The sequence below is a fragment of the Bufo gargarizans genome, chromosome 11, assembly GCF_014858855.1.
Source record: "Bufo gargarizans isolate SCDJY-AF-19 chromosome 11, ASM1485885v1, whole genome shotgun sequence".
In the NCBI taxonomy this organism is placed as follows: Eukaryota; Metazoa; Chordata; class Amphibia; order Anura; family Bufonidae; genus Bufo; species Bufo gargarizans.
The window spans coordinates 21075837-21220015 of NC_058090.1; the positions used below are offsets into that span (position 1 = coordinate 21075837).

Sequence of the window (144179 nt, forward strand, 5' to 3'; positions counted from 1 at the left end):
CTTTTACCGTTTATATCTCCATTAGGAGCAGTCAAAGCGGATTCGTTATGTTTGTATACGGTATTCGCCATATCGTACCATTAAAGGTAAATGAAGCCGGTGCGCAATACTGAGCAGAATAAATTGCATCAGTGCATGTTAATGGATACAGAAGATTAAACTGGTGAATTATACTTCCCGGGGTGAAGCGATGTGTTTTTCAGGACACACCTGATTTCATCTGTGCAGTAGTAGATGGAATCCGTGCATTATACTAGTTTAGGATGATCGACCTAGTGATTAAACTGGGAGCACGAATCAAGGAACGATAGGTTATAGGAGATTGAATCGGCGCTTTCATTGGACTTTGGAGACTGGGGTGATGATTATATTGGCAGAGGACATGATATCCGTCTCTGATTCTATTTAAAGGGACACTAAACCTAATGTCTGTCTTATATCCATTTGCTTGGTGTCGTCGGATGCAATCTATTGTTCCCCATGGTCAGAGATTCGAGGATGGCGAGCGGCCGGCTGCAGTGTTATGTTGTGTGAGGGGATGGCTCATAGATCAGAACTGAGTGTCAGCTCTTCAACCTTTCTGCACATTACTCATTAAAATCTGTGGCTCACCATCCATTGCATGGAATTGCACAGGTGACACCATGCGACTTGAACCTAATATTCTGCCTGCCTGAAGCCGCCACTAGGGGGAGCTTGCTGGCTACTGTTTTATCACTCAATGTATCATCAGTACGCTCATATACTCCCCCTAGCGGTGACGGCAGGAAGCCATCACGGGAGAACCCTTTAACTGATCGGACAGATGGATTCTCATTCAGGAAAGCTGGGTGACAACCCCTGTGGAAACTATAATGGCGGCCATATTGGTTGTCACCTAGCTTTCTCTACAACAGCTAAATAAAACTTTGATTTCTGATTACTTATTAGTTACTTTTAGTGTTTTACGCTCTTAACGTGTGCTCTCTGTTATCCGTACATTAGAATGGTATATGAATGCTATATGTATATCGTGCCTTCCCAGAGGGGGTTAATAACACCAAGGCAAGATGGCAGGAAATGTTTGGGCGGTTTTGCGCTAGAACTGTTGCTAACGTTATTTCAAACAATGTTGAGAAATGACATTGGCGGGCCAGGTAATTTGGGTAATTTACACCAGTCCCACTCGAGGAGTCCTCGCTCACTATTTATTTTCTCTCGGGCTGTTTCATGTGGTTCCAGTTTGCAGACGTAGGAATACCGGCCCGTGTTTATTTATAAAGGCGCAACGCTTTTCGCGCTATTCTGCAGCCATACAGGACGTGTAAATAACACGGGAGCTGGACACAACGGCGGGGAACACAAGTCACCTTTTATTACTCCACTTCTGACATGGAAGGAGGGGGATCCGTCCTTGAACTGGCGGAGCTTTCCTGAGACCAAACATCCCACAGTAGGCCAAGGATGGGCCCTTAAAGGGAGTGTAGCCCTGCCGTCTTCTTTTACTAATTTAAACCAGATACTGATATAGTCTCCTTTTATTCTTATCTGATTCTATTTCCTGGTGGTGGAGAAAATGGGTGGACAGGCAGATTGCATGCTTGACCTGCCACCCCATCAGAACCCCATTCTCAGGATCATTGGGACCCCACCGATCAGTTAGTTATCCTCTATTTTGTAGTTCTCACTGGAGCCCGGTCCATCATTGAAGAAGCTTCTGCAGCAGGGGTGCACCACCAATGAGGCCAAATGAGGCAGGGGTGCACCACCAATGAGGCCAGGTGAGGCAGGGGTGCACCACCAATGAGGCCAGGTGAGGCAGGGGTGCACCACCAATGAGGCCAGGTGAGGCAGGGGTGCACCACCAAAGAGGCCAGGTGAGGCAGGGGTGCACCACCAATGAGGCCAGGTGAGGCAGGGGTGCACCACCAATGAGGCCAGGTGAGGCAGGGGTGCACCACCAATGAGGCCAAGTAAGGCAGGGGTGCACCACCAATGAGGCCAAGTGAGGCAGGGGTGCACCACCAATGAGGCCAAGTGAGGCAGGGGTGCACCACCAATGAGGCCAAGTGAGGCAGGGGTGCACCACCAATGAGACCAGGTGAGGCAGGGGTGCACCACCAATGAGGCCAAGTGAGGCAGGGGTGCACCACCAATGAGGCCAGGTGAGGCAGGGGTGCACCACCAAAGAGGCCAGGTGAGGCAGGGGTGCACCACCAATGAGGCCAGGTGAGGCAGGGGTGCACCACCAATAAGGCCAGGTGAGGCAGGGGTGCACCACCAATGAGGCCAGGTGAGGCAGGGGTGCACCACCAATGAGACCAGGTGAGGCAGGGGTGCACCACCAATGAGGCCAGGTGAGGCAGGGGTGCACCACCAATGAGGCCAGGTGAGGCAGGGGTGCACCACCAATGAGGCCAGGTGAGGCAGGGGTGCACCACCAATGAGGCCAAGTAAGGCAGGGGTGCACCACCAATGAGGCCAAGTGAGGCAGGGGTGCACCACCAATGAGGCCAAGTGAGGCAGGGGTGCACCACCAATGAGACCAGGTGAGGCAGGGGTGCACCACCAATGAGGCCAGGTGAGGCAGGGGTGCACCACCAATGAGACCAGGTGAGGCAGGGGTACACCACCAATGAGGCCAGGTGAGGCAGGGGTGCACCACCAATGAGACCAGGTGAGGCAGGGGTGCACCACCAATGAGGCCAGGTGAGGCAGGGGTGCACCACCAATGAGACCAGGTGAGGCAGGGGTGCACCACCAATGAGGCCAGGTGAGGCAGGGGTGCACCACCAATGAGACCAGGTGAGGCAGGGGTACACCACCAATGAGGCCAGGTGAGGCAGGGGTGCACCACCAATGAGACCAGGTGAGGCAGGGGTGCACCACCAATGAGGCCAGGTGAGGCAGGGGTGCACCACCAATGAGACCAGGTGAGGCAGGGGTGCACCACCAATGAGACCAGGTGAGGCAGGGGTGCACCACCAATGAGGCCAGGTGAGGCAGGGGTACACCACCAATGAGGCCAGGTGAGGCAGGGGTGCACCACCAATGAGGCCAGGTGAGGCAGGGGTGCACCACCAAAAAGGCCATGTGAGGCAGGGGCGCACCACCAATGAGGCCAGGTGAGGCAGGGGTGCACCACCAATGAGACCAGGTGAGGCAGGGGTGCACCACCAATGAGGCCAGGTGAGGCAGGGGTGCACCACCAATGAGACCAGGTGAGGCAGGGGTGCACCACCAATGAGACCAGGTGAGGCAGGGGTGCACCACCAATGAGGCCAGGTGAGGCAGGGGTGCACCACCAATGAGACCAGGTGAGGCAGGGGTGCACCACCAATGAGGCCAGGTGAGGCAGGGGTGCACCACCAATGAGGCCAAGTAAGGCAGGGGTGCACCACCAATGAGGCCAAGTGAGGCAGGGGTGCACCACCAATGAGGCCAAGTGAGGCAGGGATGCACCACCAATGAGGCCAAGTGAGGCAGGGGTGCACCACCAATGAGACCAGGTGAGGCAGGGGTGCACCACCAATGAGGCCAAGTGAGGCAGGGGTGCACCACCAATGAGGCCAGGTGAGGCAGGGGTGCACCACCAAAGAGGCCAGGTGAGGCAGGGGTGCACCACCAATGAGGCCAGGTGAGGCAGGGGTGCACCACCAATAAGGCCAGGTGAGGCAGGGGTGCACCACCAATGAGGCCAGGTGAGGCAGGGGTGCACCACCAATGAGACCAGGTGAGGCAGGGGTGCACCACCAATGAGGCCAGGTGAGGCAGGGGTGCACCACCAATGAGGCCAGGTGAGGCAGGGGTGCACCACCAATGAGGCCAGGTGAGGCAGGGGTGCACCACCAATGAGGCCAAGAAAGGCAGGGGTGCACCACCAATGAGGCCAAGTGAGGCAGGGGTGCACCACCAATGAGGCCAAGTGAGGCAGGGGTGCACCACCAATGAGACCAGGTGAGGCAGGGGTGCACCACCAATGAGGCCAGGTGAGGCAGGGGTGCACCACCAATGAGGCCAGGTGAGGCAGGGGGGCACCACCAATGAGGCCAGGTGAGGCAGGGGTGCACCACCAATGAGACCAGGTGAGGCAGGGGTGCACCACCAATGAGACCAGGTGAGGCAGGGGTGCACCACCAATGAGGCCAGGTGAGGCAGGGGTACACCACCAATGAGGCCAGGTGAGGCAGGGGTGCACCACCAATGAGGCCAGGTGAGGCAGGGGTGCACCACCAAAAAGGCCAGGTGAGGCAGGGGCGCACCACCAATGAGGCCAGGTGAGGCAGGGGTGCACCACCAATGAGACCAGGTGAGGCAGGGGTGCACCACCAATGAGGCCAGGTGAGGCAGGGGTGCACCACCAATGAGACCAGGTGAGGCAGGGGTGCACCACCAATGAGACCAGGTGAGGCAGGGGTGCACCACCAATGAGGCCAGGTGAGGCAGGGGTACACCACCAATGAGGCCAGGTGAGGCAGGGGTGCACCACCAATGAGGCCAGGTGAGGCAGGGGTGCACCACCAAAAAGGCCAGGTGAGGCAGGGGCGCACCACCAATGAGGCCAGGTGAGGCAGGGGTGCACCACCAATGAGAACAGGTGAGGCAGGGGTGCACCACCAATGAGACCAGGTGAGGCAGGGGTGCACCACCAATGAGGCCAGGTGAGGCAGGGGTGCACCACCAATGAGGCCAGGTGAGGCGATCACCTCAGGCAGCACCAGGTAGGGGCAAGAGGGGGGAAGCGGAAGGGCCATGGGCAATGAGCACTTTCACTGTGGCAAAGGGGTTAGGTCAAGAAATTGGCATGGAAGGGGGGGGGGGCATGTCAGTTTTCACCTCAGGCAGCAGAAAGGCTAGGTGCTGCAGAAAGTTATTTTTTAGGCAGAAGAGTCCAGTAACCGGGATAGTCCAAGATTACACAGCTTTCCCAAACTCCTGAATAGAGTAAATGTGGAAATGGTCTTTCTGTTCCTGAAAACCTGGCTGACAAGCAAAGTGGCAGAATTTCCAGCTCCTGCAGGGAGGCCCGAATGTCCCTTCTGCTCATTCATCCTGCAGTACGTACCCCGTTCACATATTGCAGAATAGTCAGGCAAATTTGAAGCTTAAAGGGGATGTCTAAGATTTTGATATTGATGGCCATTAATATCAGATTGATGGGAGTCCAACCCCACTGATTAGCTGCTACCTTGAAACTCCGGCGCCTGAGCTCCACAGCTCCATCCATTGTGTAGTGAGCAGAGATGGTTACCATTCACTTCAATGGAAGCAGCGCTGTAGTAACCAGCTGGGTGGAGCTGTGGAGTTCTGTCACCATCTTCCAGCACTGGAATAGCTGATCAGTGGGGGTGCGGGGTGTTAGACCCCCTCAGACATTGATGGCCATCAATATAAAAATCCTGGACCAACCCTTTAAGGCCGGTTTTACATAAACATGACACGGCCTCATCCACAACTAACAGCATCGTTGCCACAAGACGGGGATTTTGCAGGTATTAAATCTATCCCCAGGACAAATTCCAGAAATTTGAGGATTTTATTGATTCACATTTTTTTCACTTTATAATTTCAGATTTTTGACAAATCCCGATCCCCGCGCTGCTAGTCTAATAGAAGAAAGGTCAAAAGCAGCTGACGGCAGGTGGAAGGTCCCTTCTAGAAGCACCTTGTGGAGTATTTGACCGTAAATGATGGATTCGGTGGCGGATGTGGCGGGGGTGTTATGTGTATGGCGCCAGAGGAGTACATCAGCGCTAAGTATCTGCGAGGTCGTCCAGGATAAATTGATGTTGGTCGGGTTCATTAACCCCCATAAGATGGACATTTTCCATAACTATCTGAGATACTATCAAACCCCATTATTTCAGACAGGTGGGGTTATTTATGACAGGAATCGGCGCAGGCGTTGAGACAGGTTCTATTCATCCTAAGGGTCATATGTCTGGGCGCTGACCCTCAGATTACTTATAGGGCTTCTGAATTTGGCATTTTTTTTAACCTTTTTTTATTTTTATTATTTAAATTTAAATTGTTTGATTTGTAATTATCTTGCATCGATTTGGGGAGGTTTATTACATTACTGTATTATTTATTGTCTTTTTTTCCTCTTTCCACAAGAAAGTTTTTTCATTGTGTTTGTAAATCTGTTTTCCTCATACTGCTATTTGTTTTTAATTTTTAACTTTTTTCTTTCTCTGATTTTTTGTGCATTTTTTTTTTAATTCTGAACCTTCTATTGTTTCATTTTTTGCATATTTGTATTATTTTTGAGAATTTTTCTGTTTATTAATTCAGTATTTTTACACCAGTTGCACAGATTTAGGGCTCATGCACACGACCGTATGGCATTTTCAGTGTTTTGCGGTCCATTTTTTACGGATCCGTTGTTCCGTTTTTTGTTTCTGTTGTGGTTCCGTTTCCTTTCCGTTTTTACGTTCCGTTTTTACGTATGCCTCATACAGTATACAGTAATTACATAGAAAAAATTGGGCTGGGCATAACATTTTTAATAGATGGTTCAGCAAAAACGGAACGGATACGGAAGACATACGGATGCATTTCCGTATGTGTTCAGTTTTTTTTTTGCGGACCCATTGACTTGAATGGAGCCAAGCACTGTGATTTGCGGACAAGAATAGGACATGTTCTATCTTTTCACGGTACGGAAATACGGAAATACTGAAAGGGAATGCACACGGAGACACTTCAGTATTTTTTGCTGAACCATTGAAATTAATGGTTCAGTATATGTACCGCATACTGAACTAAAAAAACGGCCAGTATACTGAACGCAAAATACTGTCGTGTGCATGAGCCCCAAGAGGCGATCTGATCATGGACTGACACTGTATTTCTACCCAATCTATTATTATTTATTATCATTTCCAAAAAAAGATTTTAATCCTATAGGTCAATATTATTTACTCATTATCCGGAGTATAATAATTGAAAATGAAAATGAATATATATTGCCATTAATAAAAATAACACTAATTAATATCACTATTATGACTTCATTTGGCCACTAGGTGGCACTGCTTTATTGATTTACGTTGCTGTGTTTTTTTTCACCCTGACAGGACAAGTAGCTCATGTTGGATCTGCAGATATACAGCGGAATAAGGTTATTTATTGAGGGTAAACTATGCCCGTGCAGGTCTGAACAGTCAAATAAACATAAGGTGGAAAATATGCATGGTGTGCGTTTCCCTTTTAAATCAGTCCTGCCAGTGACTGTGACCCAGTAGAGCAGACAAAACAGCACTAAAATGCTGTATTCCGCTTGTATCCATTCATGGATATGAATATTATATTCCCATAATGTATTTGGTACTACTGCTCTGCAGATACGCAGTGTGCCGCCATATGGTGGTCTGAGCACCCGTATTACGGAGCACACTTTTGTAATTCTGCTTCCAAAGGGACATGCAGCACTCTTTTAAAGTCGGATTTATACTTTGACATCCCTTTGGCATCGGGGTCCTATAAAGGTGCGGCAGGACCCCAAAGAAGTCAAACAGCACCATAATAGGACTGAGCTCAGAGGCCGTATAGAGCTGTAGGCCTGAGTCTGAATTATTACATGGTGACCTATAAATTTATAAAGGTTATGTCCCCTTTCAAGGGGTTGTCTGGCTGATTAAAATTATTTAGGCTTAGAATACTGTAATTAAAAATTAGGAAAAAAAATCATAATTACAGATTTCCTGTTGCACCCGTTCCTGGCGCTCAGTGTTCTCTACTTCCTGGTGCTTCTTAACACACAGGAAGTGCCTGCTCGTCCAATCACTGGCTGAGGCGGGACACCGCCGGGTCTAGTGATTGGCTGAGTGGTCACTTCCTGTTTGTTCAGAGGTACCAGTAAGTAGACACCAGCCGTGGACCGGAAAGTACCAGGAAAAGGAGTGGCGGGGGATCGGTGGTGAAACATTGCCCAAACATTAAATAATCTTTGCATCTGATCAGGCCTCCTTCCTGGTAAAATACTTTCTGGTATTTTTGAAATTTTTAGACTTTTTTTCTCGTCCTTAAAATTTGTCCCCAATTTTACTTATTTTTGAAATCTTTGTATTGTTTTCTCCTCCTTTAGAATTTGTCCCATTTTTATATATTTTTGAAAATTGTGGATTTTTGTTTCTCATCCTTAGAATTTGTGTCCATTTTTTATATTTTTTTAAGTTTCTGGATTTTTTTTTTTGTCCTTAGAATTTGTCCCTTTCTCTATTATAAAAGTTACAGAAGAAGAAGAAAACAACAATTGTATTTTTTCTTCCCCTGCACAGAGTTTTACTGTACTGCCCCCTATGACGGCCGCGGATCTAATTCCGCACAACCCAGCCAGATTGCTCCCATGAAGTGCCCAACGGGTGGCTGCTCATGTTCCAGAGACGAGGTGCATTAACATTGAAAATTGTCCTTTTAATCCTTAAATTAGGATGGAAGCTCTGAAGGATAATTATGTTCTATATGTAACAATGGCGTAATCTGTAAACAGTTTGGCGGTACGCGGGGGGCGCCTCCGAATGCATTCTGCATAATTGTCTTCAAGATGCACTTTGCTATTTGGACTTGAAAAAAATGGGGAAAAAGCGGGGTACCATCTCCAAGTGATATCCACGCTGATAATCCAGGCTGGCAATTACATTCAATGGTATGGAATAGAGAAATGCATAGCTTAACCCTTTCTGAGCTCGCTATAATCATAAGGCAGTTTTTTTTTTTAAGTTTTTTTTTATTATGTCTATTAGATTTAGGCCTCATTCACACAAGGTGGTTAAGAACAGTCCTATTACTTTGCTCAATTTGTTTTTTTAAGTATTCCTGGAACAATTTACTGTATATAGAAATAAAACTAAGTTTGTTTTTGTTTTAATAAATTATCTATCTCATATCTATCCAATATCATATCTATTATCTATCATCGAGAGAGAGCGCAGCGAGCGGCGGCGAGCGAGAGAGAGAGAGCGAGCGAGCGAGCGAGCGAGCGAGCGAGCGAGCGAGCGATCGATGAGCGAGGAGCGAAGCGAGCAGCGAGCGAGCGAGCAGAGGACGATCGATCTGACTAGCTAGCGGAGGATCGAGCGAGCGAGCTATCTAGCGAGAATCAGCGGGAGCGGGCAGCTAGCGATCTATCTCTATCGATATCTATCTATCTATCTATCTATTATCTATCTATCTATCTATCTATCTATCTATCTATCTATATATATAACTTTCCCTCTTCTATTTCAGGTAAGTGGGAGGGGGATTTACTAATTACAATGTATAAAATACTATAAAAAATGTAACAAATTAAAAAATTAGCAACATGGTCCCAAAATTGGTGATAATTGATCAGACTTAAAAAATATTTTGCTTTGATATTAATATTAATCATCTTTTCTCACAGAGTAAAGGCTCTGGAACTTACAATTTGGCAAAGCCAGAACAATGAGAAGCAAGCTGAAAGGACCCTGCCCGAAGAGCTTACACTCTAAAGGAATCGCCTATAACATTCCATTACTACTGCTGCCTGTATTTTGTGATTATTTCAAGGGCCCCTCTCCTACTTGTCATACTGTATGTAGTAAACTGGGTGATCTACAGCGCCCTCTAGCTAGGTATGGAGAAATGCACTGTATTCATATTTTTTTTTATTATTATTATTTTTGGGAGGTATTTTAGGCATGTTGACAATCCCATCTGTATCTCATTTTACACATCATTCTGCATGCTCTCTGAGTTAAGGTAATGCATTAGGTTTACCTGCAAAATCCATAAATAACACCTTTGAGCTATACTAACAACATCGGCTCTGCTACATCTGTACGTGTGTAATGCAGGTTTAAAGCACAACATAAAAAGCCACGTGTTTTATACATGTACACTGGTAAAAGACGGCATTCATTAAAATCTGCACAGTTTCGTGTTTGACGCTCATCAGGACTCCCATTGGGCAAGAGCCAAGATGCCAACAACGACCCCCAGGGGAAATCATTTGTATTTCGGCCAATATCCTCTATGTACATTGCCCTTGGTGCAGAGACAATAGTAAACACACAGATAAGATAAATTGAAAGCGGTTTAATCAATGTTCTGACCAATTTTGGGACCATAAACGGGATGATTAGAGTGGTTGTACCTACGTGTACCTGGTTGTACCTATGTGTACCTGCTCGTCACCAGGGGTATAACTATAGGGATGCAGAAGCACTGGAACCTGAAGTGAACCAAAACCACCCCAAATTAGATGTGCACTTTTTTTGTAATAATAATGTATTTTTTTTAAGATCTTATTTTTTCATTTTAAAATAGTAAAAAAAATAATGCTGCCATGTTTGGCCTACATATAGCACCATGACATATAGTGGTCCCTCTACCCCACATGACATATGCCACATTTTGTAAAAATGTTGTTGCTATAATAATAGAATTTTAAGCATATTTTGCATTTAATTTTTTAATTTTTTAAAATAATAATAAAAAAAATGAATTATGCCATGTTTGGGCTAAGTATAGCATTATAACGATCGTGGTCCCTCTACCACATATGAGATAAGTCACTGCTTGTAAACATTTTTCTAATAAACACATAATTTTTAAATATTTTTTTTCATTTTATCTTTGAATTTTAAAATAAAAAAATGTTTAAAAAAATGAATGATGTCATGTTTGGGCTAAACATAGTGTTACAACATGATAGTGGTCCCTTTACCCCATAATTCGATATGTCACTGCCTATAAAAAAATAAAATTATAATCATAATGTCATTTAAAAAAAATATATTTTTGAATTTTATTTTTGAATTTTAAAAAATTAAATAAATAAATAAATAAAAACATGAATTACGGCAATAGGGCACTGGCGTTGTGATGTCATATATTCTTTACCTCCACAACAATCAATGGCAGATCGAATTGTGGTTACCTAATCTAACTCTTGGCCGCAGTTTGTGGTTGCCTGCTGCTCCTCTCAGACCCGGCTGGATGTTTATTGAACCCCTGTCGAAAAAAAATAAAAATAAAATAAAATTATATTAAAAATAGAATGGGGCGTATTTTCTGTGTGTATGGCACATGGCGGCAAAGCCTGTGACCCAGGCCCAGCTGCAGACAGGGGGCTGCCGAGGACAGGGCTGTTCGGAGACTGATATTGATCTGCCTCTGAATGTGAGGCAGCAAATAGACCGAAGGGGGCGCTGTGAGATCAGGCATCACAGCTCAAGGAAGGGGAAATAAAAAAAATGCAAAATGGCTGGAATTTTATTTGTATTTTTCGAAACAATTTAGAATAATCTAAAATGTTGTATTTTATACCAATCCCTAATTACCCCCTCTGCTGGGAAAGATTAAATTGTGAAAAAGAGGTTATTCAAAAATGTAGCGTAGCTGAGTATGTCATCACCTTATCTCAGTTTCAGAATAGGATCGGGAGGCACAAAAGAGACGGTTACGTGACAAATCCGGCTCTGCTATATCTGTTCTAATATATGCTGATGTAAGCAGCAAAACTTTTATGAATAGGGGTTGGTTATGGCGGCTGAAACATGATGCTAGTTACGCACACTCTAACACACTGTATATAGGTATATATGTAGTAGAGCTGAGTTTGTCAGCTGGTGCAGACTCTGGCAGTATTATCTCAGTACAGGGTACAAGCAAGGGATATACCACAAATTCAGCCTTTTCTCTATGTGTGTGTAGCAGAGCTGGAGTGGTCATTTGGTGCAGCTTCTGGTGATTTCACAATGTGGGTTTCAACCTACTGATCGCAATGGCGAATGCAACAAAGTCAGCACTGCTATATAGATATATATGTCGCAGAGCTGCATTTGTTCGTATTTTGAGGAAATATAACACTAAGGCCTCATGCACACGACCGTATTTTGTTTCCGCGTCCGATCCGTTTTTTTTTGCGGATAGGATGCGGACCTATTAATTTCAATGGGTCCACAAAAAACGCGGACAGCACACCGTGTGCTCTTAGCATCCGTATGTCCGTTCCGTTGCTCCGCAAAAAAAATAGTGCATGTCCTATTTTTTTCTAGTTTGCGGACAAGGATAGGCATTATTACAATGTATCCGCAAAAAAAAAACGAATCCGCAAAAAAAACAGATGCCATACTGAACGTCATCCGTTTTTTTGGCGGATCTGCAATTTGCGGACCGCAAAACACATACGGTCGTGTGCATGTAGCCTAAGGCTCATGCACACCAACGTATTTTTTTCTTCCGTTTTCGTTCCGTTTTTTTTACAGGTCCATTATGCGGAACCATTCATTTCAAGGGTCTTGAGATAAAACAGAAATGACTCCGTGTCTGTATGTCTGCATGTCCATTCCGCAAAAAAATAGAACATGTCCTATTCCTGTGCGCTTTGCGAACAAAGACAGGCATTGTTACAATGGATCCGCCAAAAAAACTGATGCAACACGGACGTCACATGGATGTCAGCCATATATTTTTTTTGCGGATCAGTATTTTGCGGACCGCAAAATACATGCAGTCGTGTGCATGAGCCCTAAGAAATATGGACATTTCTCTGGTCACAGGATATATTAGTCCTCATGCACACGGCCGTGTGCACCACACATCACAGATGTGGACCCATTCGCTTGAATGGGTCCGCAATTCTGGAGATGCGGAACGGAGTCACGGAACACCGGAAGCACTACGGAGCGCTTCCGTGGTGTTTCTTTCCGTTGTTCCGCACCCCAAATAAATATGACATGTCATTATTTTTTGTGGTGTGGACAGACCACCGACCCATTCAAGTTGAATGGGTCCGGCCCGCTGCACGGATGTTGCCCGTGCATTGGGGGATCGCAATTGCGGTCTCCAATGCACGGAACAGCCGCGTGCATGAGGCCTTGTCCTCATACTTCTGAAAAATGTCTTCTTTCCTCCCGTGGAAAAGTAAATTAGATTGTAAGCTCTGGGGCCAAGAGCACTAGGGAGTACAGATGCAGCAGAGCTGAATTATTCTCTAAAACTCTTCTGAAATTGCAGTAAGAACACATAGAACTATATGGAAATCTTCCGCTCCGTGCCACCTGACAAACTCAGCTCTGCTACGTCGGCATATATGTGTTTGCCCTGTCGTACAGGAGTTTATAAAACATGAAGTCCTTTCTGTTTCCCTCATAGATTCATATTCTAAACTTTGTGCATTCCTGACAAGGCCTGCGTGACCCCCTGATATCCATCATTATGACAGCAGGTGGGGCCTGGGGGGGGGGGGGGGGCAGGCTTTAGGTGATAGACCCACTGCTGGGGTGAATTGGTTTACAAAAAGTGGAGGAATGGGATATGGGAAGAGGTGTTGTGTGTCTTCTCCTCCCCTCATCCTGCACTGAGGACATCCCCATTCATAACCACCACACCAGTAATTATATCATTAACTCCTTCAGAGCTGCATTCGAGGGGAAAATCATTCAACGGTGAAAAGAATTTAATTCAACTCCGCTGCACCCGAAATATAACGCCGCAGATTTGTAAACTATTGCTCGCTGTTAGGGAGGGGTGGCGGATCTCTTTAACCTTTCGGTTTCCGACCGCTTCCGTATTCTCCTATAAAGTGAGGAATGGGTTAAAAAATAAAAAAAAAAGCCATTCCCTGACCAGCTGAGCGGTAACAGCACCATGCTGGTTTCTGTAAAAGGACAGATCAGGAATAAGTTTGAATGTGCTGGACTTTGTTAGAATCCTGCCTGGGGGACAGAAGGGTGATGAGATAAACCATTCCCCTCCCCCACCTCGCCCCGGCAGCCTGGACCCCGCTGGGCCCTGGACAGACAGATCCTCTGCTTATCATACGGTTTTTTAAGGGGGGACCATGAGATATTGATGGCACAAAAAAAAAAATGGGGGGAGGGGGCGACGTGAACGCAGCTTCATTCATCTTTTCTAGAGCAAAGTAAAAATGAGGTTTATAGTGCGGGGGGCTCTGATAATGATATACAATAATCATTTGTAATACCGTATAATAGTGCAGGGTTCAGTGCGGTAACGCATTCGCTGATACGGTATGAGGCGGTGCATATAATAGAAAGCTATGTAATAAATATAATAGGGCATAAAGCGGAAGGTTTGGTCGGGTGATACATAATTGATATGGTGTGATACCATATGGTATCCTCAGTATTGTAAAGATGACAACGTTATACATATGACACAACATACAGTTATACGGTATAGTAGAGTAAAAGGTATTATTACGGTATGATGTAATATGATTTGGCAAGGCATACATATAGTAGGATATGACAGTGTTAATTATGACATAATATAATAAAGTATGATATATTACGGTCTGATGTAATATGGTTCGGTAAAGTATACATGTAGTAGGATATGGCATACTATCATGCAAGGTCATATGAGTGATATAGTATGATATTACATGGTGTGATATGGTATAATACAATATTATATAGCAGGATATGATATATGGTGTGGTCGATATGACCTGATATGAGTGATATAGTATGATATTACATGGCGTGATATGGTATAATACAATATTATATAGAAGGGTATGATATATGGTGTGGTCGATATGACCAGATATGAGTGATATAGTATGATATTACATGGCGTGATATGGTATAATACAATATTATATAGCAGGGTATGATATATGGTGTGGTCGATATGACCTGATATGAGTGATATTGTATGATATTACGTGGTGTGATATGTGATATGGTATAATACAATATTAATAGGATATATGATATATGGTGGATTCGATATGACCTAGTAATGGTATAGGTGATATAGTATGATATTGTATGGGTGATATGGGATAATACAATATTATATAGCAGGGTATGATATATGGTGTTGGTCGATATGACAGATATGAGTGATATAGTATGATATTACCATGGCGTGATATGGTATAATACAATATTATATAGCAGGGTATGATATATGGTGGGTCGATATGACCTTGATATGAGTGATATTGTATGATATTATGTGGTGTGATATGTGATATGGTATATTAACAATATTATAGGATATATGATATATGGTGGATTCGATATGACCTAGTAATGGTGATATAGTATGATACTGTATGAGTGATATGGGATAATACAATATTATATACCAGGGTATGATATATGGATGACATGGCCTGGTATGGGAGATACAGTATGATATTACGTGTAGCATGATATGAGATGGTACGGTGTGATGTGGCATGCTATGGATGATATAGTAGTATCTTATATGATATATAATAATGTAATATAATACACTGTATCTTCCAAACTATGTCACCCATGAGCATACGACGCCCCAGTTATAGATGGAAGAGAAAAAAATTAAATTCCCACCTGTATTATGTAATAGACGTGCCAACATTCCAGCACTACCCCCCCCCCCCCACCTCCAAAAAAAGACTGGCTCTTGCATTATAACGCCCAGAGCCCCAAAATGCTTCGCAGCAGCACAAGAAGCAGGGCCTGAAACGACAGCGGTCTCTGTAGACCAAGTGCCGGGCAGAGGCGACACCTGCACAACACCACTCGCCCCTTTTTTTCCCTAATTGGCGCAGTCACACGGGCAGAAGTGACCTCACGTTTTACTTGTGACAATTATTGAAATTTAACAACAAAATAAAAAAAATGATCTAAAATATTGAATAAAAGCGAAGGGCGGAATATAAAGGATATGGAGGGTCGGGTGCGGACGTGATTGTGCGTGAGACGAAGTGAAGCGATGCAGGTGGCGCCGTCACAGGTTCCACTTCCACTTTCTACTCCATCATGTGTGACTGCGCGGGTAATGGGCAGGCTTGGATGGAATAATTAAAAAAAATGAATCTTTCTGCGCAGACGACAATATTGCAAGTGGTTTCCGGGCGTCTCGAATGCGCCTTGTACAATTAAGCAGTTTAACCTCTTGCAGGATGAGGCTGAAGACAGAAGGATGTCCTTCAAGGAAGAGAATGGCAGCGCCTCATTGTCTATGCGCTATTTCATGAGTGCACAGCGCGCCCGCCATGTATGTGACGCCGCAGCCGCCATATATGAGCATTGTCACTGTATACATATTCATAGCTCCGAGGACTGGGATGGCATCGCTCACTGTCGGCTCGGGGGGCGCCATTAATTGGTATTTTACATGTACGTTGAGCGGGCTCTGGTTACTCAGACGGCGCGGACAGATGTTCCCGGGGACGACGCCCTCGTTTTTGGTTTCATGTCGTAAATTAGGGAAAGCAAATATTAATATAAAGTGATGGGAAGAGGAAGACGAGGTTCTCCGTACGGGAGTCAGGTGCAGGGAGGATGGAGCGGATCCCTACTGTACAGATGGGAGAAGACCTGAGGAATGGAGGCAGCTTAACCCCTTCACTGCACACGACACAGATAGCATACACCCCCACCCATCCCTTTTAGATTGTAAGCTCTTGTGGGCAGGGTGCTCTCCGCGCACAGCGTCTATGGAGGATGAGGTGCGGAGGAATATGGGGGCTCTCTGTGAAGGATTGTATGTACAGAAAAGATGGATCTGAGCTCACGTGATTAACTGAGATAGAGAGATAGATAGATAGATAATAGATAGACAGATAGATAGAGAGATAGAGAGATAGATAGATAGATAAATAGATAATAGATAGATAGATAGATAGATAGATAATAGATAGATAATAGATAGATAGATAGATAGATAGATAGATAGATAGATAGATAGAGAGAGAGATAGACAGACAGACAGACAGATAGATAGATAGATATGAGATAATAGATAGATAGATAATAGATAGATAGATATGAGATAATAGATAGATAGATAGATATGAGATAGATAATAGATAGATAGATAGATAGATAGATAGAGAGATAGATAATAGATAGAAGATAGATATTTATTTTCCTTCACATGTGTTAACCCTTCCCTGGCTGCAGTGTGGGCTGTGAGGGGTTAATGTCAGGTAGTGCTATGCCTCTTCCTTTCCTGCTCACAATCATTAACTCTTCCTCTGCCGCCTGCAGAGAGCTGCGGATCCGGTGCAGTGTGCGGGGGGCAGTGCGGGTGCAGGGTGACCTTTGGCCGGGGCAGCCCCCCCCCCGCGCTCTCGCCCGCGGGTGTGCACGGCAGCCCGTGTTGCAGGCAGGGTACAGTGTCAGGGAGCCGCCACTAGTCGCCCCCAGTGCTCCTCAGTCTCTGGGTCTTTTTGTCTCTGGTGCAGATTAAACGTCACGTCCGTACTTGAACTTGAATTTTATCCCATTGTACAGAGGCAGCCCCAGCCATAGAGAGACAGAGAGCTCCCAGAGAACCAGGACTCCGCCATCTTCACCATGAAGTAGTCCTCCCCCCAGTGCCAGCCAAGTGGAGCAGTGCAAAGTGCTGGCCAGTCAATTGCAGGGCAGTGCCAGGCTCACTGCTCGCAGCAGACATCCACTCTCTGGTGGCAGCAGGGTCAGCTCCCTCTCTGGCATTCTTCTACTTATATTTTTTATTTTTATTTTTGGGGCAGTGATTATTATTTTATATTTTTTTATTTGATTTCCATTTTTTCATTTTTTTGCATTTATGCCTTTTTTGCATTGATGGGAGAAGTGCCATTGGAGTGGGCACAGGCATTTGGTAACTTGGAGGAGAAGTGCTGCCGCTTCCTGGCACAGAGGGGGCACCCAAGGCTCCTGCTGAATTTTATTTTTTAATTTTTTTTATTTTTATTTTTTTAATTTAAGAAGAAGAAGAAGAAGTAGAAGCACCAGGAGGAGGAAGAAAGAGAGCAAGGAGCAGGAGGAGGAGGAAGAAGAAGAAGAAGGTGCTGGCAGAGGAGGAAGGAGTCCCCGGGTTGTCTTGCAGATCTCCGGGCGATGCCACTGTAAATGCCACTGCAATGTCCCGTCGCAAGCAAGGGAACCCGCAGCACTTATTACAGAGGGAGATCATTCCACGTAAGTGCAGGGCGAGGGGCTCGGAGCCGGCAGGGGATCCTGCACCAAAAGTTTTGCACTGGGGGAGGGAGAGAGCTGGGAAGTTGGGAAAGTTGCAGGAGGACGCATGTGATTCTCTGCTTCCTTGTGACAGTGTCGCACATTCCCCTCTCCATTCATTTTCATGTCATTCCCCAGTCCGGGGATTTAAAGCACCGAATGCATCGGCCTTTGTCCCCCTCTGATTGCACGGATCACTGTACCATGCGATCACTTCTGCATTGTTTTTTTGCAGTGCATGCAGATCAGGGCGATCATTAGGACTGGATCAGTATCTGGTGACTTGATTGCATAAGATCCCTTCCTGCCCTGCAGTTTTTGTTGCAATGCATGAAGCCATTCAATCCCATTGATTATCTCTGGCGAGGGCAATCTGTTCGGTGGGTTCTGATGAGGACATTGGCAGCGCCGCCAGGACGCTATATTGCCCAGACTCTCCAAATGTCTCGTTGTTGGGCATATTTGTCGCGGCGAGTTTTACAATCTGCAGGTTTGGAGGATCGCACCAGACCGCCAAGTGCAAGGCCATCGATGGCGGCATGGGACGTAAAGTTGGCCGGACTGTTGCGGTTTTAGACCAGATCGGGTCATGCATTGTGATTATTCTCAGGGCGATGGGTCTTAGACGGTTGCACGGGGCTGAGCGGCTGCAGACGTGCAGTAAAAAAAGTTGGAGGGGTAAAGGGGGGCGACCGTGGGGAGGTAGGACCTGGGCAGGACAGGCTAATGACAAACACATGGTTATAACAGAATTACAACTGCCTGGTTGTAAAATGGAAATGCAACCAAACTGGCAGCAGAGGCTGGGGAGGGAGAGGGGGGAGAGGAGGGGGCGCAGGATCGATTTATTAGGAGGGGAGGGAGGCTGTGCACACTGGAGCTGGCACCCGCATGTCCTGGGGTTACCTCCATGTGGGTGCTGCAGACATGGGGCCCAGGTCAGAAACGGCACGGAGGCGAGCGTCAGCTCTTGAGATAATAAAAGTTCAGCCAGTGTCTCAGAGGCCCGACCCGGGGCATAATAGTGTAAAATGGCGCAGTTATAAGTACACCTGACGTCAGGTCATCGGCCGTTGTAATAAGAATATCCGTACAGCACAAAAATATCCCTGCCCGCCGGTCGCCTGTCACCGGATTATGGCAGAAAATGCAGAAGGCGAGGTGACCTGTAGGCAGGGTTAGCACCAGGGAGCTCGCAATCTAAAGGGGTAAAACACCTAGAATCACGTACATCAGCGACGCCGGCGTCATGGACGCAAAGCTGCAGCCTCCTCGCTGTCGTCGTGCGGCTTGTGCGCTGCAATTTGTAATTTTTTTAAAGACATTTGAGATAACAGGCGCCACCTGAGTGATATTCAGCTCATGTAGATGTCATGTAATAAGACGTACGGTACACGGTCGTACGGCGCTGGGGTACCGATATTTAGCCTCGCTTTATGCTACATACCAGGCATTGAGCATTAATATTTATGTGTACATGCTGCGTCCATGAACATGAGGTGATGACTGATCTGAAATGGATGGTTGTAGTGAGTAGGAGGCTGGTTACTGGGGTCACGTATATACATGGGGGACAGGACTGTGTATATACATGGGGACAGGACTGCGTATATACATGGGGACAGGACTGTGTATATACATGGGGACAGGACTGTGTATATACATGGGGACAGGACTGTGTATATACATGGAGGACAGGACTGCGTATATACATGGGGGACAGGACTGCGTATATACATGGGGGACAGGACTGTGTATATACATGGGGACAGGACTGTGTATATACATGGGGGACAGGACTGTGTATATACATGGGGACAGGACTGCGTATATACATGGGGACAGGACTGTGTATATACATGGGGACAGGACTGTGTATATACATGGGGACAGGACTGTGTATATACATGGAGGACAGGACTGCGTATATACATGGGGGACAGGACTGCGTATATACATGGGGGACAGGACTGTGTATATACATGGGGGACAGGACTGTGTATATACATGGGGGACAGGACTGCGTATATACATGGGGGACAGGACTGCGTATATACATGGGGACAGGACTGCGTATATACATGGGGACAGGACTGTGTATATACATGGGGGACAGGACTGTGTATATACATGGGGACAGGACTGTGTATATACATGGGGGACAGGACTGTGTATATACATGGGGACAGGACTGTGTATATACATGGGGGACAGGACTGTGTATATACATGGGGGACAGGACTGTGTATATACATGGGGACAGGACTGTGTATATACACGGGATACATGGGGACAGGACTGTGTATATACATGGGGGACAGGACTGTGTATATACATGGGGGACAGGACTGTGTATATACATGGGGGACAGGACTGCGTATATACATGGGGACAGGACTGTGTATATACATGGGGGACAGGACTGTGTATATACATGGGGGACAGGACTGTGTATATACATGGGGGACAGGACTGTGTATATACATGGGGGACAGGACTGTGTATATACATGGGGGACAGGACTGTGTATATACATGGGGGACAGGACTGTGTATATACATGGGGGACAGGACTGTGTATATACATGGGGGACAGGACTGCGTATATACATGGGGACAGGACTGCGTATATACATGGGGGACAGGACTGTGTATATACATGGGGGACAGGACTGTGTATATACATGGGGACAGGACTGTGTATATACATGGGGGACAGGACTGTGTATATACATGGGGGACAGGACTGTGTATATACATGGGGGACAGGACTGTGTATATACATGGGGACAGGACTGTGTATATACATGGGAGACAGGACTGTGTATATACATGGGGACAGGACTGTGTATATACATGGGGGACAGGACTGTGTATATACATGGGGACAGGACTGTGTATATACATGGGGACAGGACTGTGTATATACACGGGATACATGGGGACAGGACTGTGTATATACACGAGGTACATTGGGACAGGACTGTGTATATGCATGGGGGACAGGACTGTGTATATACATGGGGACAGGACTGTGTATATACACGAGGTACATTGGGACAGGACTGTGTATATAAATGGGGACAGGACTGTGTATATACATGGGGACAGGACTGTGTATATACATGGGGGACAGGACTGTGTATATGCATGGGGTACATGAGGACAGGACTGTATTCATACATGGGGGACAGGACTGTGTATATACATGGGGGACAGGACTGTGTATATACACGGGATACATGGGGACAGGACTGTGTATATACACGAGGTACATTGGGACAGGACTGTGTATATGCATGGGGGACAGGACTGTGTATATACATGGGGACAGGACTGTGTATATACACGAGGTACATTGGGACAGGACTGTGTATATAAATGGGGACAGGACTGTGTATATACATGGGGACAGGACTGTGTATATACATGGGGGACAGGACTGTGTATATACATGGGGACAGGACTGTGTATATACATGGGGACAGGACTGTGTATATACATGGGGACAGGACTGTGTATATACATGGGGGACAGGACTGTGTATATACACGAGGTACATTGGGACAGGACTGTGTATATAAATGGGGACAGGACTGTGTATATGCATGGGGTACATGAGGACAGGACTGTATTCATACATGGGGGACAGGACTGTGTATATACACGGGGTACATGGGGACAGGAATGTGTATATGCATGGGTTACATGGGGACAGGACTGTGTTTATACACGTGGTACATGGGGACAGGACTGTGTTCATACACGGGGTACATGGGGACAGGACTGTGTTCATACACGGGGTACATGGGGACAGGACTGTGTTCATACACAGGGTACATGGGGACAAGCCTGTGTATATACACGTGGTACATGGGGTCAGGACTGTATTCATACATGGGGTACGTGTGGACAGGACTGTGTATATATATATATATGGGGTACATGTGGACAGGACTGTGTTCATACTGTACATAGGGTATATAGGGACATGATTGTTTCATCTATGGGGATAATATTGAGGTCATATGTGGGGACAGGACTGATTTTGTACAGAGCTATAGTCATACATCAGATATATGGGGTTAGCCTTGGGTTTGAACATGGGCACAAGTCTGTTTTTACATGGGTGCAGAACTGTATTTGAACAGGACTATGTTCATTCATGGCGACAGGACAGTGTTCATACATGGGCACAGGACTATGTTCATACATGAGGAGAGGACTATGTTCATACATGAGGAGAGGACTATGTTCATACATGAGGAGAGGACTATGTTCATACATGAGGAGAGGACTATGTTCATACATGAGGAGAGGACTATGTTCATACATGGGCACAGGACTATGTTCATACATGAGGAGAGGACTATGTTCATACATGAGGAGAGGACTATGTTCATACATGAGGAGAGGACTATGTTCATACATGGGCACAGGACTATGTTCATACATGGGCACAGGACTGTGTTCATACATGAGGAGAGGACTATGTTCATACATGGGGACAGGACAGTGCTCATACATGGGCACAGGACAGTGCTCATACATGGGCACAGGACAGTGCTCATACATGGGGACAGGACAGTGCTCATATATGGGGACAGGACAGTGCTCATACATGGGGACAGGACAGTGCTCATACATGGGGGCAGGTCTATGTTCATACATGAGGACAGGACAGTGTTCATACATGGGGACAGGACAGTGCTCATACATGGGGACAGGACTATGTTCATACATGAGGACAGGACAGTGTTCATACATGGGGACAGGACAGTGCTCATACATGGGGACAGGACAGTGCTCATACATGGGGACAGGACTATGTTCATACATGGGGACAGGACTAAGTTCATACATGAGGAGAGGACTATGTTCATACATGGGGACAGAACAGTGCTCATACATGGGGACAGGACAGTGCTCATACATGGGGACAGGACAGTGCTCATACATGGGGACAGGACAGTGCTCATACATGGGGACAGGACTGTGTTCATACATGGGGACAGGACAGTGCTCATACATGGGGACAGGACTGTGCTCATACATGGGCACAGGACAGTGTTCATACATGGGGACAGGACAGTGCTCATACATGGGGACAGGACTGTGTTCATACATGGGGACAGGACTATGTTCATACATGAGGAAAGAACTATGTTCATACAAGATTATGTTCATTCATGGGGAAAGGACTTTATTCATACTCGGGGGCCACACTGCTTTCATACATGAGGATAGGACTGTATTTGTACCTGACTATGTTTATAGATGTGCACAGGCTTGTGTTCATACATAGGGACAGAACTGTGTTCACACCTGGGGTACACAGGTTCAGGATTGTGCCCTTAGATACCCCGTGGAATGCGTTCATACGTGGGCACATGAATGTGCTTATGTTGTCATACATAGGGACTGGATTGTGTTCATACATGAGGTACATGGGCCCCTGGATTGTTTTCATACACAGGGTTGTGTCCATGCACAGTGCACGTATTGACAGGCCTGTGCTGTTATACGGGGTCAGGGACGTGTTCATACATGTGCATGATAGGGACGGGGATGAGGAGGTGACTGCTGGTGGTGAAAGGAGTCAGGAGCCCAGGGCTCGGCTCCTTTTCCCGCCCCCTGCTCGGGCTTCACAAGCGGCTGCATCCTCTCCCTTTCATCCTGGCCCTTCTTCCCTGTAAAAAATAAAAGTGTAAAGAATCCCATGGCCCCTGCCTGGTCTTCCCCCAAACCTGCAGAGCGCCTGTGTCCGGGGGAATGGGGAGAGGGGAGATCCGGGGACGGCAGAATATTTATGGTAGATTTTAACAAATTTAAATAAATAAATATATATAGGGATATATAAGGGTCTCTCTCCCCTCCCCTGGCTTGCAGGGAGAGCTGCCTGCTCTGCTGCCATCCTTCCCTTCTCTCCCTCTACCATAATTCTTACCGTCGTATTTGGATTATTTTTTCTTACATTGCAATTTTTTTTTTAAATATATATGTTTTGAAAAACAAAAGAGATGGGACTGTAGCTGTGCGAGGCGAGCTGTCTGCTCTGTGGGGTAGGGACCTGCTCCTGTGTTTCTGGGTGCAGCTTTTGGCTTTGGTGGTTCCTAAATTGTACATTTTGTATTTATTTATTTTTGTATTTTTGGTAGCACCATCCATGTGTTTTACATTTTTGGATCTCTGGATTGTATCATAGCTGGAACCTTTGAATGCAGAGGCCTTTCATTTTTTGTAATGTATATTTTTTTGGGGTGAGAACCCCAAAAATATGTCTGGGATGCAGAAGGACATAATTCAGGTAGGTATATATATATATATTGCTGTTTACATCTCCCTGATCTTAGGACTATTGATCAGTGATCCAGAAATGACATCACTGGAGGCATTTGAATATTCATGAAGCGCGTTGGCAGCCGGCGTAACCCTTTCTTTGCCACAGTCGTTCTATGGTGCGCCCTGTCATGCTCTGTTGCCTGTAGGTTAATGATATCTGGTCTCAATGGAAGACTATGAATAATGTGAAAAAAAAATTTTTTGTGTGCATCTTATACTGTTTTTGGTGGTCTACCGGGATCTTTTTTCCATAGACGTTATGCGATTTGACATAGGCATCCTGATCTGCCAGCAAATTTGTGCTTTGCAATAAGATCCTGTGCAAGTGCCAGTCTCTCAGTGGCACTGTAGTAGATTTTTTTTTGCCAATGCTGCAATGCAAATTTAGAATTGGGAAAGTACAGTAGTTAACTAGGGTTAGGGTCCCCCCCCACCTTCCCCGGGGATTAGCAAATTATGCAAATAATTTATTTTTTTACAATGGGAGTTGCATACCTTACGTGGAGTCCTAATTGAATAGAGAACGTGTTGGGGTTTGTGATAGATTTGCAAGTTGCTGCTACGTGGGGTGTAATGAGTGGTAGTGTATTGATTGTATACGGCGTACGCCGCTGCCCGGCTTCCTGATTGTATTCTGCTGTGGATTAGTTTGACATCTCCTGAATAAACAAGACAGCATTACTTACTGGCTTGAGACCTGAAAACAAGTGATCCCAAGCAGTGTGCGGCCCTCCCGGTGCAGACCCGACTGCTTGAGCTTCAAATAATATATAACAGCCCGATACGTAATAAAAAATAAAGACTGAAGGGGCGAGCGAGGGAAAGCGTCCATGTTGTAGCAGGAAAATACCTGCAGATGTGGAGAGAGAGCAGTCAAACCAGTTTTTATTGTTGATTGTGTAAAAGCCCTCTGGTTTGTGTTATGTAGGAATCCGGTGACGAGCGAGCGCGCTGCATCCCATAGCTAGCACCTTGGAGGCTTCCAGTCAATGTGCACAAAAAACTGAAGAAAAAAAAAAAAAAAACAGAAAGCTCCTACCTGTGTGCGGTGGGGACTGAGATCGCCGGTCTGTAGTTAAGAACAGCAAAACCACAGCGTGAACGGTGACTTATCTGTAATAATTGCTGAGGAGGGATTTTACTGACTCTCAGGCCTAGAGCCTCGCAGCGCACTCACTGCAGATCGGCTGATTATAGGGCAATAGTGAGCAAAGACTGCACAGACTAGTGCACACGGCAGGAGAAGAGTGCAAGGTGCACCCAGGTGGATGTGTGTCTGTGATATCAAACCTCTGCGTCTACAGGATATTCATATATGTGTATCTGTGTATCAATGCAAATAGCTATCTATCTGTCTTCTATCTCTGTCTATTATCTATCTATCTATCTTCTGTCTATCGTCTATCTGTCTGTTATCTGTCTATCTATTATCTATCTGTCTTCTATCTCTGTCTATTATCTGTCTATCTCATATCTATCTATCTGTCTATCTATCTATCTATCTTCTGTCTATCGTCTATCTGTCTGTTATCTATCTATCTATCTATCTATCTATCTATCTATCTATCTATCTGTCTATCTATCTCTGTCTATTATCTGTCTATCTCATATCTATCTATCTGTCTATCTATCTGTCTATCTATCTATCTATCTATCTATTATCTATCTATCTATCTTCTGTCTATCGTCTATCTGTCTGTTATCTGTCTATCTATTATCTATCTATCTATCATATATATATTTGTCTATATCTATCCATCCATGCGTCTATCTGTCCCTGTGCTTACCTTTATGTCCTTTATTCTATTAGATATGATTATTTCTTTTGCACGTCGGATGCAGTCGACACATTAATGACTGGAGTCCGCTACCTGTAGATTACCTCTCGACATCAATTAAAGCGCCTCGTCCTCCTTTCACTCCTTCCCTCTTTCTCGTGTATCAGTGACTTAATCTCGGCTTTAAGATTTCATCAGAGATGGTGTGAAAAGATGGCAGACCTTCCCGTGAGATGACAGGCGGCAGGCGTTTCACTATATGGTCTGCTTTGTGCGAACTCCACTCCTTTCGCGTATCAATCATAGTTTTTTGGTAAGAAAAAATAAAATAAAATAACCCCCCCCCCCCTCCAGTCTTGTGAAGCAGATTACAAAGGGCGCTAACCCCTTCATTGCCAACAGGTAGCGTACCACAGGAAAATGGTTGTGGTTGGGCGTCTCTTGCAGTGCAGGAAGGAACCTGACTTGTATGCACTAAATATCTATGAACAGATTAAAATTTTACATGTGAGCGCTCTGGATGCTCGTACTTTGCAGATTCATATCCTCAGGCCTTGCACAATATTGCAAGCCTCCCAAAAACATCACAGAAATATTTTGGATTTTTTTTTAAATCTCCCCCCCCCCCCCCCCAATTATCAGTTTCAGATCTTAAAGGCGTCAATGCAAGGTGTGGCGTTACACTGCGCACACGACCATATATTTTTTTCACATTTTTTGCAGATTGGATGCTGACCCGCTCATTTTTAGTGGGGCCGCAAAAAATGCGGACAGAACACCGTTGGCATCCATATGTCCGGCTCGCCAAAAAATAGAACATGTCCTATTCTCGTCCGTTAAGCATTTTGACAATGGAGTCGGTGGAAATTGTGAGATGCACGCGGCCGGTATCCGTATTTTGCGGATCTGCAGTTTGCAGACCGCAAAACACATACGATGGTCATACTTACAGGAGTCTTTGGAGTTTTTAAGACCTTACGAATCTGCCCTCATTTGCAGAGTTCGTACGAGCAGCCACGGTTGTGCAGGGTGTTTCATTTTTAATGCATTTTTTTAAAGGGCCCGCACTTGTTCACAGCGCCCAGGTATGCAGACTATGCATTGTTGTTTTTGCCTGTATTATTATATTTTTTTTATAAATACACTTTGCTTCAACTACTTGTATTGATTTTTAAGCTGCACATTTCAGCAGTGCCCTGCAGGCAGAAAACTGCCAGACTCTGACTACTAGGGGGAGCTCCGAGCCTGCAGGATTCTCAGCTGCTGGTTGCAATTCCTTCGTAGTATTTTAACTGTGGAAATGTTATAATCATCACACAGGTCTGTTTACTGCTGCAACATCCCAGGCACAAAGAGAACATTTATTTATGCAAATCCCACCCGTTCTTTTGGCGCTTTTGTCCGTACCTTTAATAACTGCATCCTGTCCACTCGTTTCTCATGTCACCGACCTGCGGTGGAGGGTGTTGAAGTTTGCAACTACGTCTTAATTAGCCTATGGGCGATGCTGTGGATAGTCATCGCGACTTTTCTTTTATTTCATTTTTTTATTCTTTTCTTTTATTTAGTTTTTGAATTCTATTTTATTTCTATTTTTATTGTTTATTTTTCATTATTTTGTTTTTGTTTATTTACTTGCAGATTATTGTTTTTTTATTTATGAATCATTGCTTTAGTTTATCTTAGATTTTTTTTTTGTATTTATGAGTAATTATTTTTTGTTTATTTATTTGCCTGTTTTTGCAAGTTTCTGCAATTCTAAAAGGCCGAACCTTAGATCTCGTAAGTTTCCCGGACAGAATTTTAGGAGACGCCGTGGAAAACTTGCTGCCTTGTGGCAGGTTGTAGGATGCTGCACTGAAGCCGGTCTCCTGTGCGCTGCTCCCTGTAGGTGCTGTCCCATGCATTGAGTCCCAGTTTAGCCTCAGGTCACCTCCTTCGAGACGTTGATTTGTATATTACATTTTAGGGTAACGTGGAAAAGGGGGAGACGTAGGGAATTACCCTTTGCAAGGAATGCAGGCTTTTCTGCTAAGCTGCAAGAGAAATAAATTAGGTCAAACGCTGTTGTCAGAGGAGCCTTCAGTCTTAAATATAGGGTAGCAGAAGCGTATCTGATTACTTTAGCACTTTGCTGCATATTTCGGTAGTACACAGAGCAGACCTACAGAAAGTATACACATCTTTTTACTATCCCTTAAAATTTCAGGGGAGGGGGAGGGGGGTTCTTTTTCAGTATACAGTGAGAATATTACATGTGGTAATTTAACTCATCACGCTTAATTCCACAGTGTATAGAGTGTGTTGCGTGATTGCATTAAAAAAAATAATAATAATAATTAACTCCATCTTGCTGTTATGTTTTAGAAAAACCTATCAGGACCTGAGCATGTTGCCCAGTTGTGAAAGAGTTAAAAGGGAAGATGTTCACTATTGCAGCTTGACTTTCCATATTTTAGATGAGCAGTCACCGACTTGAATTGCATTTGATGCGCTGAAAAAAAAAACATTTTTTATTTTATTTTTTCAAAAATTCCATTGAAATTTTTGAATTTTCTGTCCCTATGCTGTGATAAAACAGTAGAAAGAGGTGATTTTTGCAATGCGGTATTATTTTCTTTCTTTGCATGTTACATGCGGGATCCAAGTGTCTTTTTCCCCATTTGCATTTGCCCACCCCACCTCCTCCTGAATATTTATAGGTTCAATAAACGCTTTTCAATAAAGTATATTTATATTTTCAATAAACCTCAGACGTGCGTTCCTACCACTGGTCACAAACTGTGAGAGAGAAGGAACCTTTTAAAATACATCACGCTGAAATACAAGCTCTCGACACCGGCCTCTTAGGCAGATAGATTTGTTTTCCTATAAAGTGGCAAAAAAATAATGTAGAGTAAAATGTAGAAAAATGAATAAAAAATTTCAAAAAATCAATCATCTGAAAACAAAAAGCAATTAAAAAAAGTACAAATTCTAATGGCAGCATTTTCACGCTGATTTTTTCCTTCGATGACCCACCCATGCTCTCGGCGTTTTGGGTCGGTATTAAGGTAGCGCAAACAAGGATGTAAAATTTTGTCAAAAATTGGAAACGGAGGAATAATAAATCAGTCTTCGTTGCTTTGGTCTTAGACATTTTCCCTGACAAAAAAAATGAATAAAAAAAATTTAGTTCACGTTTACGCAATGATTTATATTTTTGCTATATTTTTGGGGTGATTTGTGCACCCCACCGATCCCTGATAATGCTCAGTGGTAAGATGGTATTTACCCCCTTACTACATACAAGGCGTCAAATGTTTCAATTATTCCAGCGCAGCTCATCTGATGTTTTTGTTCTTTTTTTTTTTTTGCATTTATTTGGCTATAAGCATTAGCTTGGACTGACTTTTAGTTTAGAAAAAAAAGATTACAATTTTTTGTTACATTTTTCACAAATCGCTATCTTCGACAGAAGTGATTGTAAATTGTAGAAGAGAATAAGCATAATTATACTTTGTGCGACTTAATATTCCAGCTTTATTATGTTTTTAAAAAAAATACTTTATCCTCTTAATTGGTTAAGAGCCATGCGGTATTTTGCGCTGTGTAATGGGTGACAAGTCCTTCAAAGCCTGAAGTGGTCAAGAATCTCATTTTTCAGGCAGAGCAATGTAAAATGACTTCTTTTAACTGTGTCGACTGCATTCTTGATGCAGATTCTTCAGTTCCAGTAGATTCCCACTTTATTCTTAAGGAGTCTTATCTGTCGTTCTACCATTTGTGAGCACCGAGCGCTTATGACACGGTTTTACCTCAATGCACTCGGATCCTGCGGCGTGTACAGTACCTAGGGAATATGATTGATCTATTATTAGAATACATACAGGTGTAGGAGAGCTGAGTTTAACAGATGTAGCAGAGCTGAGCTTGATATTTGACACAATGTATCTATCTGTCATCTATCTATGTACTTATCGATCTTTCTGTCTATTATTTATCTATCTAATATCTATCATCTATCTATTATATGTCTATCTATTGATCCCCTATCTAATTTTACATACAGTAAGACCGCACCTGTAAGCATTAGACCACTTGTTTTCTTTTTCTTTTGGTGGTCAGACCATAAGAATACCCATCACTATAAAGAAGCTGTCTATCTATCTATTATCTATTATCTATCTATCTATCTATCTATCTATCTATTATCTATCTATCTATCTATCTATCTATCTATTATCTGTCTATCGATCTATTAATCTATTGATCAATCTATTGTCTATATATCGATCAATCTATTGTCTATCTATCTATCTCTCATATCTATCTATTTATCTATAAATCAATCTATTGCCTATCTATTAATCTATCTCTCATATCTATCCATCTATTGATCAATATATTGCCTGTCTATCTATCTATCTGTCTATTTTTTCATCTATCGATCAATCTATTGTCTATCTATCTATCTATCTTTCATATCTATCTATTCATCTATTGATCAATCTATTGCCTATCTATCTATCTATCTATCTATTTTTTTAAATCTATCGATCAATCTATTGTCTATCTATCTATCTATCTATTCATCTATTGATCAATCTATTGTCTATCTATCTGATTTTACATATAAGTCCGCCCCTGTAGATGTTAGGCCACCTGTTCTTTATTTTGGGGGTCTCACCATAGGAGTACATATATAGAAAGAAGCTGAACAGTGAGGACCCGGCAGCACATTTCCAGGTACATCGCTGACCAGACCTGCGGAGTCTGTGATATTATTTTAACATGGAGAGTTCTGATGATAGGACAAGGCAGCACCAAGGAGTTAAAAGCTCTGCTACATCTGTAGAGCTCCAGGAGGGTATGAGGGAAATCTTTTTGGGTGCGAAATGGAAAAAAAAAAAGTGATTAATCTCTCCCAAAAACTGACAGTTCAGTCCAGAACTACTAGGCATGAGTGGAGTAACTGGTCATATAGGTGGAGGGTTGCTTGTATCAGTGCAGGGATGGGGTGGGTTTGTAAAGGGTTAACTGGTATGTTATACTGAACTTGGTTCCAGTACTCGACTGGCAGGGTTAGTGGGCTCTGGGATAATCCCAGTTTAGATATCTGGTCTGTAACTAATTGGATGATATGAAACAAATCAGCTTGTTTAATAATGTCACATATTTGGGCTTAAAACCAAAATAAATTGGGGTTCTGGGACACCCTACAACGCCACATGTAACTCACGGCTCCTCGCTTGCCTGTAACAGATAAATTATCCAAATGCAGGAATATAATGACTACACCCTATGGATGGAAAGCTGAATTTGTCATGTAGCTTGTTAGGGCTGCAATGCTTCGAGCTGCGGTCATACTGCACCAGTTCACACCTTCAGTCCTACGGAACGAGTTGTTCCAAACAACAAATTCAGCTCTGCTTCATCTGAGACTCATTTGCCAGGATTAGGCCTCTCCTCTGGCTCAGCCTATTGGCAGAGGGTTTGCGGTGCTTTCAGACAGTCAGAGCTGTTGTCTCATTGGTTGCCCGCACTAGCGCCAAATTTTCCACCCGAATGAGATTCATCTCTTTCTGATTACAAAAAGTTGCACTCACCTCATAACAGTTGATAGAGAGGATGGTGGCGTTACTGTGCCATCGTTTCTACTATTATTATTATTGAACCTTTATGCTTTTGTATGTGACCCTAAAGAGCATTTAACCCTAAAAATTTTGTCCCAAAAATTCTATTTCTTGGTTCGCAGAGTTGTATTCTTTTTTTTCCTCTTCTTATCCGGCTAGTATATCTGTTTCTGGAAAAGCAGGATGCCAACTAATGTGGCCGCCACCACAGCCCCCAGGCGGGTTCCTGCTCACCCTTCATAAACGCCTGAATGGCAGCTCTATGTCGGTATTATAGCCTCTATCTGGCGGTATTACTAGGCCTTCATTAGTCTGGAAAAGCAGAGTGACTACCCCTGTGAGAGCTGTCATGGCGGACCACCCAGCTTTCCTAGAACCACATGTAGCCAAGCCTATAAAATCCTTTATATATCATATGACACATTCATTGTACCCACCATGATCCGAATAGTCATGGTAACCAGACTTGTGAAGCGCCTCATCTGCCTCCTGTAAAAATGTGACATATACTAGGAACATAGGAGATGCCAGGAATCCAGATTTGACTATTTTTTTTTTACAGTTTCGTGAAGAAAAAGTAACCTACAGAGTCAGCAAGCCCCTATATCTGGAGATTTTGTCTTTTTTTTGGTGCTGCTCCGTCCTGTCTATTATCACTAGCAGCTGGTTAGGCGTCCTGTCAAAAAGAAAAAAAAAAAAAATAATAATAAAAATCGTGTAATTTTCCTAATATAATCCTCCTCAGTGATATTTGTTTAGACTAAGAGAGTGAGGACATTTCATGCAAACGTCGCGTTCTCGCTTGGGTCGCATAAAATTTTAAAAAAATCATCTGCCGGTTTCGACTCTCCCTTGCAATTAATTACAACCCTGAGTAATCTCGCAAGCGATAAACAGGCTGTTGTCTGCTACAATGCAAGTTACGCTTTGGAGAGGATAATGGCAGAAGCAGCGGAACTTTACATTTTTATTTACTTTGTTTATATCATATTTTTTTTATTAAATATATTTATGTATTTTTTATTTATTTTTAAATACAGTTTATTTTATTTTTTGCCTTTTTTAATTCAGTGAGACATGTTTGATGTAAATAATGAGCGGATACAGGTACCATCTCAAGTGGTATGTACTGCCAAGGGCATGCTGTATGACGGGGAGGATGGAGGGGGGACGTTACAGGAATCGGCAGCTATTAGGAGACATCTATCTGTTTTTAGACTTGTTTATGCCATTGATAGCTTTAACGCAGATGTCCTCAGGCACGATTTATGGGGAGAGGAAAGGTTGTCTGTTACAGTGGATCAGCTCAGTTATCCTCATCTGTCAAGGTTTTGAGGTTGCATATATACTGTGTTTGAGAGGATAGATGCGGCTGCGGTTAGGGTTGTCACCCAGCTTTCCCAGGCTCCGGAATGTCAGGATGGAGCTGCATGACTGGGCCGATTTGGCTTCAGCTGAGTGACAATCCCTGTGGGCCTATCGGTCAGCACCATGCTTTCCCAGAAACACATAATGCTCTGTTCACATTATTGCAGTTCTGGATCCATTAGATGATGGACACCAGCGGATCCTCATGGATCCCACCGTTTTCAAGGGGTAAAATTTCCCCGTCTAATGTGAACAGAAACTATGACAATTTTTTATATTATTATGGTAAAAATACACTTTAAAATGTTATTGAATATTTAGCAATGTTTTCACATAGTCACAATTTTTCCTGTGCTCCATTACAGCTGAAGAGCACCATGTCCAATCGGTGATCACAGATGAAGACGGTCTCGCCATCCCAGAGTCGGGGACCCTTGGCCTGTCCGGCAGCGGGACTGACCCAGACTTGTTAACATGTGGACAGTGTCAAATGAACTTCCCGCTGGGAGACATCTTGGTTTTTATAGAGCACAAGAAAAAACAGTGCGGAGGTCCGAGCGGTGGCTGCTATGAAAAGAGTCTGGATAAAAGTAGTCCTCCGCCCCCAACTCGCTCCGAGCTCAGGAAAGTGGCAGAGCCGGTGGAAATCGGTATCCAAGTCACACCCGATGAGGAAGACCGTCTTCTCACACCTACAAAAGGAATTTGCCCGAAGCAGGAGAATATTGCAGGTACGATGCCATTTTTTCTTTTGCTCTGGAGATGTTAACGTGGTCCACAAGAAGGGGTCAGTACGAACAAGAGGAGGGCTAGTCCTGACCCCAGGGGGATAGACATGGTTAGTATGTGCAAGACCAGGGCTAGTCCTGAACCTGGGGAGGAGAGACATAGTCAGTACGTACAAAACGAGGGCTAATCCCAACCCTGGGGGGACAGACATGGTCAGTATGTACAAGATGAGGGCTAGTCCTGAACCTGGGGAGGAGAGACATAGTCAGTACGTACAAGACGAAGGCTAATCCTAACCCTGGGGGGACAGACATGGTCAGTACAAGAGGAGGGCTAATCCCAACCCTGGGGGGACAGACATGGTCAGTATGTACAAGACGAGGGCTAATCCCAACCCTGGGGGGACAGACATGGTCAGTATGTACAAGACGAGGGCTAATCCCAACCCTGGGGGGACAGACATGGTCAGTACATACAAGATGAGGGCTAGTCCTGAACCTGGGGAGGAGAGACATAGTCAGTACGTACAAGAGGAGGGCTAATCCCAACCCTGGGGGGACAGACATGGTCAGTACATACAAGATGAGGGCTAGTCCCAACCCTGGGGGGACAGACATGGTCAGTACGTACAAGACGAGCGCTAATCCCAACCCTGGGGGGACAGACATGGTCAGTACATACAAGATGAGGGCTAGTCCTGAACCTGGGGAGGAGAGACATAGTCAGTACGTACAAGAAGAGGGCTAATCCCAACCCTGGGGGGACAGACATGGTCAGTACATACAAGAGGAGGGCTAATCCCAACCCTGGGGGGACAGACATGGTCAGTACGTACAAGACGAAGGCTAATCCCAACCCTGGGGGGACAGACATGGTCAGTACGTACAAGACGAGCGCTAATCCCAACCCTGGGGGGACAGACATGGTCAGTACATACAAGATGAGGGCTAGTCCTGAACCTGGGGAGGAGAGACATAGTCAGTACGTACAAGAGGAGGGCTAATCCCAACCCTGGGGGGACAGACATGGTCAGTATGTACAAGAGGAGGGCTAATCCCAACCCTGGGGGGACAGACATGGTCAGTACATACAAGCTGAGGGCTAGACCTAACTTTGAGGATACAGACATGAGAGAGGAGGAGACATACAAGACTAGGGCTAGTCATGACCCCGATGAGACAGACATGGTCAGTACGTACAAGACGAGCGATAGTCCTAAACCCGACAGATGGCTCCAAATTTGGTCAAATACTTTAGAATTTTGCCAAATTTTGAGATTTTATTATTTTTTTTTTATAGTTCTATAGTTCTAAAGGGCGAAAATCATCCTCATTATCATCATCATCCTCCATGGCTGATTTACCGCTCAATATATTGGCAAATTCTTTCATTACAGGACTCGGTATCTTACGTAGTCACAGATTACCTTGGAATTTACAGGGCCTGTCATGTCTGTTTTAGAAAATACTTATATCCAACGTAAAGAAAATATCCTCTTTTAGTCCTCCTGGAAATGTTTCAGTGAATTGACAGCTCTGTATCTCATGTCATTGGGGTGTGTCCCTGTGTCCCTCAGTGCTGATGGTGTCAGACAGATGAAGAGAAGGGTGACGCCCCAGTGTGACTAACAGAGGAGCCGATACTTTATAGATTTCCAAGAAAACCTGCTCCAGGCTTTTCCTATCATGGAATATAAGTATTTACGACTACAGATGTGACAGAACATGGCACCGCCCAGGAGATCAGATGTGTACCAACAGCGCCCCCTAGATAGTGTTTTCTATAGATACCGCTTACTGTAAAAGCTCTAAATGATTTATATTATTAAATCTAAACCCCCAAAAGCTAGAAAGTGAGAAGATTTAGCGGGATGGCTGGCACGCCCCTATAGGTGTATATAGGTCCATAGAACTCTATGTAGGTACCTGTGTATATGGGCAGATATGTTACAGTGCCCCCTACTATGCAGAGCAGTCCCTGGAAGGGTGTAAAGGGGCAGTGACTGGTGCCTCCATGTCCGTGGCAGCGCGGGCGGTACTGACCTCTATGCACTTATATAGCGCTACTATATTCCGCAGCACTTTACAGACATTAGCATCACTATTAGCAACCAACTGTCCCCAATGGGGCTCACAATCTAATGTCCCTATCAGTATGGCTTTGGAGTGTAGGAGGAAACCGGAGTACCCGGAGGAAACCCACGCAAACACGGGGAGAACATACAAACTCCATGCAGATGTTGTCCTTGGTCGGATTCGAACCTAGGACCCCAGCGCTGCAAGTATATTAATAACCCGCCGTAGCGCCAATATCTCGCCTCCTATCCCGCGAGGCTCTCATCTGCCTGGCACGGAGGCTCCCCCCTCCTCAGGAGTCTGCCGTTGCGTTGATTTGCATGTTAGAAGTCGGAGGATTAGCGCTAATCCTAAACCTTTTTATCCTGAAGCTGGTGCGGAGGAGAGGCGCTTCACCTATTCCTAGAAGGCAGAACGCGGCGTCTTCTCCTCCACAGCGGAATCCAAAGAGAATAGGTCAACCCCTGCCCAAAATGTGTGACACGTGCTGTGAAACTACAACTCCCAGCATGCTCTTGGACACAGCTCTCAGTCTATAGGGTCCACAATAACAGGCTACAGACCGCTGGTTTCTGGGCAATGGTGGGAGTTGTTGTTCCACCATTCACCTTTGATGGGCTCTCTTCTTTTCAGTCTGGAAGACATGCTATGTCTTGTGACCCCGGTGGCAGACCCGCTGACAACCGCTCTTCTTTTTAGCCTGCAGGGGATGGTGGTGGAAGTAGTAAAAAGCCACTGTCAATCATCATCATGATGAGAGTGCTAGCTCTAAAATGGCAAGAGAACCATAGCTTGCTTCTCCTATTTTCAGCATGATGGGAGTCATAGGCCTAAAACATTAAGGGAGCCTTAGGTTACCTCTTCTCATCATGATGGGAGTTGTAACTCTAAAATGGCAAGAAGACCATAGGTTGCCTCTTCTCAGCATGATCGGAGTAGTTGCTCAAGCATCAGCGGAGTCATAGGTTGCTTTTCCTGTTCAATCATGATGGGAGTTGTAGCCCTAACGAAGCAGAAGAGCCATAGGTTGCAGAGCACTGGGGCTGTCAGCACACGGTGGGAGTAGTTGAGATACAATAGATGTCAGCTTAAAGACTCTACAGACCCCTGATTACCCCTTTTTAGTCTGCCCGATACACTAGGAGTTGTAGTTCCAAAACAGCGGAAGAGACCACAGGCCACTGACTCTCACTCTCCTCAGCTTGCAGGATGGGATGAAAGTTGTAGTTGCACAGGTTGCAGACCCCCGGATGCCTCTACTCTTCTCAGCCTGATGGTAGGCCTTGATGGGAGTTGTAGTTTCACAGCACGCAGGTTGTAGGTCCCTCCTATAATGACCTGTGGTGCGCAGTCATCAGGTCCTGCAGCACTGGCAGCCTGCGTCTGTCAGGCCATATCGCGGCGGCGGAGGCAGCGCTCCTCCCAGCAGGCCTCGTGCAGATTACTATTGTTCAGAAGCCGCCAAAACACAGGGTCAGATAATAGGAAGGTGTGCTGCGGAGCGGCGGGTATTCTGATTTCCTCGTGTCACTGTCTGGCGGTCTTGGCTTCTCCCTCCTTCAGCCTCTTGGAGGCAGAGCCGGCGATGTGCTCACAACACCTCGGGTTTTATTTTCCGAGAGGCTTTTTCTTCGTCAGGAGTTTTCTGGCAACGATTTACTCTCTGACTTTTAAAACAATTATAGGTTAATCCCCAAAATAGTAGCAGAGACGTCGGCGTCAGCGACAGGAAAACTTTCTCTACCTCGCTTCTATTGAAACCGCATGTGCACGACTGAACGCTGCCATGGCATGTAGCAGAGCTGAACTTGTGAATATATGGGCCTGCGTTGTTTGTGCTCTACAAGCTTGCAAAATTGACATGAGCTTTCTACATTATAAATTCACTTCTGCTACGTTTTAGACCGAAGTTTATGGAAGAGGATTTAGAGAACAGGTACATACAGATGTAGCAGAGCTAGGTTGGTTATTTCAGTACTGTACTAAGTTCTCCTGTAGTCCTGTGTGGAATATTGAGATATTATGATAATGAATGACAGACTTAGGCCTCATGCACATGACTGTTGTTGTGTTCCGTTCCGCAAAATGGGGTTCCGTTGTTCTGTGACCCGTTTCTGTTTTTGTTTCCGTCTTCCTTTATTTTTGGAGGATCACCAGACATGAAGAAAAGTAAAAAAAAGTCTCAGTCAAGTTTGCCATGCAAATGATAGGAAAAAAAACGACGCGGACGACAATCTTGTGTGCCTCCGCGTTTTTTCACAGACCCATTGACTTGAATGGGTCCGCGAACCGTTTTCCGTGAAAAAAATACGGACGCGGATGACAAACGGTGCATCAGCCGAGTTTTCAACGGACCCATTAAAAGTCAATGGGTCTGCAGAAAATCACGAAAAACAGAACAACGGACACGGAATGAAACAACGGTCGTGTGCATGAGGCCTTAGCTTTGCTGCGTCTCTATCTGCACTAGGTTCACCTGTAGTCATATATAGAGCATTGCAATGTTATGATAACTAATGATTGTAGTATTTAGGTCCTGGGACTACATCATTTGTATATAGTGCTAAAACCTCTGTATTAGGCGCCTTTCACACGAGCGTGACGGTTCAGGTCCGGATGCGTTCAGTGAAACTCGCACCATTTTGCAAGCAAGTTCAGTCAGTTTTGTCTGTGATTGCGTTCAGTTGTTCCGTTTTTATCGCGTGGGTGCAATGTGTTTTTCACACGCGTGATAAAAACGGAAGGTTTACAAACAGCATCTCTTAGCAACCATTAGTGAAAAACGCATCGCACCCGCACTTGCTTCCGGATTCAATGCGTTTTTCACTGAAGCCCCATTCACTTCTATGGGGCCAGGGCTGCGTGAAAAACGCTGAATATAGAACATGCTGCGTTTTTCATGCAATGCAGAACTGATGCGTGAAAAAAAAAAACACAGACCCATGGAAATGAATGGGTCAGGATTCAGTACGGGTGCTATGTGTTCACGTCATGCATTGCACCTGCGTGGAAAACTCGCTCGTGTGAAAGGGGCCTTAGGCGGGGAAACCCGGATTTGCTCCGGATGCGTCCCGGGTGCAGTGCGCACACAATTTCAGTCAGTTTTAATTGCGATTGCGTTGTTCAGTTTTTATCGCACGGGTACAATGCGTTTTGCACGCGCGTGATAAAAAACTGAATGTGGTACCCAGACCCGAGCTTCTTCACTGAAGTTCGGGTTTGGGTTCGGTGTTGTGTAGATGTTATTATTTTCCCTTATAACATGGTTCTTAATACACAATGCTAAGTAAAATGTTGCTTGAGGGGTTAAATTTTTTTTTTAAAATAAACTCACCTCATCTACTTGTTCGCGCATCCGGCATTGTCTTTTTTCTTTTTCTTTGAGGACCTGCAAAAGGACCTTTGATGACGTAATCGCGCTCACCACGTGGTGACGTCAGCGCAGGTCCTGCTGAATGAAGATAGAAGATCCTTCCCTCAAGCAACCTTTTACTAAGCATTCTGTATGAAGAACCATGTTATAAGGGAAAATAATAACCTCTACAGAACACCGAACCCAAACCCGAACTTCAGTGAAGAAGTCCGGGGTCTGGGCACAACATTCAGTTTTTTATCACGCGCGTGCAAAACGCATTGCACCCACGTGATAAAAACTGAACAACGCAACGCAATCGCAGTCAAAACTTACTGAAATTGTGTGTGCGCTCGCGCGGGTTTCCCGCAATGCACCCGGGATGCATCCGGAGCAAATCCGGGACGCCCGTGTGAAAGAGGCCTTAGGGTTTTGATGCAGTGCCATATGGAGATATTATAGTAAGCCCGCCTCTGCTACGTTTGAATATTTTAAGCTGAGGTTTATATAAGTGGATTTAGGTAACAGGTGTATATAGATGTAGCAGAGCTGAATGTGAGCTTTAGGTCTTGGAACTACACCATTTGTATATCTGTAATATGTTTGCCTGTAGAATGTTGGGATATTATAGTATGACATATTGTAAACTCATCTTTACTACATTGTACATTTTAGGCTGGGAGTTATAGAAGAGGAGTGTATAAAGAAGAGTTGTATATAGATGTAGCAGAGCTGAACTTGATCTCAGCTATATTTGCCTATCTTTAGAGGAAGATTTAGAGGAAGAGGTGTATGTATCAATATTGCAGAGCTGAATCTGATTGTTAGCTCTTGGGGCTACCGTGTCAGATTAGCACCACTGTTGTCATCTTCTTGTCTAGGCCGAGAATTTGCGCCAGATATTCTCCGGAGCAGGCGGTTTCACACTAGCTCCTGAAAATTCCTTTAATCTGGCATCCAGAATGTCTAGTAATCTGGAACTGCATGATAATCTTGAATTTCTCAAGAACGGAACCAGAATATTTTATGCCGGATTAAAGGAATTCTATGGTTTTGAAGATGATGCTGGTTATAATCCAACCGGGGAAATGATCGGACCCCCTTATTATCAGGATGGTGTATTATCATGGCCACTGGTGCGTAGAAGGGCATTTGATTCCATTTTATTGGTTTGATTCAGTTTCATGCGAGCCATTGCTCCCTGTTATCAGCCCGGCTGTAGTGTTCTTCGGTGGGACATAAAAACGTGTAAAGGATATTAGGACTAATGGTTTTAGATGTACTGTCCCTTTAAATTTTACCAAGGCGAAAAGCAGGGTTCACAAGTAGTCGCTCAGGACCTGGCATCCTGAACCAATGATGTGCCATGGATTTCAAAACCTTGGTAAAACGCACGCGTCCACGGGAATTAGTCGTGCAGCACACAACCGCCACGTGTGAACCTCGCCTAATGCTGACTATAGACGCACTGCAGCCGATCATTTATGCTGCTATCGAAAAATGGGGGAGCTGGAGGCTGTGGTACTAGAAGCACACATAGATGTAGTTGGTGTGGCTGAGACATGGCTGGACCCTTCACATGACTGGGCTGTTAATATTGAGGGTTTTACACTATTTAGGAAAGACCGGGTCAATAGAAAATGTGGTGGTGTCTGTGCCTGTGTGTGAGGAGGGATCTGAGGACAAGTGTGAAGGAGGCAACTGTGGGTGAGGATGTGGAAACCTTATGGGTGGAAGTTTCAAAGGGATATAAACACTGAACAAATAATACTTAGTGTATTCTATAGACCCCCTAACATCACAGAGGAGATAGAAACGCAACTGTATAACCAAATAGAGCGGCGGCACAGGCGGGTACAGTGGTCATAATGGGAGATTTTATCTTCCCAGACATTGACTGGGGTCATGGTTCTGCCTCAACCGCAAATGGGAGAAGATTCCTGAACTTGCTGCAGGACCACTTCATGGGCCAGTCTGTAGAAGCCCCCACTAGGGGCGATGCTCTGCTGGATCTGGTAATATCTAATGATGCAGAGCTTGTTGGAAATGTTACTGTTCCAGAAACACTGGGTAATAGTGACCACAATATAATTATATTCCCCCTAATCTATAAGAAGCAAACTCTGTCAGGCAGAGCAAAGACACTGAATCTCAAAAAGGCCAATTTCCCCGGGTTGAGGTCAGCATTTCAGGGCATAGACTGGGGGCAGCTACTGTCACATAATAATACTGAGGAGAAATGGGAGAGCTTCACATCCACATTGAGTAATTGCACTAAAAAATTTATCCCTTTAGGTAACAAGTATAAACGGCTAAAATTAAACCCCCCCCCCCCCCATGGCTTACAGCTACTGTAAAAAGAGCAATAAAAGACAAAAAAAGGGCATTTAAAAAACACAAATCGTGAGGGGTCAGCTGTAGCGTTTGAAGATTACAAAGGGCTTAATAAAATCTGCAAAAATGAGATAAAATTAGCAAAGATACAAAACGGACAGCAGGTGGCAAAAAAAAATAAAAAATCCCCAAAAGTTTTTTAACTATATAAATGCTAAAAATCCAAGGTCTGAGTAGGTAGGACCCCTAAATAATGGTAAAGGGGGGGTAGTCCCTGAAGATAAGTAAAAGGCAGAGTTACTAAATAGATTTTTTAGCTCTGTATATACAAAAGAAGAGAAAGGAGCTGATATCTGTGGTGCTGGGGCTGTTAGTACATCCAGTAATATACTCACTTGGCTAACTGTAGATATGGTCCAAGACAAGTTAAATAAGGTAAATGTGAACAAGGCTCCGGATCCAGATGGATTCCACCCAAGAGAGCTTATAGAGCTCAGTTCAGTCATTGCTGTGCCCCTATTTATAATTTTTAAAGATTCTCTAGGTTCTGGTACAGTGCCAAGTGATTGGCGCAAGGCAAACGTGGTGCCCATATTCAAAAAAGGATCAAGGTCCTCCACAGGTAATTATAGACCTATAGGCTTGGAAAGTATAGTTTGTAATTGGATTGAAAACTGTCTGAAGGACCGTGTCCAGAGAGTTGTGGTCAATGATTCCTATTCAGAATGGTCCCGGTTTATAAGTGGTGACCCCAAGGTTCAGTGCTGGGTCCTCTATCATTTAATCTATTTATTAATGATATCGAGGTTGGGATTAATAGCACCATTTCTATTTTTGCAGATGACACTAAGCTGTGTAGTGCTGTGCAGTCTATGGAAGATGTCCATAAACTACAAGCTGACCGGGACACTCTGAGTGATTGGGCATCAACTTGGCAAATGGGGTTCAATGTGGATAAATGTAAAGTTCTGCATCTTGGTAGTAATAATCTCTGTGCTTCATATGTCCTAGGTGATGTAACACTGGGGGAGTGACTTATAGAGAAGGGTTTGTCCTTGTGGATAGTAGATTAAATTACAGCACAATGTCAATGAGCTGCTTCTAAGGCCACCAGGATATTGTCATGCATCAAACGACGCATGGACTCGCGGGACAGGGATGTAATACTACCACTTTACAAAGTGTTGGTGCGGCCTCATCTGGAATATGCAGTTCAGGTCCGGGCACCAGTCCATAGAAAGGATGCCCTGGAGCTGGAGAGAGTACAGAGGAGAGCGACTAAACTGATAAGGGGCCCAGAGGGTCTTAGTTATGAAGAAAGATTAAAATAATTGAATGTATTTATCTTAAGACGAGACGTCTAAGGGGGGACAGGATTAACCTAAACAAATATATAAATGGGCCGTACAAAAAATACAGTGAAAAGCTGTTCCATGTAAAATGCGCTGCCTCTGACTGGAGAGGAAAAAGTCCAGTCTCCGGAAGCGTCAAAGCTTCTTTACTGTAAGAACTGTGAATCTGTGGAGTAGACTCCTCGGGACGTGGTCACAGCAGGAACAGGGGACGGTTTTACAAAGAGTTTAGATGAATTCTTAAAAGTAAAACAACATTAATGCTTATGAAAACGTGTAGAAATATGAGTCTCACTTCCTTCTGGGATTCGCATCCTCACCTATCCCTTGGTTGAACTTTATGGACGTTTGTCTTTTTTCAACCGTATTAACTATGTAACTATGAAATGTCGCCATCTTGGTCCAGGATAGCAGTCCTTTAGTAAATTGGCCGCCAGTCCTGCAGCCTCCACCTATAAATGTTCTCCCCAACCTCCCGCCATCCATTGTCTATTTAGGGCCAGGTATGCGGCAGAAGGTGTGTCGGCAGCCGTCCTTCACACGTTTACAGTTCAACTCCATAGAGCAGATAAGATAAGGGCCCGCGGGTCATAACAGGGATGCATTCTTCACAAGGAAATAGCACGGACTGGATGGCCATCTCTTCCCCCGCCACTCTTACCAGGAAACAGCTCACAGAATAAATGCCGTTCCTACGCCCAGGCGATCGCACTGGTATTTTTGTAGCCGGGTAATATAGTCATCGTCCAGAGCTCAAGGACACTGCTGAAGTTCATTCTGTCTTTTTATAGTGGGCAAAACGAAGGCATTTTCAGCTCCTTTCTCGACTACAAATGACTCAATGATTTGACACAACATATGCCATTTTTTTCAAAAAAATGTAAAAAAATTTGTGGGTAGATTTTGGGTCAAGTTTTAAAGGGGTGGACATTTATGGCACATCGATGGATATGCTATAAATGTCACATAGGTGCAGGTCTCACAAGTCGCATTCTGAGCAGTCTGCTGTCAACCATCATGAATGTTGCTTAGCGTAAAATTTTGAAAGGACGGTTGACCAAAATCAGCCATTTTTGAGTATTCAGATGTTCAGTCTGGGGATAAATTAATGGAGACTGCAATTTTCAAAAATACCCACGACACATATACAGACTGGGTCGGTGGGGGTCCCAGTGGTCATAGCAGTTCAATGCAGCACCTTGTGGAACGTTTCCATTCAGCATGCAAGACAAGGGGAAGGACTTACAGAACAAGGAAGGTTATTACAGATTGTCTAGCTGCCAAATCCCAACTCCTCCCGACACTCGCATGAATAATCCTATAACGCTGCAATATGCATATAATGGTATAGTTTCTTTATATTGACACCAGTAGGATATTAGGCACAGGTCAGGAGCATGGTGGTGTCAAGCAGCAGCTGAAATGAAGCCTTGTTTTTATCGTTGCTGTAAGTTCATCAGATTGTCTCTGATCCATTTTTCCCCATCACCTTAAGAGCATCTGACCATAAGACTATAAAGTCCTATAGTAAGACCTCCGCAGGTGGATCTGGGCAATGCTCTCCCTATGTGCTTCTTGAAGGATTGTCAATATGGAGCCAGGGGTTCATGGGAGATAGGTACCACGAATGGAAGTCCATAGTATCTGCATGCTTAGACCAGATACTTCACTTTTTACAATAGAAGATCAAGGGACAAAAACATGTCTCACTGACCCTGCTTGCCTATGGTTTCCCAAGTGTTTAGTCCAACTGCAGATGCCCCATAGCCCTTTCCATCTGTCTATTCTGTCCTGGCACAATGCGTGACTCCACCTTCACCGGAGAGAGGGGTTCAGAAGGGGCCAGCGTGGAAAAGAATGCAGCGCATGACATGTTACTGCTGATATAAGCCACCTGCACATTATCTGCGTCCAGTGCTTTTAAAAAAAATAAAATAATCGTTAGAAACTATGCAAAAAATTTACTTTGTTATTGTAAAAATAGATTTTGTGCACATTCTGAGAATGGAGTGTTTACAGCAAGGTCAGAGCCTCGAAACTGTGCTTCTCCATAAACCCGTCTGGCCAGAGCCACCTGTACTGCACTGGCTTCACGTGTCTGTATGTGATGGGGGGGGGGGGGTATGTAGAGCACTGACTGGGGCTTTTCGATCCCGGATCCCCCCCTCAGCTGCTACAGTATATGGGCTGCCCCTGTGGTAGGTATGCCCTTGGTGGCCATGGACTATCTGCTGCTTTGCGGACCAGTGGGAGCCTAAGCTCCATGGACCCCGCTCTTGCTCATGTGTTTCCTTTGGCATTACATTAGGCTCAGTGGTTCAAGGATTTTTAGGGCTGGAGTCAGGGTTCCTGGTGCCCTAGGGCCACATTTCCATGCAGTTTGCATTCTTACGGGTTTGCTATGGTTGCCCTGGTTTCCTCTCATACCCTCAGCGTCCTATGAAACTGTCCCCACTACATGGGGAAATCAGATTGTAAGCTCCTGTGACTGCAGGGATATTACAGTAGCGTAGACCACTTCCTGCTGCGGGGTGCCTTTCTCACGCTGCTCACAGTGGTGGTTTCGCCCCACATTGTGTTACTATCAATCTACATCTGGGCCTTGTGCCTGTGCCATCAGAAGACGTGCTGAAACATTGTCACACCTTCTGCTGTCTCCTACGACGCCGGCATCACTCCTCCTACAACACGCCAGAGCGAGCAAGATTCACGCCTACTACATGCCACAGTGTGCCAGCATCACGCCCCCTGTTACCCAGGGCCCCAAGCCAAAAGATGGCACTGCACCACCGTCACATCCCCCACAACAGACCGTGCACAGTGCACCATGATGAGCGCTGGTCACATCTCTGTCTGCACAGGGCAAGACCAAACCGCAACACTATCGCAGCGGAAATCTCTATCCATCTAATATCTATCTGATTATCTATCTATCTATCTATCTATCTATCTATCTATCTATCTATTATCTATCATCTATCTATTATCTATCATCTATCTATCATCTATCTATCTATTATCTATCTGATTATCTATCTATCTATCTATCTATCTATTATCTATTCATCTATCTATCTTTCTTTCCATCTATCTATCTATCTCTTATCTATCTTTCTATCGCATTATCTATCTATTATCTATCTATCTCATATCTATCTATCTCATTATCTTTCTATCTATCTATTATCTATCTATCTATCTATCTATTATCTATCTATCTATCTATCTATTCTATATATCTATCTATTATCTATCTATCTATCTATTATCTATCTATCTATCTATCTATCTATCTATCTATCTATCTATCTATCTATCTATCTATCTATCTATTATCTATATATCTATCTATTATCTATCTTTTTCATTATCTTTCTATCTATCTATCTATTATCTATCTATCTATCTATCCCATATCCATCTGCTGGGGGCTCAGCTTCAGATTTTCTCAGGTTACTTAGTGGATTATGTATCATTTGCTAAATCCATGTGTTTATTATGGCCGGCGGTGATTGTTTTATACTGATATAATAGACGCGTAACGATTTATTTCTGCAGCCTTTTTATTCCCTTCCCTTGAAGTGATTAGGGCTCCATCGCACAGGGGTGAAAGCTAAAATAGTGGGCGGAGTATCTGGGGATTTGGAATCCGGAAATCCCAGAGATGTAATGAAAACAGGACGGACTTTTCACTCGCACTGTGTCTTGCTGGCAGCGAGTTCGCTTTCACGAGCCAATGTTTTTATTGTTGGTGTGCTCTAGACAAGTAGTGAGAACGACTCGTTAACCCTTCTCGCCGGCTGAAATAAACCCCAAAAATGTTCAAACCCATCAAATTCTTCACACTTTTTCTGGAGTGAGCCTTTAACCCTTGATGTGGAGGCTGACTCTGCAGTGCATTATGGGTCTTTTCTGCCGTACAAAGGGTCAGCCATATGCCCGGCAGATGCTATCGCCTGTGCGGCCACGCTTTTTTTTCTTCTTTTTAGCCATTAAAACACTGGCCGTCAGCTCTGTCACCGTATATCACCGCTTTGCAGGCATAATTGATATACGAATAGATTAGCATATTTTACTGAGACGCTGCTAAAAATAAAGTTCCCACGGTGTCGTTTTTCGCGAATGTATTAATTTGTTCCAATTGCTGGACGTCCATTCCGTTTTGTGGCCTGAACCCTATTGTCATGTTTTTCACACCAGTTCCTCTCATTATAGACTCGGCTGTCAGCAGTTGCGTCATCTGATCCATCTGAGACCATCTTGGGCCGGGTTCACACTACTGTTCTGTATTGTGCTGTTTTGACAGGTAAATGACCCTGTGGACCTCATGGGACTCAAACAGAAACGGAGCAGTCAACGTCTGTATCTATAGGTCGTGTCACATAGTTGCGTTGTTACATAGTTACATAAGTCCATCATGTTCAACCAAGTCCAGATTTTTTTTTTTCACGTTTACGTCAATGGACGACAGATTGGGCAATAGATGACCTCATTTTTGTGATCCGTCTCTCAATCTGTTCCACTGGGAAAAAAATTCTCACAATGGATGTTTTTTTTTTTTCATTGATTTTAATGGGCTCTACACTTTTTGATACATTACCTAATCCGTTTGGATCAGCAATTAAAAAAACTCAAGTGTGACAGAGCGTAATCTTGTTTTTCCAAGCCCAAGCTGCTATTAAAATCATTACACCTTCCTCCAGATCCCATGCTAAGCTGGCATCCCGGCCGGATTCCTGGAATGTTCAAGTCTGTGCATAATTTGGGGATAATTGCACAGCTGCTCTTGGGGTCTGCAGCTCTGCGCTGACCTTGGTCAGTGCGTCTGCCCCTGAATACATGTTTGCCTTCCCTTCCCCTTGTCTTTTTGTTTCACTTTGACAACCCCCCTCCTCCGCCTCCTCCTCAACTCCTTGTCTGTTCTCATTCCATAAACACTGGGATCATTACAAATCAGCTCCCATAGTAGAGCAGGCAGCTCCTTTGTGATCCCCCTGTCTCAGAGCTAAGGGTGTGATTTGTATTAAGATTTCTAGCAAAAAAAAAAGCAAAAAGTCAGCTTTGGTCCAGGGTCCTGCAGACGCCCAATACAGATTTATTAAGTGTCGGGTGGGGCCAGTGATAGGACATAATATTACATTGTCTCGGCGGATGGATCATGGGAACAGCTCCTCCCCCACACTAAAACCTACTAAGTTAATTACTGTGTCATTTCCATGTCTGAGAGCATCAGTGAGACACGACTTCCTAGGAGACACAATGCCATTTTCTTTTACACTCCTAGAAAGCCGGAGTACTGCATACACATGGACAGGTTTCTGTACTAACCCCAGGGAGGCAGCGGCACAAAGTCACCCAATGATATGTCTGTGCATGTGATATATGGACTCAGACGGGTCATAGGTCGTAAAGTGCATGTGATAGAAGTAGATATCAAGTTATATGTGTGTGAGGAGTATCTGTGCTCTGTCATATTTCTCTTCCTTCCTTTCTTTCCTTCTTTTCTTCTTTCTTCCATCCTTTCTTCCTTACCTCATCTTTTCTTCCTATCCTCATTCATTTTTACTTCTTTTTTCCTCCCTTCCTTCCTATGCTCCTTTCCCTTCCTTCTTTTCATCCTTCCATCTACCCATCTATCATATGTTCCTTCCTTTTTTTTTGTTAATTTCTCCCTTTCTTTTTTCTCTCCCTTTTTCTTTCCGTTCTTTCTTCCCTACTAGTTCCTTTCTTTCTTGTTTCCTTCAACTGTTTTTCCTACCATCTTCCCTTCCTTTCTTCCTTCTCTGCTTTCTTCTTTGCTTTCCTTTCTTCCTTCTCTTCTTCCTGCTTTCCTTCAGTTCTTCAATCCACGCTTCTTCCTTCCATCCTTCCTTCCTTTCATCCATACTTCCATCCCTCTTTCCTTTCTTCCTGCTTTCCTTCCTTTCATCCATCCTTCTTCCATCCCTTCTCTCTTTCCTTCTGTTCTTTTATCCATCCTTCTTCCTCCCTTCCTTCCCTATTTCCTTCCTTTTTTCATCCATCCATCTATCCTTCTGCCTTCCTTCCCTCTTTCCTTCCTTTCTTTCTTTCATCCATCTTTCCTTCCCTCTTTCCTTCCTTCTTTCCTTCCTTTCTTTCTTTCACCCTTTCTTCCCTTTTTTCCTGCTTTCCTTCCATCCATCCATCCTTCCTTCCCTCTTTCCTTCCTTCTTTCCTTACTTTCTTTCTTTCACCCTTCCTTCCCTTTCTTCCTGCTTTCCTTCCATCCATCCATCCTTTTTCCTTCCTTTTTTTCTTTCTTCGTTCCTTCCTCCTTTTGATCCTTGTTTCTTCCCTACGGATGGTGGGGTTTTCCCGGTGGTTGTTCCTGTTTTATGGGTGTGTGTATTCCGGATCTTATCTGCTGACAGTAGACCTGTGATTGTGCGCAGTCACATTATCAGGCTTCCATGATGGTCTGTTGAGATGTTTGTCCGGTTTATTGGACATTTGTAGATTATTAGTCACTGGTCACACCCTTCCTGAGTTTTTTGGAGGCTCCCGGGTGTCAGTGACCTGAGGTGTGATAGTCCATCCGTTTGTTGTACCTTTCCTCTTATTTTCCCGGGGCAGGACTGTGAAGCGTCAGCCTGAGGCTCCTGCGGCCGAGGCCTCCTCATACTTTCTCTGGTGGGCTGTTACCAGCTCGTAAAGCGGGGAGATTGAAGGGAAGTTCCCGAAGCAGGAAGTTTTATTTATTCCTGACTTTTTTCGTTCCTCAGTTTCACGGGTGGCAGCCAGACTTGGAACCCGGCCACTGGATCTTTTGAAGGAGCAGAGAACCATTCCAAGTTGAAATTTATAGAGCACAGTGCAGTAGGTTCAAGGGCTGGAAACCGCCAGCACCTTCAGCCTCTTTTGCTACTAATCAGTCCTGCGAGCGGTTAGGCCGGTTTGCTCACTTGTACCTAATTTTACCCGGCAAACACTTCTTGTCCCTTAATTAGGGATCGACCGATTATCGAATTTACCGATATTATCGGCCGATATTCATCATTTTCAAAGGTATCGGCATCTAACCTTGCCGATATGCCGATAATGCGTCCAGCGCTGCTCGCTTCTGATAAAACATGGCGCTTGGCGAGCGCCGCTATGTTAAGTGGCGAGAGTCAGTGGAGAAGGAGGGAGGCTGAGACTATGACGTGGCTGCCGCAGAGCCCAATAAAATGAGCGGGCTCTGAAGCTGCCCGCACCTCTGCCACCAATGAATGTCTGGCTATTATTAAAGCAGAAGGAGGGACAGGGGAGGGTTTACGGCTGCGCCGTCTCAGCTAGTGTGCTCGGCGAACGGCAGCAGCCTCCTCCTCCTGAGTGTCCTGCCCAGAGTCAAGCAGCCTGGCTACTGTGCCACCAATGATAACTTTAATACAAATACAGGAGGCGAGTGCCGGCTGTACCCGCCTCCTGTATCTGTATTAAAGGTTAATTAAAGTCATTGGTGGCAGTGGCCACAGGGTCCCCCCCCCCCACCTAAGTATTTTAATGGTGGCAGTGGCAGTTCTGATCGGAGCCTCAGTAGTGTAATTGCGTGGCTCCGATCGGTTACAATGGCAGCCAGGATGCTACTGAAGCCCTGGCTGCCATGGTGAGCTCCCTGCTGCTGTGTGTACTATGCACAGGTCAGCAGGGACAGTGTAAGATCCTATTCACCCTAATAGAGCTCTATTAAGGTGAATATGGAATACCGGTATAAGTTATCGGCTATCGGCCTGAAAGTTCACAGGTTATCAGTATCGGCTCAAAAAAATCGATATCGGTCAATCCCTAGTTTCCTTTCGCTATTTTACATCTGATATTTAGCACCAGTGAAGATTAAGGAAAGGCCTGCATATTGCATGCGGAGTTGTGGTGAAGATTTTTTTGCACAACATTGTAACATTGCCTAGCAATCACTCCACTTCCTGTTTGAGTGACTACCAGTCAAAGGGGTTCACCGGGAATTAAGAAAACGAAAAGACATAAATATTGCTTTATTATGAATATATTCCCAAATACCTTTCACTAGTTATAATGGCTCGTTTTGTCTAGGGAGAAATCATTAGCAGAAACAAAATGGCAGCCGTCCTATTAGTAGACACAAAGCCTGTCCTAATCACTCAGAAGGACAAGTTACTTCACAACAAGAGGCTGAGACAGCTCTTTCCTACTTGTCAGGGATTATGATCCAGAATACAGATGATAAGAACGTTAGCTGAATCTCTGTAGGGATGGAGTTCATGAGGAGACATGAAGTACAGAAAGAACGGACTTTGGCTCAGTGTTGTGAAGTAACTTGTCCTTCTGTGTAATTAGGACAGGTTTTGTGTGTACTAATAAGACGGCGGCCATTGTATCTGCTAACGATTGCTCCCTAGACAAAACGAGCCTTTATAATTAATGAAAGGTATTTGGGAATATATTTATAATAAAGTAATATTTAAGTATTTTCATTTTCTTAATTCCCGTAGAACCCCTTTAAGTGCAGGCAGCTAGACGTATTGAAGTGATCACAGAAGGGTTGGCTACACTGGAAGCTGTCTCTCAGCGGCACTTGGGCTTGTTTAGGATCCTTCTATTTCTCTGGAGGAACCATGAGAAGATAGGACACGATTTAAAGGGGTTTTCCATTAAAGAGAATCCCTTTCCATGGCCTCTTGTAGAATATATGGCTGTTATATCAGAGAACCCCCCCATTACCGCGGCCGGGCTCACTTCCTGGTGGTCGTCTGTCATCTTATGAATTGCTCAATGAATTTTTTAATAACCAGATGCAGATATCACATGTTCTGTAATTGACGGCATTGAATCAAATATTTTCCTTCATTAATTGAAGTTTTATTTGACCGGTCAGAGGTGGAGTGGGACAGTCTGCAGTGCATCACTAGGCTGCTGGTCACACATGGCTGCCATATGCCCCCAGACTCCGCGTTGACTGAGTTGACCTTGGTTCCACTCTGAGCATAAGCTGCCTGTGATTTGGGGCCAAGTCTGGGGTGCAGGAGATCGGACACCGTTCAGTGTAAAGATTAGTGTGCAGAATGTATGGTAGATATTTCCATCTATTCTTCTAGCAATGTTCACATGGGTCGGCTGTGCGTCCTGCTGTCAACTTTATAGCAAAGATTTAAGGCCGGAATCTAGCATCCATTTGCTATCGATCTATCTGTAGTATCGATCGACTATCGATCTAGCAGCTAGGCCTAGGGGCGACGAGGCGCATCGAGCGGCATCGCAGAGCGAGCAGCGCGCGAGCGAGCGCGCGAGCGAGAGAAGGCGCCGAGCGCGACGCTAGCGAGCGACTAGCGAGCGAGCTAACAGATCGCGCGCGAGCGGGCGAGCGAGCGAGCGAGCGAGCGAGGAGCGAGCGAGCGAGCGGCGAGCGAGCGAGCGAGAGAGCGAGCGAGCGAGCGAGCGAGCGGGCGAGCGCGAGCGAGCGAGCGAGCGAGAGCTAGAGAGCTAGCGAGGAGATCGAGCGAGCGAGCCGAGCGGCGAGCAGCTAGCGAGCGAGCGAGCTAGCGAGCGCGCGAGGAGCGAGCTAGCGAGCGAGCTAGCGAGCTCGTCGCGAGCGAGCGAGCGATCGAGCGAGCTAGCGAGCGAGCGATCGAGAGCGCTATCTATCTAGCGCAGCTAGCGAGATCTATCTAGCTATCTATCTATCTATCTACTATCTATCTATCTATCTATCTATCTATCATCTATCTATCTATCTAATCTATCTATCTATATCTATATCTATATCTATATCTATCTATCTATCTATCTATCTATCTATCTATCTATCTATCTATCTATCTATCTATCTATCATCTATCTCTCTATCTATCTCCCTACTGTCGCCATGTCTGGGTCTCTGGCTCATCGTGGGACACATGCAGTCACTTGTGATGTGCTCAGTCCTGCTTGTGAACTTGGCCAGCCATGGTAATTGGACATTTGGGAGAGACGCACGGATACTGTAATCATTTGGCAGCAAAATGGAAGAGTGTGATATTAGCAGTTTTTTACTTTTTCTAATTTGAGCGTTAAGAACGGCGGTGCGTCTCTCCAAGAGTTTCACATCTGCCGGAGCTGTGCCTCGTTCCCTGGGGTCCCATTTATAACAATCTAACAAGATAGGATTTGCCTTTGAATATCTGTAAATATGGCTTAAGATCACAAAACGAAACTCATCATTGTTGAAGACTAAAAGGCAGAAAAGCGCTGTTTGATGAATGTGCATATTGTCGCTTCCTTCACACACACACAGGAGATAAAACACTTAGGAAAGTTGCTCTTTCCCTCAAACATCTGCATTTGCACACATTTAATTGCCGCTTCTCTCCGTCCTGAGAGTTACGATTTGTCGTCAGGCAGCTGCCTTTATTAGGCTTTATCATTTGTTAAAACTACAATGAGCCGCGTAACCCTTTGTGTGCTGAGGCAATGTGAACAGCGGCATGCGGAATATTCTAATGGCCCTTGATTACACACTCTGATGGTAACAACTAAGGCTACTTTCACACTCATGTGTTTTGCGGATCCGTCATGGATCTGAAAAAAAACCGCTTCCGTTACAATAATACAACCGCATGCATCCGTCATGATCGGATCCGGTTGTATTATGTCATCTATAGCCAAGACGGATCCGCCCCTATTGACTTACATTGTGTGCCAGGACGGATCCGTCTTGCTGCGCACCGCAGCAGTGTTTTTCTGTCCGCGATGGGAGAGCAACCAAACAGAACAGAATGCATTCTGGAGACTTTGTTTCATTCAGTTGAGTTTTGTCCCCATTGACAATGAATGGGGACAAAACGGAAGCGTTTTCTTCCGCTATTGAGATCCTATGACGGATCTCAATAGCGGTAGGTGAAAGTAGCCTAACGGTGCTATTATCTGGGTGCTGCATGATGTTTTTTAAGCATCATATGACGCTATTATTTTTGCATTATATGACGCTAACATTTGGACTCCATATTACAGCCTTGCCCAGCACTATCATTTAGGAGCTGTGTGGGGCTATTATTTGGGTATTTCATGATGCTAATATTTGGACAGTATATGTGTGACACTAATGTATTAGCACAATATGACAGCATTACTTTACTGTATGACATCACTATTATTTGGTTGCTGTATGGAGATAATATATGTTCATTTTATGATGCTAATATTTGGGCACAATTTGGCAGTATTACTTAGGCACTGGTATTATTTATGCATTGTATGGCGCTACCATTTGGAGTTATATAGGACAGTACTTGGGCAGTATGTGACACTAATATTTTGGCATTAAAGGATGCACCATATCACGATACTAATTAGGCTACGTTCACATCTGCATCGGAGGATCCGTCACAAAGTTCGTCAAAAATGGGAAAAGTCTCCTAAAAGAAACACTTCTCCCAAACGGGATCTGTTAGGCTCCGTTCCTGTCAGTTTTGTGTTGAGTGCGGCCCTTCCGTTACTTTCGTTATTCCGCTCCAATAACGCATCAGTATGGTACTATTACTTGGCTGCTCTGTTTGGACACTGTATGGCCCCCTCTCAGACGAGCGAGTTTTCCGTGCGAACGCATTACGCCTGCACTGATTCCGGACCCATTCATTTCAATGGGGCTGTGTACATGAGTATTTTTTTTATTTACGCATCACTTGTGCGTTGCGTGAAAATCGCAGTGTGTTCTATATTCTGCGTTTTTCATGCAGCCCTGGCCCCATAGAAGTGAATAGGGCTGCGTGACAATCGCATCACATCCGCAAGCAAGTGCGGATGCGATGGGTTTTTCACTGATGGTTGCTAAGAGATGTTGTTTGTAAACCTTCCGTTTTTTTAACACGCGCGTGAAAAACACGCATCAATGCGCATTGCACTCGCGCGGAAAAAACTGGACAACTGAACGCAATCGCAGATAAAACTGACTAAACTTGCTTGCAAAATCACGCATTTTTAACTGAACGCACCCGGACCTAATCCGTATCGTTCGTGTGCAAGAGGCCTACGGCTTATTATTTGAGCACTCTGTGGCAGTATTATTTGGTTGGCGTGTGTTTTGATTCTTGGCTGTATTCTAGGAGGACTATATGGCAGTGACAGACAGATACGTAGACTTATTACAGGGCCTTGCCAAAGGTGGAAATAGCTTTCATCATCTTTCTTCACTTCCGCGTGATAGCGACTCTTTTGGCTCCAACTCCTAAATAAATGGATATTACTATAGTACAATCATGGTAACATCAGGATTTGGAATGTTTTCGTCACCGTCTTGTAATATCTTTATCTTGAATCTGGTTTTCGACTCCACAACTACGACTACACGGCCCCGGATATCGCCATGAGTTGTGCAGCCTGTAAAAACTGAGCTTTGTTACAAGTGACAAACTCAGCTCTGTTACATCTGTATATATACGGACTTAGGGCTCATGCACGCAAACGTATTTTCTTTCCGTGTCCGTTCTGTTATTTTTTTGCGGACCGTATACCGAACCATTCATTTCAATGGGTCCGCAAGAAAAACGGAAGTTAGTCCGTGTGCATTCTATTTCCGTTTGTCCATATTTCCATTCCACAAAAAAAATAGAACATTGGACTGGACTGTTCTATTAGGGGCCGGCTGTTCCGTTCTGCAAAATACGAAAAATGCACACGGACGTCATCCGTATTTTTTGCAGATCCGTTTTTTGTGGAAAGCAGAATACTTACGGTCGTGTGCATGAGGCCTCATTCTGTGTATCTGTCCATCAATCAGTAGGGGAAATATTTTTTTTAAACTAATGGATGAAGCCTGGCATCTGATTGGCTGCTGCAGGTCATTTATTTTTAGATGTTATTTTTCTTTCGATGCATTACTTATCTATCAGCACTGACTTTGTGCTCTCGACACCCATGTGCTAGCAATATCTGTGTGTGTGTGGTATGAGAATGCCGGAGCCACATAAGTATTGTTTTTATTAGATAGACCCTTCATCTTTTGTTTGCTGCGGGATAATTTGCTGCAGATCATTTGTGTACGGATAATATTTTTGGCTTCAAAACCCCTTAAAATGATGGTATAAATGTCCTGTAATAAATCCAGCCTGCTATTATTTTTCTTTCAATGCTGTGTTTTTTCCCTCTCCTCCTGTAGTTTTGTTGGTGATCTATTAGACGTAGGTAAATAAATCAGATTTACATTTGGCATTCTTGGTAGTGGAAACAAAAAAAAAAAAGCACTTGGCTGTTTTTAGTTCCTCGTTTCGAAGCATTTGCTTCCTACCTGTTTTTGAGCGAGTGCCCAGAAATAGTAGTTTTTTTTTTTTTTCTGTGAAAAGAGAGAATAATGCCAGGCTGCCTCGCTCCTGCCAAATAAACTGCTGGATTGCAAAACTCAGTGACGTTCTTCAGCTCAGTTCGGATTTCCTGAGAAGTTTTTTGCAGATAGTTGAGGTTGGTGAGCTCAGAGGCATCGTGTTCTCTGATGTAGACCACCGCTGAATCAGATTCCTTCAATCTCTGGGGTGCGTTCTTTTCTTCTGTTTATTCAGTGGACATATATTTTTACATTTTCTTTTAAAATTTATATTTTTTTTGCGGTGGGGCTCGGTGTTATTTCCTCTGTATGATCAGAAATTCTGTAAATCTGCGTTCACACGGCCTGTTTCTGTAGGCATTGTCTGCCGCAGTATTTTACATGCAAAATACTTAATAAAATGTCCAAAAATCAAGAAACTTCCCTTCTCCATCCAGGGCTCTTGTTTGTGGCTTCCTGCTGCCATTTTTTTCAGTAGAGGCAAGTTTTTTTTTAGGGGGGGGGGGGGGGGGAACGGGCTTTCGACATTTATTTAAAAAATATGCAAACACAAACTAACTTTTTGGGTGTTTCAGTTTTTTGTGTTTACATTTTCCAGTAGAAAATACATTTCATAAAAAAAAAAAAAAAAAGGAGAGTTGGAAAAAAATACCAGTTGCCAATGGGCCTAAAAAATTGGTGCTGGTGTCAAATTTTTGGGGATTTTTTGAAAGTTTTTAATGTCTGTCTACTAAAGAAAACTGGATATGGTATTTGTCTAAGGCCTCATGTACACAACCGTATTTATTTTGCGGTCCGCAAAAAACAGAACTGCAAAAAATACTGATGATGTCCGCGTGCATTCAGTATTTTGCGGAACGGAACAGCTGGTCCCTAATAGAACAGTCCTATCCTTGTCCGTAATGCGGACAGTAATAGGACATGTTCTATTTTTTCGCATAATGGAAATAAGGACGTACGGAGTACCTTCAGTTTTTTTTGCGGACCCATTAAAATGAATGGTTCGGTATACAGTCCGCAATTTTTTTTTAACGTTCGTGGAAAGAAAATATGTTTGTGTGCATGAGCCCTAAAGGCATAACATAAAAAAACACAACCACAAAAAATGATGAAAAAAAAAGAAAAAAACAACTACAGCGGCTGACATTGTAGTTAGCACAATTTGCTATTTTTTGTAAACGTGCGTTTACAGACTGCACTCGGTCCCCAGGTCAGAGTGAAGTGTTTTCTCCATTTTAGGCTATTTTGTAGTGTTTCAGAATTGATTTTTAAAGCCTGCTAAAAAAAATTCAGTTTTTATTAAAATTTCCAAATTTTTCTTTACATTTTGTACGTCTGTATATGACCCTACATTATAGTGGCACATGTGTCCGTGTTTGTGAGGAGCGCGATTTTTTTTATGAATCCATTGTATATTTTTTTACAATGCTATATAACGTGTGTTTGTATTTCTTTGCTGAAACTTAACACGGGTCTCCTGTATGAAAACTAGAAGGCGCACCAAGCGGGGGTGCAGGAACTGATCACATGACCCCACTGCCGATAGATTCTGATTGGCTGTAAACAACACCCCCTTTTTCATGCCCGTGTGTAGGTGGAGGATGGGGCGTGGCCACATTTTATTGGTCAGCTTTTTTTATTTTTATTTTCACATTGGCATCATTTTTTTTCAAGTGAATCCCAGTAAAATATGATATATTTTTGGTGACTCTTCCCTCACGTCTTCGCTGGCATCCTACGCATTTCGTAACAATGTCGATGGCGCATTTCTGCAGAGGTGCTCCCTATCGGCGTGCGCTGTCCTCAAAGGAATTTGACATTTAAAATATTTTCAAGTCTTCCTGATGCAAAATTGAGTAAGGCCTCATGCACACGACCGTTCCGTTTTTTGCGGTCCACAAATTACGGATCCGCAAAACAACGAAAGCCGCCGCGTTGCGGCAATTTGCGGAACCGACCCATTGTAGATATGCCTATTCTTGTCCGCGAAACGGACAAGAATAGGACATGTTATATTTTTGTTGGCGGGGCTACGTAACGGAGTGCTGTCCGCATCTTTTGCGGCCCCATTGAAGTGAATGGGTCCCGCCCGAGCCTCTCGGAGGCGGACCAGAACAACGGTCGTGTGCACGAGGCCTAATACTGATAATATGTTTTTTCTAGCACTGACACGTCTGTCCGTTACCCTAAAATTTTATATTTTTGACATATGAGAATTCTTCAGTGAAATGAACGCGCGTTTCCAGGGGTTTGAACCTGTGATTGGGGCTCACTTATAAATCACTATAGGCCTCACTTGTCCAATGGCAACCAATCAGATAACTGCTTTCATTTTCTAGCCTGCTTCTGATTGGCTACTGTAATTTTTTCCCCCCAGGCTATGCCTTTCATTGAAATGGAAGGAATCCCAAACAACGGCGCCTAATGACGAACTCCGCTCTGCTGCATCTGCATGAAGCTGTGTAGCAAGTATATTTGTATCATAAGGTTCTGGATGGAGAAGTCCCACTGTCCAGACAGTTTACCGAGACTCGGCCTCCCCAGTGACTTGATCCGACCAGACAGTCCCCATTTAATGTGAATATGGCCTTAAGCTTGCTGTATGTCGCCTCATCCTCTCCATTAAAATCTGACTGCCGATCTTATGAATCCTGCCGCCCGCCGTTTATAACACCCCCCCCCCTCCCGCCACTTCCTTTGCGGAATATGTTTATTATCATCATTTTCTTATTTGCAGTTAATAACATATACTGGGAGACAAGAGCGCTCACGTCTGGGAAGACGCCCCCCCCCCCCCCCTTACACACGTGATGATGTTTTTCTGCAAGAATAATGCCAGCAAGGTTTTTGTTTTAATAGATTTTTGTCAGGGGGTAAAATGGAGCAGATGTGGCGGAAAAAAGGCTGATCTGTTATATATTGTAAGTACATCTCGTGGTTCAGAGGAGATGAAAATGTTTCACTGAGTCATTTACGGGGCTCGTTGTAATACGGCTCTAGATCTTGATTAGGATTAGAGTCGAATTTAACTACTGCTGAGCCAATTATAAGCGAGGACGGCGGTGTTTTTTTAATTTTTTGCATGGGGGGGAGGGGTCGATCTGAAACTTTATGGAAAAATAAAATGCAGGCTTGTAGCAGAGCTGACTTTGCCACGAATCACAGCACACTATACGTGGTCTACAGGCCGAATTGAATTTACAAAGGATTGCTGCAAAGTCTGCTGAGTTTTACATAGGACTGCAGCGAGACCTAACGTATTTGACACAGGACTGCAAAGAAACCTAATGCATTTTACACAGGATTAGATCTAAGTGCTGCTGAATTTTAGACACTACTGCAGTGAAACCAAATGTATTTTACACAGGACTGCGGATAAATCCTCTGAATTTTACATAGGACTGCATCTGAATCTACTAAATCTTACACAGGACTGTATCTAAGTCTACTAAAGTTTACATAGGACTGCAGCAAACCTAATGCATTTGATACAGGGCAGAATCTATCAAAATCTACAGAATTGTACATAGGACTGCATCGAAAAAGCTACAGAATTTTGCATAGGACTACATCTAAAACGACTGAAATTGACATAGGGCTGCATCTAAATCTGAATTTTACAAGGACTGCATCTAAATTTATTGAATTTAACATAGATCTGCAGTGAAAGCTAATGCATTTCAGGAATGCATCTAAATTTTACACGGGACTGCATCTAAATCTACTACATTTTGCAAAGGACTGCATGTAAAGCTACAAAATTTTGCATAGAACTGCAGCACACCTAATGAATTTGATGCAGGGCTGCACCTAAATCTACTGAATTTCACATAGGACTACATCTGAATTTTACATAGATTGCATGTAAATTGACAAAATTTTATACAGGACTGCAGTTAGATCTCCCTCCTTTTACACAGGACTGCAGTTAGATCTCCTTCCTTTTGCACAGGACTGCAGTTAGATCTCCTTCATTTTACACAGGACTGCTGCTACGCCTACTGTATTATTATAAGACCGCTGTAAAGAACGATTTAGCTCAGCTACAATGGATTGCAATCTCTTTGGGCAAGCGTAGTGTTCCCAACATTGTCGAAATAATGTTATTTTTTAATGTATTTTCGGCCTTTCACATCTTAAATGACCCAAAAATAAGAATGTGCCGCGCTCCCTGTCAGCCCCCTCTGCACAGATCGCTGTATACTTCATTAGCATCTACACAAAGCCTTGGATGTAATTATAAACAAGGGCAACAACGCATCTAAAATTAGACGTCAACCAATAATTACTTAACAATCACTGGAACGCCGCATCGTCTTATTCCTAGAAACAAAAGGGTCGGGTACCAGGCGATTTACTGACGCCCTTCCGAAAATTCCAGACTTTTTTTTTTTTTTTACATGATTAGGATATATTATTGTTAGAAATTTAATTTTTTTTTGCCCACCCCTCCCTCAGTACCAAGGTGCACTATTTTGCAGGCGATCCATTGGAAAAAGCTGGCTCCTTGAGTGACTCCCAAACCTTCGCCGCGTCTATTTCCACTGCTGCATGCTTGTTCTCTGTTAATCACTTGGCAAGCGCTTATTTGAATATTAAAAATTTCTTTAATCATCAAAGGCAGGAGCGCTGCTTCATGAATATTCATATTTCTCTTCTCAGACTAGATTCTAGTTCATTACCCTGCAGTAAAGCCAAACAGTCATCAATCGCGCTCATTACAGCCTCTGGCGTTTTGATTGGCTGCCTGCTGGTAGGCGCTTGTTTTTTTTTCCCCTCGTGTTTTTTTTTTTTTTTTTTTACCCCTTCCTTCTTTAGTGCAAGTTTCCATGTACCTGGCAAAAAAAAAAATAAAGAATAATATATGCCGCCAGCCCGTGCCATAGGTTTCTTTGGCTAAATTTTTTTAAAATAAAAAATAAAAAAAAACTTTACAAACTTGTGCAAGTGTAAAGAAAAAATATAGCATATAAGGGAAAACGAGCTTTGTAGAAGAATATTTGTCAGGAGAGTTGACGTAAGTTTCATTTGCATAATGACTTTGTACTTCTGCATTAATAAAATTTGCATATGAAGCCATGTTAATTACTCCTGATCATGCTTTTTGCATTCATGCATAGTAATTTTCTCCGACTTGTGAGAATTAATGTCTTGGCTTTGGGGGGCGGCGGCGGGGGGGTTGGGGAAGGTTTGGAGGGACACAGTACAGTCTGCAATATCTTTTGGCGACGATCCCCTTGTTAACCCCCTCCATCCTGGATCAGGCAGGGTGGGTCAGAGTTCGGAATAATCAATACTAGGGAATAAGGGGGGGGGGGGAATGGAATTCTTTGAGGGCGAGTTGGAAAATCCTTTCAAACTTTTAATGAGGCTGTAATTGGGTGGGTCAATTTAGCAGCTGTGTATGCATGTATTTATTTATTTAAATTATCAAGGGATGCGGCTTTTCATTTTTTATGTTTTTTTTTTTTTTCAATGCTGAAATAGGGATGTTCAAAGTGGGCAACTCATTTGTGATTCATCCACTGGCCACTAGGGGGCCTGTGTGATTTCAGTGCATGATACCTCCCACCCCATCCCTCATTTTTTTTTACATTTTTGCCAGCAGGTATTGCTGTGTTCTGCAGGAATAAGGAAATGTAGCTTTTTCTGTGCTTTTTTTTTTTTTTTTTAAAGCTGGGGGGGTTGTAATTTTTTTTCAAATATTTATTTTTGTAATTTTCAACTTTTTTTTTACATTTCTGTCCTTTTTTTATTTTTATTTAAACAGTATGACTTTATAGTATAAAACATGCATGCCCCTTAGAACTGTTCTATTCACCCACAGATGTATCTCAGTGTATCCATAACGTGTCGGTAATCAAATTCAGGGATCAGCAACCTCCAGCTGTGGTGAAACTACGACTCCCAGCATGCACAATTGCTTGTCTGTTCTCAGATCTCCCATAGAAGTGAATGTAGCATGCTGGGAGTTGTAGTTTCACCACAGCCGTAGTGCCGGAGGTTACTGATCCCTGAGCTAATTGATGAAGCCGTATTCCACGCTGATGGAAATGGATCGCTGATGGAAATGGCGGCGTTGGCGGAACAATCGCAGAGCAAACCTAGACGATGCAAATTTTGGGGTCTTAAAGGGGTTGGCTCATCTCACACATTGACAGCATATATCGCTATGATACACCATCAATGTCAGAAAGGTGCAGGCCCCACTTTTGGGACCCCTTTTTATCTCCAGAAAGGAGCCCCCTTCAAATTCAACCGAGAGCATCCTCCTTTCACCTAGCTGAGCTATTTCCAGCAGTACCATAGTGGTGAACGGAGCGGCGGCCCCGCCATGGGACTTGTGAATATAGCTGAGCGCGCTCACTCAGCTTTTTGTGGAACTCCAATAGCGACGAACGGAGAGGTGGATGTGCATGCTCGGTGTGCTCTCCTTCACTGTGGGGGGCCCTGTTCCGGACCTGCACCCAGGCTCGGACTGGCCCACAGGGGTACAGGGGAATCCCCCGGTGGGCCCCTAGTCGCCCACCCCCTGCACAAGTGGCACATTACACATTAGATTTAGTACACTACATACATATATTCAATGTACAGCACCTCCACCAGCCTATGTTCATATAAAAAACTTGTTAGATTATTTATTATATATGAATGTATCCGTACGGTGGGCCCCCAAAATACATTTTACTGGTGGTCCCTAGGTACCCCAGTCCGACACTGCCTGCACCTGTCTGACATTGATGGCCCACCCTAGCGATATGCCGTCATTGCGTGAGATGAGCCAACCCCTTTAAGTGAGGAATAGTAAACCCTCCTAGGTGCCATTTACTTAACCCTTTGGTTGCCACCGAAGTCTACGCTATGTCGCTGTACAGACTGGAATGTTTTGCAGAGTGAGAAAGTGCAGGTACAGCAGTGCCGGGATTGTCATGGTGTAAAATCACCGCACTTTTTGATATCCCGATGGGCTGGCTCATGTATATAGATGCGGCAGAGCTCGATTTGTAATGCACTGTGATGACTGGGTTTAGATAGCACATTAGGTTTTCCCAGAGCCCTATGGAGACCCGCAGAAAACACTTAGTAATATAACAATGAGTTGTACCAGATGATGAACCCAGCATTGTTGCACTGACAGTCTCAGCCCTGCTACATGTATAGGGGAGGAAGCTGTATTCAGGTTACAGTCGTTTCAGTACAATAAAGCCGCTGGGCCTGCACCCTCCGTGCTGAGTACCTTTTTGTGCTGAGAACTTTACGTTACTGCTGTTCCTCCAGTGGCATTTTTCTTCCTGACCTCTTTATTTCACAACTGGAAAATGCAGGCGGCGCCTCGCTAAGCCTATGTCACCTCTGCAGGTTTAAGTCCCTTCTCTCAGTGTTTGACAGGGACTCGTTCTGTCTCATAAAAGTTGCACAGAAGGTACCGTCACCCAGAAAACTCCTGCCGGGGCCACAGCGCTCGCTTTCCGCATTATCGCAGGAAATGAGGGGCTGGGGGCAATGTTTTTTTTACTTCTCCAACTTTTGAAAAAACTAATTTATAAGGGCCATTTGCTATGGGGACGGTCACAATGTTACCTGTTTGTTCTCTCTGATGTCTTACTGGTGTTGTATTGAGATGTAGCAGAGCTGAACATGCCTCGCTTGATTCTGCAACATCAAATAATGCAGTAGATTTACCTTCAGCGCAGTGGAGAATCACATATGGGATTATCATCATGAGTTGAGAGAGGTGACTAACTCAGCTCTGCTAGTTTCAGTGTATTACCTTTCGGTGCTCATTTTATTCAGTGAATTGAACTGAGTCGCATCAAGTGACAAATTCAGGTCTGCTAAATCTCCAACCGGTGGCCACTTCTCATTTTAAAGTGCATCTGCCTGCAGGATTGACCCTGTAAAATCATGCATATTGCCTGGCCCCGAGGTTGAGAAATCTGCAGTTTATTTGATATGCTAATCAGGTGTTCGGTGCACCAAGGGGTGGACCTAGCCCCTCAGAGTACGGCTTAGACGCTCCCCCATTCCTCAATGTCTTCCTGCCTAAAATTGCACATGCACAGTACATCTCAGTCAGCTTCCCCCCATTATGAGATCTGAACTGCGCATGCGCCGACTGAACATTCCCTGGCGCATGCGCAGGGTTACAGAGACAGACAAGTCTGCTCTTATGCTTCTCCATTCATTTGGGGATCTCAGGACCCCCGTTCTCATGATCTATAGGGGTCAGACCCCCAGCAATCAGCTATCCTGTGGATTTTTTTGGGAAACCCCTCTAATTAAAGCGATCTCAGCCTTTGGCCTCATACACACGACAGTATTTTTTTTGGCGGTCCGCAAAAAAGGGGTTTCGTCGTTCCGTGATCTGTGTCCGTTTTTGTTTCCAGTGTGTCTTCCTTTATTTTTGGAGGATCTCCAGACATGAAAGAAAGTAAAAAAAATCTAAGTCAAGTTTGCCATGCAAATGATAGGAAAAAAACGGACGCGGATGACAATCTTGTGTGCCTCCGTGTTTTTTCACGGACCCATTGACTTAAATGGGTCCACGAACCGTTTTCCGTGAAAAAAATAGGACAGGTTATATTCTTTTGACGGACTGAAACCATGGATCACAGGACGCGGATGACAAACGGTGCATTAGCCGAGTTTTCAACGGACCCATTGAAAGTCACGAAAAATGGAACAGCGGACACGGAATGAAACAACGGTCGTGTGCATGAGGCCTTTGGCTGTCAGGGCATCCTAGGAGTGGAGAGCCACAGGTTGCAAATGGGTGTTGAGAGTTCTCCGTAATGAAGAAGGACGGTCGGACCTGATGTTTGTTGTGCTCCGTGGACTCTAATGTGTTAGATTAGGAAGCAGATCAAAAATGTTGATGACAGGAAATGAGCTTGTGCCTAAACTCCCCTTGAAGATCAGACCTCACAAAAGAGCACTTAGTGTCGACTTTTCCTCCTTCTGCGCACAGCCCCAGTATTTACATAGGGAATTCAGACTCCTTTACTTGTGGTTTTGGCAGCGCCTTCACACAAATGTTTTGCACTGGTGGTCTCGTAGCCATTTAAGATAAACGACAAAATCAAACGCAGCCCTTCCGAGATGAGGAGCGGGTCCTGTGCCAAGGATGAAGTAGTATTCCTTGTTGGTTCACGAGTGGAGAAGGCAAGCCAGTGCATCAGTGATCAGCTTCTGCCGTGTGTCCCCAAATGTATATATATCTGTTACATGGTCACACAAGTGATATTTTGTATTATTATTATTTTTATAGTTTTTTTTATTATTTTTTATACAAAAAAGTAAATAACCTGAACGTGGCCTCACAGCAGAACTATATCGTACATTTCCTTATTTCTAGTCTGAAACGAGAAGTTTCTGTGACGTGTGACTGCGCAACATTAACATTGCAGAGGTCACGATCTTGATCGCTGTAATTTGCGGATGGCTACGCAGCCACACTCACTGACGCTAGTTGCGATATAGTAGGATGACTTCGCAATGCTATGTCACATTGCCACGAGTCAGTGTGTAGCCCTAGCCTAAAGGTTCAGTAGGTAACAAACGGGGCAGTTTCCATCCCAGGGCCCCTATTTCTTAGTGGGCCCCCAAGAACTGGACTACTAGGAGTAGCTTTACCCTAAGTTCACACCTGAGCGTTTTACAGCGCGTTCAAACGCGCTGTAAAACGATCAACACGTGAAAACCAATGCTTCCCTATGGCCCTGGTTCACACTTGAGCGTTTTACAGCGCGTTTGAACGCGCTGTAAAACGCCCGACGCATAAACAAGTTCTTGAGCTTTTTTTGGGGCGTTTGTCGCGCGTTTTGGCCATAGACTTATTGGACAACACTGCAGTCAATCACACAAACGCGCGTTTACTATTGCAAAAAACGTAAAACGCGCGTCTCAGAAACGCTCAGGTGTAAACCCAGGGTTAGAGTAGAGCTCGTAAAGCTTCACTTTTCTGCACCTCCAGGGCAGTTTTTCCTTTTTACTTCATCACTGTTTTAGTATGACGGTATTGTTTTAGGTACTGAATGTGGGAGCATTGTATGGAAGTATTTTTTGGCATTGTAAGGCAGTTTTCTGTGATATATGAAGATATATATAATATATGCAGGTGAAACTAACATATGAGACTCATTACAGGCAAAGCGAGAGATTTCAAGGCCTTTATTTGTTATAATTTGGATGATTATGGCCACAGCTTATGAAACCCCAAAGTCACAATTTTGAGGTCCCCTTTGCTCAGGGGGTACGGATTAATTAGCTGACTAGAGGGAGGACACTTTGAGCCGAGAATATTCAACCTTTTCACAATGTTCGAATTTTAAGCTGCATTACCGCAACTCCTTTAAATTTTCATTACTTAAATAAATGGACTTTTGCACGATATTCAAATTTTTTGAGTTTCACCTGTTTATACATTTTAAGATAACTGAGAATTGTTTATGTCAAGGTTTTTGCCATTTTCTATGAAACTTTCCCTGATTTGTGCAGGAACCTGATAGCAACTGTTCATTTTGTCGGCAGTGCAACCACATTGTGGATGATGCCTTACATGGTGCCCGATGAAATCAGTCTGGGGTGCTCTAAGCTATGGCGGCTCTGAAGGAGGAGCTCTCCTCTATTAACCTACATATTACCAGACAGTGCCATGAATGTCTGGGCCACGCACCCATCTCCAGAATGAGGGTCTCCAGACCCTCGTCCCGGCTGTTTAGGTGGGTGCCAGAATAGCCCATTAAACTCAGAATGCGGTAATATCATAGATATTGACAGCCTCTGGTAATATGTATGGGTCATATCTTTAGTCTTTAACGTGGTTCTATTGGTTGCAACTACAGTTGTGACTCCGAAGATCAACTCTGGAGAGACCAGATTTTTGCACAGTACGCGTCCTCTGTCATTTTAGTCATGTTTACTAGTGATCCCCTTTAAGGCTGGGTTTAGACATCGCAGTTGTCTCTTGAACCTTGTACATATACATTCCACTATTTTGGTATTCAAGGAACTTTAAAAAGTTTCCAAAAGTTGAATTGAAAAGATGACAAAAATGGTACATCTATGCTTTCAGACGTATTTTTGTGGATGCGGTTGGCTGTGTGTGTGTAAATATCGCATGGCCCTCCTGATGTTTTCACTTGGACTCTCGTAGGGATCACCATTGCGTCTTCCATTCCTGACATATGGATAGCCCGGGTAGCTTTGGATGTGTCTAAGCCGACAGATCAGTGGTTGCATTCTGCAGTGTTTTGGGTAAGGGGCCCAGGACTCGTGACTGACACACAAAGACATCTGTTTGGGTGTTTTTGTCTTAGAGACTAAGCCGGGCGGCACCCCCTCATGTCCTGTCTTGTTCTCGAAATACCACTAGAATCCCACCGCTTATCTGCCTTCTTCTTGGCAATTATTGATTCAGCCGCGTCCAGTTCACTTCCTGTTTCATGACAAAGGCGGCGGCCGAGAGCGCACACCTGCATTTCTCACCTTGTGATGAAAGTCTCCTGCACATTTTTGGATCGCCATCAACTATTTCCTTTTTCATTTTTGAACTGTTTGTGATGTTTAGGTTGGGTAGGGCAACCGGACTTTGACCTAGATATCTCCAACAGCTTCCATCCCATAGTCCCAGGCATTTTTCCATAAGGATATCACAGATAGCTGGGATTAGGTCCCTGTCGTAGGGGAGAGGTCCTTCCAACCATTACTCTGCAGCAGTTATCAGGGACAGTTTTAGCAAATCCAGTACTGTTGGCAATTATGCAGCCTGAACGTAATCCTGTATTCTCGTCAAGTTCTTCTTGTTCTTAGGTCGAGCTGTACATTTTCTTTTCAGGAAAATTTAATTCGGCTAACTCTACCAAGATGATGTTCAAGGGGTGAAGATCAACATGGGTGAAAAGCGGGCCGTGTAGGAGTACATGCTCGAGTGGATTTCCCACCTTGTCCTTTCTTAAAGAGGGTTTATGCAAAATTGCAAATACATGGCTGTGTCTGGTACTACAGCTAAGCTCCATCGAAGCGAACTGAGCTGCAATGCAACACACAACCTGCGGACAGCTGTGGCGCTGTTTATGGAACATAGAAAAGAGCACAGTCCGACTCCAGCTTTCATTTTTTAATCGCCCTCAATGATGGGTTGCTGTGGACAACGCGTCATTTTTAAAAATAGTTCTCCCACACTGTGACATTACAGAAGTGCTTTTTCACAGTTGCAGAGAGGCAAGGGTTAAGCGCGTTCTCATTTACTTCCTAGGAGAAGATAATGTTTCTTGCAGGCAGGACTTGGCCAAACACTTAACATGCTCTTTGATATCCCCTATTCTCTAAGTGCTGTATGCTGCAGCAGTAATTATGGGAAAGCCATGATAACAAGTCGATTTCTCCGCAAAGCTGGCATCACTTTCCAGGGAGCAGAGCACTTGAGAAGGAGCAGGAGAAGACTAGAGAAAACTAATACCAGACCAGAGAAAATTAAAAGAGTAGATATTTTTTCCTTGTTACTTTTTATTTTTCAATGAAGCCGCTCCCGTCCGCCCTGAAGGCTTGAGACGAAAGTGATCAGGGGAGGGGAAGGTGTCCTTATGGGGGAGCGCTCTCCGCAAGACATGACGGCAGTACAAGTCAGGCTCACAATGCTGGACACTGGCCTTGTTTCTCATGTACAGAGAACTTTGTCATTTTGGACGCAGAGCTACCTGCACACGGTCACACGAAAAAGTGTTAATGAGGGATGCGACGGATAAGAGGAGGGCTGCGTTAACTGTTGATATCTCCAGCTTGGTAGCAGCTAGAGATGTGGGCCTTGGTGGGTCAGGAGTGAAAGCAGCTGAAAGCTGCTATCACTCCCAACTCAATTTCTAACAATGTTATCCTCCTGAAGTAGAGAAGATAATGCTGATTCTTGTTTTAAAGCTTAGATTGTCAGTTTTCAAACAAGGATCAGGTCTGTATCTAGCTGCTACAGATCTAGAGATATGAGGGGTTAAAGCAGTCCCCCCCCCCTGCTGCCCCAGCTTTGCTCAGGCCCAACTGTTAAAGGGAATGTGTCACCATTAATTTTTATGCTAGTTAAGACCAGATAGTGACTTATATCCATTTTTCTAATCAATTAAATTTTTTTTCTAAATTTAATTTTTTAAATTCTGTTTCCTGAATATGATTATGGGGGCTGCCGTCTTGCCTCAGCTTTTCTTAGCAGCAATTAGAGGATATGCTTTACAGCAACCACTATGGTCCATAGACACAACGGACAGGAGCTGATTTATTGACTTCTATGGTAACGTTTTCTAGGTTGGCTGTGTGACCTGTGCAGAAGTCAGGAGGGTGTAGATATACTGTGATATCACCTATGGTGAATGGCAGATCTTGTGTTATCTGTATATATAAGTGATATATGTCATTCTAATCTTGCATATAATGATGAGCAGACAACTACAGTAAGGTGATCTGTACAGAGCCAGTGGTCAGTGTTTTTTTTTTTTTTATATATCGATATTGACATGATAAAGTAAAAATAACATCACCAAAAATTCTTAAAAAATATGTATAACATAAAAACATGATTTAAACAATAGATCACTTTCTGATCACGCATTCCCTTTAAGTCCTTTTCTTAAGGCTACATGCACACGACCGTGGTGTGTTATGCAGTCCGCAAATCGCGTATCCGCAAAACACGGATGGCGTCCGTAAATTGCGGAACGGCACGGACAGCCTTTAATATAACTGCCTATTCTTGTCCGCAAAGGGCGGACAAGAATAGGACATGTTATATTTTTTTTGCGGGGCCACAGAACGGAGCAACAGATGCGGACAACACACGGAGTGCTGTCCGCATCTTTTGCGGCCCCATTGAAGTGAATGGGTCTGCATCCGAGCCATCAAAACTATGGCTCGGATGCGGACCAAAACAACGTCCGTGTGCATGAGGCCTAAAGCTCAGGCAAAACTGTTAAGTGGTTAAGATAACCTTTAATGCAGGCACAACCCCTTTAAGATGACAGCATTAAATGGTACAATGCCCATGTATTTCATTAGAGGTGAAATCAGTTGGATTTGTCCGTTCATGTTACGAGTCCTCATGGATTTCTGTGAAGAGACAGTATGTGGTCGTCTCTTCATGGACAGCAGTACTGGGATTGGATTTGGAGATGACTGGAGGTCCTGCCTGCCAGACCCCACTATTGTTTCCATTTGAACCTTGCGGTGTCTGACATGACTGAGTCTGGTTCCTTGATGTTGCTTCTTGGTTCTTCTTGTATAACTACACAAGAAATAAATAAAAAAATGACTCCATAAGGAGAAGACGTGACAATCCAAGGGTTTCTCAGCATCACTTTACGAGAGCTCCGCACGGAGTTAACCGGACTCCACCTTTGTAGTCGGAGACCTTATTCGAGGAGAATCAAAGTGGCTTTATTCATATTTCATAGAAAATGTTCCTCTTTCCCTTCAACATCAGAAGCATTAAGGAGGGCTCTCTCTTCCTGCGCTCCTCTCTTTTTATGGCCGTCTTATAAAGGAGTTTGGATATTTAGCACAGCTGGTGCTCATTACATTATGCACTATCAATAAAATAACATGTGTAATTAATTTTTAATGCAATGCTGTATGCATCTCTTTTAAGTAGTGGATGAGGGGATCTGACACTGGTCATTACTATATGCAAACCTGTAAACAGGGGCCTTTGATAATGGATTTTTTTAAATCCAGTCCTGGCAGACTTGTCATTAAATGGGAGATGGGGGCGGTGTCTAAACTAGTGGTGTCCTTATGAAACCACGAAAGGACCGTTCCCTGATATCTGTTCACAGGGCCTATGTGGTACTGCAGCTCAGCATTACTTCAGTGCGGCTCAGCAGACACAACCCGTAGACAGATTTCTAGTCCTGAACTAATCCTAGGTTACGCTCACAGTTGCGGTTGGATATCCGGAAGTCTGTTCCAGTAGCCCGTTCCAGCATAAATGCCAGGTGTTAGCCGGACAGAAAATGTTGCATGCAACTAGTTGGGTCACTGCGGGATCCCATTATGGTCAATGGGGTTCCAACGACACCTGGTTGTGTCCAGCAATGCCTGATCAGATTCACAACTCCAATGTGAACCTGGCCGTATGTGATTTGCACCGTACACTTCTGTGACTCTGGTATTTTCTGTTGATCTCTGTCAAATTTCAGAGCTGCAGCGTCAGATGGTGGTGGCAATTTATTATTTATTTTATGCACTTATATAGCGCTACTATATTCCGCAGCGCTTTACAGACATTAGCATCACAATGTCCCCATTGGGGCTCACAATCTAAGGTCCCTATCAGTCAGTCTTTGGAGTGTGGGAGGAAACCGGAGAACCCGGAGGAAACCCACGTAAACACGGGGAGAACATACAAACTCCATGCAGATGTTGTTCTTGGTTGGATATAAACCTAGGACCCCAGCTCTGCAAGGCACCAGTGCTAACCACTGAGTGGGGCGTGTGAAGTGGCCGTTTTTGGCTGGTTGATCAGTATTGACTGTATTACTATTTTGGGAGTTGTTCTTATCTGTACAGAATGGCACTGGGTTCCATTTTGTTATTTTGATGAATCCTCTTCAGATCTCCGTGGCTGGAGAAGTGATGAGTACAATGTTTTCATGGGTATTTCGCCTCTGCTGTGCTGCGCTCCATCTGTTCTAAACCAGGAAATACATATTGTTCCCTGACTCTTCCTCGAAGACTTGTTGCAGGCATGTGTCACTGGCAGCGGCTTGTCTTTATATAGCTTCTGAGGGCAGCAAGTAACTACTTTTAATTCTATAAAAGCAAAATGAATCACAGCTTAGAAAAGTTTTTTTTACGAGGGGAGGGGGAGTGAAGAGATGAGAACAGTGCACCATGGCTGCATGGCATATAGAACATGTATATGTATGGGTGTGTATAGTATATATTTATACAGTGTGTCTGTCTGTACAATTGTGTATGTGCCTTTTCAGTATGTTTGTATGTACGGCATGTGCATGTGTTTGTACCGACTGAACAGAGTATGTGTGTATGTACAGCATAGGTGTCTGTATAAGTGCTTGTAGAGTATGTGTGTGTCTGTACAGTATGTGCAGTATTATTATTATTATTTATTATTAAATCGCCATTCATTCCATAGCGGTGCACATATATAATACAGACAATTGCACTAAGCATAAACAAGACGAGCTACAGACTGGTACAGAAGGAGAGAGGGCCCTGGCCGTGAGGGCTTACAATCTACAAGAATATGTATGTATGTCTGTAGAGGACATGTGTTTATGTGCCTGTACAGCTTGTGCGTATGAACAGTATATGTGTGTATCTGTGTATGAACAGGATGTGTTTATGTATACAGTATATCTGTGTATGTGCCTATATAGCATGTGTGTATGTACAGTATATGTATGTGCCTGTACAGTATGTATGTGTATGTACAGTATGTATGTGTGTACGTATGTGCTTGTACAGCATATGCATATTTCTGTGCACTGTGTAAAATACAGACATGCACACTGTGTAGATTCGCACACAAATGGTACAGAGCCATACACCCACATACTCCGCTGACACATACACAAACATACTGTACACATACATTCATACTTTAGAGATACATACACATATTGTACACACATACAGTACACACACACTCTACTGATATGCACACACTATGCAGACGCATACATAACCATACTGTACACATACACTCATACTCTACATACATATACTGTATAGACACATACAGTACACACATACTTTACTGATATACACACTAGGCCGACGCTTGCACAATCATACTGTACACATACACTGATACTCTGCAGTTACATGCACATACTCTACTGATTATGTGTGTATCTGTAGAGCTTATGTCTACAGCAGGGGGGCACAACGTTTCCTGGTTGGGGGCCACATTGCCAGACTGAACCAATGACGAGGGCCGAAATTAAAATTTAAAGGTGTATTGACAACTGAAATATTGTACTTATGGCATATTGAACACACATTATATACCATTAATGTCTAGTTACACTTCTAGGACTCCCATCTAATGGGAGAAATACATGAAAAATACATGTGAGCAGCCACAAGACTTAGGCATACATGTCTGTTACCAGATGGTTGGGGGCCGCACAGAATAATATCAAGGGCCACATGTGGCCCCCGGGCCGCAGGTTGTGCACACCTGGTCTACAGTGTGTCTGTGTGTCATACGTTGGTATACACTGCACACTTGTATACGTGTTTCTCTACTTGAACGCATCTGCATGGCAAGAAAATGTTATTGGAAAACAAATAATTTCCTAGCGGGCTGTAGACCGAGGTCTGGGAACCTCACTGGGGATGGCTCGAAAAACAATCTGGTATCGATCCTATAAGAACAACAGCATTTTTGTGTATATGCTCAGCTTTTAGATTAAATGATGGAGCCAATAAAATAGTTGCTAGATTGTATTTCCATCCATCGCCGATGTCATCACTATACACATCACTAGGAACTAGTACTGTCACCAGACTGCACATTATCAGGAACCAACGATGCCATCAGAATTCACATAACTAGGCACTCATGATAACACACATTATTAGTATCTAGTGATATCAGCAGAATGCACATTAGGAACCAGTGATGTCATCAGAAGGCATATCACTAGGCACTTGTGATGTCATCAGAACGCACTTTGTGAGGAACAAGTGATATCAGCAGAAAGCTGTGATGTCATCAGAAGGCACATAACTAGACACTCGTGATGTCATCAGAACACTCCTTATTTTGAATTATAGTGATGTCATCAGAACACTCATTAGGAATAATAGTGATATCATCAGAATGAGCATAGTTAGGAACCTTTGATATCACTTATACACTTAAGCTCTTGAGTACTAGGGACTGCGTCCCCCATGTCTGTAGTAATCCTCATGAGCTTTTTGCATGCCAATACCTTGTCATCTCCTCGCAGAACTTCAAAACGGGGCCATTATCGCCACCTTTGTTTTGCATGGATGTTGTCATATTTATGCATTATCCAAAACCCTGGAGAAATCACAGAAACCCCGTGAGACTGCAGCATCACTTTTTAATTTCATGCTGAAGCAAAGCCACGAGTAATTTTCTCCTTGTCTATCCCATTGCATCCGCCACAATGATTTTCCAGGCTTCCGAGATCAGGATAAAAGGCTATTTTTATTGCATTGCAAGATATAAAAGCGGACACATGAACTGTCAGCGATGCCCCCCGCCCCTCTAAGAACTATTATTTTGTGGCATTGAGCTTAAACTTTTCAAAGAAAGCTTGTTGTATGACATGACTGGAAATAGGATTGTAACCATTCCTTGGCCGTATGGGGCTGCGTTTACAGCTTAATGTGAATCCATCATATTGTATAAAGTTACCTGGCTGTCAATATATATGCGGTGACAGTCCTGGGTCAGGAGGAAATGCTGCTGCTATCATTTTTTACTAATATTGAAGCAATTTTTTGCGGGAAAATCCGTTGAGTGCATATTTTCAAGTGCCCTGAATTTGGCAGGCCAATCCCATGAACCAGGAGGGTTTAGGCTAATTTACTCTAAAAGTGGCTCTTTGGGGGTGTTCCTAGGCAGCTCGGGGGTGGAGCTTAAAATGTCTCAGTTTGGTGGATTTAATTGTTGGTTTGCTTATTCTATGAATATGGAGGTAGTGAGTAGGCAAATTTACCACTTAGGAGTCTGCAAAAGCTAGTTGACAATTATCTACACTATAATGGCGGCCATATTGATTGTGGCAGAAGTTTTCCAGGAACCGATATAGCTAAAAATGCTGAATTTTTAAAATTTTCCATAGAGAACTACTCAAGCTGTATTAGGCTTTGTTCCTTCTGCCATTATGGCTTCTGGTCTTGAAGGGATATTCCTGATTTCTCATAGGAATGCGGCAAGTTGGAGTCGGCCTATGTGCGTCACTAGCCTCCTGTTCTTCCAGTAGATGGGACTTGCACCTCCCACAGATGGCAGCAGCACAAATTCTTAGACTTGTGTATAGTAAGAGGCAGTTTTACTTTTTGTATTATTAGGACACTGGATCTCTGTATAAAGCATTTTGTAAGATATTTTGCTCCTTGGAATGCCCGTCCTGCTGCCACCCTATCTCCCTTCCAATTTCTCAACAGATGTTTTTGTTTGGAGGGGGCTCCAATACTGGAGAGAGGAGAAAGGCTACAGGAATAAAGAGCGCTGTTCCTTTAATGGACAGTTTACTGGCAGTTTTTACTGCGCCTGGTTTCATTTACAGTGGAGCCAGTCGTACTGTGTAAGAGCCGCTCACATGCTGAAATTAGTCCCGAGCCTGCTTCTGTGGCCATGCCAAAATTCATGTTTGTGTTTTATTCAGAATTCTTTTCACGGCCAGTCAGCTCCGTCCAGTCGCACATACGCGTTGTTGTACCCCACAATGAAAATAAGCAAGGCTCGGGTTTTCTTTGGCAACGATAGTTGCCACAAAAAAAAAAAAATGTGGTATATAAAAAAAATAGTTTTTTTATTATTATTAAAAATAGAGGGTATTTTAACCAATGACAGATGTACGGCGCGGCCTGCGCATGTCAGCATCCCAAATTTTTAATTAAAAAATAATTACAGCTTAATGGCTTGGTTGCTACAAATGTGGATGGATCGTGGGTGACATTATCATAGCATTACTTCATTTTTTTTTAAATGGGAGCATTTTTTTTTCTTGGCTGACTGAACAGATAAAATTAAAAGAAGATGCAGATCGATTGGGAGGGATGTGGCGGCTTTAGTGAGACTGAACGGCTGTGCTTATTTATGTCATTCTACCACTATGGCAGATATAGAACCACAAGGCCCTTTTATGTAGAGATAACAGATAGTCCGGCCTGTTTTTTGGATAGAAATGTGTCACGCTGGCATTGTTGCACGTGCGCACACACGTACACACACTCACAGGCTCACACGCACACTAACATACGTAGAAATGTTGCAAGCATATTGAATAAGGCTCTTGAGTCTACTACCAAAAAACCTGAAGCTGTGCTTACAAAGTGACCAATAGGAGGGATATGTGTGCCATTGAGAACCAGGCGACTTTCACACCGAACAAAAAAACGGAAAAAATTATTTATATATATATATATATATAAAAACCAATTTATTATTATGTTTTTATAATGTTAGATTTTTTATATTGTAATATTTTATTAATACATTTACGGTAACTTTTTTAAATATTTTTTTATATTTTTCTTTATTTACAAATATATATATTTTTTTAACTGTATATTTTATTTAGATACATATATATATACAGAATTTATTTATTTTGTAAAATTTATATCATTTTTAATATTTTTGTAAGACAACATTGAAAAAAATCATGTACATTTTTATATATTTTTTAAAATAATTTTTTATTAAGTGAATTAAGTTTAAGTTTAATGTGAAAAAAAATGTCCTATATTTTAACTAATTGCAACATGCTCTAACAATTGACATGTACTAATGTTCCACAGCTGGCGGCTGCGGTCTAATATCTCAGAGGCTAAGCAAGCGCCTTGTGTGAACCTGGCATTGACAGTTTGGGAATTTTTGGATCTATTAACCCAGGATCCGCAGAGTTAAATCAAGTCTCATTTACCGTGGTGCCGAACCACGCAGCCATACGCCCTTTTCTGAAGGATATTTGGGAGAGATTCAGATTTTGGGCATCAGAGAGGAATGTTTGGCTGAGGATATATTTGCCGTTGGCACGCTCGCCTTTGCCTCCCTCTGGATCAATCTGCTTGATAACAACATATTATATTCTAGATTTAGTCAACAGATTGAACCTTATTGATAGAGAGTCTTCTGCTTATGAACTAAGCTGCGGAGGGGGCCCATGCCAAACCTGAGGCACATACCCAATTCTGTATTATAGGATTGTCTCTGCTGAGCGGCAGATCCCTGGTATCTGTCATCAATGTGATTTTGATGTCAACATGGAAGGACAAAGCTATCAATTCTGAAACCCATCTTCACACTGCCTTCAAGCTGGGTGACAATCACTAATGGTCGCCATTAAAAGGCCCCATTGTAAATCTGCTTTGTTTTGCTGCCATTACTGTAGTTCTTTGCATCGTGAACTAGGAAGCTCAGGATGAACACACCTAGACTCTGAATAGTTTAACTTGAAGAAGAGGATTTTCCCCCCTCAATATTATTAAATCACTTAGGAAAATTTGATTTGTGTCATTGATTCCCATGTTTTGCTGGCTGCAGCTAAGGATGATTAATGGCTATTTGATCATCCAGGGCTTCCTGCTACCTGTAATACCTGGCAATGCAGTACCAGATCAGGATGGATACCACTGCCCCCCAAGACTTACATTGGGGTCCATTGGGTTCTACCAGGGTGACGATACAAAAATAGTGCCACCCGGAGAATGCCTTACACCCTATTCGTTTATCTTGTCTTGGCCAGCTACGATGAAACTACAGCACCCAGCATGCGCTGTCATTTGCAGTTATACTCTTCCCACCGCAGGTTTTGCAGGCCGCTGATCTCAGAGAAGCAAGGCTGATTTCGCAGATCCGGGTGGGGATATAATACCGTCTGCAGGATAAATCCACGCGGCTGATTGTGTGTGTGTGTTATTGCAATATGTTACGCTCGGAACAGTACAGCTGGAATTGTGCAGCTAGCCAGATATCAAAAGGGCTCTTGTATTCCCTTGTTGTATCTGCCAAAACCGATAGCAGTTACTGTGTATCTGTTGCCTATTTTTAATGTAGCAAATCATGTTTCTCACTTGGCACACACAGGCTCCCGCTTGCTCCCTCCCCCCCCCCCTCCTCGCTTTCTCTTTTTCTCTCTTTTTCATTCCCTCTCGCCCTTAAAAAATGAAATCGTGCTCCCAGCAAGCTCAGGATAAAGCCCCCTCCAAAATGCGTGCATGCGGAGCTATAAAAATCACAGTCACTTGTTGAAGTCATATGGATTTTTGGAATCTAAAAATGCACGCCTTCCGGTTCTTATGGTTCCGCGGTGGCCAGGCTGTCATACCTATAGGGAGGAGCCTTAGGGGAGGAGAGAGCCGGGGCTGTGCGCTACCGTTATGCCCGGGTGACTCTGTGACGTGGACATGGGAAGAAAGCACGGGCCACTCTCGATTTTAGATTTTTGGTGCCTGATCCTTTACACCAGCTCTTTTTACCGTAATGTAATATGTGGCGTAAGCGGTAGCCTCGAGACGGGATGAAATGTCATTATACACTCAAATTAATTTTACCTATATTCAATTATAGAGCCATTCATTAAATTAGACCTGACACCCGCCAGTTCATTAGTCTGCACACACCGTGGTATATTCCGTGGAGTGAGATCGTATTGCCTGACTTTCGTCTGGTCGCTTTGTCTCCTACTGCATCATTTTACTAATTGCGAGGAGAGCTGAGAAATTAAAAGTGAGGCGTCTTTGGAGGTCACAGACCTGCGGGGGCGAGGCATCCAAAATTGAGTTATAAAGTTCTGTAAGAATGGCGCAATTCTTCATGGTCTGTGGACGGCGGCTCATTAGGGAGGTCACTGACACCGATGGCTTTGGCCTATGGGACCCTATTGAATAGGTTTAAGCCAAAAATGTCATCACAGAATGCACGTCAGTAACCTATGAGAAGGGGTCCTGAAGAAGACACCAGAAGAACGGGGACCACCTTGCGGTGGACTATAATGGCAGTTCAACCAAAGAAGGAGCCCCGTTAATTTTGGATCAGTGGGACAGGAAATCTCACTGCAGATGGTTCTGTTCCCCTTGACTCCTATAGACTCGCTCTATGGATATGTCTGTAGACAGTACACAGATGTCCTCATAGTAACGTCCAAATAAAAATACGGTTAAAGGGGTTGTCCCTCGAAAAATATTCTCCTTTTTCCAAACCTTTTGTAAAGCATGTAATTAAAAATGTGCTGTAGCCACTGAGTTATCCAATAAAAGCGATCTGTATAGCGCCACCTGCTGTTCTTTTCTTTTTTCCTGTGTCCACCTCAGTAACATTGCTGTGGTGGTCGCACACGCTTAGTTCAATCCAGTCAGTTCTACTGGTAGAAGTTGTGGCAGTTATAGGGAGAGAGCTGCATCAAAAAGGATGTGCCTACTGAGAAAGGACATGCCCCCTGAGCTGTTATAAGGAGAGAGCTGCAGCATAAAGAACGTGCCTACCGAGAAAGGACATGCCCTCTGAGCTGTTATAGGGAGAGAGCTGCATCAAAAAGGACGTGCCTACCGAGAAACGTCATGCCCCCCTGAGCTGTTATAGGGAGAGAGCTGCAGCATAAAGAACGTGCCTACTGAGAAAGGACATGCCCCCTGAGCTGTGATAGGGAGAGAGCTGCAACGAGAAGAAATGCCCTCCTGATATGCGATAGGGAGAAAGCTGTAGCAGAAAGCACACACTGCTATTCTGTGATAGAGAGAGAGAGCTGTAACAGAAAGGACACACTCCCTAAGTAGTGGTCAGGACAGAGCTGCAATGGAAAGGACACACCCCTTGAGAAAGAACACACATCCTGAACTATCAGCCTGAAGAAAATCTAGCAGAGCTATTGAAGCAACGGAAAGAGAGATGTCTGGATCCATGTGAGGTACAGGGCCGATTAGACAGAGGTTGTTGTCATGTGCTACATGATGTCTGATTTTCATTATCTGTATTAATCACAGGAGAACCCATCCCCTTTAATATTAAAAGCTCTCTATTCCAAGTCAAATGACGGCCATTTTTTTTTGTCCTGACAATCCCTTTAAGAAATTTTGGAAGGATCGCACATTTGCTCAGTGGTTTATGGAAATTCCCCTCATATTGTTTTGTTCTCATGCTAATAGGACTTTAGCGGGGCCATTTGGACTAATTACATTTTGATTAGCAAAAACTCTCCCGACTTTCCGAGTAAATGGCTGTGCGAACGCTCCAATGTGTGCTGGTAATGCGATGAAATTGGGTTGCCGCTGACATTTGAAGTGGACTCGTATCATATTTTCTGGTTTGCATTCAGAGATTAAGCGCAGATTCCCCGATCCAGCGAGGTTTATTGAGGTTTACAAATGATCATTTATCGGACGGCGGCCGCCGCGTCCTGTCGCTCTTCAGCTCTGTCAGGAGCAGATATTTTCTTCTTCAGTCTCGGATGTTTCCTGTAAATGTTCTGACATTTATTGTCTCGACACAACATTTTTATTTATACAGCGCCAGATTATTTTATGCGGCGAGGAAGCAATATTGCGTGCAGTGTCACTGTTTGCAAAGGCTTACAGAGACTACAGCGGCCTTCTATTTAAGGGGACGTGATCTGTTTGTGGAGGTGGCCATTTTTTATGAGCCCGCAGGCGTTGGTGTATCCAGGACTCCCTTGATTGAATGTCTTTTTCTCTTGTGCTTGTCTAGAGATGAATTCACACATGCAATTTTTCTGCCATTCTTGAGGGTTTTTGCGTTTTTTTAAGGTTTTGCTTGATTTATTTATTTTTTGCTGCATTTTTTAGGCAAGGAGGTCTATGGGAAATATTAAATGCAGGACAAACAGGCTTTTTCGTAGTGGGTGTTTTTAACCCTTGAGACGCATTTTTGGGGGCATGCTCTGGGTCCAGCGTTTTTGTATCATACATCTCTATTGTTTTTTATTTGGCAGCTTCATACAGAGCAAAACACCAGGTGCAAAAACACATCATATGGGCTAAAATGCCTAAAAAAACACTGATCACGTCAGGCATTTTCTGAGTCCTTTTTTGGGGGGCCCAAAACATCAGGACCATAGGTGTGGCCCCTTATTGGGGCCACATTTGTCACATGGGCTGGGGATGTATCCTGACATACTGTATGCCGCCCTGTACCAGTCAGCCTCGATTCTACAATTTGCCCAATTCAGTGGAGTCAATAAGATTTGGTGGCAGACCTCGAATGTCTACTTCACTCCAGCTGTTGTGAAACTACAACTCCCAGCATGTACACTGGCTCAGTTGTTCCTGTAACTCCCATAGAAGTGAATAGAGCATGCTGGTAGTTGTAGTTTCACGACAGCTCCCATATAAGTGAATAGAGCATGCTGGGAGTTGTAGTTTCACAACATTTGGAGTGCCAGAGGTTGCTGTACCCTGTTATAATGATTTGTAAGGGGGGCATTTGTCTTTTCACCTCAGAGAGAGTGAGGAGGGCGGTTTATTAGAATTGTGAGGTGACTTTTATTTTTGAAAATACATTATTTCTTCATGAAGACAAGCAGGAAACTAGGGGCCATTTTACTTTGGCGTGCTTTCTGGTAGTGAGCGTGTACATTGTAAGATGGTTTTCTTTTCATGGGTGTGTTGTTTCCTTGCAGTGACATAGATTGAGGTTATCTTTCATGTGTCTGTTGAGGTGAATTTCTGTGTAAAATGTCTGTGTAACACACTGTGCCCTTTCCGATAGCAGTAAACAGCGTTGTATTCGACTCCTAGAAAGAGTCACCTGGCCCTGGCAGCCTCATATCAGTAGACAGGAAATTATACTGAGGCCTCGTCTAATGGAGGCAGGGACTGAAGATGTCGCCCATAGCAACCAATCCTATCCCTGCTTTCATTCTTCACTGCTAGTTACAGAATAAAAGGAAGGATCTGATTGGCTGCTTAGATGAGCCTATCACTTTGCAGCTATCATTTAGTGCGTGTTGGAGAATGAAAGGTGTGACCTGATTGGTTGCCAGGGGTAACCCTTCAATTTTTTTTTCCTTACTTACAAAATGGCATTAAAGCTTTATTTATAATATGTAGTACAGAATATAAAAGTCATATAGAAGTTCATTTATGATGATTAATGTTGTGTAAATGTCTCTGTGGTTCATTGTATTTGTAGCAGCAATTTGTGGGGCTGAACCATTACCTCATGTTGTGGTACATGGGGGCAGCCATTTTGTCAAACAAAATCGCTACCCCCACTAGTAATATGTCATTAAATCTTACTGAACTACATTTCCATACGTACCAACGATGAAAAAGTAAAATTTTGGATGCTTCAGTCCCGCCCATTGGACTACCAGAGAGCACCCCTAAAATGACATGGAAAACCCATAAAATGTCCACTTGCATACGCCCCACACCTTTCATGGCCCTGGCCCCTTTCGCTGGACTGTCCCAAAATTAGGACTACTGACAAATAAGCATTCCCCTTGGCACAGTGGGCAAATGTCAGGATCCTCAAATGGGGTGAGATTTTTTGGGGAAAGGGGGGGTTTGACCCCATCTATGGGTACAGTTGCACACGGGAGACTTGTTGCAGAAATTTGTGCGCCCTTCCTATTCTTTTAAATGGGGCCTGTCATAATCCTTGCCTGTGCTGTATAAACAATATTGAATGGATTTTTTAGATTCATAAATGTCTACAGCAAATCTGACGCGTGTGAACACGGACAGAGGGCAATAGAGAAAGGTTGGTCAAAAATGACCATAACCTTTAAAAGGGTATTTTGGCCAAAAACTTGCATCCCCTATTCACTGGATTGGTGATAAATATTAGTTTGCTATAATGGGCGACCTGGTCCCCCTAATTCTGAGCTGTTTTTGTTACGCCCATAGGGTACGAATGGAGCCACTGTTTCCTCCGTCACGTAGCTGAGGGCTGGTGGGTGACTGGTATCCCCATTTTTTGGGATCGGTGGGGGTTCCAGGAGTCTGGCCCTCATCGTTCTGTATGGTCATAAATGTTTATGGCAGAAATACTCCTTTCTTACAGAAATTGTAGAATTGCAAGAAATTACTGGTTCCATCAGTTTTTCTCTTCCATCTGAAGTTATTTGGCATCAAGTGACTTCCCATAATGGGGGCTAGTGTACGTCAGCTGCCCCCAGACCCAAACTGCCGAGCCGGTGACCTCCATTTAATCGGTACGGTGCAGCACATGAGCGTGGTGGGATAGGATTTCATTCAGAATAACGAGCTGACCCGCCATCATTGCCCCGCTAAGTACGTGTAAGCAGATAGTGCCCGGCCCGAGCTATTCATTTTATTGACAGCAATCATGATCCGAAGGCTGTTGAAACTTCCCCTCTAATTGAACTGGGAAAGGTAAACCAGTTTCAGGGCTCTGCACACTGTAATTGCAATAATTTAATTTAGCTATTTAACCTGTAATTCAGTGGTATTTATTAAAGTGCATGGGAGAAAATGAGGCCATTAGGAGCCAGAGATGAATACATTGAATTGAAAATGAACACTTCTCGCTGCTAGTTGACCTTCGTTTTGTCGCGGTTTTTATTAGGCTGGTCATGGTAATTACTAGGATGTGAATCATAGGGAAAAGTGAATAATTCTGTAATGAAGGATTTTTATTATTTAGCTCTGGTTTCCCAAAGACTGTGGTGAGACGACGGGCGGCCGGTTTATGGGGGGGTTTTCTGGACCTAGAGAAATCGGATGTGGATGTTCCAGAGCGATGAGAATCGCGGGTGGGTGGGAGACATGAGAGATATACTGGGGCGAGACTGGTAAGGAGAGGGCAGACGGATAAAACGGTAGATATGTAGATGAAATGCAGAAACTGGAATTTATAGAAAGTGATAGAAATAGTAGGTAGGTAGACGCTTCCATGTAAGATGGATGGATAGGTACAATAGACAGATAGATAGATATGAGATAGACAGATATTACATAGATAGATATTAGATGGATAGATAGATAGGTAGATAGATGCTAAATGAGATAGATAGATAGATAGATGATAGATAGATAATGGATATTAGACAGACAGATATTACATAGATAAATATTAGATGGATAGATTAAATAGATAGGTAGATAGAAGCTTTGAGCTAGATAGATAGGTAGATAGAAGCTATGAGATAGATAGATATGGATAGATAGATAATAGATAGATATGAGATAGATAGATAGATATGAGATAGATAGAAGATATTAGATAGATAGAAGATATTAGATAGATAGATAGATAGATATTAGATAGATATGAGATAGATAGATAGATATGAGATAGATAGATATTACATAGAACAATATAACAGACAATAATCACATCAGTTTCTTATTCCCGGTGTACAGATATCAGATAAACAGGGACAGTTGTGAGTGAAATACTGTACAAACAATTCTTAGTACATGACACTGGCTCCTGAGCGTGGCCTGTCCGCTGTCAGTGACAGAATTGTGCAACGCCCCCCCCCCCCGCCCAGACGTCCTGTTAATTTTATTAATGAGCACAGCCCAGAACCCTGGTCCTTTGTATTGTCCCTAAATGATCTGGAGGTAGAGACGTCGCCTTGTGCTGGAACTTTAAATCCCCTCGTCGGCTCCGTTGCTTAGAAACAGGATCATTTGTCATGTTTTTTATAAAAAAGGGGAGAAAAAATTGCATGTTCTGTGGAGAATTACGGCGAGCACATTCGATCATATCTAATTCCCATTTATATTGCTGTGGACATCCTCACTGCCCAGCTGCCCTCTAAAAGACTCCGAGCTGTGGGATTTTGTCATGGATGAATGAACGCTGGGAAGCGGGCCAGGCCTCTGCTCATAAGCCTCTTCATCATTTATTACCTTCCAGTTTTAATTGTTTTCCTAGGGTTTTTTTTTCTTCGATATTTATCTAGCAGAAATAGGCCTTCCTCGCGGTGCCCGCACGCTTTCTACAGGGAAGGATGAAACGTGAGGATTACGCCAAGCAACGAAAGAAAAAAAATGGCTTATCCGGTCATTAAATAAACATAAAGCGGGGACATTTACCATCGCATCTGCATTGTCAAGCGACTTGGCTTACAGGCCCGCATTTGAGGTTTGCGTGTTGACATGAAAAGGACGGTAAATGACGGATTTATTTCTTCTGTCATCTTCTTCATTTGTACAAAAAAAAACAGCAATAACCCGGGTGAACCGCGCAGGAACACTTACAGTAAATAGCGACTTTATGGCTCTGACCTTCCCTGCTCGACACATAAAGCTCAAACGGCTTTCGTAAAAGACGTCCTGCGATCAATGCAATGCTAGGAAGTACATCAAGGCCCGTCTTAGGTCTAAGTAGAAAAAAGAAACGGCTTTGAACACTCCCGACGTCTTTTCACATATTTTGGGGTGTGGAGCCCGGGTGTCTATGTACATCAGTGGTGATTGTGCCCCATGGGCTCGTATATCACCAACATATTCTACAGAATTGTACATAGAATGGACTTACCATCGAATTTTCCTAGATCACAGAGCCACACAAACTCTAGGCCCAATTGACCAAAGCCTAAAGGGGTTGGCCTATCTCACACATTGGTGGCTTATCGCTAGGATAGGCCACCAATGTCTGATAGGTGCAGGTCTGTAGAATGGAGCATGAGAAGCGGGCCCTCTATTCATGTCTATGGGAGTGCCGAAAATAGCCAAGCACTGGCTCACCTATTCCTGTCATCCCCATAGAAGTGAATGGAATGGTTGCTGCGCTTGCGCAGTGCGCTAGTACTTAGCCAAGCGCGAAGTAGCCAAGCACGCTGCTGAATTGTTTTCAGCACTCCCATAGAAATGAATAGAGGGCAGCGGCCCATTCACTTTGTGGGCTTCGTTCTAGAGATAGGTGCAGGTCTCAGAGGTGGTATATCCTAGCTAACATGCCTAAAAAGGCCAGTATTAACATGTGGAAAACACACCAAATCCAGGCAGATGTTAGAATGGACTCTAGGTCAGAACCTCACTGGGCTCATTCAGATGGCTGTATGCGGATCAGTTTTTTTGCGGATTAGATGTTGACCCATTCACTTCTATGGGGCCCTTTTCTATTCCACGGTTCCGCAAAACAAATGAAACATGTCCTATACTTGTCCGTGAAAATCAGGACATGGCCCCATTGAAGTCTATGGGTCCACAAAAATACTGAATGCTATCCGTTTTTTTGCGGATCCGCAAAAAAACTGATAGCATTCAGTATGTTTGCGGACAGCATACGGCTGTCTGAATGAGGCCTAAGGCTAACATCATGGCTTCCTTTTGTAAGCCATGGTGCTGTGACATGTCCTTGGCCCACTGGATCGAAATGGTCACCAGTTGGCCCTATTGGCTTTGAATCCAAGGACCCAAATTTTAGCATGAAAGTTTCTGTCAATATCTGAACACGTTACAAAAGATTGGTTGTAAGTGACACTTTTTGCTAGTATTTATACAAGAGGGACCATGTCTGAAAAGTAGAAACCCCTTTAAAGACCATCATAGACACACAGATATCTTAATGATGGGCAATGAGACGTCTGCCAGTTATAGCACCTGTCAACAGGATCAACCCTATTACATCAGGTATTCAGCCTGGTACGGTTAGTCGTGCAGATTAAAATGATACCTGTTTTGTGTGAATCGGTGGCTGCATTCCCGAGAAAAAAGACTTTTATTCTTTGTGCAAATGAGATCTTCAGAGCACCAAGGGGTGTGGCCAACACTGTGTACCGCTGAGGAGCCCCGCCCCTCAGTGCTATAACGCTCTCACTTGCACAAAGCATAAAAGTCTTTATTTCTCAGGAATGCCACAGCTGATTTTCACAAGACAGGTATCATTTTAATCGGCAGGATCCACCCTACCAGGCAGTGTGCCTAGTGTAATAGAGTCGATCCTGCTGACAAGTGCTCTTTAAGCATGTTTGGTGGTCAGTACTGACCACTTGGGGTTATAACTTAGATTCTGTATTGCTGATCCATAGTAATGGCGGCCTGTTTCCACATATTGACATGTAGAGGTCTGTTTGTTCCATGTGCGGGGCATAACCTCTTCAAGGAAAAGTAAAAACATTGATCAAGATGAGATAAATCGGAAAGAAAACTGAATTTTTTTTTTCTATGAATATTTTCCATGTTCGGGCACTTGTGCAAAATAAGGAAAAAGTTTATGATTGCGACTCAAAACATTGGTGCGTCTCTAATGACTGAATTCAGGACCAGCAATGAATTCTGGAACATCTCTAGCTCGTAGCTTGCGGAGTTTCGATGTCACCAATTTTTTTCCCCTTTGTTTCTTCTAATAAGTAAGTCATTTTTAGTAGGGAAGTTTTTGGGGGCATGGTGTCTATCTGGGAGATAAATCCATATGAATATTGTATGGCGCAGATTGTACAAGCCACCAGCTGTGATCCTCCACGAGCCGCAGAAATCCAGAGATTCACAGGATTGTCGGAATATTTAATGTTTTGGCCAGAAGGCACACGATTCACTTCATAACTGTAGCGGAAAACCCCCCGCAAATAAAAAAAAAATGAAAAAAACTGAGACGGGAAGGTTTGGCAAGAAACGTGCCGTTCCGTTCTAGGGAAAGGATGGTGTAGATCCCGCTGCCTCCTCTTAGCTCTTCGACTTGTGAGTTTTCCGTAGGATCCGTGTGTTTCTTTACTCCCCGGCGAGATGCAGTCAGGAGGATTTTGCCGCTCTCGCTGTGTTATTAGAGAACGCGTGGCTGGGACGGTTGAAATGAGAGTGCTACTGTATTGCAAGAGAGATATTCACCGTGTGTTATCCAAGGAAAGCCTGCCAAGGCAGTGTATGAACGAGAGCCAAACAAAACACAGGCCGCTTTCCAGTGAAAACCGGCGCACTTCTGCAAATAGAGGAAAAATTGACTCTCATTCCAGTGTTTCTATTGCAGCACTGATTGTTTTAAAAATAGCTTTTAGGCAACGCACTCTCCTAGGAGCGAAGATTCTTTGCATTCCTTTATTCTGTCTCTTATGTAATGGATTTGGATCCAAAGAAGGAAAGCGTTCTGTTTTTTTTTGCCTGGATGCTTTTTTCAATGTGTTTCACAGTCCAAAAAAGAGAACTTTGTAGTATAAGTGCAGAGCGCGGCCACATCTCATGGATGGAGGGGAGCGTTCTGCTCCCCAACAAATACCACAGAATACATGGATGTGCACATTACAGAAGGTGGTTGTCACACATGTCCGTCTCATATCTATCATCTAGCTATGTCAATCCATCAATATTTCCATCCATCTATCTATCTATCTTTCCTTCCTTCCTTACATTCGTCCTTCCTTCTATCTTTCTCTCCATCCATCCATCCATCCATATTTTCTTCCTTCTTTCTTTCTTTCTATCCATCCATCCATTTGTCTATGTCTCACACATATACACATATTATATAAATGACCTCTACATACACACACTCACTCCATGCATACACACACGCATACATATTCTCTACATATATACACATCCTACATACATACAAACACATGCATACACACATATAATCCACGCACACACGTACATACATCTATTTTTTTACATATTTACACAAACCTACTTCATACACAGACACATACATGCATACATATTTACACACACATACCCCATACATACATAGCTCTACAAGAGGTACACACACAACCCAGACATACACACACAACCCAACAGACACACACACACAATACAGACATAGGCGCGACAGAGTACACACACATACACCACAACACACACAAACCCATACAACACACACACACAAGACACATAGGCGCTGACAATGTACACACACAGACCCCAGACAGACACAACACAAGACAACATACAGACAGAGGACACACAACCCCAACACACACACACACACACACATATACATACATATTCTCTACATATTACACACACATACCCCATACATACACACACACACACATATACATACATATTCTCTACATATTACACACACATACCCCATACATACACACACACACACATATACATACATATTCTCTACATATTACACACACATACTCCATACATACACACACATATACATACATATTCTCTACATATTACACACACATACTCCATACATACACATACACACACACATACTCCATACATACACATACACACACACACATATACATACATATTCTCTACATATTACACACACATACCCCATACACACACACACAAACACACACATATACATATTCTCTACATATTACACACACATACTCCATACATACACACACACACACACGCACATATACATACATATTCTCTACATATCTACACACACATACCCCATACACACACATATACATATTCTCTACATATTACACACACATACTCCATACATACACACACACACACACACACATATATACATATTTACACACACTTTTGAGCATTTGAGCATTTGACTTTCTGCTCCTTTCCCTTTCATCTACGTTTATTACGAGACGTTCTGAGTCCTCTCCCCCGGTGCATCCTCCAGCAGAACGGTGCAATGTGTGTTCCACGGGTGTGTGAATCCAGAGTCCCTCCAGAACCGTGCTGGAATGTATAGGGGCCACACATAGACGGGCCATAGAGGATGGCGGAGAAGAAAAGATGGTCGCTTGTGAGATGTAGCAGTGCTGACTTCAGCGACACCATCAGCTCTGTTACACCTGCGCGGGCGCCATTACGGCACTATGATATGGCTTCATTTTGTGCCACCATTGATGGATGCATCTGCGTTTCCGCGGGCCCAGGTTTGCGGGATAAACCGCAGATGAATCCTGTCCAAGTCCCTACGGTGATTTGGTGGGTCCCCCGGCAGGAGTCGTCGTGCAGGCAGGGACTTGTAGAGGGGAGGGCAGGCATGCCGGCATTCCTCTAGCATCTTTATTCATTCCATCAGCCAGCGAGCATTAAATGCAGGCGAGGGTGAAGACGGCAGTAACATTCAGCCTGGCGAGATTGACCAGCGCGCCTTTCTGTTCCTCAGTCAGTCAGATGAGGGAAGTTGGCATTGTCAGCGACTGAAAGCTCTGCAGAAGTGCCGCAGGTTTTTCATATGGAAATGTGAAATAATGGGGTGATTAAATAGAGCTGTATATTAAAGTACATCTGACATTAGAATTAGCATAATGTGCTCTAGCCTTAGGCAGAGTACTTTATTTGCCATCTGCGTTGGACCAAAATCCCCCAGGGAAGCTCTAAAATATTCTGAATAAACTCAGCCCGAGTTCTTATTGAGAATAAAATACCATTTGTGGCACGTCGTATTGATTCGTCTTAATTGCGGTGCAGGAAAGAACATTCAGTCGCTGATGACTTTTGTGCTCAGGTGACAAGTCTACAGGAGTTATGCTTCTGCCGTGGTTGGTTAACCTGAGCAGACTGTCCTCGTTCAGGCAAGGTGAACGCCCGCGCCTCCGCGCCTCCGCGCCACCTCACCACCCGCCTCTTTTTATTTCATTCCATATTTATTTTTTGTTGGTCGCCAGAATTTTTTTCTTTTCTGTCCATCAACGCGACTCCAATCTTTGTTACGCTTCATTCGAATAGTCCCAGCATGCATGAAACTACCAGTACATGCTGGGAGCTGTAGTACCACATGTTGAAGATTGCCAAGTTTTTTTGCACATCATTCCCAAGGTCCCAACATGCATTTGATTGTCTGTACATGCTGAGAGCTGTAGTACCACATCCACCGGGGAGGCAGGATTAGCTACCACTAGGATTTTCTTTTTAGTTGGTCATTGACATATATTTACGTTTTTTTCCCCATAGACTTGACTTGTTACTCATCATCCCCAAAGTCCTAACATACATTTGACTGTGCGTACATGCTGGGAGCTGTAGTACAACATCCACTGGAGAGGCAGGATTAGCTACCACTAGTATTCGTTTTTTTTTTGCAATAGGTCAGTTACGTTTTTAACAGTTTTTTCCCCATATCTATGACTTGTTACTCATCATTCCCAAAGCGCGTGCATGCTGGGAGCTGTAGTACTCATCCGTCAGAGAGTCAGGATTAGCTACCGCTAAGATATATATATTTTTATTTTGGTCAGCTGTTTTATTAATTTTTTATTGCTATTTCCATAGACTTGCCTTATTACTTAAAACTATTCTTTGTTGCACATCATTCCCCAAAGTCCCAGCATGCATAGGACTCCCACTACATGGTGGGAGCTGTAGTACCACATCTGCTGGAGCAGCTGGATTGGCCACTCTGTGTTATCGGATAGATAGAATTATTTTTTATTTTACCAGATTTTTTTTATTTTGACTGATTTGTTCCTGTCACATACCTAGTTTTTGGCTTCCAAAGTCCCAACATGCACTTGACAGTCTGCGTATGCTGAGAGCTGTAGTTCCACCTCCACTGGTGAGGACAGGTTTAGTTATCGTTCTCTGTATTGAGATTTTTTTTCTATGGATATTGTTTTTTTTTTACCTGTTTTTACACAGATATGACTTTTTAATTGAATTTGTTCTTTTTGACGCCATATTCTCGAAATTCCAACATGCCTTAGGCCTTATTTACACATCCATGTCTGACGACATCCGTGAAGGATCCGTGTTTGGTCCACGTGTCTGTGTTTTTTATGGACCCGTAGACTTCAGTGGACATGTTGGATCCAAGTCACAGAACCAAAATAGTGCATTTACAGACATGGGAAAAAACACATTAAAAACAATGGATCCATGTGCGGTCTGTGGAGAAGACAGACACTGCACATCCACGATTCATCAATGTCTGAATAAGGCCTAATACTGATTGTACATGCTGGGTGTTGTAGTCGCTCATCCCCAGGAGGGCGAGAATGGACTTAGGCCTCATCCACACGACCGTTCTGTGTTTTGCGGGATCCGCAAAACACGGATGGCGTCCATGTGCGTTCCGCAATTTGCGGAACGGCACGGACAGCTGTTAATATAACTGCCTGTTCTTGTCCGCAAAACGCAGGACAAGAACAGGACAGGTTATATATTTTGGGCGGACCACGGAACGGAGCAACAGATGCGGACAGCCCACGGAGTGCTGTCCGTATCTTTTGCTGCCCCACTGAAGTGAATGGGTCTGCATCCGAGCCGCAAAAACTGCGGCTCGGATGCAGACCAAAACAACGGTCGTGAGCATGAGGCCTAACTCTTAGTTTTGGGTCAGACAAGATCATTTAAATTAGTTTGTTAAGTCCCAGCAGCTGACAGTACATACTGGGAGTTGTAGTACCACATCAGCTAGAGAAACAGGTTTAGCTAATCCTCTGTTCTGTTTTGGGATAGATCATAAAAATTAGTAATTTTTTTTTAATTTTTTTATTTTTTTTACTGGTCACTAGATTGAGCTGCTTAATTAAGGTACACATCCAACTAGTTTATGCTGGGAGTTGTAGTTCTATGTCCATTGGAGAAAAGGAGTTTCTAAATTTTGTATTCTTTTTTTTTTTACAATTAGGCAACAAATATTAATAATACATTTGCTCATTGTTCTATAACATTTTCCCAAAAATATTGCCGGTTTTGCTCGGCAGCCTGGTTGGGACCAGCAAGGCCTGATAGGAATTGTAGTCCCACATCCAGATTAGTGACAAGGCCATTATGATTTGGCTATGTATTCCTGCAGGCCGCGCTGGGACGGCGTGCGGAGAAGAAAGGCGCTGGGGCAGCGGGGAGGTGATAGCCGCACCATGTAGAGCTCTACTGCGGCATGACAGGGACACGTCTGCGCTGCCACCAGCAATTAGCGGGTCCAGTTTTTACCCTGCAATTTTCTGTTATTATACCCAATTTAAATATTCAAACTTTCTCCGACGACCTCGGCCCATTATGTTTTATTATAGATTCAGATCAAGGGAATAACCTTTAACTTCAGAGACAAGTGAGGTAAATTTACAAGTAGATGTCTGCCGTTTGCCGGCGTTCTATAAATCCCCGCGGAGCCGATCACTTTTCTATAATGCCGCTCGGAAACAATATATGTATATTACTTCTTGTTTGTACTGCGCCGCTAATGAGTCCCCTTTGTATTAGATAACCTATATAACACAGCCTCGTGTCAATTATCTCCACACAGCTAAATGTACATCGCATTTAAAGAAGATTTACAGCTTGTCCTGGGTTTAAAGGACCTCAGGAACAGACAACGTCCACCGAGAAGACGTTTCAGGCGCATTGGGGCTATTTGTCAGCCCGAAATGTTACGACTCGTCCGACTTAGTTCATGGCTCATTTTGATGACATTTTATAGCGCTCTGGTATAGTAAGGGCGGTATAGGTCTGGTATACAGCGAGTGTCATAACAGGTGGGGTGTGATGTCAGAGGAATAGGAAAACATGATAGAGATGCAGTGTCTGCACACCTAAAAAATACCTGACTGCGACACTGAACCTCTTAGTAAGTCCATTGGGTTGAGAAAACATAATTTGTAATCCTTCTATTGTAGAACCTCATAATACACACCTCAGTTGCTGCAGAACCTCATAATACACATCCTTCCTGCTGCAGAACCTCATAATATATATCCTACCTGCTGCAGAATCTCATAACATACAGACGTGGACAAAATTGTTGGTACCCTTTGGTCAATGAAAGAAAAAGTCACAATGGTCACAGAAATAACTTTAATCTGACAAAAGTAATAATAAATTAAAATTCTATAAATGTTAACCAATGAAAGTCAGACATTGTTTTTCAACCATGCTTCAACAGAATTATGTAAAAAAATAAACTCCTGAAACAGGCATGGACAAAAATGATGGTACCCCTAACTTAATATTTTGTTGCGCAACCTTTTGAGGCAATCACTGCAATCAAACGCTTCCTGTAACTGTCAATGAGACATCTGCACCTCTCAGCAGGTATTTTGGCCCACTCCTCATGAGCAAACTGCTCCAGTTGTGTCCGGTTTGAAGGGTGCCTTTTCCAGACTGCATGTTTCAGCTCCTTCCAAAGATGCTCAATAGGATTGAGGTCAGGGCTCATAGAAGGCCACTTTAGAATAGTCCAATTTTTTCCTCTTAGCCATTCTTGGGTGTTTTTAGCGGTGTGTTTTGGGTCATTGTCCTGTTGCAAGACCCATGACCTGCGACTGAGACCAAGCTTTCTGACACTGGCTAGTACATTTCTCTCTAGAATTCCTTGATAGTCTTGAGATTTCATTGTACCCTGCACAGATTCAAGACACCCTGTGCCAGACGCAGCAAAGCAGCCCCAGAACATAACAGAGCCTCCTCCATGTTTCACAGTAGGGACAGTGTTCTTTTCTTGATATGCTTCATTTTTTCGTCTGTGAACATACAGCTGATGTGCCTTGGCAAAAACTTCGATTTTTGTCTCATCTGTCCACAGGACATTCTCCCAGAAGCTTTGTGGCTTGTCAACATGTAGTTTGGCATATTCCAGTCTTGCTTTTTTATGATTCGTTTTCAACAATGGTGTCCTCCTTGGTCGTCTCCCATGTAGTCCACTTTGGCTCAAACAACGACGGATGGTGCGATCTGACACTGATGTTCCTTGAGCATGAAGTTCACCTTGAATCTCTTTAGAAGTCTTTCTAGGCTCTTTTGTTACCATTCGGATTATCCGTCTCTTAGATTTGTCATCAATTTTCCTCCTGCGGCCACGTCCAGGGAGGTTGGCTACAGTCCCATGGATCTTAAACTTATGAATAATATGTGCAACTGTACTCACAGGAACATCTAGTTGCTTGGAGATGGTCTTATAGCCTTTACCTTTAACATGCTTGTCTATAATTTTCTTTCTGATCTCTTGAGACAGCTCTTTCCTTTGCTTCCTCTGGTCCATGTCGAGTGTGGTACACACCATATCACCAAACAACACAGTGATTACCTGGAGCCATATATATAGGCCCAATGGCTGATTACAAGGTTGTAGACACCTGTGATGCTAATTAGTGGACACACCTTGAATTAACATGTCCCTTTGGTCACATTATGTTCTGTGTTTTCTAGGGGTACCATCATTTTTGTCCATGCCTGTTTCATGAGTTTATTTTTTTACATAATTCTGTTGAAGCATGGTTGAAAAACAATGTCTGACTTTCATTGGTTAACATTTATAGAATTTTAATTTATTATTACTTTTGTCAGATTAAAGTTATTTCTGTGACCATTGTGACTTTTTCTTTCATTGACCAAAGGGTACCAACAATTTTGTCCACGTCTGTATATCCTACCTGCTGCAGAACCTCATAACATATATCCTACCTGATGTAGAACCTCATAAAACACACCCTACATGCTGCAGACCTCATAACATATATCCTACCTGCTGCAGAACCTCATAACATATATCCTACCTGCTGCAGAACCTCATTACATATATCCTACCTGCTGCAGAACCTCATAACATATATCCTACCTGCTGTAGAACCTCAAAAAAAACACGCCCTACATGCTGCAGACCTCATAACTTATATCCTACCTGCTGCAGAACCTCATAACATATATCCTACCTGATGTAGAACCTCATAAAACACACCCTACATGCTGCAGACCTCATAACATATATCCTACCTGCTGCAGAACCTCATTACATATATCCTACCTGCTGCAGAACCTCATAACATATATCCTACCTGCTGTAGAACCTCATAAAACACACCCTACATGCTGCAGACCTCATAACATATATCCTACCTGCTGCAGAACCTCATAACATATATCCTACCTGCTGTAGAACCTCATAAAACACACCCTACATGCTGCAGACCTCATAACATATATCCTACCTGCTGCAGAACCTCATAACATATATCCTACCTGCTGCAGAACCTCATAAAACACACCCTGCATGCTGCAGAACAAGATAAGATTAGGATTGTTAGTCACATTGTCATAGTTCCATGAAAAGCCATGGACCTTCCCATGAAGTAGAGTAGAGTGTCCATTATGCCTTATACTTTAGTGAAGAAGGAGTCTATTTTTCCTCTTTTTACATAGGAGATATAAGTATTGGTCATGTCCCACATGGCCCATCTTGTATAGACAATAGGATTTGTCTTGGCTTCCCATTCCTTGTCAAGGTTCCATTTGCTTGAGAAATGTGAGAAAGAAAGTATTACATATCTGCCATAGAACACTCGCCCTGTTATTAGCCTTGAAATTACTTTTATTGCACCTCCGGCATCTTACATCGTAGTACCTGATGTCCTTCACCGATGCATTAAGACTGTAGACCTGTTGTGCATGTGTTTGGAGAGAAGAAACAAAAGATCTGTGCGTGGCTACATCCATTCAGGAGGGCGACAGGGCTCAGCCATTGTAAGGACGGAGACATGTTCTCACACAACCACTGTTTTAAAGAAGGCGAGATTTTGCAGCTCTCACCCCCCCCCCCCCCCCTCCCCTACGTCTTTTTTAAAATATATATTTAATACAGATTTTTCTTCCTTCTCAAGCCTCTATTAGGAGAACCACAAACCATAATGGACTTGGGATGGTACATGAATTTCCTTCTCATCCAACAATCCAGTGTTCCTCCCAACTTCATCTAAGCTCGAAGTGTCTCTCAAGACCCTTCTTCCAGATCTCTCCCACTCTGTGTAGGTCAGTCCTAAGGGGTCTTCTTACAGAATATGGACTGTAACTTATTTGTGAGCCAGTAGATTTACAATCTGAGATTTACGAGAAGACCACGAAAGGTTGATCATGACAGAAGTTCTTCTTGAACTCAAAAAGATGCAAAGACAAACCAAACCAGTGTTGGCCAAACCACAGGCTCGTCTAAAATAGCTTCAAAATAGGTTACACTCTATAATTTGCAATGAAATAGAAATTCAGTCACAGTTTCTCATAGCTGTTACTCTTAAGGGTGCGAAACCAAAAGGCCATGAAGACGTCCTATGGTTAGATCCCTCCACCAATGTTTGAATTCAAGCCCCTGCTCTGCAGGGCTCGAGAGACATATTTATGATGGCGTGCATGTTTTCCTACAAGTAGCAACTGATGGAGTAGAGATACAAAAGGTCATAACCTATATTCCAACCATGTCATGTACATTGCCTATAAAGCCACATTTAATGAAAGAAAGAAACAAAAATGCACAGAAATTGTGCACATTTTACTCATTTACAAATGTGATGGCCTTCCAATACATGAGGATGTACTGGTGTGTGGTTGTCATCCATTCACATGTGTTGTACTGGTGTGTGGTTGTCATCCATTCACTTGTGTCGTACTGGTGTGTGGTTGTCATCCATTCACATGTGTCGTACTGGTGTGTGGTTGTCATCCATTCACTTGTGTTGTCCTGGTGTGTGGTTGTCATCCATTCACTTGTGTCGTACTGGTGTGTGGTTGTCATCCATTCACTTGTGTCGTACTGGTGTGTGGTTGTCATCCATTCACATGTGTCGTACTGGTGTGTGGTTGTCATCCATTCACTTGTGTTGTCCTGGTGTATGGTTGTCATCCATTCACTTGTGTCGTACTGGTGTGTGGTTGTCATCCATTCACTTGTGTTGTCCTGGTGCATGGTTGTCATCCATTCACATGTGTCGTACTGGTGTGTGGTGGTCATCCATTCACTTGTGTTGTCCTGGTGTGTGGTTGTCATCCATTCACATGTGTCGTACTGGTGTGTGGTTGTCATCCATTCACTTGTGTTGTCCTGGTGTGTGGTTGTCATCCATTCACTTGTGTTGTACTGGTGTATGGTTGTCATCCATTCACTTGTGTTGTCCTGGTGTGTGGTTGTCATCCATTCACTTGTGTTGTCCTGGTGTGTGGTTGTCATCCATTCACATGTGTCGTACTGGTGTGTGGTTGTCATCCATTCACTTGTGTTGTCCTGGTGTGTGGTTGTCATCCATTCACTTGTGTTGTCCTGGTGTGTGGTTGTCATCCATTCACATGTGTCCTACTGGTGTGTGGTTGTCATCCATTCACATGTGTTGTCCTGGTGTGTGGTTGTCATCCATTCACTTGTGTTGTCCTGGTGTGTGGTTGTCATCCATTTACTTGTGTTGTACTGGTGTATGGTTGTCATCCATTCACTTGTGTCGTACTGGTGTGTGGTTGTCATCCATTCACTTGTGTTGTCCTGGTGTATGGTTGTCATCCATTCACTTGTGTCGTACTGGTGTGTGGTTGTCATCCATTCACTTGTGTTGTACTGGTGTGTGGTTGTCATCCATTCACTTGTGTTGTCCTGGTGTATGGTTGTCATCCATTCACTTGTGTTGTCTGGTGTATGGTTGTCATCCATTCACATGTGTCGTACTGGTATGTGGTTGTTATCCATTCACTTGTGTCGTACTGGTGTGTGGTTGTCATCCATTCACTTGTGTTGTCCTGGTGTATGGTTGTCATCCATTCACTTGTGTCGTACTGGTGTGTGGTTGTCATCCATTCACTTGTGTTGTACTGGTGTGTGGTTGTCATCCATTCACTTGTGTTGTCCTGGTGTATGGTTGTCATCCATTCACTTGTGTTGTCTGGTGTATGGTTGTCATCCATTCACATGTGTCGTACTGGTATGTGGTTGTTATCCATTCACTTGTGTCGTACTGGTGTGTGGTTGTAATCCATTCACATGTGTCGTACTGGTATGTGGTTGTTATCCATTCACTTGTGTTGTACTGGTATGTGGTTGTCATCCATTCACATGTGTCGTACTGGTATGTGGTTGTTATCCATTCACTTGTGTCGTACTGGTGTGTGGTTGTAATCCATTCACATGTGTCGTACTGGTATGTGGTTGTTATCCATTCACTTGTGTTGTACTGGTATGTGGTTGTTATCCATTCACTTGTGTCGTACTGGTGTGTGGTTGTCATCCATTCACTTGTGTCGTACTGGTATGTGGTTGTCATCCATTCACATGTGTCGTACTGGTATGTGGTTGTTATCCATTCACTTTAGTTGTACTGGTGTATGGTTGTCATTGTCCTTGCATTGTATAGCATGTAATTTGTTCAGTTGTATGGCTATGTTGTGGCTATGTGGACATGTGTGTCAAAATAAGCAAACCCTCAACTTTAAATCTGAGCCTCAAGATCTGCTTTTGGACTTGATCTCTCAGTGACATTCCGTGCTGTGCAAAGATTCTTCCCAGATTAAACTTAATAGATAGGGAATGGGAATTTATGGTGAGGGAGTCAGTTTTGCATTGCTGTAAATTGCCCCATAGACTCATACGCCGGTATTGCCTTGAAGTCCACAAAGTTTATTTGTTAGTAGACTTTTATTTAAAGGGGCTCTGAATGTTTAGATGTCCCCAGAGGGTGGGATGCAGTATTTTCATACATACCCTGTCCCGATTCTGATATGTAGAGCTTGCAAAAGCTCTTTCACTGGATATAATGTCCATGACATGCTCCTCTACTGATCTTCTGATCTGCCACCCCACTGTAACCCCCTCATTCACTGCAGGAGGTAGAATTGGGACAGGTTGTGTTAAAAATTTGCCCCCTGTCCTGTCCTCTTCAACAAGACATTGTAAACTGCTGTCTTCTCCATGCTTGGCTTCAGATGGCTTCAACTGGTGGTGCCTGGTCCAACACATTGACGTAATCGACTGTCTGCTCAGGAATGCAGTTTATTGCAGAGTCTGAGTTCTATAATATTTTTTTATTATTAAAACTAAGAAAATAATATATTTTTTTGTCTTTTTTGTAAACTTTGGATGCTTTTTTTTCTTTTGTAAAGTCCTACCTTGTAGAACTCGCATGCTTTATGAGTTATACGCTGAGATGACATCAGGTAAAAGAGGTCACATTCTTGTCAGCAAGTCCCAGCAAGTGATTGTGTGCAAGCCTGCCATTTAAAACGACCAGTTCACTTGAATTAAATAGCCGCAGTAATCCAAGTTTACCTGAACAGAACCTTTCAAGTATATACAAGTTCTCTGCTGACTGACGGCTCAGTGTGCTATATAGAAATTCAGACTCCCTTAGCAGTGACCTCACCATAAAGCCTAATAAAAACGTAAAAAGCACAAGTTCATAAAAGATGTAACCAGGGGTTCAAAAATCCAGCTCGACTTGATTTAGCTTGACTTACATAAAGGTATTTTACAGCTTTTCTTACAAGTCCTTGGGCGTCCGTGACCTATCACCTGTAGATGACGGGAGCTACCATTTTGTGAGCTGATTGAATAAAAACCTACCTGCTCGCTGGGGCCGAGTGGTATCATTGAAGTAGTACAGGCTGTCACTCGTGGTGTCAACGGTTTTTGGAACAGTAATAGACCAATAATGTTTGGACGACACGTCGAAAGACAATTCCGCCTTTGTCTGGGTTGGGAATGCTGTCAGGGCATTGTTAGTGGAGGTAATCGGTGAGGGGCAAGAGCTGTAGACTTTTGAAGCCACTTCAAACACTGCAGGAACCAGTGGGACTTGCTTAGTGGCCCAGAAATAAGGCCATGAGTAGAGAATGGCACAAAAAGTTGGGTGATTGTTGAAGGTGTCTGGAGCCAACCTTGCCATACATGTAGCCCCATCTTTCGTTTCCCCAGCATCTGCTGTTGAGGGCAATTAGATAGTTAGACGTTCCTGCTGCAACTGGAAGGTTCGGCCAACTTTTTAGTCATTTGAATGTCCACCTTCACAAGGCCTGTGTCTTTTTTTTGTCCAATAATGTGCTCTGTGTCCTTCATCACTTCATTGATGATGACATCAGGATTTTCTATCTTCTACATTTTTAGAACTTTATTTTAACCAGTTACAACATTTTGGCTTGTGAAGAGAAACAGAGCCTTTGTATATCATAAAGTGTTCAAAACTCGCAACCGCTGTGCTCCTGATCTCAAGCGATAAACAAAGACGTTTAGTGACAGCCTAAATGTCATACACAACACAGCTACTTTGTTATAGACGCCCAATTGTAGCGTATTAAAAAAAATCAATGCCAACACGTTTTGGTGAAGTATTTTTTAAGAACTTATTGATTAGGTATTGTTTTTCCGCTCTCATATTCATTACTCTGCCAAGCTGATAACAGTGTGATACAAGTGTATTAGCAAATATTCATTACCTGTGCTGTCTATTGAGCTGCAGTCTGTAAATTTGCCCAGAAGTAATAATAAGTGGAGTGTTGCAGGACGTTCATTACAGCTTTATTTGAAATTCAAAGAAATTGCTTAGAAGCTTGTATGACAATAAGAAAACTTTTTTTATTCCTGAATGTTATTTAAATAATTTTTTTTAATTAGCAAAAGTGCATCATTTGAATGTTCTCCTCTTTTTTTCTTTTTTTTAGGTAAAGATGAGCCTTCAAGCTATATTTGCACAACATGTAAGCAGCCTTTCAACAGCGCCTGGTTTCTGCTTCAACATGCTCAGAACACACATGGATTTCGCATCTACCTGGAGACCAGCCCAACTAGCAGTTCCCTTACTCCCCGAATCACTATCCCTCCTCCTCTGGGACCGGAGACTGTTGCACCATCCCCCCTGATGAACTTCCTTGGAGACAACAATCCCTTTAATCTTTTACGAATGACTGGACCCATCCTACGTGAACATCCAGGCTTTGCTGATGCTCGGCTGCCAAACACGCCACCGCTCTTCAGCCCACCCCCTCGCCATCATCTGGACCCGCACCGCCTTAGTGCCGAAGAAATGGGGTTAGTTGCCCAGCATCCCAGTGCCTTTGACAGAGTTATGCGTTTAAATCCAATGGCAATTGAATCTCCAGCAATGGATTTTTCTCGAAGGCTACGAGAACTGGCAGGAAATAATTCCACTCCTCCTCCAGTGTCTCCGAACCGTGGCAATCCTATGCATCGCCTGCTAAATCCCTTCCAGCCAAGCCCCAAGTCCCCTTTTATGAGTACGCCACCATTGCCGCCAATGCCCCCGAGCAGTACGACCCCGCCTCAAACCCAGGCCAAGAGTAAATCCTGTGAGTTCTGCGGTAAGACTTTCAAGTTCCAGAGCAATCTTATAGTTCACCGCCGTAGTCACACAGGGGAAAAACCTTATAAATGCCAATTGTGTGACCATGCCTGCTCGCAGGCAAGCAAATTAAAACGCCACATGAAAACGCATATGCACAAATCTGGCTCAATGACTGGCAGGTCTGACGATGGACTATCAGCTACAAGTTCACCAGAGCCAGGCACTAGTGAGTTAACGGGAGAAGGAGGGAAATCCAACGAGACAGATTTTAGAAATGAAAGTGACCCTTCCTTAGGCCATGACAATGAAGAAGAGGAGGAGGAGGAGGAGGAAGAAGAGGAGGAGGAACTGGAGAATGAGAGCAGACCAGAATCAAGTTTCAGCATGGACTCAGAAATGAGTCGTAACCGTGAAAACGGTACAAAGCAAATGCACGATGAGAAGTCCCTCGTTCTTGGTAAAGTAATGGATAACGTAAACTTGGGAAGCATGCAGCAATATAATGACATGCTCAACGACAAACAAAAGAGAAGTCACTTCATGAAACGCTCTTCTGATCCACGAGACCTATGTCGGAGAATTCCAGGTGACGAAGATGGAGTAGAGAGGGAAATCATTCGAAACGAAGAAGGGACAGTCAATGGTAGAAATTTTGGCTCAGGTGAACCTTTTCCAGGCTTGTTCCCTCGAAAACCAATGCCTATTTCTGGTAGTGGTCTAAATAACTCCTCTAAAAGGATAAAAATTGAGAAAGACTTGGACTTACCACCAGCAACGATAATCCCTTCAGAAAACGTTTACTCACAATGGCTGGTTGGATATGCAGCATCACGGCACTTCATGAAGGATCCATTTCTTGGATTCACAGACTCTCGACAATCCCCTTTTGCAACGTCTTCTGAACACTCTTCAGAAAACGGAAGCCTGCGGTTCTCCACTCCACCAGGTGATATGCTGGACGGGGGTCTCTCAGGGCGGAGTGGGACAGCGAGCGGGGGAAGCACCCCTCACATTGGTGGACCAGGCCCTGGCCGACCCAGCTCAAAGGAAGGGAGAAGGAGCGATACATGCGAGTTCTGTGGCAAAGTATTTAAGAACTGCAGCAACCTCACAGTCCACCGTCGGAGCCACACTGGGGAACGGCCTTACAAATGTGAGCTCTGCAACTATGCATGTGCACAGAGCAGCAAGCTGACGCGCCACATGAAAACACATGGCCAGATAGGTAAGGAGGTGTACCGCTGTGACATTTGCCAGATGCCCTTCAGCGTTTACAGCACCCTGGAAAAACACATGAAAAAGTGGCACGGAGAACACTTGCTGACAAATGACGTGAAAATTGAGCAGGCAGAAAGAAGCTAAGGCCCCTATATGGGTTAATTCCATTTAATTTGTACAGTTTTTAACTATTGCCAACTGAGAAAGCTGACCTTACTTGCCTCCTTAAACATAACTTAGCGTAAACATGTCAGGTGTCACAAAGTGGCACTTAAAATATATCCTGTGTCTGCAGTTCGTTTAAAAACCTGAGGGTTGAATAAGGCAGTAACAATTGTGGAGCCTTTTAACTGTGCAATAATTTCTGTATTTATTTGGGTTTAATTTGTCATTTTGGCATGTGCAGGTACTTTTTTTTTTGCAGTTTTTTTTAGTTTATTTCATTTCTATATTTTTTATATATTTTTTTGTTATTGTGCATTCATGTTATAAAACAAACAAAAAGAACGCAAAAACCCTCTTGTGCTGCGGGGACTGACAACTTCTTATAGGCAAAAATGATTTTTCAGCCCCCTTCAGGACAAAAATAAAAAGAAAAGGGTTTAATCCCACCTCTCCCAGTAGTAGCCCCCCATTCCCCTCCCCATTGTCTTAGTAGTGGAGAATTGTATTTAAAATTATCATTTTTGGGCTGCTACATTTCTGGAATTTAAGCTAAAAAAAGATTATTTTTTGGTAATTTCTTGCAAAGAAGCCATCAGCTATTTGATTTCCTTTGTTACAGATTTTATGTTCTATGGCCATTCCTAAAAGATGGGGGTCAGGATTATTGAAATGGCGGATTACAATCTTTTATGTGTTTTAGCACTTATTTTTAATTGCATGGTAGGATCTCATACGCAACAGTTAAAATGCAACCTAAAACTCAAGAATCTTGGGGGTACACCTCAAAAAAAAAAAAAAAAAAGGGAAATTTTTCAAAAACTTGCCATATAAACTGGACCAGTGTCCCAGTTTGAAAGCAATCTGCTTCACGTACATATTATTTTTTGCTGCTTAAGTGGTCTGCAACTCCAGCACCATGGGCCTGGCGTTGCGAGTCACTCCAGCGAGCAAATGTCAGAGAGATGCACTGTTATTCCTGAAACTCTGAACCCACCTGCAGTGTTTTGCAGTTCACTCAGTGCTGAAAGGCTGAAGGGTCATCGTTGCAGTTCATTACCGTTATGTCATTGTAATATTGTGGACTATGAATATGAACATTGTTATTTATTCTAAATAATTGCAAGTTCCGATAATGACACCGGCTTTTAAGATCCTTTTTCCATTTTTGTTTTCTTTTTTCCTTTTACGTGCATCAGGAGGACAGCAGAGATCAAAAGGTTACCCATTTTAATTTTGTTGACCGCACTTTAAACAAAAACACACAAAAAAAGAAAAAAACTTGAGTTTCTCTGTTTTCCATGGCTTCTGAACAAGAAATTACAGCCTATTCTCCTACGCAACCCGATGGCGGGTTGAACGCTATAAGGGAACACCTGAGATTAAGTGCCAGCGTTGCTAAGCATGGCATTCACAATGCTGGCACTATAAAAAAAAAATATATATATAATTTATTGGACGGTTTGTCTACTGCCATTCGAAATTTTTTGTGAGTGCCTTGAAAACTGATCTTCCTATGTGAGTCTCTTGAGACAAAATGCAAATCTTTTTTTTTGTTTTTTTTTTGTGAAACAAAAAAAAAAGGACTTTTAACATAGTAACACGAGAAAAGTACATTTCTTTAATAAAAAAAAAACTAAAAATCAAAAGCCACATTTACTTAATAAACAAAAAAATTCTGGTTGACGATAGTGTGGACTCGATAACGCCATAAGACATAAGACCCAATCTAACGAAGATGTTTACTCAGCACAAGTTTGAACCTTCTGTGGGCTGATTTATTATCAGCTACGTTTCTTTTTCAGGACAACGCTGCTTAGAAAAAAAAAAAAACGGAATGAAAATTATTTACTGCTGAAACGAAAATGAAATGACGCGGCTTACCGGTGATCGTTGAATGGGAAAAACAAAAACAACAAAAAACAATTCAGGAACAACTGCTTTTTTTTTTTTTTTTTTTAAATGTAAAATTTAGTGCACTCTGTCTTAAAATACGTTTACAGTATTCAATACGTACAAGGGTAAAAGAGAAAAAATAATTGTGTGTATGTGTGTTTGGACGATCATTTCTTTTCAAGGTTTGCTTAATAGGTTTAAAAAAAATGCCATAATGGCCATGTGTATATTGTTTATTTTTGAATTTTTTTTTGGTGATGGGGTTTTAGTATATATTATATATATTAAAATTTCTTGATTACTGTAAAAGTGGACCAGTATTTGTAATAATGGAGAATGCCTGGGCATTTAACAAAACCCGAAAAAAAAAAAATTTTCCTTGAAAAAAATGTTGCAGTAAAAAAAAAAACTTAAATGGTGGGTCTATAACATTGTTCTTGTCACTGTAATTGTAAAGTCTGAGTTTTAGTACTTATTTTCCTGCCTTGGGTGTTATTTTATTTTATAATTTTTTTTATTTTGAACTGTATAGAAACTTGTATTTGGGGATTAAAAGGTGATTGCTACACCATGTAGAAAAAGTAAGTAGAAAAAAAGTGCTTAATATTGTTATTGCTTTGCAGAAAACGAAAAAAAAAATCACGTTTTTGAACTGTGCTTAATTTTACCCCCCTCCCCTCTTGCCCCTCCTCCCTTTCTGGAATGGATATTGATATTGATCGGTTGACATGATGTAGGCACTTGCTGTATTTTTACCGGAGCTTGTAATTTTTTAACTGTACGCTTGTCCTTTTAAAAGGATTAAATGTACTTTTTTTTGTTAGTGAATTTGAAAAAAAAATTAAATAAAATAAAATAAAACACGCTGCCATAATATATTTTTTTAATTTGGCAGGATAAAATATTGAAAAAAAAAAATACAAAAAAAAAAAAATACAAAATAAAGAAAGCATTTGTAATTTAAGTCCTACTGTACAGAAAATAATAATAAAAAAAAAAGGGAAGTTGTTTAACGGCTTCCGGGGTAATAAAAAAAAACAAAAAAAAAAACAACTTAGATATTTTGTTCACCGGTAAATATTAGTTGTACATTTTTTCATGATTAGCCTACAAAATAAGTACTGTTCCTACAGGGATGTAACAATCTATAGGGTGCCTGGACCTTGTATCAAGGCCTTAGCAGGTATTGAATGATTGGTACGGATTACCAGTGTAAAATAATAGAATTTTTTTGTATGAAAATGACAGGAACATTCCACAAACTGTAACCTGTGAAGTTTCCAGAGAACCTCTTATAGAGAGTTATGCTTCATCCTACATCCTATCCTTATTCCCTATATGTTGTACTTAAACTTTAAAAAAAAAAACAGTTTAAAGGAGAACACAAAACCTACTGTATTATTATGCTATATGGTCCAGGCACAACCACGCCATCCCCTGTCAGAACAGGACGCCACATGAACCCGGGTCTTGCCAGTCCATTAGCATCTGCTTTGCTTTTCAATCCTTTTTGTACATTCCATAAAAAAACAAAAAAATCCTGAATGTTTGATGGGCTGAGATGAAATTCTTGATTTTAATTTTTTTACCCATAATTCACCCCCCACTTTTGGGAACACTAAAATTGGCAGCTTTGAAACCGACAATTCTTTTGGAACGCCCCACCCCAAAAAGTTGGATCTGCAACGGATGAAACTGTAACATCACCAGCAAAAGCAGAACTCCCCCCCCCCCCCCAATTTTTATTAATTAATGGGTATAGCCATAGGTCAAACCAACAAGCACAAAAGTGAAATTTTTAGGATTCAAAAATACCCCTCCCCCCCCTACATTCAAGCACAATTAGCAAGCTTCCGTAGTTTTCCCTCGCTTCCCTTTAAGCGGTCGATAGCATTTCATCGCAGCCCATGGTTAAAAGACAGTCCGCCATATTGTGTATCGCAGGCAGCCTCATCATAATGGTGCTCTTTGTAATTTCAGAACTGCAAAGCAAAATTTAATGTGGGTTTAAGTTGTTTGCATTTGTACGGCAAGGCGAAATATTTTTATTACCTTTTTCTATTATTGTATTGAGCTTTTGTTGTTTTGGAGGTTTTTGTCTTTTACTACAAGTTTGAAACTATTTATTATTGCTTGGTATTTGCGCTCTGTTTGAAAAACGAGCACTTTTTTTTTTATTATGGATAAAATGTTGGGACGGCTCGAGGTCTTTTCAACATGGCTAGGTGAAATATTTATTGTTTCTTTATCTATCTGTACAAGAATATGGTCTTTCTTTAACCGTACTGTCTCATTGTTGAGTTCAGCATGTGTCAGCCATTTCATTTGTACGCTCGTTTGAAACAAAGCTTGTTCCAGTTTTCAAGTTATAAAAAAGAAAAATAAATTGGACATTAAACTTGACGAAATCGTTGCTTCTTCCTCTTCTGTTTTCTTCGCCTAGGAAACGTAGATCCTGTTTCTCATTGCTTCTTCATCAACGAAATATAGGCATAAAAAAAAACAAAAAAACAAGGTAAAATTCCTTTAATCCAGCATCCAACAACACAAAAAGTCTCATAGTCCAGATGTCTGCTCAAGAGATTGACCCATCTGGATATGCCATCAATGTCAGATAGTTGGGGGACTCTCTCCTTTTTCCAGAATAGGGCCCCCGAAGTGAAGGAGAGCACACTGCGCAGTCGCTTGGCTGTTTTGTAAAGCCCCATAACGGTGAATGGAGAGCGCATTGCGCAAGCGCGGCCACCTCTCCGTTCACTGATATGGTATAGAGAAGGAATCAAACTGCGGCCCTCAGCGGTTGCAAAACTACAAAATACATCATGCCCGGACAGCCTACAGGTAAAGCTACAGCAGGGATTGTGGGAGTGTTAGTTTTCCAACAGTGGAGGGCCGCAGTTTGAGATGCATGGTATAGAGGGTTGCCACGCATGTGCAGCTGCTCTCTGTTCATTTTCAGAGCACCGTTCTGGAGATAGGAGCCAGTCCGGAAGAGAGACCCTCACCCGTCTGACATTAGGTGACATATCCTAGTGATATGATGCGACCAATGTCCCAAATGGGCCAACCCCTTTAAGCGGAAGGCCTTATTAATCACAGCTGCTGTTTAGGTGTAAATCTTTATCCAGAAGTGCATTCTAAATAATGGAAAAGTATCTGCACCACAAATAAGGGGGACATTTAAGTTTACTGCCCCACACATTTTTGCTGCAAATGGCTAATCGACGCGGGTCCCGGAGTTGGACCCTCACAAGTCTGATGACTGATCCTAAGGGGTATTCTGTTTTATTATTATTTTTTAAATGCATTTATTTATATAATAGAAAATCATACAATATTCAGATATCCATGTATTTAAAATTCTGCTTACGTACCTTTGTTATATCAGGTTTTTGACTGCCTATCTGCACAATAGAATGGTATAGCATCAGTCATGTGAGACCCCACTGACAGTGGGGTCAGCACACAGGACAGCACACTTCCATAGGACTAATGATGAGAAACTATGGTGGCTACTTCACTACATGTGTGTTTGCATGGCTACCTGTTTCTAGGTGGTTTGTAAAATGGCTGCCTGTCTGTAGGTGATGTAGTCATATTGTTAATAAAGCTAGCTGTAAAAAAAAATTAAAAAATTACAAACGCAACACATACATGGGAGACAGGGAGAACAATGGTGTGCTTCTCCACAGATATGGATAGTGTATGTACTGCATCTCAATAAACTACTATTCACCTATTAGATATCTGAAGGCCACATGACAGGAGTGAGGGTCACATGACTGACGCCATCTTTAGTCCTGATCAAATCTCCTATGGACGCATATTACAGGACTAAAACGGGCCATGCCATTTTTTTTTCTTTAGAGAAAGGCTATTGTGTGGATATAATAAAGGTCTGCCAGCAAAATGCTAAATGCCTGTATATTAGAAAATTACGCCAGTCTTAATAAATCCCCCCCCCCCACAGTGTTTGACAGTATTGTTTTACTCTTGCTGTTTTCATTGGTATTTTTGACAACATCATTTTTGGGTTTAAATACTGCAGCCAGATCTGCATACACAGTGCTTTGGTTTTGGGCATTTTTTGTGTGTAACTTTTTGGATTTGTGGAGCTGCTTTCAAAACACGGCATGATTTTTCAAAAACATGTTTTAAATGTTGCAAAATAAAAAAGCCACCAAAATGGGTTGCAAAAAAAACTTGAAATCCAAGGTTGTTGTTGTTTTTTTTTTTTTTGCAAGCATTCAAACCCGGGGGTGTGAAAAAGTCTTAACGGATGGATTTATATTTGCCCCAATGTATGGATCCACTACTGGATTTAGCTTAATAAACGGCATAAAAAATGACATAAAAATGCACAAAAAATACACTTTAAACTGCACTAAAGCTGCATGTTCCAATAATCTAGAAAGTCTAATGAGCTAGAGAAACACAAAGCCAGGTTCACAGATGCTGCTTTTAATGTTATTTGTGTTGCCGTTTTTGATGCAGTTATTATTCCAACTAAAGACACTGCTACAAATATCCAAAAAAGAAAAACTTTTCTTTGTAGTGACATTTTAATACAGTTCCATTATGGCTCATACCCACAAGCTTACTGGCTCGGTGCCCGTTTTGTGAACTTGAATGGGTCCTCGATCCGCAACATGCGACTGAAAATAGGACTTCCCCTATTTTTCGAGCAGCGGAGGCACGGATTGGAAGCCCATACTACAAAGCACTTCCATGGGCTTCCCATCCATGCCTTCGCAACGCAAAAAGATAGAGCACATTCTATTTTTGGTCGTATGTCGCGGATCGTGGACCCATTCAAGTCAATGGGTCCACAAACGGAGTTGACACAGCCAGTGCCCGTGCATTGCGGTTCACAGCACGGTGACGGGGGCCCTTACTCTAGTGGGCATGAGCCCTTGGGCAGAGTTCATATCTCTGTTTCATTTTCGGTTCTTCTGATCCGTTAGAACAGGCATGCTCAATCTGCGGCCCTCTAGCTGTTGTAAAACTACAACTCCCACAATGCCCTGCTGTAGGCTGGCAGCTGTAGGCTGTTTAGGCATGCTGGGAGTTGTAGTTTTGCAACAGCTGGAGGGCCGCAGGTTGAGCATGCCTGCGTTAGAAGAACTGGAAAAAAAAAAACAGGATCAGTAAAAAACAGACAGTCCTGTAGACAGGACATTTTTTCCATCCATAATAACGGAAACCAGAGGGATTGCTAATTTCCGTTATTTATTCTCCATTGAACTATATTAGGATAAATTAAAACGGACAGTGTTCCTTTTGGTTTCCGTTATAGCAATTCAGTTTTTTTCCATTATAAGCATGTTATAACGGAAATCAAAACGCTTATGTGAACCCCCCTTATGCACATTTGGTATCCGTTTAAGCCATTTCCATCTGTGAACCATTTTTTAGACAGAAAAAGGGTACTGCATGCAGGAGTTAGTTTCCATCTAAAATAACGGATCTCTGGCGGAAATGTCTGAAACGGATGCCAAATGTGCATAACTGATGCACAGGATCCATTTTTTTTACAGGATCTTGTTTTTTTTCCTGTTCTTCTGATGGATCAGAAGAACGGATAATGAAACGGAGATATGACCTCCCTAAGAAAAGTCTGTTGTTGCAAAAAAAAACATGTGAATTTCATGACGTTTTTTTTTTTACAAAGAAATAGAAAAAGGCAGTGGCAGAACCCTAAAAAATATTTTTATTTGTCTTTGTATTTGGATCCTCTCCTGGCTTTGATTTTAAAAATAAATACATCAGAGATCCCATTAAAAATCACTCCAGAAAGTCTCATAATCTAGACGAGAAGTCTCTGATTTAAAAAAAACAAGGCAAGATACAAACGTTTTTTTTTTTTTTTTTTGCTGACTTTGTTGCCATTTTTGCTTAATTTTTTGGGTGCAGTTTGTGATGCTTTTTTTAAATGTCTACATTCACATGAAATGCATTAAAAAATGGCATCATAATAGTTTATGTCCATGATCCAGAAAGTTTAGCACTAATTGATTTTCACCTGAAGTTTTTGAAGTTTTTAACCAAAGCTAGGAGTGGATCCAAAAGAGAAGAAAGTTTAAAGGAGGAACTTGCTGCATGTTTGTCCTCACATGTGGATTTGCTCTTGGCTTTAGCTAAAAAACAAAACCTGCTACAATTGCATCAAAAACTTAATGTGTGAATCTGGCCTAAAAGCTCTTTTTCTTGTATTAGCTACTTTATTTAAAATGGTCACTATTGTTCCAGCAAACATTGCATGAGCCTATAATTCAAGTGAAGGTAAGAAACTTACAAGAAAAAAATGTCTCCACTACTTATGAGCACTTCTTCTCATCCTCCCTGAACTTCTAAAATATGTTTTGCTAGAGGCAGAGACAAAGGGATTTTCAGTTCCACTGAGGGATCAGGTTACAGTGAGAGAGAAAAAGTGACACACAGATGCTGCTGCTGGCTCTGTTACATTTTCTATTTCACCCCAGTGCTGGATTCACAGCTACACTGCTGTATAATGTCCTCCTTGCTGCTGCTGCTTCAGAGTTTGTGCTACAGAAAGATAGGAGAGCAGAATGACCTCTTTCTCTGTGTGCTGTGTGTATGGGAGACATCATAGCAGCTAGTCTCTAACCACTGGTTCGGGGAGTACTGCGAATTAGAGTTAGAGCCTACAGAGGGGGAAACTAGGTTAAAATGGAGAATGCAAGTCATATAATGGGCAGATTTAGTGTTTTCCCTCATGCAGGCACAAGTGATGGATTATTCTGATACGTCAGTTGCCCTTTAAGCTGTCTTTACTCTAAATCTAGATTCACACATGCAGTTTTTGGGGATTTTTGAATGCATTTTCCAAAATGAAGAAGGATTATAATGAAGGATTATGTACTTTTTGTGTTTCCACTGCTATGTTAGGCTCCAAATCACCTAACTTAATTGCCGTATTACAGGAATTTTAATATTCTAACATGGGTGGAAAAAAGAAATATCTTAACACAACTGCTTGTCTGCCAGAATAAAATGACACACCGTGACAAAGAATTAAGTTTGTGTAAGAAAAAAAAAAAGGAATGGAAAAGTTAATTTTTAACTGCTAATTAAGTATAGCTTGGCGTCAGTGTCACTTCCATGGTGTGAATATATTCTGGACAAGTTCAGTTCAATGGCGTTAATCTGCTGACTTCTTCAGGCTGGAGAATATCACGTAAGGCTCTTGTCCCCAAACATGTCACTGTAGTACCGGCAGCTTGCAATCAACGGTGTGAAGAGGGTGCGACTAAAAATGGCACTCTCATTTTATGTATGTCTCGGCACTCTGCCTCACCGTCCTGCAAAAGGCTGAAAAGTCTCTCAATGTACCGTAGATAAGTGGTGCTGTTTTTGGAAAAAAAAAAAAAAGACTTTGTAATCTCATAAATCCCTGTGGTGTTAAAATATCGAAATCCCTACCAATTAAAGATCAGTATATGGGGACAGGTACTCTTATAGGAAGGACCAAGACATCTACTCATCTTTGGACCCCATATGCATCATTAGATAGACTGAGCTGAGAATTCCATATTTCAATTTGCAATAAGAAAAATAGAACAATGCACACACTTTTCCACATACAGTATGTGACCCACCACATTGTTATGGATACATTGGATGTGTTTGCTGATTGGCGGTGCATGGTCATGTGACTTTACACTGGCTAATTTGTGTGCTTATTCTATCTATATGCAAAGAGATGATTCTGCTGATGTGTACAAAGTATGTATGTTTTTATAGAGAGAATGTATTCACCTCATATTATGCAGATGTGTATAGAGAATGTATATATTCACTCATATTCTGCAGATGTATATAGAGAATGTATTCACCGCATATTCAGCAGATGTGTTTAGAGTATGTGTTTACCATATATTCTGCAGATACGGTATGTATAGAGTATTCATATTCTGCATATGTGTGTAGCGTATGTGTTCACTGCATATTCTGCAGATTTGTATAAAGTATGTGTTCACTACATATTCTGCAGATGTATATAGAGAATGTATTCACCTCCTATACTGCAGATGTGCATAGAGTTTGTGTTCACTGCATATTCTGCAGATGTATATAGAGTATGTGTTCACCTCATATACTGCATATACGTATAGAGTATGTGTTCACCTCATATTCTGCAGATGTGTATAGAGTATGTGTTCACCTCATATTCTGCAGATGTATATAGACAATGTATTCACCTCATATTCTGCAGATATGTATAGAGTATGTATTCACTACATAATCTGCAGATGTATATAGAAAATGTATTCACCTCCTATACTGCAGATGTGTATAGAGTTTGTGTTCACTACATATTCTGCAGATATGTATAGAGTATGTGTTCACCACATATACTGCAGATATGTATAGAGTATGTGTTCACCTCATATACTGCAGATGTGTATAGAGAATGTATTTACCTAATATTAAGCAGATGTATATAGAGAATGTATTCTCATATTCTGCAGATGTGTATAGAGTATATATTCACCTCATAATCTGCAGATGTGTATAGAGAATGTATTCACCTCCTATACTGCAGATGTGTATATAGTTTGTGTTCACTACATATTCTTCAGATGTGTATAGAGCATGTGTTCACTACATAGTCTGCAGATGTGTATGGAGTATGTGTTCACTACATATTCTTCAGATGTGTATAGAGCATGTGTTCACTACATATACTGCAGATATGTATAGAGTATGTGTTCACTACATATTCTTCAGATGTGTATAGAGCATGTGTTCACTACATATACTGCAGATATGTATAGAGTATGTGTACACTACATATTCTTCAGATGTGTATAGAGCATGTGTTCACTACATATACTGCAGATATGTATAGAGTATGTGTTCACCTCATAGTCTGCAGATGTATATAGAGAATGTATTCACCTAATATTAAGCAGATGTGTATAGAGTATATATTCACCTCATAATCTTCAGATGTATATAGAGAATGTATTCACCTTCTATACTGCAGATGTGTATAGAGTTTGTGTTCACTACATATTCTACAGATGTGTATGGAGTATGTGTTCACTACATATACTGCAGATATGTATAGAGTATGTGTTCACTACATATTCTTCAGATGTGTATAGAGTATGTGTTCACTACATATTCTGCAGATGTGTATAGAGTATGTGTTCACCTTATATTCTGCAGATATGTATAGAGTATGTGTTCACCTCATATTCAGCAGATGTATATAGAGAATGTATTCACCTCATATTCTGCAGATGTATATAGAGTATGTGTTCACCTCATATTCTGCAGATATGTATAGAGTATGTGTTCACTACATATTCTTCAGATGTGTATAGAGTATGTGTTCACTACATATACTGCAGATATGTATAGAGCATGTGTTCACTACATATTCTTCAGATGTGTATAGAGTATGTGTTCACCTCATATTCTACAGATGTGTATAGAGTATGTGTTCACCTCATATTCTGCAGATATGTATAGAGTATGTGTTCACCTCATATTGTGCAGATGTATATAGAGAATGTATTCACCTCATATTCTACAGATATGTATAGAGTATGTGTTCTCTACATATTCTGCAGATGTGTATAGAGTATGTGTTTACCTCATATTCTGCAGATATGTATAGAGTATGTGTTCACTACATATTCTGCAGATGTGTATAGAGAATGTATTCACCCCATATTCTTCAGATGTGTATAGAGTATATTATTCACCTCATATTCTGTAGATGTATATAGAGAATGTATTCACCTTATATTCTGCAGATGTGTATAGAATATTTATTCACCTCATATACTGCAGATATGTATAGAGTATGTGTTCATTACATATTCTGCAGATGTGTATAGAGTATGTGTATAGAGTTTGTGTTCACCTCATATTCTGCAGATATGTATAGAGAATGTGTTTACTACATATTCTGCAGATATGTATAGAGTATGTGTTCACCCCATATTCTTCAGATGTGTATAGAGTATATATTCACCTCATATTCTGCAGATGTATATAGAGAATGTATTCACCTTATATTCTGCAGATGTGTATAGAATATTTATTCACCTCATATACTGCAGATATGTATAGAGTATGTGTTCACCTCATATACTGCAGATGTGTATAGAGTATGTGTTCACTACATATTCTGCAGATGTGTATAGAGTATGTGTATAGAGTTTGTGTTCACTACATATTCTGCAGATGTGTATAGAGTATGTGTTCACTACATATTCTGCAGATGTGTATAGAGTATGTGTATATAGAGAGAGAATGGATTCACCTCTTATTCTGCAGACGTGTTTACAGAATATATTCCCTACATATTCTGCACATACATATACAATATGTAATAAATGCATATTCTGCAGATATTTATATACTACGGGAGTCATTTACTAACAGATATATACCACTTTATAGCATATATCTGTCACAGATTTCAGCGCAAAGGTTATTTGCGCCGTAATCTGCGTCTTTTCCCCACTCACACCAGGTCTGAAAAAAGGTGGTGCCTGTCTCATTTGTCATTTTCTACACCCGTTTTACTTGTAAAAAAATGGTCTAAATTTAAGCCAGCAAGGAAGCAGTCTTACATTTAGACTGGTGCTGGATGCGCTGAAGTTATATAGAGTCCGGTGCCTCTTCATAACTTCAGCAGATCCACCGCCAGCGCAGGGGATATTAAGACCTGTTTCTAAAATGCCGGTCTTAATAGATGACCCCCTATGTGTTCACCGCATATTCTGCAGATGTTTATAGAATAAATATTCATGGCATATTCTAGAGATATGTTTAGACTATGTTTTCACTGCACATTTCGAATATGTGTATAGGGTACCTGATCACTACATATTCTGCAGGTGTGTATATTGCATAACGGAAACTGGACGTGTCCGTTCTGCTGTCCATAGACTTCTATTATGACGGAATGCGTTATGGTCTGTGGTAATGGAACCCATAATGCAATTCACCATATACCCGAACTCGAACTTCAAAACTATTCCTATTCACAATTTGTTCTATAGATTTGTATGGAGTATGTGTTCACTACGTACGCAGCAGGTGTGTATAGAGTATGGGCCATATTCATCATTACTCTGACAGCTCACTCCACTTTCACATCAGTTTTATGATCAGCCCTTTAAGACTGTAATAAATGGGGTTTGACGGTAGCAGTTTATCCGTCAGTAAGCAGCTTTACAAATGTTGCATGTCTTTACGAAAAAGTTGCATGTTCCAATAAAAAGTTGCATAAGATAAGCATGGTCCTCAATGGAGTGAAATTATGCAATTATTTGCGACTTTTAGCGACTTTTTAAATAGTTGCAATAGTAAATCTGTCTAGAGATTCATTTACATAAGAAAACACGCCCACTGTCAGAAAACTGGTGAGCATAGCGCAGAGCCGCAAATTTTTGCGCAGTTTTAGCGGTTGCGCAAAACTATGCAACTTTTTCACTCCATTATTCTGACTTGAGCTAATGATAAATCTGGCCCTATGTGTTCACTATGTTTTCTGCAGATGTTTATAAAGTATGTATTATGTATAAAGTATGGGGGTCATTTATGATTTAAGGTTGTTTTTATGTCAGTTTGCTTTGTGTGCCTGCACCAAATGTATGAAATGGCGCGCCTTAATAATATATGTGGTGTAAAAGTAGACCAGGGGTTGCCTGTCGGGAGTTTCGACTTTTGCAAAAGTCGCACATTGTAAATGAGCCATAATCCAAGTCTAACCTCACGTTTTGCTTTTAAACATAGACCACTGCGAAAAGTGGTGAGGATCACGAAATGTCACAAAAATGTCGCAGTTGCCATGACTGCGACTTGTTTACGCCTCAAAACGGACATATCTGATTTCATAAATGACCTCCTATGTGTTCACTACATTTTCTGCAGAAGTGTATAGAGTATGTATTATGTATAGAGTATGGGGATCATTTATTAAGCCAGATATGTCAGTTTTGTGCCGTAAAAAAAGTCACAAGTCATGGCAACTGCGACATTTTGTGATCGCCGCCACTTTTTACAGGAGATCTAAAAGGGAGATTAGACCATAATTTTTATATGTTATTTTTTCACAAGTCGCAAAAAAGTTGCATCCTACACCAGGCCACCCCCTGGTCTACTTTTACACATATAGGGGGTTATTTATCATGCGTAAATACGCTTTTATTAGGGAAATTTCAGCCGCAGATAGCGGAGCAACGGTCAGTTGCGCCACTATCTGCGACTTCACGCCGGGTCTAAAATTGTGGGCGGGGAGGGGTCGGCAGGCCCGTCTCATTCACCATTTGTTTACACCTGTTTCAGGCATGGAAAATGGTCTAATTTGTAGGACAGCAAGGAAGCTGTCTTACATTTAGAACTGATGGAGGATGCTCTGAAGTTATGTAGAGGCCGGCGCCTCTTCATAACTTCAGCGGATCCACCGCCAGCGCACAAGGTTATTAAGACCAGCGTCTAAAATGCCGGTCTTAATAAATGATCCCCTATTTGTTCACCGCATATTCTGCAGATGTTCTACCAGTTGATTTGAGATGCTAACTGTCTTGTTTTTGAATCACTAAAATATGTAACATTTTAGAAAAATTCTTAAAGGGTTGTTTCCAGTTGTGTTATTAAAGGTCCTACTACTTTCCATTCTATATTTGTGTTTTAATTTCTTACTGTTACCAAGATCTATGCTTGCTGTCAGTCTATGGAATCATTTATTATTTACATGCTGAGGTCCTTTCCTGATCCTGTCCAACTGACACAGGGAATGGCTAATACACATGGCTAGTCTCTACTCAGACCCTCACCTTTTGGAAAGAAAAAACAGGATTCTATACATGACAAATGCAGTGGCTGGGAATCAACGAACGAGAGTCACCAGATTTCCCTTTTGCCGATAGGTAAGTGTATAAGTGGTGGGACCTACACTTTTCAAGCCCTTACGGTATATTCAATTAAATTGTCATAAATACCTAAGATGGGAACACTCATTTTACCAAACCATACGCTGGTGTTATATGAAAGGGATCAGGGCAGATTTTCTGTCTCCGAATGAATGTTTCCTTTCATTGACTTCAAGCAGAGATGATGAGCAGTAGAAATACAAAGTAGATTAGAAATTGGTTGAAGGCTTTATTATTACCGTATATAGTGATTTATGTAGACAAAACTGGAGAACCCTTTAAGTCTTCTTATGCTATGTTTTTTTTTATGTTTTGTGCATTACCTGTAGTACAGCATAATACTGTTTCGAAGCAGGAGACAACTTGGGTCTCCTCATCTGGCATCATTAGCCACAGAGACCTTCACCAAAGTCTTCTTCTTCCAACCAGTGTATTTCCTGTGATAAGAATTACTCTGAAGGCGAGAGCCGCTCAGCGGTGACGGTAAATTACTGCCGGATTTTAGTTTTGATGGAAGTATCCATAAGGTCATGCCATGCATTCACATTATTTTGTAGAACTCAGCAACATAAATCAATGAATTAAAAGCTGCAAAGCACAAGAGCCAATTGTCAAAGTCAAAAGTCAAACATCAAGCCGTTTCACATGTCACATTCTTGTGAAGTCCTAAGCCATTACTAATCACTTATAAAATGCACTCATATATACTCTATATATTTCTTTCTTGACCACAGCCATGTCTATAAGGATGATAGATCCTAAGGCAACTGAGATACTTGAGGAGAACCTTTGAGGGGCTGGCAATGTAATTGCAGTTGAAATATGGTGGTACGTGTTCACACTTCCCTTGATTCCCTGTTGTTAGAGTCCTCCTTGTGTGGCATCAGGGTGCAAGACGTAGAGTCAATGTTGCCCGTAATCATTAGAGGTTCTTCCTATTCATGAGTTTTCTCCCTGTCCTGGAACATCTAAGGCTGTGATGACTAACCCCCGGCACTCCAGCTGTGGTAAAACTATGACTCTTAAGATGCCCCCTTGCTTGGCTGTTCTCGGAACTCTATAGAAATGAATGGAGCATGCTAGGAGTTGTAGTTTTACCACAGCTGGAGTGCCAGAGGTTAGCCATCACTGATCTAAGGGATCTTCCTGCTTAGGTTGCATAATGAGATGTCCATGGGGGTCCCAGGAACCACCACGAAGATCCCATTTTCTTAAGGAAATACATTAGAACTTACAGCACCTTATTATTCCACTGGAGGTTGCACAGGTAGAGACATATCTTCTCTTACATGAGTAGAAGATCCATCCAAATAACGAGAAACTGACACACTAGAAGAAAAACTTTAGAGATGCTGGCAGTGTAAATGGGTTTTTTGATTCTGGTGCATCTCTACACTTTCCTTGAGTTGAACATTGGTGGGAGTCCTCCATGCGTTGTGTTAAGGGGCAAGATGTAGAGATGGACAATGTTGTCAGTGATCATTAGAGGTTCTTCCTATACATGAGTTTTAAAGTCCTGGAACATATAAGGGATCTTGCTGCTTGTATTTGTGACATTGTCCATGAGGTCCCAGGACCCACCGTGAAGTTACCATCATTTATGGAGCTCCTCCAGTGTTGGTGTACAATCTCATCACTTCAAATCATCCAGGCTACTTAGAGCACCATATTATTTCACTGCTGGTCAGACATAGCTGTGAGATAGAGACATATCTTTTCATACATGAGTAGAAGATTCATCCAATTTACGAGTTTGAATTTGGTCGCCATCATGGTTTTGTTTTCTAAATGTATACATGAATATTTCATAAAATATAATACTATACTGGGTGGAATTGATGTAGAATGTAGTCATATGGTGGTCATTCAGCTTGATCCTGACCACACATGATCCCTTCTTAGGACTCATGCACACGAACTGTATTTTCTTTCCGTTCCGTTTTGTTTTGCAGGACCGTATGCGGAACCATTCACTTTACTGGAGCTGGAGAAAATACTGAAGTTACTCCGTGTGCATTCCTGTTTCCGTTTGTCCGCATGGCCGTTCTGCAAAAAAGTAGCGCAATGTCCTATTATTGTCCGCAAATCATGATCCGAGGCCCCATTCAAGTCAATGGGTCTGCAAAAAATACTGAATGCACACGGAACACATCTGTATTTCATCCGTATTTTGCGGATCCATACTGTAGAAATGCTATGCCCAGCCCATATTGCTCATGTGTTTGGTGATTAATAATTTACTGTTTCCGATCTGCAAAAAACAGGATCAAATACCGAAACCATACGGATATGTTTTGTGCAATAACGGAACGGAAGAGGACTTAAATCATAGGAAAAAAAAAACTCAGATACTGAACCACAGATCCGCGAAAAACGGACCGCAAAACAACAACGGTCGTGTGCATGAGCCCTTATAGAGCAGCTCATGGAGGGGATATCACAAGCCTCCTGATATGGGCAAGGGTTGTCCTCTATGAGACAGCTCCTTTAACAAGTTGACAATAATTAACTTGTTTTGTTCATCCTCAATATTTCAATCTGGTTTAGGAAATGTAGTTCCAAGTATTCTGTTGAGGCAGGAGAGTCCTTCATGCAAAAACTCCATCAATTAGCTGGAGCAAACAGCAGTCCGTGGAGAGGACCTCTTGCTTTGGAGGACTCATATTCTTTCAATACACAAACAACCTGTTCATTTCAATGGCCATCGGTGTAATGCTTTATTTCCCCTGTGGGGGTGCTACAAGGAAATTGAACACCTGTTGCCAGGTTTCCTGCAGATTGCAGCTGATTGCTGGGGAACCCAGCAGCCTGACACCCTGTGATCAGCTTATTTTTGATGGGCCCTTCTAAGGCTACATGCACACGACCGTTACGTTTTTTGCAGTCCGGGTCCGCAAACCGTGGATCCGCAAAGAACGGAAGTCGCCCCTGTGCCTTCCGCAATTTGCGGAATGGCGGCCCATTGTAGAAATGCCTAATAAGAATAAGACATGCTATATTTTTTTTGCGAGGCCATGGAACGAAGCAAAGGATGCGGACAGCACACGGAGTGCTGTCCGCATCTTTTGTGGCCCCATTGAAGTGAATGGGTCCACACCCGAACCGCAAAAAACTGCGGCTCGGATGTGGACCCAAAAAACTGTCGTGTGCCTGAGGCCTAACAAAAAGGGATTGCAACCCCTTAAAGCAAATTTATCAAAAAATAACCTTTCTGACCTAAGAGCTATTACAGGTTATGACATCGCGCTTGTACAGCTATCACTACAGTGTATGGGGGGCACATATTCTTTTACATTTTGCATTCACCGTACTTGTAGGAATGAAAACAATGGAGGCAGACCCTAAACTCCGTGCAGATACCAACAAGCCCAGGCTTTATTACTGCTCCAGTCTGCTGATTCCTTCCCTCGCTGTTGTTATTGAAAAGAATAATGGAATCAGTGCGATCGGGTCGTATTTCACTGCGCCACTCTCATTTGCAGTTATATTCTCATTAGGCACAAATCTGAAGCGCCAGTTCTGAACAGATCAAGAGCCGCATGTAGAATAGTGCTATGTTACAAAGTGCGGCGAGCAAATGAGTGGAACATTTCTAAATAGTTCTGTGATGCACTTTTATTTTAGATTTCAAGTGTTATACTACTATATTACTACTATTCTAGATTAGGGAGAGGCACCAGAAGTTCTGTCTGCTGGTGGAAATTTCAAGATCTGGAGATTTCAGTCAAATACAGTTCTTTGACTTATTACAGATTATTGTTTTACTCTATCATCTATCTATGTCATATCAAATACGCTTTATTGGCAGGACTAAATACATTTTAGCATTGCCAAAGCAAGTGGGAAATAATGGGGGGGGGGGGGGGGGGGTTGGGGACATATACAGGGTGGGGGTATAGGAGTCCATGGTACATCAGGCTCCTCTCAGTCTATGGCAGGCAGTAATATATTGTGCTGCTATGGCCGCTGTGTTCTCCTCTTCCCCCAGCAGTATGGAGAGTCTCTCTTCCTCCTCCATGGAGATGAAGTCTGGGCAGAGATCAGACAGTCTCCTGAAGCGAGTCTCCCTCACTGCTGAAATGAGCATATCTATCTATCTATCTATCTATCTATCTATCTATTATCTATCTATCTATCTATCTCATATCTATTATCTATCTCATATCTATCTATCTATCTATCTATCTATCTATCTATCTATTATCTATTATCTATCTCCTATCTATCTATCTATCTATCTATTATCTATCTATCTATTATCTATCTATCTATCTATCTATCTATTATCTATCTATCTATCTATCTATCTATTATCTATTATCTATCTCATATCTATCTATCTATCTCATATCTATCTATCAAATCATATCTATCTATCTCATATCTATTATCTATCTCATATCTATCTATCTATCTATCTATCTATCTATCTCATATCTATTATCTATCTCTCTATGTCTAATGTCTGTTCATCTGTCTATTGATCTATTTGTCCTATTCCATGATGCGCTTTTATTTTATATTGCAAGTGCTATGCTAATTTTTTAGAGGTGGATCGGATACCAGAAATTCTAATTTTAAGATCTTGAGATTTGGGTAAAATAGAGTGGTTTGCTTTAAAGAGGTTTTCCAGGCTAGACCTTAGGATAGGTCATCAATATCAGATTGGCGGGATTGCCGGGTGTGATCAGCTGTATAAAAGCATGCGCCATGCATGTGTGCCGTCACCTGTCTCTCTTCCTGCTCGCCACTGCTATGTTTATGGGAAGCAAGAAGAGAGACGGGGGACGGCACACCCGCATGGCACATGCCTTCTCTTCATACAGCTGATCGGCAGGGGTGCCAGCAGTCAGACCCGCACAGATCAGATTTTGGTCATCATCTATAATATTACATATCACAACACATTACTACACTGGGACCCTCATTATTCAGCTGTGATCTGTCAGGCAGCCCAATAGCAAATGTTTAATTTCCCACCAGCGCCACCACAGGGGAAATTAAGTAATGCACAGTTCCCCTTGAAATCAATGGATTTTCCTTGTAATCCACTGTGAGAGACACTCTTGTAATGACTCTCAACTCTGTTTAACAATGAGGGTCCAGAACTTTGAACACCCATCCATCTGATAACCCAGAAATCCATAATATGGTATATGAAAATATTTTTATAAACCAGACACTATCTTTAGAGGGAGCCGTTTTAATCATGCTAAACTGCTGAGAGCACTAGGTAGGGGCTGGGGAGAGCAATAAAAAACAAAATCATTTTTGGAGCTTTTATTATCAGGAGTAGTAAGAATATGAAGTATTGTTCTGCCAGGTTCTGCTCCTGCAAGTGCCCAGGAGGTGCTTCCTGTGATGTGCTCCCTGCATTGAGCTGCTCCACAGCCCCTTGCCTCTGCATTACAGCTGTGGTGGTCTCCTGGTTGGATGCTACAGCTGTAGAGGGGCTGTGAGGCAGCTCAATGTAGAGTGCACTTCACAGTGAAGCTCCATGTCCAAGGCACTTGCAGGAGCAGAATCTGGCAGAATAAAACTTCATATTCTCACTACTCCTGATAATAAAATGTATCTTTGTCCTGCTCCCCCCATCCCCTACCTAGTGCTGTCAGCCGTTTAGCATCGTCAAAACTGCTGACAGACTCTCCCTTTAAGTACCAATATATCTGCAGAGGATGAATATTTCACTCGAACATTTTTACTTTTCACACAGATGTTATATAGCAGCACTACATGAGGTTGGGCATTTGCATACCATGGGGGGCATTTACAATGACATCCTATGCCAGAAACTGTAAAGTGGTATACCCACAGTTGGCGACTTTGTAAATGACATTTCACATAAATTTAGGCGCAAGTGGCGTTTCTACATCGCCCACGCCACTTTCTGAAAAAGGGGAGTAGAAACGACCACAGAACATTCTCCATCATTGACTCCTATTTACTACCGTATATGACAACTGAAATCTACTCAGGCCATGAGCCATGATCTGGAGCCTGGATCTGGATTTCAATCTAGGCGTAACGGCCTGCCGGAGGATGCGCCTAATTTATGACGGGGCTTGCGCTACGTAGGGGATATTATTAAAGACTGGGATAAAAGGCTGGTCTTTGATAGAAGACCCCCAATTTGTCCAAAAACCTAGTGGTCTGTAACTTTTTTTTCTAAAGGAATACCAATCCTCCAAAAATTGTAAGAAAAGGACAAAATGGTATAACTGCATGTAGCGATCTTCTGCGGCTCCTCTGTTGGCGCTGCCATTCACATGAGGTCTGTGGCTCACCTCTAATACAGAACAGGCCTGTTTTATGTCTTTTAGCCTATAAAACCTCATTATGGCCGGCTCAATAATGATAGGAGCCCAGAATGTCTGAGTGTAGACAGAGCACAGATCTCCTCTGCTGCTAGGAAATGTAAAGCCCGTTTCCACGTGCAGCAAAATGTCTGCCCCTGGCCTCCCCTATAGTGCACATCCATTGCTTTCTTGTGAGCCGCATGATCTTTTATAAAATCTTCTTCACCCGCTACCTGTTCGGTGGAGCTAAAACAAGTCTGTGTTTGTAGGAGAGGCGGTATATTGTATAGCGTACAGAACCTTCTCCGATCAAGGCATAACCGTCATCTCCTGGGTCTAACGTCCCCCAACCGCCAGGCGTCATTTGTCATCTTGGTATCCTCACATGCACCATTTGGGCCCCTCAGGCTCCAAGGTCAGGGTGACCACAACTTCTGTAACCTGTATTGTCACCTCCTATACCAAAAAGGTGCAAAAAACAAGACCATTCGTTAGGACTGCTGCAATAAAATGATCAAGAACCTCGTCCTATAAAAAATGGAAAACCTAAGGGTGGACATCTTATGCAGGTAGACTGTGGGACCCTTGTAGAAAGGTGACATAGTCTTTTTGGTACAAGGTGATGAGATCCTGTGGGCAGTGGCGTTGCTAGGGCTGGTGTCACCCGGTGCGGTCGAAAATGGTGTCACCTTCCCCCCCAAGCAATAATTTTTTTAGCCATATATGGGAGCTATGGGGGTGCTACTGCCGCCGGGGGGGGGGCATCCGTTAGCTCAGCAGACCCCCCCCAAAGCTTAGAGCCCCAGCACCCCCTTTCCCCCTTGCTGGCAGCAGCTCACCTAGGTCAGGTGCACCCCACTTTCACTGGCTGGCTGACAGAGACCAAATGCTGTTCAATTTCTTCTGGTGACTGCTTCTTCGTGTGGTCATCGTAATAAGTGCCCCAAATAATGTGCCAGTAATAAGTGCCCCCATAGATGCTCCCCAATAATGTCTCAGTGAAATGTGCCCCCATAGATGCCCCCCAATCATTTGCCAGTAACAAGAGCACCCCCCTATCATGATCATGTGCCAGTAACAAGAGCACCCCCCATCATGTTCCAGTAATAAGAGCCCCCATCATGTGTCAGTAACAAGACCCCCCCCATCATGATCATGTGCCAGTAACAAAAGCACCCCCCATCATGATCATGTGCCAGTAACAAGAGCACCCCCCTATCATGATCATGTGCCAGTAACAAGAGCACCCCCCATCATGTTCCAGTAATAAGAGCACCCCCCATCATGTGCCAGTAATAAGAGCCCCCCCATCATGTGTCAGTAACAAGAGCCCCCCCCCTCATGTGCCAGTAAAAGTATTGTATATTTAAAAAAAAACACTTATACTTACCTCCATGTCAGCAATGCAATGTAGGCCTCTTCTGGCCTGTGTCCCGTGCTGTACAGCTCAGGCGGCGCGATGACGCCATTGCGCCACGTGCACCGGCCTCTGATAGGCTGCAGGCCTAGTGCCTGTAGCCTATCAGAGGAACAGGGAAGGGACACGCCTCTCCCTCCCCTGCCCCGTCGCAGCATCCATCTGTATCGCTGTCCTGAGGATGGCGATACAGATGACTATGGAGATGAGCGCTTTCACAATGGAAGCGTTCATCTCCCTGTGGCCTGCCGCTGCTGCCATCAGACTGGTGTCACCCCATCACTGGTGTCACCCGGTACGGCCCGCACCCCCCTCGCAACGCCACCGCCTGTGGGATCAGAAAAAGGTAATGGAGGCCCTGGGTGGACAAAATTTGACGTATATGGAGACCTATTGCTGTATGGCCTCCTCTCTTTTATAGACGTCACTGGGGGAACCCTCTGAAAGAGTCTTCTAGGCAGTTGCCCCGTTTCTTCCCTTTCCACAGTTCCCACCAATCATGATCGTATCTTGAGGTCCTTCACATAAGTTTTTCGGGTCATGGATGCATCAAGGATCACTCCTTTTTGGTGAGTGTATATCAGCTCTAAGCATAATCCATGTTTTTGTGACAGAGGTCTGCGGCCTGGCTCTTGCGGATCCATCTATTTTTCTCGCAGCGCGCGCTTATCTCCCATCTGACTCCCCATCCAGAGAAACAGCTTTGTTCTAATTACCTCAGGACGAGGCGATGCCCCCGAAGCAATCATATGTGTTTGTTAACACCCTTATCCAGTGCGTTCCTCCCCATAAATAAAACATGACACAGATTACAACATTGTCTTCCTTTGGACTCCAGACCTCGTCAACACCGTGGATGGAATTCACAAAACCTCCTCGGGGCTGCGTCTCCATGAACATCAAGAAATGTTATCGCTTCCTGGTCTCTTTGCAACATGATATTAATGGGCCACATTGCATTAACCTTCCCTTGTTAGACTGCAAAGGGTTAACATGTCTTTACATTTTAAGGTGTACCTGTCTTGCAGACACCACCCTCCCTTTGCCTATGGCTGAAGCCTGCAGATTAGATGCCTGTCAGCTGCAGACAGATCTCATGTGAGGTGACATTCAATGTTTTTTTTCACGGTTTTTTAACTAATTTTTAAGGCACATTTTTGGGGAAAATGACCTTTTCTTTTTTAAGGTGCAGGTTCAAGTGTTGTCAAGTGAAGATCTTATTACAACGCATTTCTTATAGGTCCTTTATCACAACAGCAGTGGATTATTATTGGCAGCGGTGGAAGAAACCAAGTTCTCAAGCTGTTTTATGGCAGCCTGTGTCTACTGTGCCATAAGCAGGTCTTATACTATAGTAATGGACTCACGAGGCTTTAGCACAGATTTGTTCTCCTCAGTGAATTAATTGCACTCATATGTGAAGCATTTTTTAGGCATTTCATTTCTGTAATATCGCAGAGGTGAAGCTGCTCCGGAAAGTGAGTGTTTATGAAATTGAGACGTGTCGAAGAGGTCACCGGTGGAGGTCCATGAGCTGGAACTCCCATCAAATGTAACCTGAAGCTCCTGTGACCCAATGCAAAATCTGTAATAGGACCCCCGCCTACTATGTGATATTCATAGTATTGGTGTCTTCTTTTGTGGCGTCAGGGACGTAAGGTACCCCCCTAGGGACTAGAGCTTGGAGACATCTTCAACTTTTCACCCTCTATAGCTACACGGTCCTACACCCCTAGTTACAAGCATAACCTTTCCATTAATTTCAATAGGAGAACCCTTGACAAAGCCCAAATATCTGAAGATCATTTGGAGGCCCAGAAGGTTTTCTTTATTCTAGGGAGCATGAGGTTTCGCTATCGAGGACATCTGATTTATCATATCTGAAGATTGACCTTCAAGGAAACATAGGCTACTTTCACACTGGCGTTTTGGTTTCCGTTTGTGAGATCCGTTCAGGGCTCAGCGGTCCAAAACGGATCAGTTTTGCCCTAATGCATTCTGAATAGAAAAGGATCAGCCCAGAATGCATCAGTTTGCCTCCGTTCAGTCTCCATTCCGCTCTGGAGGCGGACACCAAAATGCTGCCTGCAACTGAGCCAAACGGATCCATCCTGGCACACAATGTAAGTCAATGGGGGCGGATCCGTTTTCTCTGGCACAATAGAAAACTGATCCATCCCCTATTGACTTTCAATGGAGTTCATGAAGGATCCTTCTAGGCTATGTTACAAATAGTACAAATGGATCCGTTCATGACTGGATGCATGCGGTTGTATTATTGTAACTGATCCGTTTTTGCAGATCCATGACTGGATCGTCCCCCAAAACGCGAGTGTGAAAGTAGCCTTACTTGTATGGATATAGAGGGATATTTTATTAGCATAGGTATATCTATGGAGGAGCTGGCAGGGCAGGTGCCCCATGTGTTTGGTGCAAGTAGGAGGCTCACTAAGTAGTCTATTCTTTGGCCAATGTATTTACATACAGGATAAGAGGAGGACATTGGATTTATGCCCTTTATGAGGGAATTCTGATTAATAGGCTATGATTTGGTGGAAGGCTTGACCATCCTCTCATCCATTGAGTCATGGATGGTCAAATCCCAGGAGCCAGGTAAACCCCGTGGATAGAAATCTTTCACTACCTAACATTTTGGACCATTTTCCATATACATTTGCTGTACCCTAAGCAATTCAAACTGGTTCTTAGAGACGTCCAACACCGAGGATCGATCAATACCCTTCCTCTCATTTTGCAAAAAAAAAAAAGACAAGGTTATGCCAGATGGAGATAGTCCACACGTTTGGAAAATCTCATTGGATGTTATCAAGAACTGGAGGATTTGATCACCTTTCCCATTATTATCTGTGAAATGGAGATATGTAAATCTAGAATGTACAGTATAAGATGAGGCAGAGAACCGTGGTAAGTGCATTGATAGGCCCGGGGCTGTCTACCCAACTCGGCCCCCCCCCACCTCCATTTTAGTTTTAGTTTAGTTTCTGTATGAAGAGGCTGCGGTGCTTCGCAAGCGCCAAAGTCTCTTCCTAGGCCTTATGACATCGTTCACGTGGCCTCGGTGCAGCTCCGTCCCATCTGAGTGATTGGGGCTGAGCTGTAATACTAAGCGCAGTGCTATCACATGGACAGCGCTGTGCTTGGTAAGGAGCAAAGAGGCTGCGGCGCTCACTGGGACATCGCGGTCTCCTCAAACAGCTGATTGGCGGGGGTGCCAGGAGTCAGACCCCCACCATCTCATAATTCTGAGTACAGATGTCATAGATGTTACCTGCAGTCCTATGTCACACCCCACATAACACAGTGAACTATTGTGTTATGTGGGGTCTTACATAGGACTGCATGGAACATCTACTACATTATCTGCAAACAGAAAGTTATCACTGGAACTTGGATAGATGGAAAAGAAAAGAAAGTTATCACTGTTATTTGGCTGTTACATAGGACTGCAGGTGACTAATTAAAATTTTAGTTGCCAAATTTTAAATACATATGATTATGATAAAAAAAAGACTTGGAGGAGAAGATGAGACGCAGGTCACAGCGGTGAGCCAGCACTACATATAGGATAATACAGCACCACATACCTGTTACATCCAGTGACATCTCCTGTCAGGTAGACCTTCTCTTTCCTCTTCTCCTCCATCTGACCCAGACCGCCATGACAAATTCTTTCAGCCGCATCTTGTCTTTACAGAGTTACACAGACACATTAGATTTCTCATAATTGGGGGTCATTTATCAAACTGGTGTAAAGTAGAACTGGTTTAGGTGCCCACAGCAGCCAATCAGATTCCACCTTTCATTTTCTAAAGGAGCTGTGAAAAATGAAAGGTGAAATCTGTTGCTATGAGCAACTAAGCCAGTGCTACATTACACCAGTTTGATAAATTACCCCAAAGGTCCCTATAGTGTCTACAGCAGCTATAATGTCCCCTAGAGACCCCCAGTAATAATAACACCCTATATTGTGCTCCAGGTAACAATGCCTGTATAGTGTCCCCAAAAATAATGTCCCCTAATAGAAACGCCCCCACACTGCCCCCATATAGTAATTTCCCCCACACTGCCCCCATATAGTAATTTCCCCCACACTGCCCCATATAGTAATTTCCCCCGCACTGCCCCCATATAGTAATTTCCCCCTCACTGCCCCCATATAGTAATTTCCCCCTCACTGCCCCCATATAGTAATTTCCCCCTCACTGCCCCCATATAGTAATTTCCCCCTCACTGCCCCCATATAGTAATTTCCCCCTCACTGCCCCCATATAGTAATTTCCCCCTCACTGCCCCCATATAGTAATTTCCCCCTCACTGCCCCCATATAGTAATTTCCCCCTCACTGCCCCCATATAGTAATTTCCCCCTCACTGCCCCCATATAGTAATTTCCCCTTCACTGCCCCATATACTAATTTTCCCCACACTGCACTCTCATGAAGTAATTTGCCCCCACACTGTCCTCCATGAAGTAATTTGCCCCACCCTGCACCCCATGAAGTAATTTGCCCCCACACTGCCCCATTAAAGTAATTTGCTCCCACACTGGCACCCATAAAGTAATTTTCCCCCACACTGCACCCCCATGAAGTAATATGCTCCCACGCTGCACCCCCTGAAGTAATTTGGCCCCTCACTGCCCCATGAAGTAATTTGCCCCCACACTGCACCCCCTGAAGTATTTTGCCCCCACACTGCACCCCCTTAAGTATTTTGCCCCCACACTGCACCCCCTGAAGTAATTTGGCCCCACACTGCCCACCATGAAGAATTTGCCCCCACACTGCACCCCCTGAACTGATTTGCCTCCACACTGCCCCCATGAAGTAATTTGCCCCCAAGTATCAATCTGCCCCCCCCCGAACTGACCGCATTGCTACCACACTGCCCCATGTCCTCCTCTGCCCCCCTAAAGTTGGCACACACAGAAACAAAAGAAATTTTAAAGCTAATACTTACCTGTGTCCGGCATCGTGAGGCAGGCGCTCATTCTTCATTGTCCTGCATCCTTCCCTGCACAGGCGCGCAATGACGTCATCACGCACGCCTGCGCTGGGATTTCACTACCGCATAGACCTCAGGCCTACTAGGCCTGAAGCCTATGGCGGTGATCGGCGGCGGGGCAGGGAACTATTCGCTCCCGTGCCCCGCCGCAGTATGTGGGCGTTCGGGTCGGCGTTGGGCCCCCAGGGATGCCGGGCCCGGGGCTACCTGACCCTATTATAATCTGCCACTGTGTGTGGGGCATTAGCTTGTCAGTATCATGGCCATGGCTGGAGGACCATACAGTATTGTGATGCGGTTTCAGTTCTTCTCATCTCTTCTGAGGTTACAGAAACTTCGGCAGGAAGCACCTGTGACTTCTTAAATTTGAGGGCTGTTGTATTTCCTCCAGTGTTGACCACACTATGCTCATGGCTGCTGACATGATACCCAGGTGAAGGATTACTTTTGGAAGATATCATAGTTTTTTTAGGGTTACCAAATTCCACGTATATTGGGTTTAGCTTGGGTTTGAGCACATTCCTAACCAGTTGTCCCAAAGGAGTTGCTGATCCTCCCTGTCTTGAGGTGCCTGTACATATTAGATGAATCTGCTGATTTGGGCAGGATCGGACGGCTATATAATACTTATGGAGGTCTCCCAACACGCCCAATGTTGGGGGACTGGCATTTTGGATAACAATGTGCCCAGTCATTTTTCCTATGGAGATAGAGGACTCTGGCAGCATCTAATACCCTCTCCCTTCCAAAACACGTGCATGCTCATCGAAGGGGGATCAGGAGAGATAGCTGTAAGTGTTAGCATCTTATGTATGTGGCCTTCTTAATTCTCCATCTATCCCAAGTCTTTATCCACTTGTATTCACTGAAGACTTCAAGCCCTGCTCCAGGCATACCACAATCTGTATTCTTCAGGACTTAAATATTGATGACCTGTTTTCACGATTGTTGGGGGTCTGACTCCGATCAGCTTTTTCAAAGGGGTGGCCTCTTCTTAGTATGCCAACCATAGTGCCATACAGTGCAAAGTGGCCGTACCTGGTATTGCAGCTCAATCCTATTCACTTAATTGGGACTGAGCTGCAGAAAGGCTGCGTGTCAATGGACGCAGTGTCACAAGCCGGGGAAGAGGCCGTAGTACTCACCAGAGTATGACAGACCCTTCCAATAGCTGATTGGCGGTGCTGGAGTCAGACCCCTAACAATCCGATATTAGTATTTAATTCCTGGAAAACACCTTTAAATGAAACCTTCTTCAAGGAGAAACACGTTTCCTCTGCCGGTCCAAATTTAGCTTTGTAACTTCATATAAGTCAGTCTAAGGTTATAGATGAAGGTGGGGGTCACTAGACGCATATAGAAAGGGGTTGTCTTGCTCAGGAAACGTTTGGCGCTCCAGCCGTCTTTTCTTTCAACTCTGTGTTGTGCCATTCCTCTGTCATTCTTCTTGGAAAAGTGTGAATACATTCATAATTGGATGTTACCATGACTCAGTGAGGCCTAGTTCACACGAACGTATGGCTTTTTTAGTGTTTTGCGGTCCGTTTTTCATGGATCCGTTTTTTTGTTTCCGTTGTGTTTCCGTTTCTGTTCCATTTTTCCGTATGCCATGTACAGTATACAATAATTACATAGAAAAAAATCGGGCTGGGCATAACATTTTCAATAGATGGTTCAGAAAAAACGGAACGGATACGGAAGACATACGGATGCATTTCCGTATGTGTTCCGTTTTTTTTGCAGACCCATTGACTTTAATGGAACCACGACCCGTGATTTACGCCCAAATATAGGACAAGCTCCATCTTTCAACGGAACGGAAATACGGAAACGGAATGCATACGGAACACATTCAGTTTTTTTTGCGGAACCATTGAAATTAATGGTTCCGTATACGGACTGTATACGGAACACAAAAAAACTGCCCGTACACTCGCAAAAAAAACGTTCGTGTGAACTTGGTCTGAATGTGTCCTTACGCAGTCAATGTCAGTGCCAACAATTGCCCGGCTTTCAATGTACTCATACATTGCCAGAGGGAATAACAGAGGAACGACACGTTCCTTTAAGAAAAGATGCTGCAGAATTGTTTTGTTTTTTTGTAAATACCAGTATTTACTAAATCAGACGGGTCCTCTGTGAAGCCTATCCCTTCACCATCTACCGTCTCATTGATGTCAGTAGCAGTTGTAAATGGAATTGCTCTTTAATGCCATGGAGTGAATTTCTTCCTCCGATGTGAAAAAAGTGAGACGGTCTTATCACTCGATTAAAAATGGCAGCAGCACATTACAGAGATATGATGTCAATCTTTGATACAGTAATGGAATGAGAAGCCTCCGGAAGGACACCCGATCTGCAAGACTTCTGCATATTTACAAATCGGGGGGCGCGAGGAGTCGATCTGACACCATTTACGGGGAGGATTCTGAATATTGAATGAAGTTTTGCCTTGCAGATTAGACTCGGCCGCTAATACCTTAATATCTCGAAGGCCCCCTCTCACGATTTCACTCTTAGATTTGCTCCCAGCATGCTGTAAATTGCAAACTGCCAGCCCAAAGTATTTCCCGTGATTGCAGATCCACCGCACTCATGTATGTTGGGAAGCGACAGAAGAAAATAGGGCTGATACTATCATTACCATTTGTAGCAAAGCTGGTTTGTGGTTCCCGACATGTGGCTCCTGAACCATAACACCCAGCATGCTCTGATGATGAGGATGAGGCCTCCGCACTAGATGGCGGACTACTCCTCTGTTCACTCTGCAGGTAAAAAATGAAACAATTGCCAAATTGAAATTGTTGCCATTGATTGTTGCCTTGTTTAGGTCAAAAACTTTAAGGCTACTTTCACACTAGCGTTTTTTTGCGGATCCGTCATGGATCTGCAAAAACGCTTCCGTTACAATAATACAACCGCATGCCTCCGTCATGAACGGATCCGGTTGTATTATGTCTTATATAGCCAAGACGGATCCGTCATGAACTCCATTGAAAATCAATAGGGGACGGATCCGTTTTCTATTGTGTCAGAGATTGATTTACATTGTGTGTTAGGACGGATCCGTCTCGCCCCGCATCCCAGGCAGCATTTTGGTGTCCACCTCCAGAGCGGAACGGCGACTGATCGGAGGCAAACTGATGCATTCTGAGCGGATCCTTTTCCATTCAGAACGCATTAGGGGCAAAACTGATCCGTTTTGGACCGCTGAGCCCTGAACGGATCTCACAAACGGAAACCAAAACGCCAGTGTGAAAGTAGACTAAGACGTATGGATATTTTCTTCAGGAAGATGGGACATCCAATGCAAAGGTTGGAGACCTCCAAAGGAATATATCAGCCCACCGGTGGTGCCTAGAGATGTGTTCAACACAAAGGGGGTTTCCAGAGAAAAAAATGTGGAAACAGCTCAGTATTAGCAAAATATATATTTTTTTGTAATGTACCTTTATTTCAAATGTACCTTTCTTCCATGACTTTTGGGGCCCTTCTGCTGTGACTGGAAGTTCATTTGTTCTTCTCCCTTCTGTGTCCAAACATCATCATAGTATGTGACCCAATGAGTTTGACTCTTTGACCGCTCCAAGCTGCCCCCCTTGGGTCCTTCCCCCTATAAAGCTCCCCTTAGCCCTCGTACCACTAGCAGTGTTATTGTTCTGGGCTGTCCCCAGCGGCGGGATGACCCAAGGGGTGCAGCTTGGAGCAGTTTCGGGAAGTCAACCCATCGGGTCACATGCTATTAGGACATTTCGACACAGAAGGCAGAGGAACCTGTTTCCTCCTGTATCAAGACACAATGGAACTACTGAAATTCCCTAAAATCAAGGAAGGACTTTACGGCGGACAGAGCTGTGTAGTTCCAGCGCCGACTACTGCACCACGGCTGGGTGTCAGATCCACGCTTAGAAGATATTGATGACCTATCCTGAGGTCATCCTGGACAACCCCTTTAAATGCCAGTTATGTATGCCTATAAGGGTCGATGCGGCATGTAAATATTGTATTCTATATGATACAGTGTAACAGCATCATCAAACCTCTAAAATCGCCCTCATAAACCCCCCCCCCCCTGTTATTTGTGTCTGATGTCAATGACTCGCGGCCGGCCGGACCATTTGCAGGAATCCAGGCCAGCGACGTCTTTAATACCTGTACTAACGGATGTGGGGAATTAACCTGATGTAAGGTTTGTATAGACAGCGCCTGTGATCTCATCCCATTATTTTTAACTTCATACATTGATAATTAATTTGTCTGACACTTTATTGATTTCTTGCCTCTTGTTTTATTGACAGCGTCTTCTGTTTAATGCATAAATGGCAAGCCTCCCATTACGGCGGATTCAAAAGAGAATTCTTCCCTACAAATTATGGACACGTACGGGCTGACCTTGCAAGGAGAACTCGTGTTCGGAGTTTACACACAATGAAGGGTTGTTATGTACACCGGCACAACCAGTTTTTCTTTTATTGCCCCAGTGCCTTTCCAATGAGAAATGAAGCAACTTTGCAAACAGTCAGGTTGGGTGGGTTCACCTATGCGTCGTATATTCCCTTATAACGTTCCGTTATAACAGGGTTAGGCCTCTTGCACACAAACGTTATTTTTTCCGTTTGCGTTCCATATACGGACTGTATACAAAACTATTTCGATGGATCCGCAAAAAAAACTGAAGGTACGTTTCCGTATTTCCGTTCCATTCAAAGAAAGAACATGTCCTATTATTGTCCGCATAACGGACAAGGATAGTACTGTTCTATCAGGGGTCAGCTGTTCCGTTCCGCGGAAAACGGAATGCACACGGACGTCATCCGTATTTTTTGCGGACCACAAAATACAGAAAAAAGCCATATGGTCGTGTGCAAGAGGCCTTAGGGTGGGTTCTCACCAGCGTTAGGAATAGTGTTCCATTATAACAGAGTTATAACTGAATATAACGGAATTTTAGGACGGAATGCAAAACGGAAACCTTAAGAGGCATTCCGTTTTGTGCCTGTCGACATGATTTTTTTGTTTGTCATGCATAACGGAAAAAAACGTAACAGTTAGGCTCCATTCACACGTCCGCAATGTGTTTTGTGGATACACGGAGCCACGGATCCGCAAAACACGGAAAGCGGCAATGTGCGTTCCGCATTTTGCGGACCGCACATTGCCGGCACTAATAGAATATGCCTGTTCTTGCCCGCAATTGCGGACAAGAATAGGACATGTTCTATTTTTTTGCGGAAACGGAAGCACGGATGCGGAAGTGCGGATCCGCAAATGTGGATGCGGACAGCACATTCCGGCCCCATTGAAAATGAATGGGTCTGCACCCGTTCCGCAAAATTGCGGAACGGATGCGGATCCATTTTGCGGACGTGTGAATGGACCCTTATATGTCATCATACTCTGAAGATTATTATAAACAGTCAGTGTTTGGTCAGTGATTTTCATCAGTGATTGTGAGCCAAAACCAGGTGCTGGTCAAAAACACATTGGGGGTTATTTTAGGCGTATTTCTGGTGCAGATTCCGGTGCAAAGGTCCCTTGTGCCACAATCTGCAACTGGCGTGTTTCAGGGGAAGGGGATGGGCCAGCAGGCCCGTCCTATTCATCATGTTTTAGGCGTAGAAAATGGTCTAAATCTACGCCAGCAAGGCAAAGTTATGTAGAGGCCGGCGCCAGGGGATATTAAGTCTAAAATGCCGGTCCTAGTAAATGACCCCCATTATATCTTATGTCTGTGTAGGCCCCACAATCACTGATGGAAATCACTGACCAAACACTGACAGTGTTAAAGCGGCCTAAGGCTACTTTCACACTAGCTTTTTTTTTTTTCATAGGAATGTATTAGTGCCGGATCCGGCATTCAAAATACTGGAATGCCGGATCCGTCCTTCCGGTCTGCGCATGCGCAGACCTTTAAAAATTAGAAAAAAATAAATACCGGATCCGTTTTGCCTGATAACACCGGAAAAACGGATCCGGTATTGCAATGCATTTTTCTGACTGATCAGGCATTTTTCAGACTGATCAGGATCCTGATCAGTCAGAAAAATGACATGCGTTTGCATACAGTTTGCCTGATCAGGCAGGCAGTTCAGGCAACGGAACTGCCTGCCGGAATCAAACAACGCAAGTGTGAAAGTACCCTAAGCAAGCAAAGCTACAGTATAAAGCATGGGGGACTAACAACAACACTGTCTGCCGTAGGCAAGGCAAGCGGTCGATCCTCAAATACTCTGGAGTCACAGATCATTGCAAACCCTGAGATGCATCATGGAGCAGGTGAGGGTCCACACGCTGACCCTGTATTGTACATGAAGCCGCGCGCCGTGGCGGTTAGATCCTCCGCCGCATAGGACTGGGTTAATCTGCACGATGTGTCTCATTTGACTGACGGCTTTAATTTTACTAAAAATCCATTATGTCATACTAAGTGGAAGCCGGGCGGCATCCCTCATCCTCTCTCCAGTTTCTTATTTAGATGCTATCTTCTCCTGTCCCCAGTAACACTACATTTGTCTCTGCATTCCAGATCATCAGCCCTATCAATCACTCCGCTTCCCTATCAAACAGCTGAGAAATAAAGCAAAGTATGACAACATTCTTCTTCCTGTACCTCCATCTGTAAATGATGGATTAAGTAATTTTTGTTCTCCAGCCCAGGAACACAAGACATTGCTCACGGTCTAAGCTTTCAAGAATCCTTATTTCTTTTCAACGGGGAGAAGAAGAAGAAAAAAACTTTAAAAAAAACGACAAAAAAACAAAACAAGTACCGGTTCTAAAATAAAATACTGTCGGTGGCAGGGAAGTCTATTAACATGGGAAACAGTGAGAATTGAAATAATCTATTGAAACAGTGGGGAAGATTTACATTTTTCCATATCTCCAAAGCAGCTGTAGGCTTTTTCTATATCCAATCATGTAAAAACCATTTATTTGTCTGATAGCCCACCAAAGTCACACATAGTACTAGGAAAATACATTAGTTTGTGCCGCCACGTAAATCTTTGATCTGTATCAACAGGGGAAGTAATAGAACGGCGACATTAGGATACCTGCGGTTGTGACATCCATGGTTGGTGGCATTGCAGACAGTACTTAAAATTGAAATTCTCCGGGTATCTGGACCTCATCTTTCTTCGGTTTCCTTTTGCTTATTTTACGTTTCGTCTTCTGCGCTGACACTTTTGTTGCCTTTTTACTGTATCATACTTTTATCTAAGGCTGATGGCGCCCTTGTGCGGCTTTAACTCCTATTCACAATTGTCTTAAAGGAAACCTGTCACCTGGTTTGGGGCCAGTAACCCGTCAGCATGCTGTGATGAAAGTACATGAAATTGAAAGTTGTCGAAGGAAGAGTCTGGGACTCTTCTCCAGCCATATTGGGAGCATGAGTACGGGTGTCCATGCAGCCAAGGATGGTACATCTGGCTTTACTACAATGTGCTCCATAGGTAGCGCATGCACAGTGATGCAAGTAGTATTATCCATGACTTCATTGTCCCTGGAGAAGAGTCCGGGACTCTTTTCCCAATTGGTTTGAATTTCATTTACTTTCTTTTGCAAGGATGGATGGGCAGGATTGGAACTCTAAATTCCTTTAAATCCCTGATGGTTTCATGGCCCCAAACTGGGTGACAGGTTACATTTAAAAGGAGACTGTCACAGTTAGCTTTGGCAGTCTAGTAGGGTTAGCGCAGCTCAATGCTTCATTCTCAAGAAAAAGGACTATTAATCCATATGTAATTGGGCAGTTAAGTGCACCAAGAGCAAACCCAAGTCACTCTGTCCACCCTTGCCCCTCACACTGCCTCTCCTTCTTCATTGATAGTGCCAGACTTGATGACCATGCAGGAGCCTCGCCCTGCCATGCTGAGAGCTAATGATTGTGGTTTCCAAGATGGTGCATGACTTTGTTGGGTATATGCAGTCAGGTTTGAGGTGCCTGTTCTACAGGACTCTTCTACAGGACCTCTAAGGAAAGGTGATGTTTGGTGGAAGAATCTTGATAAAGCTTAAGTCTATCCTCCCAGGTAGTGATGTTCTTTAACCTTTCTTTCTTCTCATAGATACTTTACAACCCACCATGTGAATTACACAACCACACAAGCTCACATTAGTCCTAAGAGCACGTTTCGAGGCCGGTATGAGAGCGTGGTGGTCATGAGTCCAGCACATGTGGTCTCTTGTGTGTCTCTTTTATGGTGGTTAACCCTCACACCCACTAAGAATGGTCACAAGCCTCTAACACCAGTACCGACCATAATCTTTTTTTTTCCTTTTTGTTCAGGGAAAATTCATAAAGTTCTTTGACATTTTCAACACAAGTGACTTGTGCGAAGGACTTGTAGCTATTATGCAAGACTTAATCAAGGCTACGGTCTACTGAGCTGATCTTGTGTTTCCTGCTCCACTAAAGTGTATTCTGCACCTGACCTCTTCAAGTACTTGTGGCTTCCTAATAATGCATACACCGTTCCCCTTCCTCTTCATTTCAGCTTCTATCTGCATTCTGATCTTGGCCCACGCCCTCCTGACCATAGGGCGGGGGTGCCATCTCATTCCTCTCTCCCTCTCTACCGTATATAAAAGTTAACTCATCTGACCTGTCCCTACTATTTTTCACTTTTTTTCTTGTATTGTTCGAGCCAATAAAATGACTTTATTTCATCTTTCTGATTCAAGGTTTTCTCTGTGAAATTGAATTGCACTTTGCTTACATGACTGCTCATATGCTTTTGAGAACAATTAATCACCGCCGCATTATTTCCATTTGCCAGGATAGAAGTAATACAATTCTATGAAAACCATAGCTAACTACATTATATGGATAGTGACTTCACCTAACTGACGTAGGTCGATGGAGGAAAACTTGGGGACCTTAAGCGTTGGATGGACGACTTGTTGGACAATATTTGCTACTGTTATGATATATGGAGGGTTACCAAAGACAGTCTCTTGCATCCCCACCTTTGAGGGCCACAATTGTGTGTGGGACTATACAAAAATTGAAAACAGGATCTTCATTGAAGGCATCGATGAAGATGACTCAAAGAAATGTAATGTGAAGGTCATGGTCAACTGCAAAATTAGCACCATTAAATTTTTGTGTAATTATCATAAAACACCATCATACTTGCAACACCAGTTGTGCAGACCACAGACCTGAACTTCACTCATAGGACTCACCTTTCTGAAGACCTAACGGTGGGTCATGGTACCCAGATACCTTCAGGACATACAGTAGAGTTGAATTGCCCAACAACTGGGCAGCTGCAAAAAACACATATATGAAGCAGTTAGCAATAGGGGGTGAAAGCAAGACACCGAACTGACCTGATCTGTCAGCAAATCAGCCAGGCAACAGCACAACCACAAATGAATTCAGAACAAAGTACAAAATATCTGGAAGGGAATGCACCATGCAAACGCTATATCTGACAATCAGAATGGAGTAAAGCCTGGATATATAAAGGCTAAACAATCAGCAACTCCACCCTAATCCACCAGGTGAAGCTTGGCGATAACCAAACCCAGATAATCAGTATTTAGGTGAAGATGAAGCAACCGGAGACACCCTGTTTCTCATAATGCACTGCCCATTCATAGTACCCCTGCCCTCATGTGGTAGAGGGTCCAGGCCTGATTAAAGAATATTTGCACAATATTGTCACGGACGTTCCCGTCACAGGTGGCAGGAGATCAGTGAGACTGGCAACACGTGGTTTGATCTGACAGGTTCCTTGTGGATCAATTTGTATTGTTTCTGGTAATGGCCACACCTCTTGGTCATCTAACCTTCCCTATTTATTGTGGCTTCTCCCACCATGCTGTGCGGTTTATAGCTTCAGTCTTGTTTTGGAGTGCTAGTGTTTGGATCTTGGCAGAGTTCCTGTGCCTCCATTGCCATTTGAAGTTTAGTGTCTCGTTCCCCTGTTGTTTATTGTTGGGGTTTTCTTGTGTTGTTCTTTACCCTGCCATTTGTGTTTAGGCGTGAGGGAGGTTGTCTCTTGTCCTAACATTAGTACCAGAGTCCTACAGGTTGAGTTAGGACTTTAGGTTCCTGTGTATGAACTCACCTACCTCTGGGGTCAGTTCATACTTGCAGTCAGGCAGGACTTTGATTAGGGTTTCTCTAGGAGGTGACCGTCTCATTTCCCTAGTTTCCAGGCCTTTTCCCCTCACCTCTTTCCCTCCTACGTTCAGTGTGGGTTTCCCTCCCACACCAAAGTGTGACAAATATAGACTTAAGTATTACACGAGGACTACTCTATATGTGAGTATCTCACACCACTTATTGGGAGGGGGGTGTCCCAAGTCTCCATTGGGATGGACCTTTTTAATATTATTATATATCTTTATAACAGTTGGTGCTCAGTTTTTTTTATATGGAGCAGATCCCTTGAATATTTCTAGTGATAGGGTTCAGTCGATTGTTCCGATTGCCACCCGCCAAACACAGACATATGTGGACGTCTTGGTGTGTACTTTTTTTTCAGAACTCATTCACTTCAATGAATGAGTCTCAGACGGAAAACAGATAAGAACGGTGCATGCTGCAAGTTTGTCTGGACGAATGTCATGTGGTCACAGGGTGCACTATATGCAGACAGCGCTACCAGTGTGCTCAATCTAAGGGGATGGACCAAGCAAGAGGGCATGTGACATGTCGTCTGCTCTAAAGCTCCCCCTACTGGTGGCTGTAGGCTGCCAGAGGTTTTTCATTTAGCCCTATGGCTGTTGAAGTATAGCAGGGGATTTGTTCTCTGCAGCAGAAAAATGGAGCTTCATCCCTGATAAAGAGATATTATAAAATTCTTTGGAAAATCTGAACGTAGTTTGATAAAAGACAAAAAAAAAGATAAAAATCATAACCCCATCTTTTCTGTTCTAATGAAGCCTCTTTCTGCAAAAATAACCACATATTAGTCATCAGATCCTGTCCCTACCATGAGCTTAGGATCCCCATAAACACTGCCCACAGTGATGTCATCAGAGCCGTTCCTGTAATGAACTGTGAAAAGCAAACACCTGTCTTTTTGCTGTTTACTGATCCGGACGGGGTGACCTGAGCCCGTTTAGACAAATAAATCAGATAAATTAATTTACAGCCATTGTCAAAGCCACGAGATCCGTGTCCGTCTGTCTGATTGCATAGCACGTATCTCACGGCCTAATGTGGACGGAATTTAAATGTGCAACATTCCGCCAAAGGGAAGGTATCGCCCGGACGTCAGATTTCACTACATTTGAGACATTCCTCATTTTCTGTGAACTAACCAAAGAAGCGTGCGATCTGTCAGCCTAGAAGAGATGCCCCCATTACTATCTATTATTATCTGCTCAGCCTCCTGGGTCACCGTCATTGTGATTGAATTTGAACCATTTTGGCTTCATACATCAAAGTCGATAAGTTTTCCTTAAAGACTATGGACACCGTAGTCTTGGACTATGGGCAATTTTTTATGATTGCATTTAACTTTTTTGAGCAAAAAATATTTTTTTTCTATTGGTCTTTATTAAAAACATTTCAGCCATTTTTAGGTACAGGGGTTAAAAAGCATGAAACAGACTGATTTTTTAACACCTGTATCTAAAAACGGCTGAAAATTGAAAAAATTTATATTTTTAGCCCAAAGTGAGTAAAATGCAATCACAAAAATGACCTTATTGATGGGTCACTCATATCAGATGGGCATGGGATTGACTCTGGGACCCCACATATCAGATGTTTGCAGGAGCTGCTGTTCACTGGAACAGAACAGCGCTGTACACTGTGTAGTGGCCGTGCCTGGTTACTGCAGTCCTGCTCCCATTCTGTTCTGGCGTTGGGGCCTAGCAGCTTCTGCAGGCAGCTGATCAGCCGGGAGTCGAACCCCACTCAGCTGGTATCCTAAAGATAGGTTGTCAAAGCCACTTTAACCTAGTGCAAATGATTAGTTTGCCGATCTAGCCCTGTAACCAAACAGCCTGTTTAAGACCAAGTGACTTGCGTTGATGCCCCCACTACTTGCACCTTGCAACCAGGCAAATGCTCCTCCAACTTTAACTGATCCAAGCATGCATGTTTAAGGAAGGTGGGTCATGGTACCAACACAAATGTATGGACTAATAAGAGGAAATCGGATGCCATCACCCGGGCAGCATGGTGGCTCAGTGTTTAACGCTGGGGCCCAGGGTTTGAATCCGACCAAAGACAACCTCTGCACGGAGATTGGATGTTCTCCTGTATTTGCCTGGGGGTCCTCTTGTTTACTCCCACAGTCCAAAAACACGCTATTTGTTTATTTTGTGGGATTGATGTGAGGGATGCCATCATGTGAAGCGCTGTGGAATATGCCGGAAAATACATACATTGTCCAGTAGGATATAATGTCAGGAAGTGTTTAAAGGGGTTGTCCAGGATTAGAAAAACATGGCTGCTTCTGCCACTCCTGTCCATAGGTTGCGCCTGGTATTGCTGCTCAACACCGTTGAAGTGAATGGGGCCAAGCTGTAATACCACACATAGCCTGTGGAGAGGTGTGGTGCTGTTTTTTCTAGGGCAATATATAGTGGCAGAATATGAGAAACAGTAGTAAAAGCAGAAAAATGGTGTAGTAATGAGGAAACATTACCGGGGTGATGTGGGCACAGCCATGGCTTGTAGCTGCGGCCATTGCTATACGTGCCATGATCGGTCCTTCCGTCTTTCGTGAGGTCCAGTAAAGCAGAAGCTTCATTTTGATTGAAAAAACATGTAAATTGCATCCACGTCCAGTTTTTCTCGCTGTTTGTGTGTTCTGTGGCTGGGAGGTTTTATCCCCTGTTCAGAAATCAGCTGTGAAGGATCATTCATTGGCGTTTCTTTGAAGTCTGGGCATGGTCTGCGAAATTAAACTGCGGTGCAATTACAGCTCTGGAGTGAAACTCAATCCACGGAGAAAGAAAAACCCCTAACTTCTCCAGCAGGGCTCATTGATTGGATGGCGGTAACTTTGCAGCCCCCTGTGGAGGCCCCTACTTTTACAATGAGGCGTCCTGGACAATTGTACTGTACGGGAAAACGGGGATCTGTAATTGGTGTTTCCTGACGGTGTTTTATTTTTTTTATAATTAAAGGGGCTGTGCACTTTGGAAAATCCCCCTAATCACAGCTAGGACCCCCAGCTATTAGCTTACAGATTGTTTCCTTACAGCGCCACCACAGGGGAAGTAAAGCATTACATGAAATCAGTGGGATGTGCATGGGCTTGCTGAGTCTGTGCAATACGGGGGGGCGCACTTTCAGGTTATTGGATGGCATGGATATAAAGCAGGCGGAGATACATGCTGTATACGTATCTTTGTTCTATCGGAGGACACAGTACTTTAAAAGGCTACATGAGAATAAGTTCACACAGTCCATGCGCTTGATGGTTGCATCAGTCTATATGAGGGAACATCATACGTGGTGGTTGCATGCTCTTAAAGGTATATCACATGACAGTACCTCCAATATACTGTATGTGCGGTCCTTGCAGCTATTTGCAGTCGGTATTTACACTAGTTCTTGTC

The 144179-nt window shown here is 43.3% G+C and overlaps 1 protein-coding gene across 2 annotated transcripts; it reads left to right on the forward strand.

The window, feature by feature from the left end:
* Positions 1–17176: 17176 nt before the first annotated feature.
* Positions 17177–107389, forward strand: BCL11B (BAF chromatin remodeling complex subunit BCL11B). Of its 2 annotated transcripts, XM_044272071.1 has the most exons (4): positions 17177–17885; positions 33392–33757; positions 101070–102935; positions 104896–107389. In XM_044272071.1, the coding sequence occupies exons 1-4, from the start codon at positions 17828–17830 to the stop codon at positions 104946–104948; spliced, it is 2343 nt and encodes a 780-aa protein (XP_044128006.1). In that variant the 5' UTR covers positions 17177–17827; the 3' UTR covers positions 104949–107389. The 2 variants fall into 2 exon arrangements, with proteins under 2 accessions (XP_044128006.1, XP_044128005.1); XM_044272070.1 differs by having other exon boundaries at positions 17182–17885; positions 101070–107389.
* The last annotated feature ends 36790 nt before the right edge of the window (positions 107390–144179 follow it).

Bases quoted from the DNA above. Each gene is read 5' to 3' on its own strand.
- BCL11B (XM_044272070.1), top strand. From the start codon at position 17,828: ATGTCCCGTCGCAAGCAAGGGAACCCGCAGCACTTATTACAGAGGGAG. The intron at 17,886-33,391 runs GTAAGTGCAGGG...GCTCCATTACAG, and splicing joins ACAGAGGGAGATCATTCCAC to CTGAAGAGCACCATGTCCAA. The intron at 33,758-101,069 runs GTACGATGCCAT...TCTTTTTTTTAG, and splicing joins GAAGCAGGAGAATATTGCAG to GTAAAGATGAGCCTTCAAGC.